The sequence below is a fragment of the Sceloporus occidentalis genome, unplaced genomic scaffold (assembly GCF_023333645.1).
Source record: "Sceloporus occidentalis isolate IW3139 unplaced genomic scaffold, rSceOcc1.0.p SCAF_14, whole genome shotgun sequence".
Classification (NCBI taxonomy): domain Eukaryota; kingdom Metazoa; phylum Chordata; class Lepidosauria; order Squamata; family Phrynosomatidae; genus Sceloporus; species Sceloporus occidentalis.
Window position 1 is genome coordinate 18,395,422 of NW_028316994.1, and position 104,048 is coordinate 18,499,469.

General features: G+C 45.7%; 1 protein-coding gene across 7 annotated transcripts; it reads right to left on the reverse strand.

Moving 5' to 3' along the window:
• Positions 1–13,367: 13,367 nt before the first annotated feature.
• Positions 13,368–91,297, reverse strand: NLGN2 (neuroligin 2). Of its 7 annotated transcripts, XM_089481102.1 has the most exons (7): positions 91,220–91,297; positions 67,259–68,053; positions 45,530–45,586; positions 29,467–29,616; positions 25,201–25,386; positions 23,445–24,234; positions 13,368–14,267 (listed from the first exon to the last, which is right to left on the reverse strand). In XM_089481102.1, exons 2-7 carry the CDS (start codon positions 67,722–67,724, stop codon positions 13,454–13,456), a joined length of 2,463 nt encoding a protein of 820 aa, XP_089337228.1. In that variant the 5' UTR covers positions 67,725–68,053; positions 91,220–91,297; the 3' UTR covers positions 13,368–13,453. The 7 variants fall into 7 exon arrangements, with proteins under 7 accessions (XP_089337228.1, XP_089337230.1, XP_089337235.1 ...); XM_089481104.1 differs by lacking the exon at positions 45,530–45,586; XM_089481109.1 differs by lacking the exons at positions 67,259–68,053; positions 91,220–91,297 and adding an exon at positions 48,276–48,295.
• Between the last annotated feature and the right edge of the window lie 12,751 nt (positions 91,298–104,048).

Sequence of the window (104,048 nt, forward strand, 5' to 3'; positions counted from 1 at the left end):
CAATCTCAGTGGGTCACCAATGAAAGGTCGGCCGCAAAGGCCTGGGCTCCTCTGCCCTCCTGCCTTGGAAGCAAAGTCCATTGGCAGCAGGCCTCTCTGGGTTTTACTTTGCAAGGAGCTTTTATTTTCCTTATTTTGGCCTTTTTAAGGGAGTTTCCCCCCAAATTCTGCCAGAGGATGAATCGGGGCTGTTGAGTCCTATGGCCCTGCTCCAGGCAATGCTAGACTGCAGGTCCCATCATCCAGCAGAATGAAAGACAAGGCATCCTGGGAACTGCAGTCTAATAAGGCTGCAGCCTGCAGAAATAATCCAGTTTGACCCCACTTTAAGGCTATGGAAAATCCTGGGATTTGTAGTATGTTGTGGCACCAGAGCTCTCTGACAAAGAAGGCTAAATGTCTCACAAAACGACAATCCCCAGATATTATTATTACTACTTTATTATATCCCTCCTTTCTCCCAAAATAAGGACTCCAGGCGGCGATTTTCCATAGCATTAATCTCAAGTGGTGCCTTTCTACAATGTAGATGGAGACCCCCATTACACAACTACAACACTTTGGTTTTAAGTAGTTACAAAGTCTTATAATGCAAGCCAGGCACCATAACTTTTGATTGATTGATTGATTGATTGATTGATTTTATATCCTGCCTTTCTCCCAAAATAGGATTCTCTTAAAGGGGTTTGGGTTTTTTTTAATAAGAAGAAAGGAAGATATTATTCTAATGTGTCTTTTGGAATTAAAAATTATGACAGATAGATAGCGTCTTGGAATTAAAAATTGTATATTTGTGTGTGTGTCTTGGAATTAAAATTCCCTTTTGGAAGTGGGAATAAAATGTTATGTGGATGCAGCCTGGGTTCTTAGCTCAGCTCAGGAAGAAAGAATGGAAGAAAAAGGAAGGAAGGAAGGAAGGAAGGAAGGAAGGAGGGAGGGAGGGAGTGCAATTCAGTGCAGAGGGGGGGGGGTCCCAGAATCCCCCAGCCAACTCTGGCAGAGGGATTCTAGGAGTTGTAGTGCCCCAAACCCCATATTTCTTCCAAGCTCTGGTTGAGCATTTGGAGGCGGAGGATGGGAGCGAGGCCCTCTTTTCCTTTGGCAAAATCCTGTGCCTTTATTGTTATTATTTTCCTGCAGCTTCTTTGGAGCTGAACCGAAAGAGCTTTAAACCTGTCTCCAGTGGCTTAGAAATGATCCATAGAGGCACCATGAAAGGCCAAGAGATCTCTATGGGCCAGGAAGATCACACTGAGAGCTGCCTTAACACACCTGTGTGTGTTGTGTGTGTTGTGCTTTGTGTGTGCAATGAATGCAGATTACAAAACTGGTGTATCAAACACCCTCCTGTCTCCCAAACCCTTGTCCTCAAGTAGCTCCTTTTTGTTCTCATCCTTAGCCCTTGTCTTCTTGTGCTTCCTCTGAGCATGAACAGAGTGCCTCTGAGCATGAACAGGGCGCCTGCTGCTTCACTGCTTGAGCAGCTGCACTTTGCTTTATTAATGCCTTCAGAGGAAGGACTCTGCATCTGCACTGCAGAAATAACCCAGTCTGACACCACTTTAGCTTCTATTGGCTCCATGCTGTGGGATGCTGGGATTTGTAGTTTGTTGCGGCACCTGACAGAGATGGCTAAATAGCTCCCCAAACTACAAGTCCCAGACCATACAAAGCCAAAGTGTGATTTTTCGCAAGCCACAAAAGCATCTGAGGAAGTGGACTGAAGTCTAGGGAAGCTCCTCATGGTGCCAACTTCTTTCTTTCAGTGAGTCTCAAAGGTGCTGCAAGATCTCTCTACTTATTATTACTATTATCGTTGTTATTATTATTATTATTATTGCATCTAAATGTATCTCAGAAAGTCGACTTTATGGAAGCTGCTGCTGTCGACTTCTTTCTTTTGGTAAAAGCAAGAACTACAAATCCCATCCTCCCACCCCTTCTCCAGCCATCTCCCTATATAGACATCCCTTCCCTCTCCCCCTTTTAAAGGCCTTTTTGGAGAGGCCCCCTTTCCCTTTCCTCTTCCAAATGGCAACCCAAGACTCCCCTCCCCCCAAATCTCCTTTCTCACCCTCCCTCTTTCGACCTTTGTCCTGGGAAAGAGAGAGGAAAGAGAGGAGGGGGATAGGAGAGGGGGGTATGTGTGTGTTGGGGGGGGGGGTCTCCTGCCATCCCTCCTCCCCAGAAGAAGCCGAGAGAGAGAGAAAGGCTGGGGGGCTGCTTTGTGTCCCTGCTGCTGCTGCTGCTGCTGCTGCTGGTGATGCTGATAGTGATGCTGCTGCTGCTGATGGAGGAGGCTGCAAAGAAAGAGGGAGCAAAAAGAGAGAGAGGGGAGTGTGGGTCTATTTTTAGCAAGCTGCACACCAGACAGAATGCAAAAGAGAGAGAGAGGGAGGGCTCCCCATCTCCCCCCCCTCCGTAGCCCCGGCCCTCCTTCCCTGCAGCGCATCCTCCTCCTCCTGCATCCCTCCCTGCATCCTTCTCCCAAAGTGGTCCAGGGCCTCCCTTCTTCCTTCTGCGCTCAGCAAAACCTGGAGCCAGGAGAAGCTCTCTCTCTCTCTCTCTCTTTCGGCGCACGTCGCCAGCATCAGCAGCATCGCCTTCTCAGGGAGGGAGGGAGGGAGGGAGGGGGAGCCCCCTTCTCCCCCATAGACCCAAAGCAGGCCTCCGCCCCACAACGCCAGAGACACACCAGCCAGGCACCACGGAGCTCCCTTCCTTCCTTCCTTCCTCCTCCCTCCCTCCCTTCCTTCTCCTCCTTCCCCCATTTCTCCTTTCTCCCTCCCTTGCTTTCTTCTTTCCTTCCTTCCTTCCTTCTCTTCTTCTTCCTTCTCCATCGCCCCTCATTGAGAATGGGCTGAAGATAGTAAAGGAAGAGATAAGAAATGGAAGGGGGGAAAGAAGGCAATAGGGAAAGGAAGGCAAGGCAGTTTCCAAGGGAGGAGGCATGCGCCTTAAACCCAGCCCCAGAGGAGAAAGAGAGAGAGACAGACCGGGGGCAGAGAGGAGAGGAGAGGAGAGGGATGGAGGATGGAGGCAGGGCTGATGCGGCTGGAGAGGCGGCTGCTCCAGGCCAGGAAAAGGCCAGAGGCTCCCTTTGGGCTCCCTTTGGGCCTCCCTTCTCCTGCCCCCTTAAACCATCCCCCTTTCCATAGGGTTCCCAGGCGAGGCCTCAACCTGCTCCGTTGGCAGAAATATATAGGTCACCCACAGCACAGCTGCTGCTGCTGCTGCCAGCCTTGGTGCATTTGGGGGGGAGCCAGGTGGGGCCTGGTCTGCTGCAGCGCAACCCCCCCCCTAAAAAGGCCTGGACACCCCTCTCCCCCAATCACTGGGAAGCCCCCTAAAATGGAGCCATGAGCCCCAAGAGTTTGCACTGCTCCACCCCACAGTCGACCTTTGGCCCTGGGCTCCTCTGTGGCAGGGATTGCCTTTATCCCAGGCAGACCTCAGTTAAGAAGAGTTTCCGACAGTGAAGCTTGTTTTTACAGCTTCTTCTTATGCCTGCCTTTCCCCCTCTGTCTAACTGGGATTTTGTAAGCAGCATCAGCACTAGGATCCCAGAGTTGGAGGGGACCCCAAAGGCCATCCAGTCCGGCCCACTTTGGCCATGCAGCACGAAACAATCCAAGCCCTTCCAATTGACAGCCATCCAGCCTCTGTTTAAAAACCTCCAAAGAAGGAGACTCCGCCATACGCCAAGGGAGCATCTTCCATGTTCAACAGCTCTTAGCACTATTACTTCCCATGATCTAAACACTATACTTCTGTTGATGCAGCCTTACTCTCAGGAGGTTCTTCCTAATGTTGAGGCAGAATCTCTTTTCCTGCAGCTTGCATCCATTGCTCCATTGGGTCCTATTCTCTGGAGCAGCAGAAAACAATCTTGCTCCCTCCTCAACATGACATCCTTTCAAATATTTAAACAGGGCTATCATCATATCACCTCTTAACCTTCTCTTCTCCAGGCTAAGCATCCCCAGCTCCCCAAGTCCTTCCTCATAGGGGCTCATGGTTTCCAGACCCTTCACCATTTTAGTCGCCCTCCTTTGGACACAGGGCTCCAGTTTCTCTACATCCTTTTTAAATTGTGGTCCCCAGAACTGGACCCAATATTCCAGGTGAGGCCTGACCAAAGCAGAATAGAGGGGCACTATTACTTCTCTTGATCTAGACACTACCATCCTATTGATATTCCTGTTTAGCAGCAGCTAACAAGGCCAATGTGATTTTAGGCTGCATCAATAGAAGTATAGTGTCTGATCAAGGGAAGTAATAGTGCCACTCTATTCTGCTTCCGTCAGGCCCCACCTGGAAGAATCCTGTGTCCCGTTCTGGGCAAAACAATTTTAAAAGGATGTTGAGAAACTGGAGCCATGTGTCCAAAGGAGGGGAACTAATGGTGAAGGGTCTGGAAACCATGAAGCCCTATGAGGAGAGACGTAAGGAACTGCTGGGGATGTTTAGCCTGGAGAAGAGAAGGTTAAGAGGGGATATGAGAGCCCTGTTTATATATTTGATTGTTAGCCACCAAAATGGAAATCCTAAGAAAACTGGAGACAGAAAAGAAAAATTAATCTCTAGATAGGATTTGGAAGAAGGCTTCAAGTGGCCTTTAGGGCTGCAGCCAAACTGCAGAAATAAATCTGTTTGACAACACTTTAACTGCCATGGATCCATGGTATGGAATTCTGGGAATTGTAGTTTTGTGAAATATTTAGCCTTCCTTGTGACACAGCACCAAACTACACACCCCAGAATTCTGTAGCATCGAAACATGGGAGTTAAAGTGGTATCAAAGTGCATTATTGCAGCCTAGAAGGTTCAGAATGTTTTGGTTATTTATGCAAGGCTTCTCTGATCTGGTTGTTTATTTTAAATGCATATAATATTCATTTTGAATTAAAAATCTGCAGGAAGGCCTTGAAGCGCCTTCCTTTCTTTGTGGTGTAGCAAACCCTCCTTATCTTTCCATGTGATTCCTGCCTCAGGTGCCGTATTTTCTGTTAGAGAGAAGTCAATCCTGGCAATGTGCTGACTTCAGTCGCCAAGGTAAACCTCTATCATTAATGTTATTTCTAAATAGCTTTTGCTTGATGAAGAAGAAGCCAGTGGAGCCCTGAAAGCTTGCATGATATATTTTGTGCATTTATGGTTGACCCATAAAAGAATCTCTGTTTTGTGAATTATGAAATTTAGATATATCTTACCTTTCCCCTTCAGCAGTGGACCTCAGGAGTCATGACCCACAGCTGCTGTGGGTGCGCCAGAAGGTTGTGGAGGGGGCATACTTACTTGCTAATTAGCTTACTTGCTGTTCACCGCTATGATCTTTGGAATAGCGGTATATAAATAAAACAAATTATTATTAATTATTATGTGGCATCAGCTTGTAAAAGTTCCTTTTCTTTGGATGACAACTCCCAGAATCCCCCAGATAGCAATAGCCCCCGGTGATGGGTGTTACTGACCCTCCTCCAAAAATAAAAATGTCCAAACTCTGTTCAGAGGAGTCTTTCAAAGAAACAGCCGTGTTAATCTTTTGCAGAGGAAGGAAGAAAAGGAAAGGAAATGTGGCAGCAAAGACTAAATGGTTTTTATTTTTGCATGGGATTTCGTGGCTGTAAACCCATTTCTTTGGATGCAGTACTGAGCAGTATTAAGGCCTTGGGTATAAAGCACATTTGTACAAAGTGAAGTCAAAGGCTTTCACGGCCGGCATCCATAGTTTCTTTTTATGGGTATTACGGGTTATGTGGCCATGTTCTAGAAGGGTTTGTTCCTAATTCTGGGAATTTGCCTTCTGACACATGAGATGGTTCATCCATCCAGTTTAGTGCAGCTGCAATGGTCCAGGACTGAAGAAGAAAGATGGCATAATTGGATGGGAAAGAGTCATTCCCATCCCTTCTTACTGGGGACCTGACTCCTTACTGAGGGCAAGAGAACTGTAATGTGAGATAGGCCCAAAATACAGAAACAATCCAGGTTGAGGTCACCTTATCTGCCCTGGCGCAGTGTTATGGAATCATGGGAATTATACACTAGCCCCATTCCAGACCCCCTGCGAAAACGGAAAATCACCAGTATTCAAGCCCCATGGGCTTGAATGGTGGCACGAGCCCCATTTTGTCCCTTTCTGTTTGCCGTCTGCGAACAGGCGAGGGACATGGATTCGAAGTCCTTGAAAATGGAGGTGCGACTGTAGTTTATTTTGGCATGGTTCCCAGGATTCTCTAGCATTGAGTGAAGGTGATTAAAGTGGTCTCAAACTGGATTATTTCTGCAATGTGTTTTGGACCATAACACAAAATGGCATGCCACCATTGGGAGTGCACTGACATTCAAATAAATGGGACTCCAGCATACATGAAATTTGCTTTACTCAAGGGGGGGCAGAGCTAACCCCCCCCCCCCCCCGCGTATGGCAAGGGCGGACTGTACTTCTGTTGATGCAGCCCACAACTGCATTGGGTTTTTTAGCTGCTGCATCACATTGTTGACTCAGGTTCAACTTGTGGTCTGCTAGGACTCTTAGATTCCTTCTGCATGTAGTCTTGTGTCCCCCATCCTAAGTCTATGCATTTCATTTTTTTGCCCGAAGTGCAGTACCTTACATTTCTCCTAGATGAAATTCAGTTGGTTAGTTTTGGCCCAGTTTTCTAGTCTGTTCATGTCATTTTGAATCTTGATCCTGTCCTCTGGAGTATTAGCTACTCCTCCTAATTTGGTGTCATCTGCACATTTGATAAGTATGCCCCCAATTCTGTCATCCAAGTCATTGATGAAGATGTTGAACAGTACTGGGCCCAGGACAGAGCCCTGTGGAACACTACTGGTTACTTCTCTCCAGGATGAAAAGGTGCCATTGTTGAGCACCCTTTGGGTTCGGCCGGTCAACCAATTACAGATCCATGTAACAGTTACTTTGTCTAGCCCACATTTTACAAGCTTGTTTGCAAGAATGTCATGGGAAACCTTGTCAAAGGCCTTACTGAAATCAAGATATACTATATCCACAGCATTCCCTTCATCTACCAAGCTGGTCATTTTATCAGAGAAAGAGATCAGATTAGTCTGGCATGACCTATTTTTGAGAAATCCATGCTGACTTTTTGTGATTATGGCATTGCCTTCTGAATGTTCACGGACTCTCCGTTTAATGCACTCCATTGGTCACTTCTCTCCAAGATGAAAAGGAGCCATTACTGGGTTCAGCCGGTGAACCAATTACAAACCCACCTAAACAGTTGCATTGTCTATTCCACATGTTACTGCCTTGTTTGCAAGAATATTATGGAAGAACATATTTGGAATGAGCAATCAGATTTGGGACGTAGAATCCCCCCCCCCCCGGGTTGGGGGTTTCTAGGATTCCCAGCATGCATTCCCTCCGTTTCTGAAAGACCCACCAATGAAGAACCGCATCCGACCTGTTGAAATTTTTTTTCTTTTTATATTTACAATATCATTTTCCATTTCTTGCAAGGTTTAAAAATGTGTACAGCATCTCAGTTCAGACTCCCCCCCCCGCAGCCTCCCCCCTCTGCACCCCACGTTCCTTTTCTTTGGGGAAGGGGCATGATGGCACACACACCCCCACTGACCCCCAAGGTCTTTGTTCATCCACCGTCTAGATCATAACAAACAAACGGATAAAAATAAAAAGAGCACCACCTTTGTTTTGTTTTAAATCTCATGTTCTTCCATAAGCTGGGGGAAATAATGTCCTTTCTTCCTTTCTTGGGGGGCAGGTGGGAGGGATGGGGGAGGCTTGTATACAGTCTTGAGGTTTTGGGGTGATGGGGGGGGAGTCCTCAGATCAGTGGTTCAAGAGGTGTCCATTGTTGCGATGGCTGGAAAAGGGGGTTTCTTCCCCCCCAGAATCACCCCCTTGACCCAAATCTTAAGTCTCATAAAAATAGATTTCTCTCCAGTTTTGCAATGGGGGGGATATGGGTTTCGGGGGGGGGGGACGTTCTTGGCAGCCATTTTGGGGTGGGTCACTGAGAAAAGCAGCCTCTCCTCCGCTGTTTGATACAGGTTCTTTCTCTCATGTCCACGAGCGCATGGCGATGAAAGGGACGCCCCCTCGGCAGTTGTGCCATCTTGCTTGGAGTTTGCAGGAAGTCCCCTAGCGGCAGCCATCTTGATATGTCAGAATGAAGGGAAGGGGGCAAGTGAGGAAGCCACCTGCTGCCCCACACCTTGAGGGGGACTGCGCTCCCTTTGATAGAATGTGGGGGGCTGCCCCCAAAAAAGGCCATGTTCACTTCCGTTTTGGAAAAGAGAGGAGTGTTTCCTGCCTTGGAGGCGGAAGAGGAAGTAGCCCAAAGGAGGCCATCTTGGATTTATTTCTTTTTTTATTAAAAAAATAACGTAAAAGGAAAAAAGCAAAGAGGGTTCCTGGCTTCGGTGGTCTTCGGTTCTTAAAACAAAGCAGCATTTGGGAGGAGAGTGTTGTAGAAAAGAGCAGGCGTGTTGTGTATCCCCCAAAACAACATCCCCACTGGATTTCCAAAAATATTTGATTTCAGAAGCACGCCACAGTCAGAGATATTGGGATTTCGAGAAGGAGCGGCGTCCCACTTGCCCAGATTTGATGTCATCCGCAGTATGGGCACCCATCTTGGATTGGCAGACCGCACCATGGGCAGCCATTTAGGATTGGCAGAGCAGACCATGGATAGCCATCTTGGATTGAAGGATCAAACTGTAGCACAAAACCATGGGCAGCCATCTTGGATTGGCTGACCGGGCCATGGGCAGCCATTTTGGATTGGCAGACTGGACCATGGGCAGCAATCTTGGATTGGTGGACCAGACCATGGGTGGCCATCTTGGATTGGAGGACCAGACCATGGGCAGCCATCTTGGATTCCCAAATCAAAGACCTGTGCTTTTCTCCGCTGGTGGACGGATCTGAGATAGTGCAGTCGACGCTTTTGGATGCGCAGGAGTGAAAAGTTCCGGAGGGGAAGAGAGAGACTTTTGGGGGGGGATTCAGGGAAGCGTTTGGCAACAGTGTAAGGCGTTGACATCTCTCTGCCGGAGGTGCGACCGATGTCAGAACTGTATTCTTGCTCCTTGGCACGGATGTTTTATTTTTCTTTCAGACGAACCCCAGCAAACTCGAGTTGCAAAACAAAAACAACCCCCCCGTACCTGCCCTCCACCCCTCCCCAAAAAAACATAAACCAAAAAGAAAATAGGAAGGAAAGCCCCTTGCCCCCCCTTCCAAGTTTGCTGAGTTTGGCACAGATTTTGCTCTTTTTTTTGAAATGTATTTAATTTTTTTTCTCCCGTTTTTTACAAAATAATTGTTTTCCTTTTTTAAAAAAATGGATATCTATATATCTATATATATATTTATATTTATAATAAATTCTTCTTTTTTAAAAAAAGGAAACCAACTCGAAATGTTGCAAAGTTAGATGGAGTCTCAGAATGGCTTCGGATGAAACTCCCGGTCCTTGCACTCCCCCCGAAACCCACCCCCCCAAAAACCTTTTGTGTTTTTCCTTTGAATTTATTTCCTCCACCGGAATATTTTTTAATTTTTTTAAAAAAACAAAAAGCAACAATAAAAACAAAAGCAAAAACAAAACCTAAGATGAAGAAATAAAAACCTCCCGGAACGAATTGGCAGAGGCACGAGAACAGAGGAAGGCAGCAGCAGAGAGAGAGAGAAAGAAAGAAAGAAAGAAAGAAAGCGAGAGAGGAAGTTAAGAAAAGATGTGCTTTTTTAAAAAATAGAAACGAAATTAGAATGAATTGTTGTTTTTCTCTCTCTCCCTTCGGCCTTATGGGATTCGGCAAAATAAAACAACCTTGGATCCAACGCAAAGAGAGGGAATAGAGGACATGGCTGCGCCATGGGGAAAGAGGGATCTTTCTCAGAAGGGATATCTGGAGCATCGCAACCCGGTCATCTGCATTTGGTGCAATGGGAAGAAGGAGCAAAGGAATGGCTTCCAGAGCTGGGACAGCGGTGGACGCATCGTCCCTCCCTGGAAAATAGGTTTCTTCTTTCCCAAAGGAAGAGCCACCTATTCCCCAGCACCAACCGATACAATCCAGACTGCGGCATGCGCAAGAGGTGGAGAGAAGGCACACTAAGCAGCGGCAGCAGCAACCACAACAAAAATATGGCCTCTGGAGCAAATAGCGGACTCATGCAAGCAAGCCAAGCTGCATATTAGAGAGGGCAGGCATGCAGGCAAAAAAGGAACGGGGCAGATGGGCATTAATGAAGCAGAGAGGTGATGGGTTCGGGGGATATCACATGTCTAGGGCGGGCTGTGGCAATTCCCAGGCATTTGCCCTGGTTCCTGCCACCCACCTCTCCTTACTCTCAAACTGTCATATTCAAGCATTACCCTACTTTAAAAAAAATCCAAACTCCTAATTTATGGGTCCATTGCTGTTGCTGTGTGTGTTTCCAAGTTGTGCAGAAAACAAGTTTCTTATACAGAAAAAAAGATCACTGTGCAGCCATTGCATAAAAAGGGCATATGAGGATTTTGATGTGCGGAGAAAGGCATTTTCTTGCCTAGAAAACAGCATTTTCTATCCTGTTGTTTTACATAGAGGCATTGGCATTTTCTGCTGTTTTCTGTATAGAACGTGCTCTTTTCTGCACAAAATCCTCCACTGTATGAATTTTCCACACCAAATAAATCCTGAACTACAAAGATTCTTGCCTCTCTAGGATTCTCTGCATCAGGATTTCCGGACGCTCAAGAACCTTGTTTTTCGACCATTTTAAAAACATTTCCCCATCACTATAAAGGAAATAGGTTTTGCTCACTCCAGAGGAAGCAGCTTCCTGGAAGAATTAAAAACATAACTGGAGGCATGTCTACACAAACCATTAAAATAGTTTGCAGCCCCTGGGTTGCTTGACTGGCCCTTTCCTTTGCATGCCTAAACAATATAGTCAGCCTTCCACATTTGTGGCTTTGACATTTGTGGCTTTATTGACATATCTGATGTTATCTCTAGGTATCTCTAGTTCCTCCAGTGCAACTCTATGGTCAACATCTGTCCAAAGTCGCACCTAGCAATTCCTGGATTCCTTCTCTAGGCATTTGTTGGTCTTCCAGCACAACTCTATGGCCAAGTTCTGGCAGATGTTCATCACAACGTTGCTTTGGGAGACCTAGAGATTCCTAGAGAGGTGTTCTCTGGGCATTCTGCGTCCCTAACCCCAGTGAACATGGAGGGCCCACTGTACTACTAAATACTCAACTCAACGTTTAATTTACTGCAATGCTAGAAGTTTGAGGACTGAAGGAACACTACATTTGGGGAGGGAGGACATCATTAAATTCTTACTTGGTGAGACAATGTCCTTCTCTTTGCCCTTCCCTCCTATAGCCCTGGGGAGGATGTTTATGGAAAGATGCTCTGCGCAGCTGAGGAACAGCAAGCGACACGAGGGTCATCTAGTTCAGCCCACTGATGATGCCAACGCAGGAAATCCACCGCTAAAATCTCCCCGATGGGTAGCCCCCAAACCTTTCCATAAAAACCCCCAACCCAGGAGAATGTGCAACCTTCTGAGGCAGCCTATAAACCAGCATCTGCCCTTTATTTGGAGGAGTGAGTGGGAATGCTGATTTAAGAGGTGGGGAAGAGCAGAGGATGGGATGGGTGGCTGCATTCTCTGGGCCAAAAGGCGAGGGAGATTTCCAAAGATAGACAGCTGCCCGCTTCCACTTCCTTGTCCATCTCTTTGAAAATAAACATTCTAGGAACATGAAGGGCCTGTGCTTTCGTGCATCTGTTTGTTTGTTTTTAAACACTTCCCTTCATCTTTTCCTCCAATTTGTGTAATCTTGTTTTGTGGGTTTTTTTAAAAAAGCTAAATAATAATAATAAAAATAAATATGGTCTCTCTACCACCCCCACCCAGTGCCTTGTTACCTCTTCTATTATAAAAATTAAATTCTAGTTTTCGTTTTCAAATTCTGACCCTTGGAAATAAGCTAGATGAGCTTTTCTCAACCAGATGCCTGCCCTCCCGGCACATTGGACATGCAGCTCACATTAGGAAGGGAACGGGGACGGTGGGCATTGCACTACACACATCTGGAGGGGTTCCTAGTTTGGAGGATGGTGAGTGAGAGCAAGGATACTGCCACCCCACGCCATAACCCTCTTTGAATTTAACTCTGGACATCGTACATTTTTCCTTTTCATGTTTTCTGCAGAGATATCAAGGGCCTGTTAAATTGGCAATTCCCTGGGGAAAGCTTTCTCTTTGTTAAACAAAGCATTATGTTCCCCAAGGCCACTGAACAATGACCAAAATGTGGTGGTGGGTGGCTGGGTGGGTTGGTGTGTGGGAAGGAGGTGGCATTGGTGACTCCATCTTCTATAGGGGATGAGAAAGAGGAGGTCAGTTTTTCTTTCTGGACTGTGCTAAGAAGGCACTGTGATATTTGACCTCCCACCCCGTAATGAAAGAAGGAAGGCCAACCCCAGTCTCCCGTTCAGTTACTCTCTTCCACCCGATAATTCAATCTCTCTTTCGGAATGGCATTAAACAGAAGCGTAATTGGCACAGACTCAGGTTTGAAGGAAAGGGGAAAAGAAGAAAGAATGGAAGCGGGTTCGGCTCCCGTCCTTACACTAGCTCCCTCTTGGTTCCAATGAAAATTTGGTGGTGCCATTCAGCACTGGACATTGGCATCTTTCTCTCTCTTACATGTCAATGTTGACTTCTCCATTATCCCTCCAAGGAAACCCATCTGTCCTTCTTCCATTGACCCTTGAGTAGCGCGAACCATTCGGGTGATGGGAGTTGTTGTCTTTCCCAACAACACGGATCAAGCAACAGACTCTTGAGCTTCGCCTTGTCCCCCCACACCCTCTACCCATCCCATGGTTGGAAAGGACATAGTTGTCTTCACCATCCTGACAAGGGGGGTGAAGACAAGATAGTGAGGTTTCATTCACACTCTCTCTTTCTATCTCTCTCTCTCTCTTGTGCCCTGAACACCAAACCCACACTTGGAATGATACTGGCTTTCCTGTTATCTGTCCAGATTGGAGTTAGAGATGTTTCCTTTCCCCATTACTCGCTCCTGCCAGCCCCAATCCCACACCCGAAAGGATGCCAGCCTCCATGTGACCTCTCTCTCTCCCATTTCATTTGAAAAGGGGGCAGATCTTCCATGCGGCCTGCATCTCCAGTGCCCATACCATGCTGTGGTTGACAACGGAGGCTCCAGCGTCAAACCAAGGGTGGATAGAGCACCACTGCCCCATCCACAGAGGTCTCCATCTCTCCCCATTGCCTTTCCCCCTCCCTTCTCCACAATGTTATACAAAAGACCCGTCCAACGTGGCGGGGAAAGATGCCTCCCTTTTTCTGAGCAGGGTGGATCGGGACCACCATCACCACCACCGCCAGGCGGCTGAAAGGGTACAGAGGGGAGGGCGACTATACACGGGTGGTGGAATGAGGGTGAGGGAGCGTGTTGTTGTGTCCGGTGGGGAAGGTGTTGAAGGGGTGCAAGGCTTGCATACCCGTGATCGTGCTGGGGATCATGGTGATGGTGTTGGGGGTCATCAAGGGGACGTCGTCCGGGGCCCGGCGGAGGGCCAGGGTATAGTCGGGAGGGCAGGCAGGGCGCAAGATCTCGTGCGGCCGGAGGGGCTCCAGGTCGTGGGCGTCATGTTCCGAGTGCTTGATTTGGAGGGACATGATCTCCTCCTCCTGCCCGCCGTGCACCAGGTCATTGGCCGCGCTGCGCTGGGGACTGAGGCGCCGCCCGCTCCTCAGTTCGTGCCGCTTGTCCCGCTTGTAGTAGAGGGCGGCAAAGGCCAAGATGTTGAGGAAGAGCAGGGAGGCCCCCACAGCCACCGTGACACTGAGTTCTGTAGAGTAGTCCCGGGAGTCTCCCGGGAAGGGGACGTAACGCTGTGGCCTGACCACATCGTCCTCGTCCAGAGGGAGGGTGGGGACGGGGCGGCGGGTGGTTAGGGGCCCGGTGCTGGGCCATCGAGTGACAATCGGAGGAATGCGTGTGGTGGTGGAGGTGTATGGTGGCTCATGGAGGTTGTGGAGGTGCGGCACCAGCTCCAGCCAGAAGGCCACCTTGTTGGCTCGGTAGTTGTCTCGCACCCGGGGCTTGAGGCCGATGTGGAGGTACTGTTTGTCTTTCGTGTTGAACTTGGTCCAAACCACTTCCTCAAAGCGGTTGGGCTTGGTATGGATGAACTTGGTGTCCTGTGGAACCGGCTGGTTCGGGTCCCTGAGGAAATGGGGGAGAAACAGAGACAGGAGAAGTTAAGATGCAGGAAGTAATATCTCAGCTGCCAGCCCTGAAAGGAGGGGCAAAACAGCATCACTAAGCCCCAGGAGAATCCATGCCTTATTTGTTCAGGGATGCCAATCCTGGCAGTGTTCCCCACTGCAATCACTTAGTGGTGGTCCCAAATGCTGCCTGCAAATGAGGTGAGAACACCCCAAACCCTTCCTGTTGAAAAAGACAAGGCTGAAAACTGGCCAAACATGGCAAGTAGAAGTGGCACAACCTCTGTTCTGGTGCAACCGGGCATGTGAGAATAGCCCATAGGGGAGTCACGGGGCAAAACCAGGTTCCAGTCCATCACAGTTGCTGACCCCATTCAGCAGAATGAAAAGCAATTGAAAAACATAAATCAGAACAGCATGGTGCAAGCAATTATTGAATGCCCTTTGCCCATAGTGAATTCCCTCTCCTCTTGATGGCACAGAGAGACCAGAGCGGGGACCAGCCGAGTCGTCCTGGAAAAAGAGCTCCAGAGCTTGGGAGCAGCCACTGAGGGCATGTCTACACTGGCCGCTTAATCTGGGGCCAGTTGTCATACCTTGCCTCCAGTATCCAGGCATGTCCTCATAAGAGGCTGAAGAAAAGGCTGAGTGCCCAGGGCACATGCCAAGACTACACCTATCCAGCAGGCCCGGGAAGGGAGACTGCAGCCAGTACGGGGACCAAGTTCCCAAGAGCAAAGTGTCGCTCCACCTGAGCCAGACTTACCAGTGCCTACTCCCACAGAGAGAGAGACTAGGAAAAAGAGAGACAACAGCATTCTCTTCAGTTAAGTAGGAAGCAGACTGCTAATAGGGGGCACCTGTGAGACCTGGATGGGGTATAAATACCCCAGCACCTCCCTCAGCCTAGTGTGGCTGACAACCATCCATCGTACTTGGGAGACACCTTGAACCTTGGCTGATTGCCTGTTGCTTGGAACTCTGCTTGGATTTGGACTACTCTTTCAGGTTTTCCTTCTGAACCTGCTGTACTGGAATGACTGAAACCTTGTGACGAACCTGGAGCAGATTAACCGACCACTATTTTTGCAAGAAACCACTTGGTTAGACCTTCCTCTCTCAGTGCCTATAGTGCTGTAACTCTGAACTAAGGATTTGGCTGGCCTTCCAAGGACAAAACAGGACACCATGACAGAGCATTATGTCCAGACTGGCCCCAGATGCTGACCACATGCACCAGGCCGAATCCAGTGTGACACTGCATGGTTATGCACATGGGCCAGCTGGCCCGTCCCTTCAAGACACTTTCTGCCACCTCAACTGCCAAACAGGTCCATACAAAATCCTTGTGCTGAGGCCAAAGGGGGTGCCTCACATGTGAACAAGGAGGGAGTCGCTCTGCCCCCTCCTAGTCGATTGCACTGGTGTCCCATTCTGACTTCATCAGTAATGGGCAGGATCTTGCAGGGAACTGCTTGGCCGGCAAAGCAGCGGTAGTAGCGGCCTCGAGAGGAGGATCAAATGCTTTGTTTCTCCGTTCTAGTGTGAATGGAGAAAATGTCAACCAACATTTGGTGGGTGTTAGCTGGATCCAGACCAATCCAGCTGCACACACATCCAAAACACCAGGGCAGCTTGTAGTTTCTGTTAAACCAGATTAGCGGCTAAAAGGACAAAGTCACTCCATGCATCGTGTGGACTGATGGAAACCATCTCAGGTGAACACGCCTTTTAACTTTAGTGTGGACAAGCCCTAAGAAGGCCTTGCCCTGTGATCTCTGCTGTATGTTTCTGTGAAAGATGTGGGATGCAGAAAAGGGCTTCCTTCTCCAAACAGGCTCATATGGAAGAATGCAGTCCTTAAGATAAAACCATATGGCACTTTATAGGTCACAACCAGAGCTTTTTCCAGGCATCTTGTTGGTAGGAAAGAAGCCAAAAACATGTCTAAGATTGAACATCTTTCTAAAATTGGAATGAGAGGACATAAGCAACGGCGGCTGAGCTATCCAAATTCACACACTTTTTTTTGGACACTTCACACGCTTTTCATCCTTTCTAGAACATAAGAATGTAAGAAGCACCATCCTGGATCAGAACAAAGGCCTGCCTACCTACTGCAGGAATGTAAATCTTTGTATGTTTCATTCTCAAGGAGCCTTTGCCATTTTTCTCCTTGCTGCAAAGAGCGTTGCCAAAAATGACATGGTTTTCAAAGATGGGAACTATCTTGTGCGAACAATACAAAGTGTTCAGTTTTTGTGTGGAAAATGGCACTTTCTGCACAGAATACAAGCCTCTTGCAGAGAAAACAACATTTTCCATGCAGAAAGTAACATCTCTGCCCAGAATAAAAGTCTCCTGCCCAGAAAACAGCATAGTACTTGCTTTCTGCCCAGAAAATGCTGTTTTGGGGGCACAAAACTTGGGACTTCATCACACAGGGAAAATTGGGGGTTTAAACAGTGAAAATCACGCAATCGCGATTCACATTTTCACACCCGTTGTGATTAAATAGCCTTTATCCCAGGAATAAACAGGCAACAAACAGCAACAAATCATTCATGGAATTTCCCCATGAAAGATTTGTTGCTGTTTATTGCAAGTTTATTCCTGGGATAATGGCTATTTAATCACAACGGGTGTGCAAGTGTGAATCGCGATTGCGTGATTTTAACACAAATTTTCACTGTTTAAACCACTTGTTTTCTGCAGGGAAAGAAATTGTGTTCTGGTCAGAAATTTCATGATCTGTTCAAACTCTTCATGTACATTATTTACCTGTAGGTCTATTTACTGCAAACTGAATAATCTAGGACAGTGTTCCCCAAACTGTGCCCTTTAAGAGATTTTGGACTTCAGCTCCCAGAAGCCTCAGCCATGTTGGTCAGTAGTCTGGGATTCTAGGTTGCTGAAGTCCAAAATCCCCAAAAGAGCACTGTTTGTGGACCACTGATCCAGGAGTTTCATTTACACTTGCCAGAATACTCCAGGTTACCCCCTGAGTATTTTGGCTGGGCATTCCCCCCTTTCCTTGTGAGGTTTTGGCTCCCTTCCCCAGTGACAAGAGGCCTTCCCATACAGTCCCCATTGTCACCCAGAGCCATTGCTGAGGTCAGAAGCAGGTGCCCAGCCATGCTTTTGACTCTGGGGGCTTTGTGGTGACCTCAGCGCAACTTGCGCCGCAGCAGTGGCCCTGGGCAAATGGTGAGTTATTGAAATGCATGTTATGGGGAAGAAGCCGTAAATGGGGTGTGGGTCTTGTGAAGACAGACAGTATGGATGCAATTTGGGGTTATGGTCCTACAGCACATAGGCAGGATGCAGGAACCCAGGGGTGAATGCATGTTGATATGACCTAGGATTTTCACCAAGATTTCTGGGTGTTTTTTAAACCATTTTTGGGAATATTTTAAAACATTCGTCCAATTCCTACCACATAGAATCATAGAATCATAGATTGGAAGAGACCACAAGGGCCATCCAGTCCAAGCCCCTGCCATGCAGGAAATCTGAATCAAAGCATCACTGGCAGATGGCATTTTCTGTTGCCACAGTGGCCCAATGAGTTGCTCCAAATGGGGAGCCCACCAGCAGATATTGAAAGCAACTTCATAGTATGATCCCCCCAGCACCTGATAAAAAGAGGCATCTACTGCCTCTGATACCAGAAGTGATATATAGTCATCCTGGTTCGTGGCCACTGCATACCATCCAGTGTTTCTCAGATGAAAACTGAGACATGTGGGGCGAAGCAACATCAGAATATAGTCAGGGTGGCAAAAATTATTAATAAGGAGGGGGAAAACACAAGCTAAGAGAGGCCGCAGCCGTTGGCTTTTGCCTGAGCTAACTGGGAAGGGAAAACCTCTTCCCCTCCTCTCCTCTCCACTTTATTGAGTTAATTAAGAGCAAACATCTTTTCATTTTGCAGCAATTAAAGAAAGCTGAGGGCAAAGGAGAAAGTGGGAGGACGAAGAGAGATAAATTGGGACATTGAAAAAGCAGCTCAAAAAGCAGGAAGGCAGAGGGTTGATCAGGAGTGTGCTTTCCAAATCAGGACTGTTGAAGGGCATGCCATCAATGGCCCCATTCTCAACCATGTGTTTATCCAACCCCTTCTAATACTGTCCATGTTTGTAGCCATCCCTACTATGCCTTTAGCATAATGAGGATCTTTTCCACCCCAATTTGTGCTGGGTTTGTGATTCTTTCTTTATTTAAAGCACTCGCATATCATCTCTTAACCCACCAGGGCCCCCGAGGCAACAGACAATGAATAAAAACAATAAAAACATCAAATACATGAATACAAAACTTTGCAACATGGGCTTTAAAACAGGCTAAACGCACCCTTGAAAAATAATTTAAGACCAGCCCATTAGAACAGCCAGAGCGGTTCTAAAGACCGAAGGGCATGCAGAACGACGGCTCAGTCTTAGCTTCCTGCTGGAAATGCAAAAGGGACGGGAAACCCGCCAACATTTCACGGATGAAAACCAGGACACTTGTGGCCAAGCAACATCACAGTGTGGTCAAGATGGCAAAAGATGTGAATGAGAAAGGAGAGGCAAAACTACAAGAGGCTGCAGCAGTTGGCTTTTCTCTGAGACTGAATAGGAGAAAGGGCAAGATTCTGGCACCTTCTCTCCGCCTTGTTTGAGTTAATGAAAAGCAAACTACTTTTGCACCTTGAACTCAGTTGCAGCCATGGAAGTAAGTGGAGGACAAAGGGGAAAGCAGCAGAGAGAAACCGGGACATTTTAAAAGCAGCTGGAAAAGTAGGATGGCAGAGATTAATGGGGACTGTCCTTGCCAAATCAGGACAATTGGAGAATATGAGATGGAACCAATTTGACTTCTTTTGCTAGTTTATCACACTGGGGCTAAATTCGGCATTAAAGAGAGATTAAAGTGCATTTAAAGCATCCCATAAATAAAGCTAAAGTGGTGAGTATGAATGATTATCACACACAATTGCACAAATAAAGTGATATCGGAAATGCATTGTCGCTGAAATCCCAAAAGTAAAAAGATGTGTGTTAATGCTTCTTTGTGACCACTTTAATGGTGGGTTTTTTCCCGACATCGTTTGAAATCATTTTGCATAACCCCACAATTTTTTTGGGATATTCATAGGATAAGCTCCCAATCTTCTTCGTGTGATAAACTCTTTGGAAGGAATTCCAGTGTAAAGAAACAATTTCAGACTTTATTTTTGCTGTTGTTCTAATTCCTGTTGGTTACTTTGGGGGGGGGGTACCCCTTCATTTTGAGCAGAAGAACAGGGATTTAAAAAGTTCCTAAGATTTGGAAAGGAGACAAGCTCCTATTGATGTGTCAGGAATTGGGGGCAAATGTCTAAGGTCCCTTTTAGTAGAATATGCAGGAGGACAAACCAACACTACAGGGCTGGTTTATTCATATTTGGAAGTAAGGAAACGATGTACATTTGCCTCTGAAGCAGGAGTCAGAAACTATAAAGGGCCAATTTTCTGTCCCAGGGACCCTCTGGGAGCCATACAGATGACCGAAAAGGCCCAAGATTCCCCCAAAACAGCCAGCAACGGCCAGAAGTCCTTTTTAGTTTGGAACATGGATCTTTAACCATTCTGGAAACCTATGAATAACCATTCATCTCTTTGAAAGTGGATGGTTTGGAGGGCCAAGAGTCTGGAGAGCCAAGAGCTACAAAAATAGCTTTGGGGTCCCAGGGCTACATTTTGCCAGATCTTGATCTAAATAACCACTTTTCAAATAAAGATCTGAGTCTAAAATGGCCAAACTGTGCAGTCATGTCTGCTTTGGAAGCCTACCCCAACCATTGGATATTTGGAAATTAATATATATATATATACATAGGACTACAATGGCCATGGTGGCTGGAGATATCTGGGAGTTATAGTCCAAAAATAATTTCCCCACAGTTTAGACTTAACCTAAATCCCACTTTCTGATTGATTTCATTTTTCTTCAATCCTTTATAATGCTTGAAGATTTGTCACTGAAACCAAAATGAATTTGCGCACTGCAATTCATTTAAGGGTGCATAGCCAGCTCAAATCCGATTGCAAAAACTACATTTAAATTAATGATTCAAATTATGTTGGGTTCTCTGCAACCCCCAACATTTCCTATTATAAATGGTCTAAGATTCAGGGATATTTCTTTTTAAGCTCCAGATGAGAAGAATACTGGATGTGAAACCACCAAATTCAGGGAGTCCCTGAGAATATTGCCTAGAAATCCCTCCAGAAGTTTTAAGATTAAACTTCATATCTAGGTTGAGTACTGAAAGCAAAGTTTGCCGAGTCAAGAATCTGGGTTCAGAAATGCTGCCAATGGGGAGCTTGGGCAACCTTTTGCTGCAGTGAACCAAGACCTTCTTTTCCACAGATACTTTTGAGTATAAAACTGACCTAAAATCCTCAGAGTTTGTGGAGTCAGTGGACATGTTCCCAAGGTCCCCCTTACTCATCCCTCCATTTCCACACTTAAACCAAGAGAAGGGAACTGCTTTGATTTGATTGTGAGTTCCTCCATGGCAGAATGGGGCAGGACTGGATGGCCCTGGGGGGGGTCTCTTCCAACTCTATGATTCTGTCAGAAAACCCATTAATCTGAGGCACTAATGGGGGCTTCCTAGCCTCCCGCTGTCCAAATTTGGTAGAGAAAGCCCTGATTAATCCTCTGCCATCCCATGGTTCCAGCTGCTTTTAAAATGGCCCAGTTTCTCTCTCTTCCTCCCACTTTCCCTTTGTTTTCAGCTAGCAATAGCAATAGCAAGTACATTTCTATACCGCTTATCAATGCACTAAAGCACTTCCTAAGCAGTTTTACAACGTGTAAGCCAATTGCCCCCAACAAGTTAGATTCTCATTTTAGCGACTTCAGAAGGATGAAGCCTGAGTCAAGCCTGAGCCCCTGGCTAATATTTAACTCATAACCTTATGGTCTGTGAGTGAGTGGCTGCAGTACAGGCATTTAACTGAGGCTGCACCTGCTTTGCAGCAAGAACACAAAGAGACAGCTGTGTTAGTCTGTAGAATCAGTATGTAGAGAGAACTTGTAGCATCTTTTAGACTAACTGAAATAAAGAAGTTGGCCACATAAGCTTTTGTAGACTTAAGTCTATTTCTTCAGATGCATCTGGTGGAGTGGAAACCAGGGACAGACATATATATGCCATTGGTATATGCCATATATATGTCATTAGTTTATGCCACTGGTATATGCCACCACTATCACCAGTCTGGACCAGTCTGTGTACATGAACTTGACGGTCTCCCACAAGATGTCCTTGCCTTCTAGGCTTCCATACAAGCTGTTAACAAAATTGGAAATGGTGAAGTTGAAGCAGCCAGCTGAAATACTCTTTTGATCATGCTTGTTGTTGTTGTTTTGTGCCTTTCAAGTCATTTCCAGCTTATGACGACCTTAAGGTGAGTCTCTCTGAGAGTTTTCTGGAGCTAAGAGGATGTGACTCACCCAAGGTCTTCCAGTGGGCTTCCATGGCTGAGCAGGAACCCAAACCCTGGTCTTCTGGGTCATAGTCCAATGCTCAAAATATTTCTCCTTTGGTTGCCTGCTCCTTTTAGAATTCAGTACAAGCTGGCAAAGGCAAATCCCTTCTGAACAGATCTTGCCAAGAAAACTCTGTGATCGGTTCGCCTTAGGGTCACCAGAAGTTGGAAATGACTTGAAGGCGCACAACAACAAACAAGCTGGAAGCTAAGCAGGGTCACCCCTGGTTAGGTCTTAGAGGGGAGGCCACCAGGGAAGATCAGGTCCTGTAAGCTGTAGTTCAAAGGAAAGAACTGGCAAAACCACCTCTGACTATTCCTTGCCTAGGAAAACCCTCTGCAATCCATGGAGGTGCCATAAGTCAACAAGCAGTCTGAAGGCACATAGACCCACGCTGCCTCAATACCCCAAAGGCACCAGATCCCATATCATCTTGGAAGCTAAGTAGGGTCAGCCCTGGTTAGTGCTTAGATGGGAGACCAGCTACCTTTCAGAGGAAGAAGCTGGCAAAACTACCCCTGTGTATTCCTTGACTAAGTAAACTCTGGGGAATTCATGGGGTGACCATGTCAACATGTGCCTTGAAGATACATACACACACTCACAAGCTGCTGCTTCTGAGTCCTACGCAGCCTCCCATCTTTCGGCCCTTATTTCTCTTTACCAGCCGGCTCAGGCTCTGTTTTCGAGTAGCTCCAAGCTTCTCACTCAAACCAAGGGTTTCTTCTTCCTTGGCTCAGCTTCGTCCTTTCTCACTCGCTGCTCCAGACTCCTGGAATTGCCTCCCTCAACATTTGCAGACTGCTCCTTCCCTCATTTGTTTTAAAATCTCAATTTAAAACTCACCTTTTAAAACTTTAACATAATTCTGTAATCTTGCATATCTTGGTTATATGTATTGTATTTGTCAGTTGGTTTTATATCATATTGCATTGGGGGTTTGTTCATTCTATTTCTGTTTGGATAATTTGTTTTATAATTGTATTGCTTAGTTTTATGTTGTATTACTCCTTCCTTCTGCTATATGAGTCTATTTTAGACTGCACACTTTGCCAAGGCTGGATGGGTTTTTTGTTGTGGCTCTTTTATTTGTAAAGTACCAGGTACAATTATTGTTGGTGTTGTTGCTGTGTGTCTTCAAGTCATTTCTAATTTATGTCGACCCTAAGGCAAACCTACAACGGTGGTTTCTTGGCAAGAGACTTCCAGAGGGGTGATTCCTATTGCCTTCCTTGGAGACTGAGAGAATGTGACTTGCCCAAGGGTCACCCAGTGGGTTTTATGGCCAAGCTGGGAATCGAACCCTAGTCTCCCAGCATCCTAGTCCAATACTCAAACCACTACACAATGTCAGCTCTCATGTATAATGATGGCACTATATAGTGGGCCCTCGGTATCCACTTGGGTTTGGTTCAGGGACCCACCGTGGATACCAAAATATGTGGATGCTTAAGTCCTATTATATACAATGGCATAGTAAAATGGCATCCTTTATAAAAAACGTTTTTGAGGGGGAATATTTTCAAACCATGGTTGAATCTATGGATGTAGAATCTGTGAATACAAAGGACCAAGTGTATAAATAAATAAATGATAATTGTAATAATCATCATTATCACCACCACCAAAAATGACATGAACATAATCTCACCCGGTCTTGGCGAAATTGGTCCAATAGGTCATGACAACCGCGCTCAGCATGACGTCGTTTTTGGAGAAGTTGCAGGGAAAGAGGTCCGTGGCTCCAATCATGGGCACGCCAAAGACGTAGGGGATCTCGTCTCCATGGGCTGCGTCGGCCCACTCCGGCCGCGTGTCCGTTTGGCAGTGGTGGTAGAAGGTGTAGAAGTAGACAGGTGACTGATACTCAGCGTGGAGTTTGGCAGTGGCGACGGCAGGCGCAACCCACTGGTGGTCGGTGAAGAGGGCCAGGAGGGTTTTACGCCGCATCTCGCCATTGTCCCGGTCGGCCCAGTCTGTGTACATGAACTTGATGGTTTCCCGCAAGATATCCTTGCCTTCCGGGTATCCGTACAGGTTGTCGACAAAGTTGGAAATGGTGAAGTCGAAGTAGCTAGCCGAAATGCCGTCTTCGTTCTCCATGGAGTCCTCCACAAACTTCAGGCCTTCTCCCTGGTTGACACCGATGAGAATGTCATAGTTGAGGAACTCCCCTTGCTGCATGAGGATCTCGGGGTCATCCGGAACCACGTCCCCATCCACCACGGGGCCAAAAGCGATATGGTAACGTGCGGGCTGGATGTCTTGGTCTACCAGCTCCCGGTAGGGCTTGCGCCGTAGGCAGTCGACTGTATTACTCGTGTCCATGTGGTCGCAGCCCACCTTGGAGGCCAGCATGCGGGTGTATTTCAGGGGCTGGTAGTTGACCGACCAACTGGAAATGGCCGTCCCACTCTGAGCGATGGCTTTCTGGAACAGACCTGTGAGGATGAAGAAGAATAATCAGTAATAAGGTTTTAGGGTATCTAAAGGGATCCTGTAGCACCTTTGAGACTAACTGTGTGAAAGAAATTGTAGCATAAACTTTCATAGATTTGGTCTGCTTCCTGAGATGCATGGATGCCACGCTGTCGCATGCACGAGCTCCATTCATTTAAATGGGGCTTGAGCATACGCGTTATTTGTTTTACGAGGGGGAGTCTGGAACGGATCCCCGCATAAACAAAGGGCACACTGTATTCAAAGGCATAGCCCTGTTCGTTTGGAAAATCAGTATGCAAACGGATCTTGACTTACTGACACACTATACTTATTGTAACGCTGGTTAACATGCCAGCCTCGTAAGAGGACTCTTAGCCAGTTTATCATATTTCCTTTCTGTATGCAAAGGGATCTTGCAACACCTTGGAGACTAACTGAAAGATAGAAGTTGGCTCCACCAAATGCATCTGAGGAAATAGGCTCAAGTCTATGAAAACTCATGTTACCAACTTTTTTATTACAGGCCCCACACAGACAGGCCATAATAAAGCTGCTTCAGGTCACTTTGGAGGTATGCTGTTTAAATGATGCATGTGTTTTAAGAGGCCAGAAGCCACGCCAAAGCCATGCTCCAGTCCTTCTTGCAATCCAGAAAGTGAGGCTGCAGTCAGAATTCAGGATTAATGTGGTTTGCTCTTGCTTTAACAGTCATCCCTTCATCTGATGTAATACTGGGATGTGTAGTTTGTTGTGGCACCAGAGCTGTCTGATAAAGAAGACCCATGGACCCATGACAGTTAAAGCGGTTTCATAGAATCATAGAGTTAGAAGAGACCACAAGGGCCATCCAGTCCAACCCCCTGCATTAATTCAGCAGTGTAGATGCAGCCAGAGACAAAACACAGAATTTTCATTCAGATCTCTAAAAGGAACCAGTGTAATCCCAGGAAGTTTAGAAAAGTTACCTTCTGAATGGTGGGAGAGGATGAGAAGGTTGACGCAGGAAGCCCCAGCTCCTGAGCCAAAGATGGTGATGCGTTCCGGGTCTCCCCCAAAATGTCCAATGTTCTCGTTCAACCACCGCAAGGCTTGGATCTGGTCAAGGAGGCCATAGTTTCCCTTGGCAGATTGGTCGCCAGTGCTCATGAATCCTGCAGAGGAACAAAGACAGATCACGGCATCAGGGAGGATGATTCTGGGCAATCGCATTGGTTGCCGGAATGAATTTTGGGGGTGGGTAGGGAGGGAAGGAAGGAACTCCCAAAGAAACTCTGAATATTTTAGCTATGGCTATTCCCTTGCAAAAATAGAAAGTCACAATTAATTGTGTGCCCTTTGGTCAAAAGAGCCATTGTGGTCTGAGTGTTGGACTCTGGGGAACCAGAGTTCAAATCCCCACTCAGTCCTGGAAATCCACTGGGTGACCATTGGCAAGGCTGCATCCACACTGGAGAAATAACTCGGTTTGGCCCCCACTTTAACTCTTTTTTTTTGGCTCAAGGCTATGGAATTCTGGGAGTTGGAGTATGTTGTGGGGCCCAGAGCGGAGCGAACAGTGAACATAAAGGGGACAAAAAATAGCAGCTTTTTACTTCCCGAAAGTAAAAAGCTGCCATTTTTGTCACCTTTATGTTCGCTTTATTTTCCCATTATTTCACTTTTGGAGAAACGCATGTGAAAAACCTCCCGCATTTGTAGGTTTTTTCTATGTTCAAAATCCCATTTCTGTTCGGGATTCCTCTAGTGTGATAAGGTCCTATATGTGAGCACAGATTTATATACAGTTGACCCTCCATATCCATGGATTCTGCAACTACAGACCATTCAGCTTGGAAATATCCCAAAAGAAATAAATCCAAAAAGCAAACCTTGATCTTGCAAATTATTATAAGGGACGCCTTTTTTTACTACACCATTGTATATAGTGGGACTTGAGCATCCACAGATTTTGGTACGCGAGAGGGGTCCTGCAACCTAACCCAATGATATCGAGGGCCTACTGTATTCCTATCCAAAAAAATCTCAGCTTCAGCCAAATCCATTTTAAACTGTATTGTTTTATACTTGTTTGTGAAGTTGAATGCTTTCACGGCCGGTATCCATAGTTTTTTGTGGGTTTTTCAGGCTCTGTGGCCATGTTCTAGAAGAGTTTATCGTTTCACCAGCATCTCTGGCTGGCAGAGCATTCTCTGAAGATGCCAGCCACAGATGCTGCCGAAACGTCAGGAATAAACTCTTCTAGAACATGGCCATGTAGCCTGAAAAACCCACAAAAAACTTTTATACTTGTTGTTCACCACCTTGAGTCCCTATATTGGGAGAATCATCATCATCATCATCATCATCATCATCATCATCATCATCATCTCCCAATAGGACTAGGTAAGGTACAAGAATCCAGGCTGAAAACCCCACTTGCAAGCCATGGCTACTGCCAGTCAGAGTTGGGCCTCCTGAGCTAAATCGCTGGCTCAGCCTAAGGGCAGATTCTGGTCTCTCTGGCTCCTTCTTTCCAAGCCTGAGCACTGGGGGATCAGCAGCCCATTCCCTGCTCTTCTTAACCAATTAGCTCAAAGTGAGTCTTTCAAGGAAGAAGAGAATGCTGCCCTGCCTCCATTTCAAACAAAAGGGAAGCAATCCAGAGGCCTTTCTTCAGCCTCTGCTAAAATGCTGCATCTACACATGACCATTCTCCTTTAAAATTAATCATCGCTCCGTCCTGGGGCCCTTTCGCTGGAGATAACGAAGCCTTGCTGTTAATTATTAAAAGCTTTTTAATGAAATATTAATTTCGGCTGTGCCTGGGTAAATTTCACACCCATTGGGGGAACAAAGGGAGGGGAGCGGGGAAAGGGGGGACCTTGCACCAGAACCCGATGGGAGATTTAGCAGGGAGCCAGAATCTCAGGAGGTCTGAGTGCGGGTCCAAATCTCTATTCAAAAGTCCACAATAAAAGTAGAGTTAGTTTCCCATATAATGTGGTATCCGGGTTGCTGACCCCTTCTGCTTGCAAGCCTTTTCACAGGTTGTCTTGCCACAAAACTGTATCTCCTGTTTTATGGGGTTTTCAGTGTGTACACAAAAGGACACTTGGGGGGCACAGAGACCCTAGGAAACCTACTTTTTGGAACATGGACTTTAAGTTACACTTAGCCAAAACAACCAAAAGGCATCAGATCTCGTCTGATCTTGGAAGCTAAGCAGGGTTAGCCCTGGTCTGTCCTTGGAGGAGAGTCCAACAATGGATACCAGGTGCTGAAAGCTCTATTTCAGAGGAAGGAACGAGCAAAACCACTTCTGAAGATTCCTTGCCTAAGAAACCCTCTGAAATTCATGGGGTTGCCATAAGTCGACAGGCAACTTGAAGGGACATGCAAACAGAGAGATTCTAAATGCCCCAAAGGCACCAAATCACACCTGATCTCAGAAGCTAAAAAGGATCAGCCCTGGTTAGTCCTTGGATGGAAGACCAGCAACGAACCCCAGGTGTCATAGGCTCTATTTCAGAGGAAGGCGGTGGCAAAGCCACCTCTGAGTATGCCTAGCCTAAGAAATTCAAGGGCCACCATAAGTCAACTGGTGACTTGAAGGGCGTGCACACACAAGATGTGACCTTGGTCCCTTTTCTCTAAATGCTGAAGGCTGGAACTCCCAGAGCACAAGAAAAGGTGCCTTTATAGACTGTCATTCCCAGAATCCCCCAGCTATCTATACTGGCTCTGGGATTCTGGGATTGGCAATGAAAGAAGAACCCTCCCCAAACCCAGAAAGACTGCCATTGAATCCCAGGTACTGTAGGCTCTGTTTCAGAGAAAGGAAATGGCAAAAGCTACCTCTGAGGATTCCTTGCCTAAGAAAACCTTGTGAAATTCACAGGGGCCTTGTCAGCAAAATAAACCGGACTCCCCAGGTCCTCTCCATGGAGAGTCCAGATGACGCATGACCCACATCCTAGTTGTGGTGTGAACTGATCAGACGAGATCCAGCATGTTCAAGCATCAGAATTGGGCTATACTCCCCTTGAACCAAACTTCAGAAATTGACATTTTACTCTGGTATTTCTGGGAAGATCTAGAGCACCAGGGTGGCTCTTTGCAACACATCCCACTATGCTACCCAGCATGACCATTGCTGCTGTCAGTCACTTGATCTGATGTTGTATGAGTCTCCCAGCAATGTGCTGAGGCTGGGCATCTTGTTATGATCTCAAAGCAAAGTGACCAATGGCAACGGCAGATGCGCTGGGTGGCAAAGCAGGATGCACATGTGAACAGCCGCTCTGGCACCAGAATGGAGGGCCAGGGAACGTGGTGGTTTCAGGGTACTTCCAATGCCAGGATACTCTGGGCTGCCCCTGAAGTATCCTAGCCCATGCAGACAAGGCTAGGGTCTTCATAATTCGATAGCTGACTTGAAGGCACATGCAGACACACGCACACAACCAGAACTGCCATTAGTTTGGCAGACTGGGGGACTGTGGGAGTTGTCCAAAAAAAGTAACACTTCCAAGGTCTGGTTTAATGACATACAATTCTTGTATGTTAGTGAGGCTCTTCCCAGATTTCAAAGCCCAGAAACAAGGGTTTGAACAAGTGGCTGTGAGTAGCACCCAAAGATATTTCCTCCACCCCAAAAGCAGGACTCTTGATTTCTTGCATAGTGCATCTTGTGGGCTACATGTGGCCCTCTGACCCCATTTTTGTGGCCCCAAACCTTACCCAAACCCATCAATTTTTTAAAAATGGGTGTGATTCCAAGACATTTGCCCAAAACCACACAGAAAGCCTCCTAGCACAGGAAAACATGCAAAAATACCTTCCCAGAGCCCTGTACTAGTTCCCATCCCTCCGTTTCCCTCTCCAGTCCCTCTTAAATTGGTAGTAGGATGGTTACCATTTTTGAGAGGGACTGCAAAAGAAAATAAAGGCATTTGGGCTTCCTGTAAGAAGGAGTGTGATGAGAGGGAAACAGGTTCTTGCCTTCCCTCCCATGCACTCTTGGCCTAGAAAGAGATTGTTTTGCAAGGGGGAAATGCAAGAAGCAGAGCTTGCAAAAATAACTTTTTTTGGGGGGGTGACCAATCTCCAAATTCTCCAGCTCCTAGGACTGGGAAATTCTGGCAGTTGTCATTTCAAAAAATAACTTTTGCAAGGTCTAAAGGAGAAGCCATGGCTCTGGGCACCCACTGCCCCTCACAGGGTGGGCCAGCATGCACCCGCCTCCCCCGTACCCAGCACGCCGAGCCGGTAGTTCATGGTGACGACAATCACGTTGCCGTACGCAGCCAAAACGCTGCCGTCGAACATGTTCCCCGTTCCTTCCATGTAGGATCCGCCGTGGATGAAGAGCATGACTGGTTTCTTTCCGCTATCCCGGATATCTGCGAGATGAGAAGGGAAGAGACCAGACAACGTGAGGAAGGGAAGCAGGAAAATAAATCCCCCAATTTTCTTTCCTCCCAAACCAAGGTGTTTTTTTCTTTGCCAACAGAAACACTTGCCCCTCTTGTACCCAGTCCAGGATGGGAAATGGCTGCACACATTCCAAGGCCATGTTTTTAAAAGCCACTACAGTTTTATTTGGACAGAGAACCCAACCCAGAAGCCATGCACCAATAACTATGGAGGTGTGCATGAACTGGACATGTTGGAATGCAAATCAGAGGGAGTTTTGAGGTGGGATTGCATTTTTAAGCAATGCAGATGGTCAAAGTCAAAGTATTCCTAGCCTCCTACAAGGCAGTGGATGAGTATTAATGTGGGAAGAGGGGAATGGAGCATGGATAGGAAGACTGCCATGAAAGTTGGGATTGCAGTGGCAGCTGGTGGCTTCTGAAGGTGCATCCACACTGCAGAAATAAAGCAGTTTGGCACCACTTTAACTGCCATGACTCTGTCCTACAGAATCCTAGGATTTGTAATTTCATGATGGATGAGAACGCTCCAACAGAACAGGTTGAATACCTCCCCAAACTACAAATCCCAGGATTCCACAGGTTGGAGGCAGGACAGTTAAAGTGTTTTCCCTCCGCTTTATTTCTGCAGTCTGGATTCATCCTCAGTCAGGAGGAGTGTGATAAACCCACTTCTGATTTAATTCCGGATTTAAAGGGACCATTCCCCAAGGTGCTGAACTTCACATCCCCATTTGAACACTTTGAAGAACTGAAGAACAAAATCCGGCACATGAAAGGAATCGAATGAGAAGCAGATTGAGTATCAAATACATATGGTTTTAAAGAAGTCACCAAAAATGCAGAGAAGAACCGGAAAGGGCAAGGGAGGAAGTCTACTTTCAGCAGAAGAAGATGCATGTGAGAAAGTGCGAGAGTAAGTGAAAGGTATGAGGAAGTGAGGTTTGAAGAACCAAGATGGTGGGAATGAGAAGGAGTAGAGAAAGGAAAAAGTATGATGAAGGCGTGAGGAGAACAAGAGATGATATGAAGTGGGATGCAAAGGTATCTGGCATGGTTATGACATGTTTAGAAAGACTGTATAAATGCATAAAGAGATGAAACAAGGATATATATTTATATATGATTGGAAGAAGTAAAGAAATTACTAATGAAGACGAACTAGAGAATATTTGATGTTGGTGATGTCATGATGGTAGGATGTTTGGGGTTATTGTAAGTGATATGATGTGGATGTTTATGTCATGTTTTTAATGCCATGGACAATTTGTAAATTTGTTGAATTAAAATTATTTTAAAAATAAATAATAAATAAAACCTGGCACAGATTCATTGCGCTCCTGACCTCAGAAGCCATCGCAAAATGGAGGCCGCAGAGTTAAGATGATGGGGACAGAGATAAAAAGTTGTATATACTGGAAAACCAAGACTCTCCAATACCAAGAATGGTATCTCCCTGGGATCAGATCTTCCAGAAATGAGAGACAGGGTCAGTAGGTGAGGAGGGTCAAGGGCCAGAGGCTAACCGAAGCCAGGAAATGGGCAAAGTCAAGTGACCCATTCTTTGCAGCACAAGTCAAGAAGGTTAGCAAGGAGGATATGCACACGTTTCTTTGACAAGTTCTAGCTCACTTCCTTTTTTAAAAAGGTGAATCCGGGGTTAAAGAGCTTCAGCACTTTGCAGCCTCCTTGCCCCTGAACCATGCCTCTGGGTTTGGGGAATCCGTGGCGGGGGACCGAACCCCTCGGCAGAGCGCCCCCATCCTCAAATCCCTTGTTCCATTTCTAGGTCACATCCCATTTCCATGGCAACCTGGAGCCTAATTAATTCGCTGCAAGGGGAGAGCGTTAATTAGACGCGCCAAGGCCTTAATTAGCCGCTGCCACTCAGAGCCCCTCCCCCTTGCCTTTCCGGAGGGAAACAGATGGGGAAGAGGGCGGGGCCAATGGAAGGAAGGCCCCAGGCCCTGGCACATGCATGTACCTCCTTTGCACACTCAGCGCTTTGCACAAGTTCCAATGTTTTTGGACAGACCCCCCCCCCCCCGCAGACCCTCTGTTCCCCCCTCTCATGCTAGACTAGCTCTTCATTCAGTTCCCTCCTCCTCCCAATGGTCCCAGTTCTGAACACAGGGCCATCACTAGGGTTGGCATCACCTGCTGCAGTAACTCATGGTGCCACCACCCCATTAACCTTCTCCTCCCATACAACACCATACAGAATCCGTAGTCATGTTTATTGGATTCATAAATTGCAATTCCCATATACAGTGGGTCCTTGGTATCGGCTGGGGTTTGGTTCCAGGATCTCCCTTGGATCCCAAAATCCATGGATGTTCATGTCCCATGAGATTGACTTAAATTCGAGTTCTGGATAGGTAAGATTTGATGTTTTGAAATAAAAATTTATATATATACACACACACACACACACACACACCTGGGGTCCCTCCTTTCTCCTCCTACGGAGCCTCATCCCATCTCTTCAGCATTTGAAAGGGACGCAGTGGAAGTTCATAGATCAATTCTGCCCCAAAGCAGATAGCAATAGCAATTGCATGGACAGTTGCCCTTCCATTTGCGCCGTCTTCAGATCCCCGACCCTCACTTACTCGCGAGGAGCAAATGGAGGGGGTTAAAATGGGGGAGGGGTGCTTGTGGGCACATGCCAACATTCAAGCCTATAGGGCTTGAATATGTGCGAGTTTCCATTTTCTCAGGGTGGTCCAGAACGGATCCCTCACGAAAAAGGAGGGCTCTCTGTACATTTCTATGTCACTTATCAGTGAACTAGAATTACCTAAGTGGTTGACAATATGTAAACCAAATGGTGTTTGGGAAGCAGTGATGTCACTCCTATTTAGGGTGTCATCCGGTGTGGTCCGCACCCCGTGCACTCCGGTTGTGACACCACGGTGTGAACACACTCATTACACATTGGAGATTTTCACACGGGGACAGGATAGGGATGGGATCGTGTCCTTAACCCACGTGTGACTGTGATGGCACAAAAGGTTTTCAAATCATAGCGCCGATCCCACCATTAACCTGTCATTAAGGTAGGGTTGCATCAACGCAAACTTCCATTAATGCAAAATGCTGACCAATGTCGCTTTAATGACAGGTTAAAGGTGGGATAATGACAGGATAAGTGTGATTTCATCTGAAAGCCTTTCATGCAGTTGCCATCATTCCTGCTTCCCGGATGGGATAAACGCGAATCCCATCTGAAAGTCCTTCTTACAACTGCACAGGGATGTCCTTCATCTGATAATCCCCATTGTCCTAACCTTGCCTGGATAATCGCACAACTTGATGTTGCCTTGTAGGGATCTGCATGAATTCCCCCACTGCATGCTGTAAATGCCAGTTATGGGCATGGGCATAAAATGCCAGCCTTGGCTTCCAAAATAAGGATTCTGCCCTTTGCAGAAATTCTAGAATGCTAGAAATTCCCCAGATTTCTAGCACTGCAATAACTTAACTCTTCCATCACACATTTAGATATATCCAAAGAAAAGGGGCCGGGAGTTACCAAAGGAACGTGGAACACCGCAAAGAGAAAAGTTGTACTCGGGAACAGTGGCCTCCCTTTTCTGCAGTGTTAGAAATCTGGAGAATAAGGGGAAATTGAAGGAGGCAGCATTCTTATTTGGAGGCGACACTCTCATTTAAAAGGCCTGTGCATTTAAACCAGTCTCCTGCACACACATAATTTGACAACACATTCCGGAAGTCCTTTTTTTGGGACTGGAAGAACGGTGGACGGCACCAAATTCACACCTTCTGGGGCGGAGGGGTGGGTGGATCTCACGACTCTGAGGCACCGTTTCCAAGATGGGAAAGTGAGACAGGAATGGATTATGTAATCCTAGCTATGTGGTAATTATCATCCTTGATGTGAATTTTAAAATACACAACGTCTTTGGATGCCATTCTTTGCAGAGCTGGGGGAAATGACCTTTTTGGACGACAACTGCCAGAATCCCCCCAGCGGCCACAGCCACTGGGGGGATTGTGGGAGTTGTCCCAAAAGGTCACTTTCCTCCTTTGTGATGAGACATGTGTACAGCCATTGTTGCCATCAGTGATCGGTTGGTCGTGTGATACATTCATACTCCCATGTTGTGCTGTATATACTCATGTATAAGTCTAGAAATTTTAGTCCAAAAATCAACCCAAAAAACCTGGTTCAACTTATCCATGGGTCAATGTAAGTACTGTACCTTAATTCATATATATATATATATATATATATATATATATATGGTGCCATCCCCTTTCTCTGAATAGAGTGGTAAAAGTGGGAGTTTAGTCCATCCTGGGAGCACCAAAAAGAAGCATGGATCCCCTCTACTCTCTCATCCATTTTTACAAATTGGCTTAGTACCAGAGAAGTGGTTGTATCATTAGATGGCTTGTCAGGATGATCACAAACAGTTGTGTCTGCCAGAATTTTCTAAGTTCTTTGGCATCCTTTCCATGGGTCATATCAAAATCCATACTTTTGGCCCTCAAACCTGCCCCCCGACTTATACATGAGATTGACTTATAGTTGAGTTCTGGACAGACCTAAAGAAATCAGGGTGGCAGAAGTGAAAGGATGGCTAGATGTGAACGCACAAGCAAGGTGCTTCACATCTCCAATGCACAGCTATTGTGGCGTTCCATGTGTAACCCTATGCTGCTACAAAATACCAGAAAATACAAGCGAACTCTTACACAGACATGCACACGCAAGCACTGCTCAGAATCAAATTGGTATCTTTAGACATGGGTAGATTTGCACGTGGGAGCGACTGGGCGTTTTTGGATGCTGCAGAATATCTGTATTCAGACATGTTGGGGCTTCAGACTTGCACCGTTGTGCATAATGTCCCTTCACATGCGGCATTCAATTCCATAACCCTGCCGCACAATACCGGGCAGCTATATAAATATTAAACTATTTCGCCCATATAAGTGAGGACAAATAAGTTTCAGTTTCCCCCCTGCTGAGCAGAAAACAAACAAACAAGCATTCCTGTGCATTTGGTATTTCCACATCCGAAAGTGGTTCAGGAAATTATTCTGCATAGAAATACATGTGGGGATATATTTTTTTGCATGAAAATTATGGGGTTTTTTATTATTTTTTGCATACATAAAAATGTTTCCAAATAGCCACACGTATTTTTTTTGTCCAAGATTGCTGTTTTTTTGTGCACAAGGCAGTGATCTAGCAAAACACATGAAATGAATTTCAGCAGGGATAGATGTGAGGTACTACATACACCTAGGCAAGAAAAATGAAAGGCACAAATATGGGATGGGTGATACCTGGCTTGAAACCAGTACATATGAAAAGGTTTGTGGGGTCTTTAAGCATATGCTTTGAGAATCAGCCTCTTCTGGAAGACCTTGGTGACGCATAGGTCAGCTGACAAATAATGTCCCATCCAAAGTCTTTCAGAACACTATATAGGGCACGAACAGACAGGCCAAAATAAAGTTGCTTCAGGTCACTTTGGAGGTATGCTGTTTAAATGATGCATGAGTCCCAAAAGTCCGGAAGCCATGCCAAAGCCACGCAGCTTTGGTGCAGCTTCTGGCCTCTTAAGTTGCATGTGACATTTAAACAGCATCAATGGGGATGCTTTGAGTGTACGTTCCTGCATGGCTGAAAGAGACTGGACTGGATGGCCCTTTTTGGGGTCTCTTCTAATTCTATGATTCTATCATTCTAGTTGTCTTGTCACACAGCAACTTCAGACACCAGGGAGTTATGTCAAGCTACATCTCACTTGACCAACGGATCCTTGAAGCGTTTGTCCAAAGCAGTAACCTTTTCCAAATTCTGCACCATCTCCACGTCTTGTGACGACAATTCCAGGAGGGGCTGATGGGTTGTGTGAAGGAATCTCCTTTCCTTGTCCTGAACTGAACTAGGATGTCCTCTCAGGTCAAGGGCTTGTTGTGTGAGTGCTTGCAAACCCTTGGCCGCCCAAAGGCCTTGCATAAGGAATGCAGCCACTGGATAGCTGTTAGCAAGAGGCTTCGCAGTGGGGACAAGGTTGGTCAGACTCAACCAGCGGGAAATGAGCGCCAGAAGGAGAGTTCCCACTTTCTCAGAGGGCTCCATTAACTGCACCGTGGGTGCAATCAATGCGTTCCCCCAAGGAAGCGGTTTTGAATACTCCCTCATCTTTACAAACCTTTTCCAAACAGGTTTGTCTGCCGAGGAAACCCTATCCTATAGAACTGCAAAGCACAAGGGGAGGATTCTGGGCAGGGTTTGGAAAGGTTACTTTATTTGGAATTAAACTAGAAAATAAGAATAATGAGGAGAAGGAGGAAGAGGAGGATAATAATATATCCTGCCCTTCTAGCAAAATAGGGATTCAAAACTCAAAAACTGTCAGATGTTCCAGCTCCACCAGCAACTAGAGATGATCATCCAGTGTTACTGAAAATGCAGTCAGACCTTAGAAAAATAAGCTTTCTGGGTAAGGATTACAACTCTCATAATCCAAAAGGCTGGGGGATTCTGAGTGTTGTAGTCCAAAATAGCTGTAAATTGAAAAGCGGAGCCTCAAAAACAACTTTTCCCAAGCTTTTATTCAAGTGGATATTTTGGCCTGAGAGCTGATGGTTGTCCCAAGGAGAGTAGACTCCTTGAATCAGGGGGATTTACAAATGTGTTGACCAAACCGTAGATTGGGTCTACTTTAGTCGGGGCTACAAATAGGATTCCATTCATAATATGATGCGTGCGCAGTTTACACGGTGGTGTAGTTAAGTCTGGATGGAGATCAAATCTTGTGTCTGAAGGTGCCTTCATGTCAACTTATGGCAACCTCATGAATTCTGCAGGGTTTTCTTAGGCAAGGAAGACCCAAAGGTGGTTTGGCCAGTTCCTTCCTCTGAAATAGAGCCTCCAGCACCAGGTATTCCTTGGTGATCTCCCCCCAAGGCCTAACCAGGGCTGACCCTGCTTAGCTTCCATGATCAGATGGGATCTGGTGCCTTGTGTGTGCCTCCAAGTCTTAGTTGGTTTATGGTGACCACATTAATTTCATAGGGTTTTCTTAGGCAAGGAATTCTCAGAGGGTATTTTTCCAGTTCCTTCCTCTGAAAAATAGCTCAAAGCACCTGGTTTTAGTTGGTGGTCTCCCCTCCAAGGTCTTAGTTTCCAAGATGGGATTTGCTGCCTTGTGTGTGCCTTCAAATATCTTGTTGGCTTGTGGCCAGCCCATTAATTTTATATGGGTTTCTTAGGCAAGGAATCCTCAGAGAGTTCTCTCCAAAATAGAGCCTACAGCAAATGGTATCCGTTGTTGGTCTCCCATCCAAGTCCTAACCAGGGCTGACCCTGCTCAGCTTCCAAGATCAGATGGGATCTGGTGCCTTTAAGGTATTTAAGCAGGGCAGGTTGGCATTGCTCTTGCCCTTGGGCAAATTAATAAGAGCCCAGCAGTTTCTGCAGTTTCTGGAAATGCCTAGCTGTGAGCAATGTCTGATTTTCAGAAACACTTGCTGACTCCCCCTTACCTTTACATCTTGGAAATATTGTCTCAGACATTAATTCATCGCTTCCAATTCATTGAAAAAGGGGGGAAGTCTGCAACAATATTTTTCAAAACTGTAATTGGACTGTTAAATCGTCAGAGGCATTCATTTACATTTCTAGGCACTTTTAATTTATTACTTGTCATTTCAGTACTTTGGAAATGCCACCTTTTTAAAGAATGTTTAACGATTTACCAATTAACAAATGAATTGACAAGATAAACCTGCTTAAATTTCTCTATATCCTACATCAGCCGAACTTTAATGCGTTTAAACTTCAACGTGTTCCAAGACACCGTTCTAAAGACTCGGAAACCTAATGAAAATAATTGAACATGCTACATTTTGATGAGTTTAAACGTAATTAAGTTCAATTTTAATGTGTAAACAAAACTAACACAAACCTTTCCATCTTCTGGATCAAACTGAGGATCTCACCCAGCCCTAATAAGGCATCTTGAAATATGGGTGCATCTACACTGTAGAAATAATGCAGCTTGACACCAGTTTGATACCACTTTGACTGCCGTGGCTCATTCTATGGAATCCTGGGAATTGTAGTTTGCTGCAGCACCACAGCTCTCCAACAGAGGAGGCTAAATGCCGCACAAATCCACAATTCCCAGAATCCTATAGCATTGAGCCAGAGCAGTTAAAGTGGTATCAAACTGGGTTATTTCTGCAGTGCAGATGCAGCCTTCTCAGTTGTGGACAGACTGATGGCACCAAGGCTGCCTTCTTTTCAATGCCAAATGGCTTTTTATTAAAACCCTTTGGTACCTAATTTACTTTTAAGCATTCACGCTTTAAAACAAAACAAAACCCTTTTTGCCTTTTTAAGCTGCATTAACTTGTTTTGAGTTGTTTAGTTCATTTTCCTCTTGATTACATTTCTTATTGATTTTAATTTGGAACTGTCTACATTGTTTTATATCTTGTTTTATCTGTTCGCCGCCCTGAGATCTCGGGATCAAAGAGATGGATAAAAACATGATAATAAGGCAATAATTAAAAACAGCTTAATACTATGTTAATTGTAACTTTTGGTACACTTTTCGCTCCCTGTGTAACAACATGAGCCTTTTTATTCAGTATGCAAAAGGACCATTTGCACCTTTGTGACTAAACTTTCATAGACTAGTGAGTTTATCACACTGATAAACTGATTTCGACATTAAAGAGAGAGTGAAGCGCATTTAAAGCATCCCACAAATAAAGTGAAAATGGAGAGTAATTGCACAAATGATTATCACATGCAATTGAGCAAAGAAAACGATATCAGAAATGCATTGTTGCTGAAATTGTGAAATTAAAAAGATGCGCACAATGCTTCTCTGTGACCACTTTAATGGCGGGTTTTGTGCAACGTTGTGTGAAATCGTTTCACATAATTACTCAATTTTTCTAGGATGTTCCTGGGATAAACATCTGATCTCCTTCATGTGATAAACTCCTAGGTCTACTCCCTCCAAGGTGACCAGATGTCCTCCTTTTCTAGGACATGTCCTACATTTAAATCTACTGTCCAGAAGGCATTCCAAAATGTCCTCTATTTTGAGCATGCATTTACATTTATGGTCATGTTTTTAGCTTTTACGTTGTAATGGCCTACTTTTTCTTTCTCTTGAATGTCCTACATTTTGTGGCGCCTTGTTCTCCTTTGCGGTGAGGACATCTGGTCACCCTGAGCATGAGAGAACCCCTGAACTGTGGGAGCCATTTTGCAAGGGCACAGGATTCAAATTTTGCACACTTTCTTTGTAAGACTGAGTGTATTTACATATATTCCATAACATTATCCAACAAGTTGGGTCCTGTTCAGGGATTTATTGCAGATCGTGGAGAAATGACCTCTCTCTTCTTTTTTCTGGACTACAACTCCCAAAATCTACCAAATGGCGCAGTTTCTTGAAGAGCATGGGAATTGCAGTACAGAAAAGTAAACTTGCAGCAGGAGAAAGGGACAGACCTCTGAGGACTATACCACTTTGTTCTTACCAATAAGATGAAGAGGAGATGCTTGCAAGCAGAAATCTAGTAAATGAAGAAGAAAGGTTCTAACCCTTTCTGGGGTTTTTAAAAAACAGGAAGTCTGAAAGGGGATTTTTAACAAGTGATGTTCCAGTCAAAGTGATGCTCCTCCAATGAGTAGAGCTGGTGTTGAGATGGAGGAAACACATGTATCCAAAGTGTTAAAAGGAAGTACAGTAGAGTCTCAATTATCCAACCTTCGATTATCCAACATTCCGGATTATCCAACGTCGCTCTCAGTGATTTCTTTACATTTTCAGAGGACTGTTTATACATGACAATGTTATTCCTATAACGTTACTGCAACGTTACTTTTACTGTTACTGCAATAAAACTTCAATACGTTTGCAATTCATAGTGATTTCAAGGCTTTTCTTGGACCCTCCGGATTATCCAACATTTTTGGCTATCCAACTATCAGCCCCCCCCTGCCCCCCCCCCCCGCCCCCGTTTATGTCGGATAATCGAGACTCTACTGTACACACTTTCGGTCAGTTTGGCTGTAATGGGGACCCATGCTTCTCCCATGCTTTGTGTGATTATCACAGCCATGCGCTGCCTTGAAAGCGTTTATATCTGATTTCAAAGTGACCACAAAGTCCCCCTTCCGTCACATCGAAATCTGGAGGATTTTGGTTTCTTTAAGACTGTGTTTTCTACAAAACAACCTGAGGATACATCCATCCACACTGCAGAAATAATAGTTTGAAACCGCTTCTGGGATTGCAGTCCTCATAGAAGTAACTTTCTGGCTTGGATGTCCTCAAAGAGAGAGTCTGCAAACATACGCGCGAGTGGGATGTGTGTGTATATGTCTGTCGTTTTTCTCACAACGACAACACACTTCCCACCATTTCAGGTTAATTTTTGCGGAGGATTGACACATTCAAGAGAGCTGTGCTTTGGCATTGAATCATCAACCCAACCATCAATCTGAAGAGTTCAGTTTCACTACGGAGCCTGGAAATGGGAGCTAAGAACCTCATACCAAGGAGATGTGAGTGCTACTTCGCACTGGGATGGTAGTGGTTATGCGACGCTTGTGAAGTAGTCATGCAACGGTGCATGTGCACAGCAACATGAAACACACAACTACAGTGTGCAAGGCACACAGAAGACACAACAGCTTCACAAGCCCAAAGAATGCAATCTGACACCACTTTTAAGGGCTGTAAGGTCCATCCTATAGAATCCTGGGATCTGCAGTTCTGCAAGGTCTTTAGCCTCTTCTGCCAAAGAAGACCAGTGCCTCACAAAACTACAAATCCCAGGATTCTGTAGGATGGAGCCATGGCAGTTAAAGCAGAGTCAAACTGCATTATTTCTACAGTGTGGCTGCACCCTGTGTTTTTTAAACATTCCACTAAATAGGGACTTCCACGTCAGACAAAAATAGCCAGCTGTTTCTGTAAGGAAACTTACGCTTGTTTAAGGCACTAACACAGTGGTCCCCAAAGTGTTCCCTTCAAGAGATTTCGGACTTCAGTTCCCAGGAGTCTCAGCCATGTTGGCCAATAGCCTGGAATTCTGGGAGATGAAGTCCAAAATCCCTTAAAGAGCACAGTTTGGGGACTACTGCACTAACAGGATGCCAGCTATATTATTATTTGTATCAATTTACATTTTTCATAGTGTTGTTTTAACTTTATTATAGTAATATTTTATTAATTTTATAATCTTATTTGTGGTTTTAGATTGTGCGCTGTAGGTAGGATTTTGTTTCTATTTTGGATTATTGTTTTCTCTCCTTTGTCAAGTGTTATGTAAAGCCTATGGCGCTATACAAATAAATGTAATAATAATAATAACAAGAACAATAGTAGTACCTTTGCAAGGACTAACACTCCCAGCATCCCTCTTTCAACATGGCCAGTTGGCAGGGATGTTGAGAGATGTAGTCCCAAAAAGTCACTTTGCTCAGTTCTGACTTCATTCTATTATTATTATTATTATTATTATTATTACTAATGCTACTGCAATTCTATGTATTTGTACACCATCTTTTCACCAAAACTGTGACTTCAAGTTGCTCAATATGTCTACCTATAGAAAACACTATGGCTCTTTAGGGATTTAATAGTAAACTGCTTGCAAATATTAACACACTGCTTAAAAAACAACAACAACAGAGTATGATTCCCAAGACTGTTTCGTTAGTATCCTTGAAAACTACACTTAGGATTGAAGCCTATGCTGGTAAAAATTTGTTGTGGGAAATGAAGCTGCTTTATCTCTGGCACTGAGGCATTCCTTATTGGAATAACCTGATTTGTCAAATTGCTTCATCTGTACTTTTCTGGGTGTGAAATTAATGCAATTCATACAACATTTGCTATTTTCTGCAAAACTGGATTCTGAGATCTTTTGAAGCCAAGATACGCTTTCGGAGAAAACTACCCTAGCGCTTCCTTTTCAGTTTTTAGCCTTTATAAATTAAAATTACCTACAGTACATAACTTTCTCATTCATATACACACACACACACACACACACACACACACACACACACACACACAGGGTTGCCATATCCCACCTGGGGGCGGGACTTTCCCGGTTTGGGGCGGGTCCACACAGTCCCGCCCCGGTTTGGCCCCTCCTCCGGGATTCCCCCCCCCAGCGAGGCTCTGGAGGTGGCTCCACAATTGCAGAGTCCTCCGAGGCCTGGCTGGGGCTTGGGAGATGCTGTCTCCCAGGCCCCAGCCAGGCCTTGGACAAGGTTTAAAAATGCAGGACCTTTTTTTTTTTAATTTCCTGGCCAGGAAATTAAAAAACAAAAAAGGCCTTACATTTTTAAACCTTGTCCTACATTTTTCCCGGTTTGGAGGTCCTCAGGGATGGCAACCGTACACACACACTACATACATGCTCTTGCCCATTAGGAACCAATCTGTCTCTCCTATAGGTTCCCAATCAACAAATGCACATGTGGTGTATGTGTGTATATATATATATATATATATGTATATATATATATGTGTGTGTGTGTGTGTGTGTGTGTGTGTGTACTGCAACCAAAGCTTCGAAAAGTAACTTTGTTGGAGAGTTCTAGTCCAAAAAAAGGTAACTTTTTCAAGCTCTTGATCTAGCATTGATGATGGACCACAGATCAGTGATCAAAGGAGCACAGAAAATAAATCCAATCCCCACCCTTTTCAGTGGAAAAGAAAGAGGCTCACAGGTTTATGGAGAGCTGTTTCCAATATTTTGGCTGTAAGTACAGTGTTCCTCAAACTGACCAACAACTCCTATCATCCCAAGCCAGCATGTCTAGGGAGTGATGGGAGTCGCCATCCAACACATTTGGACACAGTCCCAGTTGGCGAAGGTTAAGGGGTGGGAAACCTGCAGCTCTACAGGAAATTTTGGACTCTAACTCCCAGCAGCCCTTGTCAGGAGAGCCAATGGTGAGGAATGCTGGGAGCTGCAGCCCAAACACATTTCAAGGACAGGAGGATTCGCACTGCTGGGCTACATGGATAAATGTGCCTCATATTTTTCAGACCAATGTGAGGGCCCATGCCCCATTATGGGCTGCATTTCATAAACAAAATGGCATCTTCTGCTCTGTTAATGCCACTCTGTTAACTTGGTCATGCTGAATGGGGGATTCTGGGAGCTGTAGTCCAAAAAGCAACTTCTGCAGGTGTCCAATAAACCTCTTTCAGAGCCTCCAGGTATCTTGGCGACTCTCTAGCCCTTGTTGCTAAGCAACATAGCCGCCATTTTGGGAAATTGTTGGCTTTCAGTTTCTGCTTTGCTCAGCTCTCGGTTACAAAAATGCTGGGTCAGCTGTATTGCACCTCCCATGATGTTTTCCCCTATTCGGTCCATAAGCCATAAATACCCCCCACTTCTACCTCAGCACTATAACTCCTATGATGCACTGTAATGAAAAGCCAGGCTAGAGACTACAGGTTGGGGAACAGTAGGCCACCTGATGCCTTCCAGATGCTTTGGACTACAACACCCATTGGCCCCAGGGACTATGGGAATTGTAGTCCTTGGCATCTGGAGGAAGATGCCACCTTCCTGTTCTCCCATGACGCCAAGCCTGAATCCTATTAACAACCAGAGTAGATGTGGGATGCATCCTCATTGTAGAAATAATGCAGCTTGGGATCACTTTAAGCGCTGTAGCTCCATGCTGTGGAATACTGGGATTTGTCGCTTTAGCAGGGCCTCATTCCCACTTACAGATAAATCGGTGTGCGATCCGAATCGATGGATCAATTTGACATCGGAGCGTGGTTCCCACTACATTTGCCCCGGTCGCATTTTCCGTCATTTTATTGTATCAAAATAACCCACTTATAATTCCCATTCACAAATGATTCGATTCTATTTAAACCAGTTCCTGAGGTAGATAACCCACTTCAGTAATGAATTGAATTAAACAGAATCGGTCCCTGCGTTTTTGTTTTTTTAAATGTCCATCATTTAATCGCTTTAACGCACACGTCACAATGAACCAATTCCAATCTGCATCCGGATCACATTAGCGCTGAAGTGATTCTTTTTAGATCAATTCACTGAATCGAATCCGATTCTGGTTCACATTTGTGCTGAATCGATTTTGTCAAAAAGAAGCGGGGGAAAATCAGTGTCAAAAAGACGCGGGTTAAATGGGTCTGGTGTATGGCCCCGCTCTTAATTCGGATTAAGTGGGAACCAGGGTCGTTTGAACCGGTTCAAACCGATCTGTGATCTGCTTTAAAAGGTAGAGGGAATGAGGCCCAGGTCTTTAGCCCTTGCGGCCAAAGAGGGCTGGTGCCTCACAAAACTATAAATCCCAGGCTTCTGTAGGACGGAGCCACGGCAATTAAAGCGGTGTCAAACTGCGTTATTGCTACAGTGCAGATGCATCTTCTGTCGCTGAAGAAATTACACACGGAATCTTTCTCCTATGAAAAAAGAGATTCAAATGAATTTTTTGTCTGCCACCTTTTCAGAGATGCAATGAGTCAATTCAGTGTATGTCCCTTAAAGCAGCTTGGGAAAGTTACTTCTCTGGACTACAGCTCCCAGATCCCCTTGACCAGATTTTTTTGGTCAAAAATGCTGCTGCTTCTTTTTTTAACACAACCCCTAGAGTTGTGTCAGTCTGGGGGGATTCTGGGAGTTGGAGTCCCGCTGAATAATTTCATCACAAATAAAAGACATTGTCATTAATGTCTATTGTACATATTTACAGTGTTATTGCACTTCCTTTTTTCTTAATCAGTTCCATGTAAACTCTGTCATTATTTTCTATCCTTCTATATCTCTAACAATGTCTGGTAAACAAAAACCATTTCTTTTAAAGCTCCTTTTCTAACATTATATTACTCATTCTAATGACATTTATATTTCATTGCATAGTCTCCTCTTCAGCAGATTGGATTTACACAAAGATTATGCCAGCATAAGTTCCTTTTTCTTCTTTTAAGAAGTGCTCCCTTAACTTTCTTGAGAGCAATACTAGATAAGAGAGAAATCCTTCCAAAAACTCTTAGTATTTCCAACAATCATCCTAAATTCTTAGTATTTTGGACATGAAACTATTAAGTGCGTGAAAAACAGACTTCCCACCTCTGCTATTAAACAATTGTTTTTCTCGTCCCTCTCTTTTGTTTTCTTAAAAGACAATTTAATCACCAGATAAGAAATAATGACACAATGGGCAACACCCCGCATTGCCTTTTCTCCTCCCAAAATCCACTTTAAATTCAATCATGTGGAATTAGCAAATGAGAAGAAACAAGAGGGAAAACAGGCCAAGATTAGGTTGGTCTTGCGAGATATACACCCCCCCACAGCCCCACGACCCCAAATAAATTTATTTCATTTCCCTTTATAACAACAACAGTATTATTAATAGTAACAATAATAATTAATAACCCTCTTCTACCGGCCTAATTGGATTATTACGGGGCAAATTTTATTATTTTTTCCCTTCCAAAAAAAGACAAAGGAAAAGAAAAAAGAGGAAAAGGTAAAGAAAGGAGGAAACTGAATCACTGGCAAAGATTTCGGACGTTTTCGGAAAACAAGAAGGAGGGCGTTTTGTTTTTGCTCAAAGAGAAGATCGAAAAAAGGAAAAAAAGGGGGAAGGGGGAGGTTTCCAAAATGTTTTTAATTTTAATTTATTAAGATATATATGATTTTGTTCTGGTTTTTAATTAAAAAAGAAGAAGTTAAAAACCAAAAAACAACAAAAAAGGAAAATAATTTTGATATATATATATATATTTTAAAATTTTATTTATTTTTGTTTTGTTTTGTTAAAAAAAGAAGCAAGTTGTGAAACATGCAGGAAAAATACCTTCGTCTGGAGTGGGATTGTTAGTTGATGCCTCCTCACGCTTTTTCGTGAGCGGACCTAAGAGCAAGAAAAAAGAAGAAAAAAGAAAAATGGGACAAGGGGGAAAAAGAGAGAGAAAGATCAAGAAAAAAAAAAGAGATCGGTTGTTTGGTTTTTTTGGTTCATCAAAAAGGGGAAAAAGCAATATTTTGTTCTTTCTGTCTTTTTCACTTAGCAAAATACAAACAAACTTTAGATTTAAGTTGCTTTCTTTCGGTTTTGTTTGGTTTTTCCGGTCGGCGTGTTGTATGTGTTTTGGGTATTGGTGCGGTTTTTAAACGTTTATTTTTTTCCTTTCCCCCACCGAAAAAAAAATTACGACACAGAAATACAAAGATAATATATCAGAAGCTGTGAAATTAAAAGGTTGGTTAGAGAGGAAACCAGGTTTTTGGGGGAGTAAGGAGGTGGAAGGAGAGCAGTTACAGGAGGGAACAGAAAGGTTAAAAAATGGATGAAAGCCCCAATTTTGGGTCCCATTGTCAAGCTTCGCGAGGGGATGAGGGTATTGGAAGTAGAATCCCAGAGAGAGGGGATAATGGTGTGACCAACTCTTATATTTTACTGATGCTTTTATTGTTAGCCCATTTTTATTGTTAGCCTATTCTTGCAATAATCCCATTATTGCGTCGCATTGAGTTAAAGCGGTGTCAAACCGCTTTATTTCTGCAGTGTGGATACATCCTCTTAAAAGTCACAGGAGCCCAGCTATTATTATTATTACTGTTATTATTATTTTTATTTATTTATTTATTTTTATCACACTTCTCTGCTTCAATCTGTTCGGAGAAGCTGGATAAAAATAAAGGTTATTACTCTTATTCTAGCTGGGCACCTGTGACTTTTAGGAGGATGTGTCCACACTGCAAAAATTAAAGCGGCCTGACACCACTTTAACTCAATGTAATGCAATAATGGGATTTGTAGTTTTGTGGGATATTTAGCCTTCCTTATAAGAGAGAGCTTCGGTGCCCCACCAAACTACAAATCCCAGGATTCCATGGAAGTTTAAGCAGTGTTGAAATGCTTTATTTCTGCAACACGGCAGCAGCCTTTCAACACCGAGCAAACAACCTTTGACAGGTTTTAGGTCTGGTGTTCTCCAGGGGTTGTTGCATGGACTGCCGAAAAATGTCGAAGAGAAAACGAAAAGTCCAGCGATCGATTTTCAACTATCTGGAAATATAAGAAGTGCCTCCCTTCAAAGTTTGGAAAGTCTCCTTTTCTGAGCTCAGAAAGCCTCCCTCATGAATAGTAAAAAGTCTCTCCTCAGAATTTTTCCCCATAGAGCTTGGAAAGTCTCCCCTCAGGGCCTAGAAAGCTTCCTCTCAGGTCTTAGAAAACGTATTAAATCTCCCCTCAGAGTTTTGCCAACCTCTTCTCAGTGCTTGGAAAGTCTTCCCTCAGAGCTTAGTAAGGCTCCCCTCAAGTAGCTTGGAAAGTGTCCCTTCAGAGTTTAGAAAGCCTTGGAAAAATCTACCCTCAGGGATTAGAGAAAGTCTCCCTTCGTGGAATTATGGGATTATAGCATCCCAGAGTTGGAAGGAACCAAAAGGGCCATCTTCTAGTCCCACCCGCTGCCATGCGCAAATACACAAATCAAGATGCTCATCCTACTTCTGTTTAAAGACCTCCAAGCAAAGCTCTCCTCTTGGAAAGTCTCCTCTCAGGGATTAGAAAACCTACCCACATAGTTTAAAAAATAAAATCTCTCCACAGAGCTTGGAAAGTCTCCCCTCAGAGTTAAATAAGGCTCCCTTCAGAGTTTAGAAAGCCTTAGAAAGCCTCCCCTCATGTTTTGGAAAGTCTTCCTTCAGACCTTCTCTCATAGTTTGGAAAGTCTCTCCTCAGGGATTAGAGAAAGTCCCCCTTCAGACTTTAGCAAGGCTTTCCTCATGGTTTGGAAAGTTTCCTCAGAGTTTAGTAAAAATCTCCCTTCTGAGTTTAGAAAGGCTCTCCTCAGAGTTTAGTAAGGCTCCCCTTAGGGCTTAGAAGAACCACAGTTTAAAAGTCTTTCCACACAGCTTGGAAAGCCTCTATTCAGAAAGTCTTGGAAAGTCTCCCCTCAGAGGTTTAGAAACCTTGGAAAGACTCTGGAAAGTCTTCCTTCAGAGTTTAGCAAGGCTCTCTCTGCACTACTTGGAAAGTCTTCCCTCAGGGATCAGAAAACCTGCCCACAGAGTTTTAAAAGTCTCTCCACAGAGCTTAGAAAGTGTCTTTCCAGGGCCTAGACAACTTTGGAAACCTTCCCTCACAGTATAGTAAGGTTCTCCTTATGTATGGCTTGGAAAGCCTCCTCACAGAGTTTAGTAAAACTCTTCCTTCCAAGCGCAGAAAGCCTTGGAAAGCTCTCTTCAGAATTTAAAAAGCGAGGCTTGGAAAGTCTCCCTCCAGAGTTTGGGAAGGCCCTCTTGGTAATTTAGAAAGTCTCCCCTCAGGGATTGGAAAAAGTCTCCCTTCAGAGTTTAAAAAGGCTCCTCTCAGGACGTTGTAAGGCTCTCTTCAGAGTTTTAGAAAGCCTTGGAAAGCCCTCTTCAGAATTTAAAAAGCAAGGCTTGGAGAGTTAGGGTTAGAATCAGAGTTTAGCAAGGCTCTCTTGATAGTTTGATAAATCTCCTTTCAGAGATTAGAAAAAGTCTCCCTTCATATTTCAGCCAGGCTGTCCTCCTGATCTGGGAAGTCTCCTCTCAGGGATTAGAAAACCTACCCCCAGTTTTAAAAATCTCTCCACAGAGTATGGATACAAGCTGAATAGACTGGCATCCACATGATGCAGCACCAAAAAGGAGCACCAGAAAGTGCTGCCACGACGGCAAAGGCGCCTTTTCCCCTGCGCAAAAAGGAGTGGCATTTTGCTGTTCCTTTTCATGCTGGAGAAAGGCCAGATCAGGGCTGTGGCATGCGGGGGCCACATCTATTGAGCCCCAAAGTCTCCTACTTCTTAAGAAATCCTTGGAAAGCCTCCTCTCAGAATTTAATTAGGCTCCCTTCAGAGTTTAGAAAGCTTCAAGGCTTGGAAAGTCTTCCTTCAGAACTTAGCAAGGCTTGCCTCAGAGCTTGGAACGTAGCAGTGATGGCGAACCTTTTAGAGACTGAGTGCCCAAACTGCAACCCAAAACCCACTTATTTATCGCAAAGTGCCACGTTCCCATGGCTTTCTAGTAACAAACTCTGGTGAACTCTGTGCTGGGGCGACGGTGCCCACATAGAAAGCTCTGAGTGCCCCCTCGGGCGCGCAAGCCATAGGTTTGCCACCACCTTGCCTTAGGGTTTAGTAAAGCTGCCCACAGAGTTTAAAAAGTCTCCCCATGGAGCTTGGAAAGCGTCCCCTCAGGGCCTGCGAAGGCTACCTGGTTTTGGGATGCTCTCCCCTCAGAGGCCCAAGTGGCACCAACGCTGCTGCCATTTTGGCACCCAGCAGAGACCTGTCTTTTTCTAAAAGACTGTGGAACCTTACTTATTTATTGATTTTATCTAAATCTGCACCTGCATTTCAGTCACTTTAAACTGCTTTATCTTATTTGGATGGTCTGGTTTTAACTTATCAAATGATTTGATGTGCCTTTTTTTAAAAAAATTGACTCTTTAAACGATTTCTTACTAGTTTATACAATTTCAGTTGGTTAAAGAGATTCTATTGAGTTGGGATGGTATGTCGCTGTTGTGTGCTTCCATGTTGTTTCATACATACGGCAATCCTAAAATAAACTTATCACGGAGGTTCCTTGGCCATATTTCTTCAGATGAGGTTTGTCACCATAGCCTTCCTCTGAGGCTGAGAGAGTGTGACTTGCCTAAGGTCACCCAGGGAGTTTCCATGGCCGAGTGCAGGTTTGAACCTGGGTCTAACAGAACCCTAGTCTACAACTCAAATCATACACTATGCTGCCTCTTCTAGGGCTTTCTTGGCCTCATTTCTTCCAAGGGAAGTTTGCCATCATTGCCTTCCTCAGAGCCTGAGAGAGTGTGACTTGCCCCAAGTCGCCCAGGGTAGTTTCCGCGGCCAGGTTTGAATCTGGGTCTCCCAAAATCCAAGTCCAGTACTCAAACCATTACACCACATTGGTTCTCACTGAGATGATACAAGGGTATGGTGTAAATATTTAAATAGACAAATAAATAAATTTTGAACAGTGGTGGAAGGGATCCACAAAGTGAATTGTTGCTCTTGCGGGGAGAGAGGCAGTTCCTCCATTTTGAGTGAACTCAGGCCTTAAGCCAACTTTTGGGGAGCTGCATATGGCACACCTTTGAACCGGGGAGCTTTGGTCAAGACTGCAACAGGTGCAACCTTTGCCCAGCATGGATAGATCCACTGCAATGGGAAAAGGCTGCTGCACCTCTTAAATTTCTACCTGCAGCCATGTAGGTAACAAAAGATGCCGGCACCCTGCTAGGGAAGAAAGGAAGAGAAAGAAAGAAGGATGAAGGATGATTAAAGAGGGAGACATGGAAGCGGGAAGGAGGGAGTCAGGCTGAAATGAAAAGAAACACGTTGCATTAAAGGAAGCTTCTGTCTTTAGGAGTTATATTTTAATTGGTGTCCTACAGAGATGGTTTTGCTTCTTGAGGTAAAGCCAAGAAGCCAGCAGGAAAGTTGGAGAAGCTCTGCAAACATGAGATTCTTGGTGTAGGGCTGGACTACAACTCTGGAGACCAGAGTTCGAATCCCTGCTCAGCCATGGAAAGCCATTGCTTTACCTTAGGCAAGTCACATATTCTCAGCCCCAGAAATCCCCATGATAGAGTTATCATGTCAAAGTAAAACTGAAAGCACACAATAACCACTGTGATGCAGTGGTTGCAGTGATGGACTATGACCCTGGAGACCAGGGTTTTGTTCTCCGCTCGGCCATGGAAACCCACTAGGTTACCTTGGGTGAGTCACACACTCTCAGCCCCAGAAAACCCCATGATAGGGTCACCTTAGACTTGCTATAAGTCAGAAGCAACTTGAAGGCACATAACAGCAACAAACAACAACTTCAGCCATCTTGCATCATCTAGGCAAATTAGGAAACTCCGTTGTAAAACAAAACAAAACCAGGGTAGAAAGATCCCTGTGGTCAACATGAGAAGAAGTGGCCAAGGCCCATAGAGATGTCTCCTCTGCCCCCCTTCCAAAGCCCCATATCCCCAATGCCAATCCCCTCCCTTCTATGGGGCTGTTCAAGTTGTGTTGTTAGACTGGACGGATGTCCAGATGGTTGAGCGGACATACATTTTGCCAGAGGCTATTGTATTGTGTGCCTTCAAGTTGCTTTTGACTTTTGGTGACCCTACAATAAACCTATTACGAGGTTTTCTTGGCAAGATTTGTTCAGAGGAGGCTGGTCATTACCTTCCTCCAAGATCCGCCAAAATACTCTGGACTGCTCCTGCGTCCAGCTATGCTGTCTGGTGCCACTGTTGCTGGTGCAAATCACACCCCTTGAGGTCAGAAACAAGGGGCCCAGCATTGACCACATGGCTGGAGACCTCGTTGTGACCTTAGAGAGAGCGACTTATGCCATCGGCAGCAGGCAGCACAGCGGGACATATGTGTGCCTGGCGTTGCTAAAGAGCGCTCTGGATTTTTCTGCAAAATATTGAGCAAAAGCAGAGTGATTTTAAGTCAGTTTAAAAGATGGAAAGGGCAACTGTGGTGCCTTGCATCATGAAGACAGTCCACACTGGAATTGGGGATTTGGTCCTGCATTGTAAAGATGGGTCACAGTGTGTGTGTGGTGGGGGGACACAAAATGGACCCTGAGTGAGAATGACTTGCCCAAGCTCAGCCATCTCCAAGCAGGGATTTGAACCCTGATCTTGTAGTATCCTAATCCAACATCCAGACCACTACAGTCTCTTCATCGGGGCTTGTAGCTGTGCCCCACAAAGAGGAGACACTGAGTTTGGCAAGGTTCCTATGATGGTGGGGGATTATGGGAGCTGATGTCCCCAAAAGATCATTTCCCCCCCAAGTTCTGAGGGGAGGATTTCTGAAATCAAGGGAAGAAAGGTTTCCCAAGCTTTGAGGAGAGGCACTTCTTTTCAGGTTTGGTTTCAGGACCCCCTGTGGATACCCAAATCCGTGGATGCTCAAGTCCCATTATATACAATGGCATATTAAAATGGTACCCCTTATATAAAATGGCAAAACCAAGGTTCGCTTCTGGGATTTATATGCTTTTAAATATTTTCAAGCCATGGATGGTTGAATCCATGAGTAGGTAGGTCTGACTGTATTAGGAAAAGGATCCTTTTCCTTCCCTTTCCATGCAAACAGGCCCTTTGTGAGCTCTGGAACTCCCTGACACATGAAGCGCTGGAAGGATTAGATTAGGCAGAAGGCTGTAGATGGGATGGAGTGGGACAGATAATCCCAAACCATGACCTGTTCTTTTTTTTACGCACAGCCGGTGGTGCATAAATCCCAGTGAGGAGGTGAGAATTTCAGGAGAGAACAAGAGGAATTAAAAATGCAACGATTCCAGGAATGTCTGCCTGGCTGAGCTCCCTTGGTGAAATCCAGGGCAAACCGCAGAGTCCTTCTCTCTCTCCTCTGTATATTTCTGTCTCGTTCCCTCTTTCTCTCTCTTCCTCTCACTCTCATACACACTCTCTTACATTATGGGGAAACTGGCATTTACAGATTAAGACAGAAGGATTTTTCATGGGCTGGCAACTCGCCCCAGGGGCAGCCATTGCTAAATAAAGAGTCCAATGAGAGGGAGTGAGAAGGAAAAAAGGAGCGTGAGAGAGAGAAAAACAGAGGGGGAGGAAAGAAAGCATGACTATGGATGCCCCATGACCGCTGTGATCTGAATGCCATCTTCTCCCCATTCTGCCAGGTGTAGTTGACTCTTGGAACAACTTGACACATTCAGGTCAGGGAAAGCAGACTCCTTCCTCTAACTCTCTTTTCCATAAAACATATCCAGGGGTAGTTAGCTGCGTTGGCCATAGAGCAAAGGAGAGTATCATCCAAAATCCACAAAACAAGGAGACTTTTATGGCGCCAACCAAAATGCACATTATACAGGTTGCAAGCTTTCGAAGCTCCACCAAAAGGGAAAGGTTTTAAAAATGATGTAGGAGAAAGAAAGAAAGAAAGAAAGAGAGAGAGAGAGAGAGAGAGAGAGAGAGAGAGCCTTAGCCCTGCATTTAGTCCAGATGTTGTCGTTTGTTGTCCTCAGTTCAGGTAGCATGGAAGGGTATTCATGCCTCCTCCTCCTTCAGGCCATAGGGATACTGGGAGATCCCGTCCAGGAAATAAACTTTACATTCTATTTGCAAGACAAAAGGCTATTCCTTTTGAGATCCAGTGTGTCTCCAATCCTTTGTGAGGTTACAAGCCCCTTTGTTAGGAAGAGAACACTGGATTTCTCAGGAAGCCTCCATGCTTTTCCAACAGAAGAACTTTGATTATGGCCCACAGAGGATTGGAGACAAACTGAATCTCAAAAGGCAGTAGCATTTTGTCTTGCAAATGGAATTTAAAGTTTATTTCCTGGACTGAATCTCCCAGTATTCACCAGAAGGAAGAGGGTCCCACCTGCATGAAGACCATCCCAGGCCATCTGAACTAAGGACAACCACGACATCTGGACCAAATGCAGGCCTAGGACTAACATTGTCCATTTTCTCTCTCTCTCCCTCCCTCCTGTATCATTTTAAACTCCTTTACCTGATGAACAAGCCAAGGTAACACTGTTTTATGGATTTTGGATGCTGCTGCAATGTGCATTCTGGTTGGTCCAATAAAACTATCCCTGTTTTGCAGATTTTGGTATGTAGAAAAATCTTGTAGCACCTTTGAGACTAACTAAAGAGAGAAGTTGGCAGCATAATTTTTCCTAGACTTCAGTCTACTTCATCAGATGTATTTGAGGAAATGCATCTGAGGAAATAGATGTAAGTCTATGAAAGCTCATACTGCCAACTTCTCTCTTTAGTTAATCTCAAAGGTACTACAAGATCTCTACATACTGATTCTACAGGGTAACATGGCTAGATCTTTGAATGCTACCATTGTAGATTTTGGTTCCAAGTATACTTTTATGCTTATGCTTGTATTTCTTTTTCCAAATTCCTGCTGGAGGCAGTTCTGGAGATTAACAGGATGAAAGGAAGCAGAAGAGGTGGGAGGGGATGATGGCCTTCCGGTGTCCCCAACAAGGAGAGCAATCCAAGAATGCCACAAGGGAAGATTATACCCACCCTGAACTAATGCACCCAAGAGCCAACCTATTAGGACATGGCCAGGTGCATTGGGATGGAGAAGCACTGTGTAGGACAGGGGTAGGCAACCTGCGGCCCGCGGGCCGGATGTGGCCCGGCAAGGCCTTGGGACCGGCCCCAGCCCAGTCCTGCTGCCGATTCCCGCCGGAGCCTTTGGCCTCTCGCACGAGGGCAAGGGGCCTTTGGCCTATCAGGAGGAGGTGGGCGTGGGGGGCAAGCGGCGGGCAAGAGGGGCAATTGTCTATAGAAGCCTCCGAAACATGCATTTATATTAACATTTTTTTAAAAATCAGCAATAATTTTTGCGTGTCCTCCACTTTTTATATAAAAAGTGCCCTCCATTTGAAAATTTTGTCCTACATTTGTCCTGGTTTATTTATTTATTTAATTTTTTAAATTTTTAAAATTATTTATTTTTTGGCTTCGGCCCCCCAGTTGTCTGAGGGACAGCAACCCGGCCCCCAGCTCAAAAAGGTTGCCTACCCCTGGTGTAGGAGATGCACAAGAGCACTGCCATCAACAGCTGGTTGCATTGGCCATTGTGGGCCCAGTCCATTGAGAAGTTCTCCTGCACATGCCCATTCGTGTGGATAAATAATGCACAATACAGGGTGACCAGATGTCCTAACTGCAAAGGAGGATAAGGCACCACAAAATGTAGGATAGTCAAGAAAAAAATGTAATACGTTACCAAATAAAAGCTTTAAAAAACCACTCATATAAATGTAAATTCATGCTTCTTAGTTATGCTCAAAACATTGTGGAATTCCTCCTGGACAGAAGGTTGAAATGTAGGACATGTCCTGGAAAAGGAGGATGGCTAGTCACAGAAGCACTAGCTCACACCCATCATCCCCTCCATTTGAGCAGGGCATCTGCAGGAGAACTTCTCAAGGGCTCAGGCTTCTATCTACCATGCTTCCAACCTTTCATGGAAACCATCTACATCATATATCTGCAGGTGAAAACCAGGGTGGATACGGCCAAGCATTGCTTCAGAGCATGCTCAAGATGGCAAAAGTTATTAATAGAGAAGAACAGACAGCCTGGCAGAGGCTGCAGGAGTTTGCTTTTGCCTATGCTGACTGGGAAGGGAAAGACTGTGTGTCTCCTTGGCTGAATCTGCACTGCAGAAATAATCCAGTTTGACAGCGCTTTAACTGCCATGGCTCAATGCTATGGAAACCTGGGAACTGTAGTTTGTTATGGCACCAGAGGTCTCTGATAGAGAAGGCTAAGTGTCTCACAAGACTACAGTTCCCAAAACTTCATAGCATTGAGCCATGGCTGTTAAAGTTGGTGCCAAGTGGGATTAATTCTACAGTGCGGATACAGCCCTCCTCTCCTTCCTGAAGAATTAATGGAGGGCAAACTATTTTTGTACTTTGAACAAACTGAAGACAAAGGAGGGAAATGAAGAGAAACCAGGGAAAAAGTGGGATGACAGAGGATTAATTGGGAATAGCCCTGCCCAACTGGGGCAAATGGAGGCTACAGTGTGTTAGGTACTATATGTTCAGTTTAATTGTCCCCTTTTTCTCTTTGCCTTGTCCTCTGTCAAGAATATGGAAATTGTAGTCTAGTCAAAGTGTGATGAATATCCTCTACTAGCTTTTCCTCATTGAACTACATCTCCTAGGCTAGAAGGACATAAATCTCACATCACTTTTGATCCCGTCCGTATAAGAGACAGGGCCCAAAGTTTAATTTTCTAGACCTATTGCAATATTTTCTTGGGATGGGACAGGAAAATGACCTCAAAATGGAGACGGAAATGATATTTATGGTTGTGTATTTCTTTACAGGTCTAAAGATGCTCGTCTGGATGCTCATCAGGAAGAATAACAGGCCAGTGAGAATTTGGTGCAATCTTCTCCCTGTATTCAAACATCCCAAAGTGTTAAAAAGGAATTATTCTGCAGCGAGAAAAATAATTAAGCAAATACATGGGTCCTCTGCCCAGAAAACACTGCCTAAAAACAATCACCTGTTTTCTGTTCAGAAAGGAGTTATTTTTTGTGTATTTTCTTTCACAGAATAATTCTTCTGCAAAACAGAATACTGTGGAGGAGTATTTATATCTTGACCTCCAAACAGAGAAGAAATGAAAATATTCACACACATCTGAGTTGCAGTTTTGACTGACCTTGGCTGAATCTGTAGAATTAATGCAGTTTGACACTGCATTCACTGCCATGGCCCCATGCTATGAAATTCTGGGGATTAGTAGTTTTGCAAGACATTTCACCTTCTCTGTCAGAGGTTTCTGGTGCCACAACAAACTACAAATCCCAGGCTCCCATAAATTGGAGCCATGACAGTTAAAGCAGTGTCAAGCTGTATTAGTTCTGCAGTGTGGCAACATAGGAAGACAAGATCACCTTTTGGTTTCATTCATGTTCTTGGACATGGGAACAGGGGAGGGGGCAATTATTTTGGCCCTTCTGGGGGGGGTTACAGGAAGGAGATGGGATAGCTAAACAGATGCATTTACATATTATTTTCAGGAATGTGGGCCATTTGGGGGTAGGGAGTCATGTGAAAGGGGAATGTTGAGGATTTGTGGGAGATTGCTGCTTTGCTTCAGGGGCCACTAAAATGGGGCCTGGGGGCCACATACGGCCCACTGGACACACTTTTGTCCTTTGCTGGGGGAAGAAGCCAAGTTCCTTGGGCAGCAAAAATTGGGGAGCAGCAGCAGCAGCTTCCAAACTGGTTCCTATGTTTCCAGAGTATCCTGGCCTCAGAGGGATGTCCTATTGAGGATGGAGCAAGCTTGTTTTCTGCTGCTCCAGAGACTAGCAATGGAGCAATGGATTCAAACTACAGGAAAAAAGATTCCACCTCAACATTAGAAAGAACTTAGACAATGGAAGATGCTTCTGCCTTGAAGGGCGGTGGAGTCTCTTTCTTTGGAGGTCTTCAAGCAGAGGCTGGATGGCCATCTGTTGCAGGTGCTTTGGTTCTGTATTCCTGCATGGCAGAAATGGGGTTGGACTGGATGACCCTTGTGGTCTCTTCCAACTCTGATTCTATGATCCCCCATTACCTGGCCCTTAATTTCTATGATGTCCGATTGCGCATCCCACTTCCGCTGCGAATCACTCGCTGTTGCCATGGGGCCACGCATGGCTGAGGTCAAAACAAAGTGTTCAGTCAATGCTGTCATTAGGGAGGTGCAGCGAGTCCAGCCTGCACCGGCTGACACTCCAGAGGTGACAACAGGTGATACCTTCAATGCAGGAGGGCTGAACGTGTGCCCTTCTCAGGTGACACTGTCCACACCAGGTGACACCCTAGTGTAAGGCCACTGCATCCCAGCAACAATCACATGGCTGGGCTCCATGTTCTGACCTCAGTGGAAGCAACTGGAGATAATGGAGGACGTCTGTGCAGACAGTTGCCTTGGTCAGGGTGACCAGACATCCTCCTTTTCCAGGACATGTCCTGCATTACAGCATTCTGTCCAGGAGGAATTCCAAAATGTCCTCCATTCAGGGTGACCAGACATCCTCCTTTTCCAGGACATGTCCTGCATTACAGCATTCTGTCCAAGAAGAATTCCAAAATGTCCTCCATTCAGAGTGACCAGACATCCTCCTTTTCCAGGACATGTCCTGCATTTCAGCCTTCTCTGTCCAGGAGGAATTCCAAAATGTCCTCAATTCAAAGAGACCAGACATCCTCCTTTTCCAGGACATGTCCTGCATTTCAACCTTCTGTCCAGGAGGAATTCCAAAACGTCCTTCATTTTGAGCATGACTAAGAAGCATGGATTCACATTTATATGAGGTTTTTTAAAAGCTTTTACTTGGTCATGTCCTAAGTTTTGCAGCACCTTGTCCTCCTTTGTGGTCATGACTTCTAGTCACCCTGGTCCCAGTGTAGGACCAGTGGGATCCCTGTCTTTCTGGAAGACCCGGAGTAAGAGATAACTAATTTTAACGAGAGCCGATGTGGTGTAATGGGTTGAGTATTAAGACTGTGACTCTGGAGACCAGGGTTCTATTCCCAGCTGGGCCATAGAAACCCAGTGGGTGACCTTGGGCAATAAATCACACTCTCTCAGCCTCAGGAGAACCCCCTCTGAACAAACCTTGCCAAGAAAACTTCATGAGAAGTTTGCCTTAGGGTCGCCATAAGTCACAAACGGCTTGAAGGCACACAGTAACAACAACATAAGTGTGAAATACCCAGGTTCTAGTGCAGAACATGCTGAACATCGTCTGGACTGTTTGCAGCAGAACCGGTGTTTGGGCTGTGCATCATCCAAATGGGGGAAATGAGCCTTTGGGGCCAGGTAGACAAGGCTACGGAGCCTGTTTGCACCCACAGAGACCTTAACTAATCCGCTGAGCTCAGGGATGGTGGAAGAAGATGCTCCATCATCAGCACTGAAGCCAGGATAAAAAGAATATTAAGCATTTATTCATTTCTTGGCCTGAAAAGGGGATTTCTGGTTGCTTGGGAAACCTTGTTGGAAGAACAGAGAGGCTGCCGTAAAGATCTCAGCGCTCCGGTAAGTGTCCATCTGCACAGAAAAAGTCTGGCATTTCTGTGCAGGAAACATGTTTTTGCATGGAAAAGAGTATACTGTATATATTTCCTGTGCAGAAAACACATTCCCTGCAGAGAAATCTTATTTCCTGCCAGTGACCGGCGTCTTTTGTGCAGAAAGAAACAACGTCCGCTACACAGGAAGCGTGTTGTTTGTTTGTTTTCTGCAAAGAAAAACCATGTGCATTTCTCAGCAGATGGATATCTGCCGAAAAATGAACAGCGATTAGGAACGGCACAGAAAGCACTGTACTCTCACATCACTGGGAGAATATGATAGGAATTTTTTGACCTTGTCTGCAAAGAATACCAAGATGTATACTGCTCTGCTGAAGTAAGAGTCAGCTCCCGGTCCTGTCAGCTTCTGCACATGCAATGGAGGAGCAGAGTTACTTTTTGCACTACAGCTCCCAGAATCCTTTGTGAAATGTCCCTCTTTTTTGACTACAACTCTGAATGGAACAGTTTCCAAGCTGTGAGCAGAACAGTGAAATTGGGCTTGTAGTAGAGACAGTGTGGCATAATGGTTTGAGCGTTGGACTATGATTCTAGAGGCTACGGTTCAAATCTCAGCTTGGCCATGAAACCCACTGGATGACTTTGGACAAGTCACACTCTCTCAGCCTCAGAGGAAGGCAATGGCAAACTCCCTCTGAAGAAACTTGCCAAAAACACCCTGTGACAGGTTCATCTTAGGGTCTCCATAAATTGGAAATGACTGGAAGGCACACAACGACTGGGACTTTGGAGACCAGGGTTTGAATCCCAGTTTGGCCATGGAAACCCACTGGGCAACTTTGGACAAGCCATACTCTCTCAGCCTCAAGGGAAGGCAATGGCAAACCTCCTCTGAACAACTTTTCCCAAGAAAAACCCAGGATGGGTTTGCTTTAGGGTCTCCATAAGTAGGAACCGACTTATCTACCCAGACAGCTAGAGGAGCTTTGTTCAAGTGGCAACCCTCCCAAAAATAACTTTTTTCCAAGCCCTGCAGACATGTAAAATCTAAGAACAAAGGCGTCTTTCCACCTTCAGAACTACTGTTTTAACCTATGCAAATTTATGCAGATTCAGGAAGCACTCCTCCTTGGGCTCATTTAAGTGCAAGCTCTGGTCAAACTCAACGGGGCTTAATCCACAGGACTGCTCTGCGAATCAGCTGATTAATTCGATTAATCAACCGGCAGATTCTTTTAATGTGCTGACCGACTTTATGATTCCAATTAAGCCACTTTATAACAACCGTGAGTCATAGGCCAGAGAAGAAATGAAAGATGTGTAGAAGGGAGGGAGAAAGCCGAACAATATTATAGAGAATTGTACATTTTCATCTCAGCTTATCCTTCTAGGAGACCGAGGGGGTTTCGGACAGATCTCTGAGCCGTGTTAATCTGGAGCGGCTATTATCCTGCCTACTCTGGTTAGAGAAGAGGATTTGGGCGAGTGAAGCCCTGAGATATGCACCCGGGGGTCAGTTTTGGGTCCTTGACTCCTCCAGACTCTCCAGACTTCTAAAATAGAGAGCGGTTCAATTGCCCAGCTTGGAAACCACCTAGAATGGCAACTCATCTGGTAAACAGGTCTCCCCTCTGCACTGGAACCCCAGTCTCCAGAGTCATAGCCCAAAGTTCAAACCACTACACCGGATGTAAAACCAGGACACATATGACCAAGTTAATATCAGAATGTGGTTAAAGAAGGCAAAAGTTATTAATGAGATGGAATATGCAATCTAGGAGAGGCTGCAGCATCTTGCTTTTGTCTGAGCTTCCTGGGAAGGGCAAGATTCTGCCCCCTTTGTCTTTCCCTCATCCAGAAATAATTGAATGCAAACAATTTTTCCAGTTTGAACTCACTTTGCAGCAACTGACATAAGCTGGGGACCAAAGGTGAAAGCAGGAGGAGGAAATTAAAACTGGGACGTTTTAAAAAACAGCTGAAAAAGTGGGATGAACACAGGACTTTCTTTGCCAAATTGAGACTGCTGAAGGGTATTGCATTTATTCTTTGCTGCATTTGCATGGCAACTCTTTATCGGCTTATTTCCTTTGGACGCCTGAACTGAATTTCCAAATACTACTCCATGGAAGTTTTACATTATTGCAATGCTAAAAATGTAGGGAATAGAAGAAAAATTTCACAGGGGAGGGAGAATTCCGTTTTAGGAGAGCAATGCCCTCATTTTGACTTCCTTGTCAGCTATATTCCTTTATATCTTTTCCTTCGGCATTTCTGACGGTCCATTTGGGCCACCACGGCATGTCTCGGGTCAGAACACTGTTATCTGTAGTTGTCAGAGAGCGAAGCAGAGGAGGCGTTTGGCTGAGGACCGTGTGTTTGCATGTGTTCCTTCCTTCTGGAAATTAAGCAATCCCTCAGCTGTCTCAACCTCTTAACTTGCATCCAGTCTTGCCTGCATCAGCACAAAACAGCGGGGTGGAAACCCATATGACCCAAGCCTCAGTGCCCACGTTTCCTGCCAGCTTTCTATGGCCAACCTCTCCATGACACACAGAGAGATCTTGCAGCACCTTTGAGACTCTCCGTGACACGTTTGGCCTCATCCTCCTGGCCAGAGGGGTTTGCCAAGGCAAAGAACAAGACCCTGGCAGATGGGGTGGCCAGGCATCCTCCTTCTCCAGGACAATTCAAAAACCGGAGTGTGTCCAAAGGAGGACGACTAAAATGGTGACGGTCTGGAAACCATAGAGCCCTATGAGGAGAGACTAAGGGAGCTGGGGATGTTTAGCCTGGAGAAGAGACGGTTAAGATGTGATATGATAGCCCTCTTTAAATTTCTGAAGGGATGCCATATTGAGGAGGGAGCAAACTTCTTTTCTGCTGCTCCAGAGAATAGGAGATAATGAAGCAATGGATGCAAACTAGAGATTCCAGCTCAACATTAGGAGGAACTTCCTGATAGTAAGCACTGTTTGACAGTGGAACGCACTGTCTTGGAAAATGATGGAGTCCCCTTCTTTGGAGGTCTTTAAACAGAGACTGGATGGCCCTCTGTCAATGGGGATGCTTTGATTAAGAGTTCCTGCATGATAGAAGGGGCTTGGACTGGATGGCCTTTCTTGGGGTTTCTTCCAGATCTATGACTCTTTGATTCTATGTCCAACATTTCAACCTTCTCTCCAGGAGAAATTTCAAAATGTCTCACATTTGGAGCAACGCCAAGAAGCACACATTTTAGATTTATATCAGGGCTTTTATCAGGGCTTGAACACACTTTGCAGCAGCTGATATAAGCTGGGGCCCAAACGTAAAAGCGGGAGAAGGAAATGAAAACAGGGACGTTTTAAAAAGTAGCTGGATAAGTGGGACGAACAGCAGATTATCCAGGCTTTCCTTGCCAAACTGGGGCTGCTGGAATAGAAATGTTAATGCTATATTGCTATGCTATATTGCTTTTATCATCTATTTGGTAATACCCTCCATTTTTCTTGAATGCCCTACATTTTGCAGTGCCTTAGGACATCTGGTCACTCTGCCTGGTGGAGAGACAGCATTCCCTGCCCCTGATTCCAGGAAGACCTGAGCGGTCACCATCAGACAGGTGGATGGAGGAGGAAGAGGATGAAGGGAGCTCCGAAACTGGAATGGATCATTCTTGACAATATGGGAATGGCTGGATCTCTGGAGAGGATCCTTTGGAGGAGTGGGAAAAGCCAGGGATGGGGTACTGGGAGAAAGGGATGAGTGCAAAGGGATATTTCCTATTTGACCCTGGAAACCCACTGGGAGACCGTGGGCAAGTCATCCTCTCTCAGCTTCAGGGGAAGGCAATGGCCAACCTCCTCTGAACAAACCTTGCCAAGAAAAACCCAGAATAGGTTCGCCTTAGGGTTGCCATAATAAGTCAGACAACGACTTGAAGGTCCACAACACACAAGTGGATGGGAGGCCTTTCTGCAGGGAGAGAGGTGGGGAAAAAGAGAGAGCCGCTCAGTTCCTTCCAGCTTTCTCTCTTTGCCCCCAGCTCCAGAGAAGAGGAAAGAGACTCCATTGCCTTGTTTTTCTGCCGACCGTTTTGGGATTTGCTTTTGCTTTTTTTTTTTAATGCAATTTTCCCTTCTCCTTTTTTTTCTCTGTTGCCAAGGCAACTGACTTAGCAATGCTGCAAAAAATATATAAAAGGATGGCAGGGTAGAGAGAGGGCTGGCGATGGTGGGAGGAGGGAGGGAAAAGATGCCCGCCAAGCGATGAGGAAGGCGTGCTTCTCCTCTATCCCAGAGGCCCTTGCGCCTGCTTTTTTTGGGCATAGGGCGATCCTTCACCCACCCACAGGAACACACACAGGCTGGTCCTCTCTCGCCTTAAACACCCCCAAACACCACCACTACCACAGGCATATGCAGCTGATGCTTCCACCATAGGCATGTGCATTTGATCATAGACATATGCATATGATGTTTCCACTATAGAGATCTGCATATGATGGTTCCACTATAGACATATGCATCTGATGCTTCCATCATAGGCATGTGCATTTGATCATAGACATATGCATATGATGTTTCCACTATAGAGATCTGCACACAATGGTTCCACTATAGACATATGCATTTGATGCTTCCATCATAGATATATGCATTTGATGCTTCCATGATAGACATATGCAGATGATACTGCCATTACAGAGATCTGCATATGATGGTTCCACCATAGATATATGCATATGATGCCTCCATCATAGATATATGCATTTGATGCTTCCATCATAGACACATGCATATGCATGGCTGGATGGCCATCTGTTGGGTATGCTTTGATTTGAGAGTTCCTGCATGGCAGGAGGTTGGACTGGATGGCCTTTATGGTCTCTTCCAACTCTATGATTCTATATGATGACTCCATCATAGATATATGCATATGATGCTTCCACCATAATATGCATTTGATGCTTTGCCTGGCTAATTCTCTAAAGCGCCCTGGAACTGAGAATGGGGACACTGTGGCAGTGCTTGGAAACAAGGGAAAGGGCTGAAAAGAGGGGTTGAGATGGCAGAGGAGAACGGGGGCTTAGGAAGAACTTCCTGGCTGTTCAATGGTGGAAGATGCTGCCTTGGAGTGTGGTGGAGTCTCCTTCTTTGGAGGCTTTTAAACAGAGGCTGAATGGCCATCTGTCACAGGGAGGGCTTTGATGATGTATTCCTGCATGGCAGAATGGAGTTGGACTGGATAATCTTTGGGGCCTCTTCCAGCTCTAGGATTTTATGATAGGCTGGTCTATAGAGTCTCTGGGTAGGTAGCCCATCCAGCAGCAGTCTTCCTCCTCCCCACCTGCTGCCTACGTTTTATCATTTCTGGTGGATTCCTGCATGGCAGGGGGTTGGATTGGGAGAATCTTGGGGTTCTTTCCAGCTCTAGGATTCTATGATAAGCGGCCACAGCAAAGGTTTGGGGGGGAAACAGAACCCCTGGGTTCTCCGAAGGGCAGGGCATGGGTAAGGTGGGACTTGGAAAGCAAGAACAGAAAGAGCTATGCAGCTGTTATGTGTCTTCAAGTCATTTCTGACTCACGGCATGAAAAATGTAAGTACAGTGGACCCTTGTTATACGCTGGGGTTTGGTTCCCAGATCCCCCGTGTATAACAAAATCCGTGTATGCTCAAGTCCCATTAAATATAATGACATAGCAAAATGGTGTCCCTTATAAAAAATGGAACATCAAGGTAAATGTACACTTTTTTGGAACATTTTCAAACCGTGTATGCTTGAATCCGTGTATAAAAAGTCCGTGTATAAGAAGGGCCGACTGTATGACCTTAGCAGATCAGGCTGGGTTTTTTTAAACAGAATGAACTGTGAGGGAAAGTCCGAAGGTTTTTAAGAATTAAGGTCCAAAACACACTGCATAAACAATCCAGTCTGAGACCGCTTTAACTGCCCTGGCTCAGTGCTAGGGAATCCTGGGAACTGTAGTCTTGTGAGGAATTCAGCCTCCTCTGCCAAAGAATACTGGAGCCTCACCAAACTATAAATCCCGGTATTCTGTACGATGGTGCCATGGCAGTTAAAGTGGTGTCAAACTGAATTATTTCTACAGTGCAGATACAGCCTCTCTGCTTCCCACAGGTTGCCATCACACATTATCCCTTTCTCTTCCCTCCATGCCCCTTCCAGCCCTGCAACATCCTTTGCTGTAAAATGTTAGGGTAAATGGCATGGGTGGGGATGAAGGAGAAAAGGGTGTTCACGCATTAAAAAGGAGGAAGAAAACAGAAAGAAAGAAAGAAAGAAAGAAAGAAAGAAAGAGCGAGCAGGCAAGGGTCAAAACATCCAGTCAAGAGGCAAAAACAGAGGAAAGGGGAGAATCCTTTACAGCTGGAATAATATTGGGGGGAAGAAGTCGAAGGCTTTAATGGCCAGCATCCATAGTTTTTTTGTGGGTCTTTGGGCTATGTGGCCATGTTGTAGAAGAGTTTATCCCTGACGTTTTGCCAACATGCTAAACCCAAACAAACTATTGGGCTGAAGAGTCAGTCACTGAGATCAGAGCAAATAGGGCAGCAATTGGGGCGAGAATTTGGGAGTGGTGGATTTATACAGTTATGCTGAAACTTCAGAAAATAGCTTTGAGTTTTCACCAGTGTATCCGCACTGCAAAAGTAATCCAGTTTGACACCAGTTTAACTGCCATGGCTCAATGTGATGGAATTTTGGGAATTGCAGATTGTTGTGGCACCACAGAACTATAGAGTTCCATAGCATTCAGCCATGGCAGTTAAAGTGCTGTCAACCTGGGTTATTTCTGCAGCCCAACTGAATCAGGGAAAGGCTCAGAGTTCAGTAGCAAATTATACCAGAGTTTGGAACAGTTACTTTTGTGCATTGCAACCTCCAGAGTTCCCCCTGCAGCCAGTGGCCATGCTGAGGGGAGGGTTATAGGGATTGGTGATGTCCTATAAAACCCTAGCTGTTTTTATGTTGTTAACTGCATTCTGTTCTTTGAACGTGAACTTAGAATTCTTTTAATACCATGAATAATTTATTTCTGTTTCAGGGAAAGGAAAGAGGGATACAAATATCATCATCGTCATCATTATCCAAAGAAACAGTACCCAAAAGATTTTTGTTTTAAAGACTAACAGCCTCGACAGACCAGGGATAAAGACCGCCATCGGGGCAGAGTGGGGTCATTGAATCCGCATGATGCATGGCCTGACTCCGCCTCATGCTGGCGTGATCCCGCGTGCCCCACTGCACGGCAGGCAGCGTCATGGCGCTCCTCTGGCACTGCATCCAGATGATGCAGCACCAAAGGAGCGCCAAAAAGCTGCGGCACCAGTGGCTATGGCGCCCTTTACACGGTGAGGCTTTTTGCAGTTCATTTTTGTGCCGCAGAAAGGCCGCATCAGGGCTGCGGCGTGAGTTTGCGCACGACCCCAGTGCAGTGAAGACAGAGGCAGCTGCAGGCCGCCCCTTAGGGATGGTCTGTTCAGCCCCAAACACCTTCCCTGCTCTGGAGGGCATCTGGGAACTGCAATCCCCAAAAGTAACTTTTCCAAGCTCTGGATTTGCCATGCATGGGATTCTGGGCTTTGGGATTCAAAACCGAATCCTGGAATGGATGCAAGGACAGACCTTTTCCTGCCTGAGACCCCCAAACAGACTCTGCTGGCAAAGATTGCTGTAACTGGTATAAATTGGCTCCTTGTGATCCTAACAGTCCTGCTCAGTGAGTAAGTCTTGGGAAAGACTGCCAAGGTAGGAATGCAACTTTTTGCCTATTTTGCAATTACTGTATCAACTATATCCTATTTGGAAGAACCATAAATTTCCATAGCTTTCTCCCTGCTGCAAGACAAAACAATTATTTAAGTGCAGTTTTTGCTCAGTATTTGCACAATCTTAAGTGCTTCGGGAAATGATTCTCCGCAGAAATCCACATCGGGATTTTGGCACATCATTTTCCCTCCACAAAAACCCCACATGTGTTTCTGCAAATACTGGAACGTGTTTGGGGTTTTTTATTATTATTTTGTGGGTGTGAAAGGTGAAAATTGTTTTTGGTGGAGAAAATACATTTCTGTGTGAACCATCTTGCCCTCCACATGTATTCCTGCACAGAATTTTTTAAACAATCACACACTTCAGGATGTGCAAACACCAAGTGAAAACGGCACACAATTCTTCTTTCTGTGTTATTCTTCCTGTCTCAGTTTCCCGACTGTTGGGAAACCCACCGCCCCCCTTTTTTTTTTGGTCACTGGGGAATGAATAATGATGAATATTCGTCCCATCCCTAGATGGAGGTCTCCCCAGCCCTGCCCTTTAAACACTGCCTCCCCAAGATTCATTATGGCCTCATGTGAGTGTTGCTCACAGCCGGGACTCATCCTGAGTTTTAAAAGTCAGGGGATGATGGGGTTTAGGATAGTCTAGAAAATGGGACCTGTGCTCAGAAGAGGCTTGTGGGCAAAACAGGTGTGCAGTGTTTTGGAGCATTTCTGGTTAGAACAATCGGTGGATGGGTGGGTAGAAAAGGATGTGAGACAGGCCCATTTTTTGAATGAGAAGTCCCTGGGGGGGATTCTGGGACTTCTCATCCAAAAAACGGTAACTCTCAGGGAGTTCTCATCCAAAAGGGTAACGCTCTGGGGAATCTCACCGAAAAATGTTAACTCTAAAAATTTCTCATTCAAGGGTAACAACTATGGGAGTTCTCATCCAAAAAGGGTAATCCTCCCAAGATCCCAAGGTGAGTACTGAAAGCAAGGATGAAAGTTAGGAACTGGGTTTGGCCTGGATTAGAAAAGAATTGCTCTTTTGCAAAACAGGGGTCCTATCCAATGACGCATCACAGAGGAAGGGAATCAAGGGAGGGGGGATGTAAGAAAGCAAGCCCCCCCCAACCCACCCACCCATCTGATCTCTCCTTCCCACCGCTTTGAATCTTACCGTCCTCCATGGGCACATAAATGTTGAGGTAGAGGCAATCTTCACTCTGGTTCTGGACATATCCAGCGACAATTTCTAAGTTGTCGGTGAACCAGACAGGAAGCATGATACCAGGCAGCATGCCGTGGATGTTCTGTGGGCAGACGGGAGCAAAAGCCGTGGCATTGCGCACCTCAGACCAGGAAGCAGGCGCTTCGGGGGGCTGGAAACGCCTCTCCCCCACCGGTGGCGTGGCATAAGGGATGCCCAGGTATTGCACCACCGGGCCAAGGATCTCATTGTTCAGGTCTTTCTTGATCCCCCGGAGCTTCCCGTAATTGGTGGGCACCACAGGGTATTTGTCCTCGGGTTTCTGCCCTGAGAGGGGCAAAGAGCGCAGGGCCAACCCCAAAAGCCAAAAGAAAAGGGCAGAGCCTGTCCGGATGTTCAGCACCCGAAGGACCAAACTCAAAGGTGAGAGAAACATGGCGGCCACTTTTGTATTGCGTGTGTGTGTGTGTGTGTGTGTAGTGTGGGGAGAGGAAAGAATTCTGGGAGAACCAAAGGGAGCAACTTTCTTCACAGGAGGGGAAGAAGCGGAGATGGTCGGCCTGAGTAGCAGCTGAAGAGGAAGAGGAGGAGGAAGAGGAGAAAACAACCAGGAGAGGCTGTGGCTCGAGCAGACGGGACTGGGAAAGCCAGCAGCAGTCTTAGAGGGAAACGCAGAGGGTCACTCCGGCAGAGAGAAGGCATCTGTTGCGTTCCATTGTGGCCCAATAGCGCAAGCACCGTCCCAGCCAGACTGGAGAAATGCACCTACAGGTTAAAAGACAGGAGGAGAGAGAGAGAGAGAGAAGTGAAGGAACGGATCAGAATCAGAGGTGAAAGAGTGAAAAGGGCAGATGAAGGTGAGAAGACGGAGTGAGAGGTTCTGTCCCTGATCCGAGTTAACAATCTTTGGCTTCCCACAAATGGGGAGCATATTAAATATCCCCCTTTTTAATCTCTGCTGGAACACATCCCTCCCGCCCAGCAGCATCCCAAGGGGGGGGGGGTGCAGACTGCACCAGGTGACAATAAAAGAGGGAGACCCCTCAAACATCTGCTTTTTGGCAAAAATGGGCTGTGGCATTAAAACAGGGAAGAGATGGTGTGGGTGGGATGAGGCTCAACGGGGGGAGAACGGAGAGGCCCCAGGTGGCTGCTGTTGTTTTAAAAATTAATTCCATTTTTTAAAAAAAAAATCCATTTTTTAAAATTTTAAAAAAATTAAATTATTTTAAAATTTTATTTAAAACCATCACCCTTGATCGAATGTTCACTTCAATCACATGAAACTATGTACATGTAAATGCACTGAGGCTGTGCGTATGATATTGTCATTCAATGGCATAATTTTAGCAATAGTAATAGCTTCATTTATATACCATTTCATACAGAACTAACAGTGTCTAAGCGGTTTACAACTGTAAGCTAATTGCCCCCAACAAGCTGAGTACTCATTTTAGCCACTTCCTCGGAAGGATGCAAGCCTGAGTCGAGCTTGAGCCCTTTCGCTGGTATGTGACCTTATGGTTTGTGACTGAGTGGCTGCAGTACAGGCATAATTTTAATTTTGCTAGTTGTTTTATGTCACAACTATTACTGTTACAATCAGTGATATGCAGGGATTATGAATAATGTGTAACATTGCTAAAGATGTTGTATGGTGTGGGATGGGTGGAAGTCAGTGGTGCGGTGACACCAACCCTAGTGATGCCACTGCTCCCACCTCATCTGCAAATCGTCTTCTGCACATAAACCCTTCTGAACATTTACACTCATTCACGCTTAAATGTGTGTGGGGGAGATGGGTGGGCAGAAATGCAGGGGAGGGATGAGAGGAGAAAGAGCACTTCTTCACAGGTACGCTCCCCTAAATCAGTCCCTTTAGGGAGAACAAATCCCTTCTGAGCTGAGTGACTCCTCTGCTTCCTTCCACTCCAGTGCTATTCGTCACCCGCCTCTCTCCTTTATAACACACACACACACACACACTTGAGCGATGCTGGCATGAGCTCCATGATGAAACCTGCACGAAACACGTATTTCAACGTTGAGGTTGAAATACAGCTGACACATTTTTGGATACAAGGGGTTGCAACACCACCAGCAAACCAGGCAAAGTGAAGTGAAGCATCTCTTGCATCAGCTCCTCCTCCTCCAAAAAAGATGCTGTTTTTAAAAAAGACCCCAAGGAGCAGCATTCCACCCTCAACACAGTAAGTTTTGTCTTCGGAAGCTAAGCAGGGTCTGTCCTGATTAATACTTGGGTGGGAGACTACCAGGGAAGACCAGGGACCTCCACGGAGCGGGAGAAAACTTCAACGGGAAAAGGGGGAGACATTTTGGCAAGTGCTCAGTCGATGGGTTTTATTTGGGCTTGTTTCAAAATAAAAAATAAAAACTATCTACTGAGGACTTCTGAGACTGTCTCTCTTTTTTTCTCTATGTGTGGAGTCCATTGGGTTCTCCCCAGCATCTTCTTCTTCTTTAGGAAAAAGACTTGCTTGTAGTCTCAAGGAGCCAGTCAGAATTAACAATATAGGACTAGGGTCTGATCTGCACTGAAGAAATGATGCAGTGTGACACCGCTTTAAATGTCATGGCTCCATCCTATGGAAACCTGGGATTTGTAATCTGTTGCATCACCAGAGCTTTCGGACAGAGAAGGCTAAATGCCTCCCAAAGTTACAAATCGCAGAATGTCATGGTATTGAGCCTGGGCAGCTAAAAGTAGTGTCAAACCAATTTAATTCTGCAGTGTAGATGCAGCCTGACTCAGCCTAGAGCCATTTCCCAACTCCCTGTTTCTGGCATCAACAACTAAGCAAGGCTGGGTCAGTATACAGCAAGTTCCTATCTTCCTAATTTTTTTTCATTTCGGAAGCTGAACAGGATTAGGACCAAGTGGTACTTGGATGGGAGGCAGACCCCACCTGGAGGGAAGACTGGGGGTACATCTACACTGTAGAAATAATGCAGGTTGACACCAGTTTGACTGCCATGGCTCCATCCTACAGAATCCTGGGATTTGTAGTTTGGGGAGGCCCCAGCACTCTTTGACAGAGGAAGCTAAAAAGCTTTCAAGACTACAAACCCCAAGATTCCATAGGATGAGTCTACGGCGTCAAACTGCATTATTTCCACTGTGTAGATGCACACTTGGATGGGAGACCAATGAAGTAAAATTGTGTCTCCCAGCCGCACCAGGAGGGATTGTCAGGCCATGCTGGTGAATCAAGGATCCAGCTTTATTTGGAGAAAGAAACACGTTTCTGTCCCATACCTGGACAGGCTAGTATCTGAAAAGAATAGAAACACTAAGCTCCTACATTCTAATATAATTTGCCAAGGTTATTTCTAAGTCACTATTGCAAAGTTTATCTGCTTTGATCTAATTTGGAAAAACGGTATATAAATAAACATTATTATTATTATTATTATTATTATTATTATTATTAAAGCACCCTAAGAAATGGCCATCTAATCTCTGTTTAGAAACATCCAATGTGTCAGGGTCATTATAGGGTTGCCATAACTCAGAAATGGCTTGAAGGCACACAACAACAACATATGAAAGTCCACCACCTTCCAAGGGAGTCCACAGCCAAACAACTGTTACCATCAGGAATTTCTTCCTAGTGCTTATGGCATATGGAATTTCTTTACATGTAATTTTGAATCTGTTGCTTTGGCTCCTACCCTCGGGAGCAGGAGTAAACAGGCTTGCTTGAGAATCCAGCATCATAGGATCAGAGCTGGAAGGGACCTCAAGGGCCATTTAGTCTAATCCTCTGCCTTGCAGCAATATGTAACTAAAGCACTTCTGAAAGATGCCCATCCAAACCATTATAAGAACCTCCAAAGAAGGAAAGTCCACCACAGAGACAATCCATTTCACTGTCAAACAGCTTGTATCATTGGGAATGTCTTTCTAACATTTAGGTGGAATCTCTTTGAATCCATCAGCTTGCATTCTGGTCTCCATCACAGCATAAAACAAGTTTGCTCCATCTTCTACATGGCATCCCTTTGGATATGTAAAGATGGCTGTATCATGTAACATATAACCTTCTGTATCATATAACCTTCTCTTCTCCAAGCTAACAATACCCAGCTCCTTAAGCCATTCCTCATTGGGCTTGGCTTCTAGACCTTTGACCGCTTTGGTCATCCTCTTCTGGACACACTCCAGTTTGTCCACATCCCTCTTGAATTGTAGTGCACAGAACTGGACACAGGATTCCAGGTGACTAAAGCAGAACAGTGTAACATTACTACTTCTTCCCTTGATCTGGATGCTGTATTTTTTAGATGCAGACTAGAATTGCATTATTTGTTTTCCTTCTAGCATGACTCATGCTTAGCTTGTGGTCTACTAAGACCCCCTAGATCCCTTTCACATATAATGTTTTCACATTTAAATGACAGTCCTTCTGGTATTTAAAGAAACACGTAATTTTCTAGCCTTTTCTCCTCTAAGCTGAACAAACCAAAGTCTCTCGGTCATTCCTCATAAAGCTTAGTTTCCAGACCTTTGAACATCTTGGTCACCCTTCTCTGGACGCATTTCAGCTTGTCAATATCCTTCTAAGTTTTGGAGATGCCCAGAATTCTTAGAAACATAGAATCCTAGAGTTGGAAGAGACCTCAATGACAATCCAGTTCAGCTCCCTTCTACATTCAGCCTCTGCTTTAAGACCTCCAAAGAAGGAGACTCCACCACTCTCCGATGGAGAATCTTCCACCGTTGAACAGCATTTACTGTCAGGAAGTATTTCCTAATATTTAGATGGAATCTCTTTTCCTATAGTTTGCATCCCTTGCTCCATGTCCTAGTCTCTGGAGCGGCAGAAAACAAGCTTGCTCCATCCTCAGCATGGTATCCCTTTAAACATTTAAACATGCCTATCATGTCACCCCTTAACCTTTTCTTCCCCAGGCTAAATACCTTCTCTTCCCCAGCTCCCTAAGCTGCTCCTTACAAGGCTTGTTGGTTTCCAGACCATTCACCATTTTGATCACCCTCCTCTGGACATGCTCCAGGTTACCCACATCCTTCTTGAATTATGGTGCCCAAAACTAGACACAATATTATTCCAGGGGAAGTCTGACCAAAGCAGAATTGAGTGGCACTATTACTTTCCTTGATCTAGACACTATGCTCCATTGCTGCAGTCTAGAATCACATTGGATTTTTTAGCTGCCGCATCACACTGCTGACTCATGTTCATCTAACTGGACACAGTATTCCAAGTGGGGTCTGACCAAGGCAGAAGAGCATGGTGCTAAGACCTCCCTTGATCCAGACCCTAGATCTCTGTCACTGTGACCTGGAATTGCAGCGCCTTTTCCCCATGAACCTCAGCCATGGCGCAAAGAACGTATGCGCGACAGATAAATCCCATCCCTGTGAGAGACTGCTCTGTAGAGAAATGCAGCCTCTTCCTCTTCTCCATGGCTCCCAAGTCTTTACGGTACACTCCTCCCCGGTGGATTCTCCCAGGTCTTTAATTAAATAAAACTGGAGTTTTTTGTTTATCATTCACAATGTGGCAATTAGAGGCAGGAACATGTAATTAGTACAAAATTGCGTCTGGGAGAATCCAGAGGCCCAGAGAGGGGAAAATAAGGGGGGTGGCAGAGCTGGAAGAGAACGGCAGAACCCGATTCCTCCCAAAACTGTGAGAATGGATGGCAATAGAAACGGGATGAGAGCTGGGCAGGTAAAACTTTGTGGAGTGATGGAGAAGAAAGGAGAGATGGGATTGGCAGATGGATGGAAGTGCAGAGCACTAGCGCAAGATGGATGGAAGGAGGAGTATTAATAGAGACGGCCATAGAGAGAGAAGAGCGGAAGCCACAGGACGGACTCATGCATGCATGTGAGGAGAAAAGGGGAAGACTATAAAGGAGAAAAGCACGTGCCGAATAAATGAATGGACAAGCAAGGGGGAAAGGCGAAAGGATCTTGTAATGGGGGCAGAGGTGGGATTCACTGCAAGCCCTGGAGACAGGAGGCTAAACGGAGTGCTCTACCCACCGGGCCCCAAGGCAAACGCAGCAAGAACGTCTGGACAATCAGACCCACATTTGCTAATTCCGCAACTCACAGAGACAGAAAGCGCTCAAGGGGTCTCCAAGAAAGAGCAAGCTGTTTTTTTTTACTTGCATCACACTCTCCTAAAGATACACAAGGTCCCATTTCCCACTGTAGAAAATTGTGCTGGGAGGAGGGAGACTGGTTGGTGGCTTTGGTTTGTTGGTTTTCAAGGGACAAATTCAGGCTAAGAAGATGGGCCTCCTCAGCCTGGAGAAGCCACTTGCTTGGGCTACAACTACCAGGATCTCCCAGCCGGGCGATTTTGGGATCCTTTTGTCCAACAAAATAACACTTCCAAGTTCTACCTGCAACATTTTGTAGCAACGCATATGTGTGCCAGTCAGGGTTTAGGAAAAGGCTTAGTATGCCAGCGTGAAATTTTTCTCCACCTGGCCCAGCACAAAAATAATGACCACGGAAGAACTACTTGAATTCATCCTTGATAATGACAAACTAGAAATCGTCAAAAGATTTCCCTTACCTTGGATCAAACATTGATTAGAACAGAGACTGTAGTCATGAAATCAGAAGAAGACTAGGACTGAGAAGGGCAGCTATGAAAGAACTAGACAAGATCTTAAGGTGCAAAGATATACAGCTGAACATTAAAGTTAAAATTGTCCAAGCCACAGAAGTGAGAGCTTGTGAAGAAAACGGAAAGGAAGAAAATCAATTTGTTTGAGATGCGGTGCTGGGAAAGAGTGCAGAGGATACTGTGGATGGCCATGAAGACAAACAAATGTCATATCGAAGATGAACTGAAAATGGAGCAACTTTGTTTTCTTCAGCTCCAGAGAACAGGACCCAGAACAATGGATTCAAACTGCAGGAAAAGAGATTCCACCTGAAGATTAGGAATAACTTCCTGATGTTAAAAGCTGCTCAGCAGTGGAAGACACTGCTCCTCGGAGGGTGGTAGTGCCTCATTCCTTGGAGGTGTTGAAAGAGAGGCTGGATCTGTCACAGTGTTGTCCTGCATGGCTGAAGAAGGTTGGGTTTGATGGCCCCTGGGGGTTTCTTCCAACTCTGTGATTCAATGAAATGGGTCCTAAAACAGATCAAGCCTGAACTCTCCCTGTAAGCCAAGATGATTAAACTGAGGCTGTTTTACTTTGGACGCATCATGAGAAGACACAACTCATTAGAAAAGACAAGAATGCTGAGGAAGGCAGAAGGCAGTAGAATGATAGAGTTATAGAGTTGGAAGAGACCCCAAGGACCATCCAGTCCAACCCCATTCTGCCATGCAGGAACTCTCAATCAAAGCATCCCTGACAGTTGGCCATCCAGCCTCTGTTTAAAGGCCTCCAAAGAGGAAGACTCCAGCACTCTCCAAGAGAATGTGTTCCACTGTCAAACAGCCCTTACTGTCAGGAAGATCCTCCTAATGTTAAGGTGGACTCTCTTTTCTAGTAGCTTGCATCCATTACTCCGGATCCTGTTCTCTGGAGCCGCAGAAAAGAAGCTTGCTCCCTCTTCAACATGACATCCCTTCAAATACTTAAACAGGGCTATCATATCACCTCTTAACCTTCTCTTCTCCAGGCTAAACAGACCCAGCTCCCTAAGTTTTTGCTCATAGGGTTTTATGATTTCCAGACCCTTCACCATTTCAGTCGCCCTGCTCTGGACACAGTTCCAGAAGGAGAGGAAGACCCCATACCAGATGGATAGACTCAATTTTGTCTATTTTGTATGAATGTACAGGACCTGAGCAGAGCAGTGAAGGACAGGGAGTCTTAGAGATGTTTCATCCACAGGGCCACCATGAGTCAAGGCTGAGGGGTGTTAACAGCAACACAACAAGCCCAGCCCAGTGTGCTCTGAGCGGCAGCAGTTCTCAGGGGTCACCATGTAGATCAGTGGTGTCACCAGGACTGGTGTCACTCTAGTGCGGTAACCCATGCAGTCACCCCCGGGCTTCCTGGCACACACCCCAGCTGCCCCCCTCCACCAGCCAGGCCACCTGCCATCCATCATCTGTATCAACTGCTGCTGAGTATGTGGTGCTGCTGCCTCCCAGCAGCCTTTTCTGAGTGCAGCAGGGCTGCTGGGCAAGCAAGAAAGGGAGGTGGCTCTCCTTCCCACCTGGCCATCAGCTGGGTCAGACCTGGATGGCAGCATCCCACCCATGACTGCTTTTTTTCTGGGTCTGAGTAAGAGCAGTTTGACTGGCCGCCTTGAGTCCCTATATTGGGAGAAAGGCAGGATATAAGAAAATAAAATAAATAATAACCTGGCAGGGCAGGTGGGCAAGCAAAAAAGGGAGGCAACTACTCTGTAACTTACACTTTCTGTCTGTGCCAGGAGAACAAGTGGGTCCTTCATGTAGTGATAACCCTTTGTTATAGAACTAGGCTGCATCAGTAGAAGTATAGTGTCAAGGGAAGTAATAGTGCCCCTCTATATTGCTTTGGTCAGGCCTCACCTGGAATATTGTGTCCAGTTCTGGGAACCGCAATTCAAAAGGCTGTTGAGAAAGTGGAGTGTGTCCAAAGGAGGGCGACTAAAATGGTGAAGGGTCTGGAAACCATGAATCCCCATGAGGAACAACTTTGGGAGCTGGGGATGTTTAGCCTGGAGAAGAGAAGGTTAAGAGGTGATATGATAGCCCTGTTTAAATACTTGAAAAAATGTCATATTGAGGAGGGAGCAAGCTTGTTTTCTGATGCTCCGGAGAACAGGACCCAGAACAATGGATGCAAGCTCCAGGAAAAGAGATTCCACCTCAACATTAGGAAGAATCTCCTGATGGGAAGGGCTGTTTGACTATGGAAGACGCTCCCTTGGAAAGCGGTGGAGTCTCCTTCTTTGGAGGTTTTTAAACAGAAGCTGGGAAGAATGGGGTTGGACTGGATGGCCCTTGTGGTCTCTTCCAACTCTAAAATTCTATCTCCTTAGTCAGAGTAAAGCTTTTCTTTAAAGTACTCTGCCTCCTTGCACTCCTCTTCACCTGCCTTATCTTGGCTAGTTCCTGACTGGGTTTACAAACACCAGTGGAATCCCTGGGTTTTGATTTTAAATGAAAAGGTGGTCTCAAGGGGTCCCATCCAGTTCAGCAGGTGTGGAGGGGGGCCATAGAGAACCTTCAGAGGAGAGGGACCCGCTTGCATATAAATTCCTCCAAAGAACAACACCTTGAGAAAATGGAAGCCTGTGAGTAACACCCTCATTTTAAAACCACCACCACCCCTGCAATATGCTTTTGCTTTGATGGTATATTCCTGCATGGTAGGATAGGGTTGGTCTGGATGCCCTTGAGGTTTCTTCTAACTCAATGATTCCTACTAGAAAGGCCCCTTCCCCACCACCACTCCCTTCTCCTTTGTGTCATGTCTTTTTAGATTGTAAGTCTAAGGGCAGGGAACCGTCCAATTAAAAAGATTGTATGTACAGCGCTGTGTAAATTTACAGCGTTTTATAAATAAAGGTTAATAATAATAATAATAATAATAATAATAATAATAATAATAATATGACTACCTCTGAGGTTTCACCCAGCGCAGTCCTCACTGTGAACACCCTTCTAATGATGCTCCTGATGTAGAGAAAGTTTCCTTTTGTATCACCTGCTGTCCGATCTCTGTCTGTTTTTTAAAACCTGCAAACACTGATGGAGGCAGGAAGATATACACTCACTTTCCTGGCATGGTCTCTTAAGAACCACCATTCCCAGAATTCTTTGTTTTTGGCACAAAAACAGTCAATAGAAAGGACAATGTAATGTAATAACTGAGGGCCTTGCTACCCAGGAAAGTGTGATGAGCCAGTGCTGACCATTAGAAACCCAATTCTTGGAAAGTCTTGGAAAGTTAACTTTTGGGGCCCTCAATTCCCAGAAACTCTAGCCAGCATGGCACTAGGGGATGCTGGGAGTTGTTATTCCAGCACCACCATCATTCTGTGAATCCTAAATGGTCAGGAACACTCATATGAGTCCCAGTCCTGGGAAAAGAGCGGGAAATAAATAAATATCAGAGATAGCGGCAGCCAGCGCTGATTACTTCGTTGGAACTACAGCTCCCAGCCAGCAGAGTCACTGGAGAATTCTGGGAGTTGTAAGGCCCCCATTCTGGGGAATGTTTTTCTAAGTTCTACATGGGACATAGAAAGGACAGGAGGGAAATGGCTGCCCCATAGCATTCAAACCACAGCACACACCCCACTTTGCAAAATGTTTGCAAGTTCCAGTGAGTCTTGGACCCTGTTTTAGACTTACAACATCCAACCCTGAAACACATCAAGCAACAAAGGAAAAATCCATTGCCTCTGAGAATGCACAGAGCAAACTTCTCTCTCAACTGCTTTGATATGATTTTTTTCAACCACCAGTTGAGAAGGTTTACACCTTTTCTCCTTGGGAAGGTCAGGCCAGTGTGTTTGCCCACAAATTCTGGAGTGGACTGGAACAAAAACTCAAATCATACGGTCCCTATAGATATTGTTTCATTACTATCTACTACCAATCTACTACCAGCATTTTCCACTACAAATATTGCTATATTACTACTACCACCATTGATAAATACACCAGGTTGCAGCACACAGGAAGGTAAGCCTCACAAGCTGCTGGGAGAGGTTAGCAAAAACACTCTTCCAAAAAAATCCTTAATACGCAGGAAATACAAAAGTGAGGTTGCCCGATTGTGCCGGGTACTAGAAACATCAGTAGGCTACCAAACATGGCGTCCATAATTCCTAAGGAGCAAAAGGTGGCATGCAGGGCTCCTCTCTATTTGATTTTCACCACAGTTATGCTTTTATTCTTCATACTATGTTTTAAATTGTTTTGAAATTTAGCCTTTTTATAGAGCTGACCGTTTAAACGTTTTAAGCTTTGGTACAAATAGCTTGTCTCTGTACATTGTTTTAGTGTGTTATAGGCTGTCTCACAATTGGGACGCAAATGAAATAAGTAAATAAATATAAATTAATATAGTTATAAAAGAAATGACAGTCCTATAAGGTAGGCTAGGCTTTGATCCTGGAACTAACCCAAGGGCTAAGTACTGTAGTCATGCAGCTGGTCACACAGCAGCTCTTACCATCAGGAGCTTCTTCCTAAGGTTTAGGCGGAAGCATGTGAAAACAAATGGATGGGTGGAGCGTTAGACAAGGAGGATGGCAGGATCAGAAGGGATCCCCAAAGGTCACCTAGTCCAACCCGCTGTCAGTGCAAGAATCCATTGTATTCGGACACAGTGTGAGCATTAACCAGTGAGCGTGCCAGAGTCTCCTTCGATCTCAGATAGGACAAGCAGCAATTTGGCAAGAGAAGGGCAGCATAGCTGGAACAAGGCCTGCTGGGTCTTTCAGGATCAGGTGAGAAGAACCCTGCAGGGTTGAACCACAGTTCTGCCACATCTCGCACTCTTTCCCCACACCAGCCAACTTGAGAGGTACAAACAGGGAAATAAAAAACCACATGGTAAAGGATATATATTCCCTTCTAGAATCACAGAACCCTAGAACTGTAAGAATCATAGAATCATAGAGTAATAGAGTTGGAAGAGACTGCAAGGGCCATCCAGTCCAATCCCCTGCCATGCAGGAAATCCAAATCAAAGCATCTCCGACAGATGGCCATCCAGGCCATCCACTATAACCTGCTTCGGCCATGCAATTGGTTGACCGGCCGAACCCAAAGGGTGTTCAACAATGGCACCTTTTCATCCTGGAGAGAAGTAACCAGTGGTGGTCCACAGGGCTCTGTCCTGGGCCCAGTACTGTTCAACATCTTTATCAATGACTTGGAGGAAAAAATTGGGGGAATACTTATCAAATTTGCAGATGACACCAAATTAGGAGGAATAGCTAATACTCCAGAGGACAGGATCAAAATTCAAAATGACCTGAATAGACTAGAAAGCTGGGCCAAAAGCTAACAGAATGAACTTCAACAGGGAGAAATGTAAGGTATTGCACTTAGGGCGGAAAAATAAAATGCACAGATATAGGATTATGGGGGACACCTGGCTTAAGGAGACAACATGTGAAAGGGATCTAGGAGTCCAAGTAGACCACAAGTTGAACATGAGTCAACAGTGCGATGCGGCAGCTAACAAGGCCAATGCGATTTTAGGCTGCATCAATAGAAGTATAGTGTCTAGATCAAGAGAAGTAATAGTGCCACTATATTCTGCTCTGGTCAGGCCCCACCTGGAATATTGTGTCCAGTTCTGGGCGCCACAAGTCAGAAAGGACATTGAGAAACTGGAGCCATGTGTCCAAAGGAGGGCGACTAAAATGGTGAAGGATCTGGAAACCTTGCCCTACGAGGAACGCCTTGGGGAGCTGGGGATGTTTAGCCTGGAGAAAAGAAGGTTAAGAGGTGATATGATAGCTCTGTTTAAATATTTGAAGGGATGTCATATTGAGGAGGGAGCAAGCTTGTTTTCTGCTGCTCCAGAGACTAGGACCCGGAGCAATGGTTGCAAGCTGCAGGAAAAGAGATTCCATCTCAACATTAGGAGGAATTTCCTGACAGTAAGGGCTGTTCGACAGTGGAACACACTCCCTCGAAGTGTAGTGGAATCTCCCTCCTTGGAGGTCTTCAAACGGAGGCTGGATCGCCATCTGTCGGGGATGCTTTGATGTGGATTTCCTGCATGGCAGAATGGGGTTGGACTAGATGGCCCTTGTGGTCTCTTCCAACTCTATGATTTTATCATTCTAAGAGACTCCACCACCAATGTCTAGCAGTTCTTACCATCATGAAGTTCATCCTAAGGTTTAGGACGGTGGAATCATTGAATCCTAGAGATGGAAGGGACCCCGGTGCAATCCCATTCTGCCATACAGAAATACATAGAATCCTCGGGTTGGAAGGGATCCCAAAGACAATCCGGTCCAGTACTCTTCTGCTATGCAGGAAGACACCATCCAAGCTCTCCTCGTGACAGATGGCCATCCAGCCTCTGCTTGAAAGTCTCCAAAGAAGGAAACGCCACCACCGTCCAAGGCAACAGTGTCTTCTGCTTCCTTGAAGTGCAATGGAGTTTCCTTCTCCTGCATCCTTTCAGAGGTTCTTGGGCCCTTGCTTGCCTCTCTCTGCCTGCCACCATCTGCTGCTCCATCCCAAAGGCGCCCTGTCCATCCTTGCTGTATGTAGGGTTGCCCGGGTGGAAACTGGACCGGGGATTCCTGCAGCTTTGTGCAGAAGAGGGAACCCCCAGCAGGGATTCCAGGTAAGAAGTCACCTTTGCTGGAATTCCCTCCTCTGTGGAACCATTAAAGGGATAGGAGCCCTCTCCAGTCTTCACCCTGGCAACCCCAGGGGAAGGGGATGAATCGGGGCCTCTCTTGGTGCAGCTGGCAAAGGGGTGGGGGGGAGACACAGCGCCGGAAGCGGGATCCTCAATAGTAAAAAGGCTGCGCTGGACGGCAGCCAGCCCCCAAAATGCCACCCGCTCTTGGCCGGGCAAAGGGCCAGCAGCAGGCAGGCAGGCAGGCAGGCAAGCGAAGGGGGTTGCATTGGCGCTGGGACACAGGCCACAACGACTCCCACGTTCATCTGACTGATTCTGCCTACCCTGCTCTCAAGGCTGGGGGCAGATACCATCATGGCCTTTCCCAGATTGCCACATTTTCCCCCATATTGCTACATTTAGTTCCTCCTCTTTCAGTATGTGTGTTTTTGGGGAGCGATGTTGGAAAGAAGGCATTCAGAGAGAGAGAGAGAATAGAAAGAGAGAAAGAAAGAAGAGAGAGAGAATAGAAAGAGAGAAAGAAAACACAAAGAGCAGAAGGACAGAAGAATAGAAAGAATAGAGAGAGAGAACACAAAGAACAGAAAGATAAAATATTAGAAAGAATAGAGAGAAAGAATAGAAAGAGAAAGAAAGAAGAGAAATATAGAATAATAGCAAGAATAGAGAGAGAGAAAGAATAGAAAGAGAGAGAGAGAGAGAGAGAAAGAACTGAAAGACTAGAATGGAATAATAGAAAGAATAGAAAGAATATGAAGAAAAATTAGAGAAAGAATAGAATAGAATGGAATAACAGAAAGAAAGAACAGAGAGAGAGAGAAGAAGAGAAAGACTAGAAAAACTAGAATAGAATAAGAGAAAGAATAGAAAGAAAGAAGAGAAAGAATAAAATAGAATAAGAGAAAGATTACAGAGAGAGGGAGAGAGAACAAAAAGAACAGAATGGAATAAGAAGAAGAATAGAAAGTGGAAGAAAGAACAGAAAGAAAGATAGAAAGAAAGAAATAGAAGAATAAATAGAAGAATAAAGAAAGAAAAGATAGCAGGGTTGGCATAAGGAGGATGCCATGGGGAACCCTAACACCAGACTTGAGGTGTGAGGTGTGGATTTGTGTGTAAAGGGGCAGAGGAGAGAGAAAGGGGGAGGGGGAAGGGGGCAGGAGGGCAGCCAGGATGGGCATTTGGGGGGGGGGCAAACTCTGCTGAGAGTCAGGCAGAGAAAGGATAAGAAAGAGACAAGGAGAATCTCCAAGAAAGGAGTATGTTCATTTTGGGGATGGATGGAAGTGTGTGGATGTTGTTGTTGTTGTTGTTGTGTGCCTCCAAGTCATTTTTGATTTATGGCAACCCTAAGGCAAACCCATCATAGGGTTTTCTTAGCAGTTGTTTCAGAGGGGGTTTGCCACTGCCATCCTCTGGGGCTGAGAGAGTGTGACTTTTTACGCTCAAGTGGGGATCAAACCCTGATCTCCAAACTAGATAACAGGAGGCAAATGCTGTATGTATGTATGTATGTGTTTATTTATTTATTTATTTATTTAATGACCTGCCCTTTTTCCCCAAAAAGGGACTCACTGCATGAATTAAAACAAGGGCCATGCATGAATAATTACTAATTTTAAAGTTTTTAAAAACTCAGTTAAATAAGCTTGTTGCTGTGTGCCTTCGAGTCATTTCCAACTGATGGCGACCCAAAAGCGAACCGGGCATGGGGTTGTTCTTGGCACGTTTCTTCAGGGGAGGTTTGCCATGGTCATCCTCTGAGGCTGAGAGAGTGTGGCTTATAGCCCAGAGTCACCCAGTGGGTTTACATGTCCAAATTAGGATTCGAACCCTGGTCTCCAGAGTCATAGTCAAGTGCTCAAACCTCTATGCCACGCTGCTATTGTATTTTTAAAAAATCAACACCTTAAAACCATATAAAGTCATTTAATAGCTTAACCAGAGCAATAAAAACGCAATATATGGACCTGATTTAAAATGATATAAATGGAGGTGGGATGAGTTTGATAAAGATAATAATAATAATAATAATAATAATAATAATAATAATAATAATAATAAATCTAATGTTATTTTAATTTGTTGTCTGCCATATTTTATTGAATGTTAACATGTACTAATATGTATTATATTTAAAAATTATTTTCATGGAACATACTCCATAGGCAAGTTTATTTTATTTATTTTATCTATTTTAATCGATTGTACGTACAGCGCTGCGTAAATTTAGAGGCTATATAAATAAAGCTTAATAATAATAATTATAATAATAATATAAAATAAAATTGCTAATAAAACACCATGTTATGTTCTGGCTGCCTTGTTGTTGTTGTTGTTGTTGTTGTTGTTACTGTATATCCACCTTTCTCCCAATATAAAGACTTAAGGCAGTTAACAACAAATTAAAAACAATACAAAAACATTGAAATGTAGATACAAAGTTTAAAAAAAAAACCAATTAAATATTTTTAACCGTTTGAATAAGGGAGGAGTGGGCCGCCCCATAGTTTTTCCGGCAGCCCTGAGACCCATAGGATCTCTTTTTCTAGCCCAAAACAGAGGCTTAATGGCCCCCTTTGAAACTCCCCGGGAGGGAGAATTCGCTTTTTAAAATGGCTGGCAGTGCCATTGGAGGGGAGGTCTGTATGACCCCCCCAAAGGGCATCCCAGGGATGAATATTGGCCCTTAAATTAGCCCCCATTCACAATTGCCCACCCTTGGTATCATTCAGGACTGGCAAACGGTGACCCTTTGGCCACATGCCACCCCCAAAGGATGGTTTTGAGGGCACTGGTGCCCCCCAAATCCCCCAATGGACCTTTTTTTCTTGCCAAATAGAGTCTGAATGTAAAACCCCAGGTAGTGGTGCAATGGTTTGAGTGTTGGGCTGCGACTCTGGAGACCAGGGTTCGAATCCTGGCTCAGTCATGAAATCCAGTGGGTGAAATTGGGCAAGTCACATTCTCTCAGCCTCAGAGGAAGTCAATGGCAAAGCTCTCTTGAACAAATATTGCCAGGAAAACCCCATGAATGCTTCACTTTAGGTTTGCCAAAAGTCAGACATGACTTGAAGACACACAACAACAATAACAATTGACCTTTTAAATAGACTGTGCAACACTAGCTGGTAACCTTTACTATATGTGTGTGTGTATTGTTTATACTACATATATAAACACACACACACTGATTTTTGAGAAGCAAAAATGGATTTATGGTCTCCTTATTTTGCAGCAGTCCTTGTGGCCCCTAGATTTGCCATGACTGTACACTCTTGATATAATAATGGGATATACAAAAAACCCAAAACCCCACAGACACCAATAATTCCTTCACAGAAAAGAAGCTGAGGAATTGTAGCTAAAAGGGTGGAAGGAGAGACAAGTAAGAGGGTCAAAATGGTAGTCGGTGTGGCCCCATGACTTGCTGCGATTGTCCATGCCTGACACAATGGGATACATAGTACCTCCCCAAAATATTTCTTTACTAGAAAAGAAGCTGGTGAATTCTAGCAAAAGGGACGGAGAGAATCAGAATGATAGTCCGAATGGCCCCAAGACTTGCCACGGTTGCCCACTCCTGATATAATGGGATATACAACCCCCCTCCCAACAGTTCCTTAATAGAAAAGAAGCTGGGGAATTGTAGCTTAAAAGGACGGACGGAGAGACAAATAAGAGGGTCAAAAGCGATTCTAGGGTTAGAGGAGCAGATGAAAGACGAGGGAAGTGAGACAGAACAAGGCGGGTTTTTCCAAAAAAAGGGAGATAACGGAGAAGGAGAAAGGAAGCAAGAGACACAGAGAGAAATCCCTCCAAACATCCCACCGTTTCTGAGCAAATGCGGCAGGAGAAGCAGCCCCTTGTGCCGCCTTTTCAGACGGGAAAGGAACCGTCTTCTTTGAAAATTAATAACAACTATCCCTCTAGGGCAGTTTTGCAGGAGGGGGGGTTGCTTAAAAGCAGCCATAAATCAGCAACGGTCGTATTATTTCTGCCTTCCACGACAGCCACATGGAAGAGGCACACTGCAGGGAGGCGCACACACAGAGAAGCGCATCTCTGCGCATGGTCCCCTCATCTACAAAGGGGGTTTATGGAGGATTATGAAGGGAGAAATGTGATGCAGGGGGGTGACACAAAGCACACCCTGTGTGTGTCCCCCATGCCACCGCCAACCTATGGCTTTCATGGCCCCACATGCGCCTGCGCCGCAAGCGGTCCCCCAGGTGCGACCATGGCAGCCTTCCCCTCATTGCGGTCCATTGTGTCAATGTGCCACAAAAAGAAATGGGAAAGGCTTTGGTTTCCTTGTGGTAGGGGATATAATTGGGGGGGGGGGATTGCTGCAATCCCACATCATCCCCCCTTTTTCTTTTTCCTCCCTGGTACCCCGACATTTTCCTAGTGAAGCCTTAGGCCTGGTTGCCGTGGTACTCCGTCACTACGGGTATCCGTGCATCTCCGTGGCAACCGGAGTTCCAGAGCAGAGTGGCAGCGGGCGATGCTTACTCATCCTCTTCTTGCCAGAAATCCCATCCTGGGTCCCCCCTCCACCCCAAGGTTCGGAGCTGGTGACGGAGCAGGGGCACCGATACCTCGCCACCCAAGCCTCTTTCCCCTCAGTTTGGGCATCTTCCTTTTCCAGGAGGGTCAGATTCCCCCCAGAGACCAGGGTTCGAATCCTGGTTCAGTCGTTTCAAGCCACCATAAGCCAGCCACATTCTCTCAGCCTCAGAGGATGGCCTACCCTCTCTGCCAAGAAAACCTCATGATATGGTTGCCTTAGGTCAGAAATGGCTTGGAAGCACACAACAACAACAGCGATTCCTCAAAAGGAGACACACAGAGGGAAAGAAGAGAGGGGCCCTGAGCAAGTGCAGAGTGCTTTTTCTCCCCCAAGCCACAAAAAGGCATTGGAAATGGAGAGTCATGATGGATTGTTACTTTCAAAGAGGCCTGGAAGAGGGTCTGGTTTTTCAATCTCTTCTCGGCACCCACCACTCCAAAAAATACACAACGTTTGGCCACCTAAAAGCCCTCATGCTCACACTTTGGGCCCTTGTCTCAGTTCTGCAGAGGAGCAGCCAATGGCTCCCCTGTCAAAGCAGAGGCGGCAAATCCATTCCAGCCTCTAGTACGACATTTAAGGGAGCTTTCCAGGGTGCTAATCTATTCTCATAACAGAATTCAGCATCTTGGATCGCCCCTTGCATGTTCACTGTAAAACCGAGAGCAGATATGCCACCCCAGTGCCATGGGAAACACCCCAGATTCTGAGAAGTGTTGGACTGCAACTCTCAGAATCCCCTTGCCAACATAAGCATCATACTGGAGGTGGATAAACAGCCTACTAAACACCTTTAGATTGTAAGCCCGAGGGCAGGGAACCATCTAACTAAAAGATTGCATGTACAGCGCTGTGTAAATTTACAGCGCTTCATAAATAAAGGTTAATAATAATAATAATACTCCTGGCATTACCACCTCTGTGCTAATGTCCCTTCTCTTTCCAAACCCTAAAGATGCCAGTCTCAAAGCTTGAAACTGCAGCTCCCAGAACCCCCAAGACAGCATGGCCATGAGAGGATGACTGCATAGAAGCTCCTTAGAGTAGTATCTTTGGACTACAAGTCCCAGAATCCCCTGACAACACAGATGCTGGAGGTGGATAAACAGCCTACTCCTGGCTACTTCCAACTCTGTGCTTACATCCCTTCTGTTTCCAAACCCTAAAGATGCCAGTCTCAGAACTTAGGACTGCAGCTCCCAGAACTCTCAGATAGGATGGACATGTGGGGATTCTGGGAGTTGTTGGGGTTTTTAAAAGTAAATTGCCAGAGCACAAAATTCACAAAGGAGGAGATTCCTAGCAGCTATGTCAAGTGCACAGAAGCTCCTTAGAAACTGGATGTCTCATCCTGGGACTACAAGTCCCAGAATCCTCTGCCAACACAGGCATCCCACTGGAGGTGGCTAAACAGCACTCCTGGCATTTCCGTCTCTGTGCTTCTTCTGTCCGATCTCCTTCCAGGCTCCAAAAATACCAGCCTCAGAACTTGGGACTGCAGCTCCCAGAACCCCCAATACAGCATGACCACTAGGGGATTCTGGGAGTTGTTACTGTTTAAAGTAAAGTGCCTGGCCTCAGGCTTCATGTTCCTAGCAGCTATCATGACTTCTCAGAAGCACCTTAAAAACTTTGAAAAAAATAAATCGAAGATGGTGATGATGATGATGCGCCTTAGAAACTGAGTGTATCTCTTTGGACTACAAGTCCCAGAATCCCCCAGGCAGCAGGGCCATGGCGGGTTTATAGAAAGTGGTGTTTAAAAAAGAGTGTATATTCCCTAAGATCAGGATTTATGGAGGAAGAGGAGACTGTTTTAGTCACATATTCTAAACAGAACCTCCATGAGCAGAAGCAGTGTATCTGTGCTCTATAAAGGTGGGCTGCCCATGCTGGCTGGGGAATTTGGGGAGTTGTAGTCCCCTTAAAAGATAATCCCCCCTCCAAACACTAGCTGATCCCAGAGTGCATCTGCACTGTAGGAATAATGTAGTTTGACGCCACTTTAAGTGCTGTTGCTCCATCCTACAGACTCCAGGGATTAGACATTTTATGAAGTCTTCTCAGCTGGAGAGTGCTGGTGCCTTACCAAACTACAAATCCCAGGATTCTGGAGCCATAGTAAAGTGGTATCACACTGGATTAATTCTACAGTACAGGTGCAACCCAAATTCCTAAAGTTCTCAGGTGAGAACTGTCCCCTGCCAACAAACACCTTTCCCATCATCCTCATGTCCCTCTTGCCACATCACTACTCCTGCTGGGTTCAATCTCTCGCACCCAGTGCCCTGTTTGGATTGTCAAAAAAAAAAAAAAAAAAAAACCCTCACCTGCATAGCAGGTAAGATAAAATAGATATAAGCCATGACTGCAAAGCCTATAAAGGAGGTTTGCATTTGGAGGAGAGGAAAAACCTTTATTTTTCCCGGTCTTAAGCTATAGGTCTCCATTATGATCACTTCCTCAACCTGGGCCCCTCCTGAGATGCTGAACTGCAGTTCCCAGCATCCCCCAGCCAGCAATGTTGCAGCCCAGTGGTTCCCAAATTTTGGTCCTCCAGGTATTTTGGGACTTCAGCTCCCACAATCCCTGACTGTTGACCAAGGTGGCATGGGCTTCCAGGATTTGAGGTCCAAAACATTTGGAGGACCAAAGTTTGGGAATCACTGTGACAACATCTCAGGTGGGGGCCCAGGTTAGAGCCTTGTGGGAAACTACATTTTCCTACGAAAACAATGCTTAGTATCAAAATACTTACAGCCAAAATAAATATAAAAGACTTGTTCTCCATAGATGTCTTTAACCCAGTTGTCCACACTGTTGGAGTTCCAGTTTGGGGGGCAGATGCTGTGGCTATGTCGCCCTCAGCTGGTAGTTTAGAGTAGTACACTTCCCACCCAAGTTTGCAGCTGCAACCAGGGCCTTGAATAAAATTAGAAATTATCCACCGCTGAGTCTAAAGTGACATGCCAACTTTTGCCCCAAAGGTCACCAGACTGACCTATAAATATATTCTCACCCCCGCCGTTCTCTGGTGAAGCCAGTATTCAACTCCATGGGAGTTTTGGCAAGATAATTCCTTGGTGGCTCATATCCATCGAAATGGCAGATCCACCTTGTCCCTATTAACTCACCTTTATTTTGCCCCTAATCAACCCTACCTGCCTCTCACCCCTGAAATAAAGTCCTCCAAAGGACTTCTGAACACTCCAAAACATCATCATCATCATCATCATCATCATCATTTATCAAAGACCAGGAAAGAAGCCTTATGGACATCTGCTCTAATCTCTTGGTAATGCAGGAATATGCATGCATGCAAAATATTCAAGAGTACTTGTGTCACCTTAAAGGTGACCCAGTTTATTATAGCATGACCTTTCAGGACTATCAGGGACTGCTGCAGATGCACAAGGTGTTTTCCGGTATTACAGCTGTATTTACATCACATTATTATTGTTGTTGTTGTTGTTGTTATTTTGGACATGCTTCATTTGATTTGCTAAACGGTTGTTGCAGAGGGCTTTTTTTTAACAGGGAACACCGTACTTTTATTCTTGTCGTTAGCTTTTAATAACTATTTTAAGATATTTTTAATAGGGCTGCTTATTTAATTGCCTTTTCGCTCCTCTGTTCTAATGTCTTTCCGTTGTATGTTGTTTCAGCCTGTGCTGGAGCTGCCTTGGCTCCCTTGTTGGGGAAAAGGTGGAATACAATTTAATGTTTTAATAATCAATAAATAGATCTAATTGCAGACGGATCCACAGAGAGGGAAAAGAAATGCAGAAAAATGTTGACAGTACCAATCAAAGAAAAAGAGGGAGAAAGGGGGACCGCAACTCCCATGAATCTTGAACAGTACAGCCTAGTGGTTCTTAACCCTCGGCTGTCCAGAAATGTTGGACTTCCATTCCCAGAATCCCTCTTCATAGGCTTCCAGGAGATAAAAGTCCAAAACATCTGGTGGGAGCCAAAGGCTGAGAACCACTGGTGTGGCCTGTTTTCTGGAATGCTGGGCATTACAATCCCACCCCAACAGAGATACGTAAACTCTCTTCTACTGAGTGAGAGTATCTGTCCATTTAGTGGTCCATTATTATTCAGGCCGGAGAGTTAGGGCTGCCTAGTGTCCCCTCCTAGGGTCATTTGCTCCCCCTTTTGAAAAATAACCCTCAAAAATGGCAGCTGTGCCCCATGTGTGTGCAACTTTTCCTCTGGGTGGGCAAATGGTCTCTTGATCATTTTGGGGTCCCTCCTTCTCTGCACCCGAATGGGAAGGGGAGACAGACTGAACCCCAAACCTGCCCTGGGTGCTGCATTCCCTTGAAGGCACAGGGCCTGAAGATCAGGGAGGCCCCCTAACAACCCATGCTAGGGGAGGTGTGGGGCTTGGCATTTTGCAGGGTCATGGAACTGGGGTGCCACCCAAGGCCTCTGTGGCTTTTAGGGCAATCTCTTAATGAGGCGCCCCAACCACCAAGGTCTAAGCCTTTCCCCATCTGCCCCTGCCAGTTGCAAAGACACAAGTGCACCCCCAAAATCCCATGCTACAGCCCCCCCAAAACAGCAGAGGAAGGCAGGGACTGTTCCCCTCCTCCTGTTAGCAGCCCCCTTCCCAAATCCACACAGCCCCCAGGGCTTCCCCTCCTTCTCCGTTGCTGGAGCCCCAGTTCCTCCACTCCTCCATCCTTTTCTCCTCTGCTCTCAATCCATCCATGGATGCATCACAAGTGGCCCACTGCTGCCACCCACCATTCCAGGGCCTGGTATATTCCTCCTTCTATCTCTCCTTCCTTCCTTCCTTCCTTCCTTCCTTCCTTCCTCTCTTTCTTCCTGGGAACTGCTCTCCTCCTCCATTCCTTCCCTTCATCCCTTCTTCCCCTATCTTCTCTGGAGACCCAAGCCACCCTCTTTCTCCCCTCTACATCTTCTCCTTCCCCCCAAATTCTCTGCTCTCTTTCCCAAGCCTCTAACCTACAACACGGTTTCTCTCATTCTCCAGCCCAAAATCCCTTTAAAAAATACCCAAAGCCCAGTTCTGGTGGGCCACAGTTTTACCCCATGGATCCCTTGGGCACATCTTGCCCCCCCAAAAGCCCCCTGGAGCCCTCCCCAGGGCAGAGCCTGACCCGGGGGGCAACACAGGGCCCAGTCCCAGTGAGGTTGGATGGGAAGGAGGGAGGGAAGGAAGGAAGGAAGGAAGAGGATGGATGGAAGGAGAAAAGGAAGGAAGGAGAGACTAAGGAAGGGAGAAGAAAGGAAAGGCAGGCAGGCAGGCAGGCAGGCAGGCAGGAAGGAAGGAAGGAAGGAAGGAAGGAAAGCAAAGAAGAGTAGTCCCGGAACATTTTGAAGATTGCATGGGAAAGAGAGGGGAAAGGGGGATGAGAGAGAAAGAGATAGATCAAGACAGGTGTTAAGAGGAGCAAAATGGATGGCTGGAGAGAGGGATGGAGGGATAGAGGGATGGACCAAGAGATGGATGGATGGATGGATGGATGGATGGATGGATGGAAGCAAGGGAGCCGAGGGGAGGAGGCTGGGATGGCTGGAGAGAAGCGCTTGCAAGGCAGGCGGAAGAAAGGAAGGAGGAAAGGTTGTGGGGGAGGAGAGGAAAGGGAGGCCAGGAGAAGATGGGGCATGCCATGCCTCCATTGCAGGAGATCAAAAAAGGATGAGGGGGGAGATGGGCCAAGCGGCCCAAAGCCCCCCCCCCCGCGAGGCCAGTCCCTGGGATGGGCAGCAGCCTGGGTTTTTTTGGGGGGGGATTGAACCCCCCTCCCAAATGTCTAAAGCAAAAGGGGGGCAGTGGGGGCAAGGATGGAGAAGGGGGCATTTGGGGCCTATACTGCCCCCCCCCCACGGACACAGACCGCCAAGAGGAATGGAGGGGCTCCAAGGGGGGGATGGGGCTCTTGGGGGAGGGGGGGGCAAAGCAGGAGGCAAAGAAAGGGAAGATGGGGGGATGGGGAGATGGATGGAGGGATGAAGGCGAGGAAGATGGAGGGGGAGGGTGGTGGTGGAGGGGTTCAAAGAGGGCCACGGGGGCTCTTTCCTACCTGGATGGCAGGGGCCCCTCCGCCGGGGCTCCCGGGGGCTGTCTCTCCGGGGTCCGGGCGATGCCCGCATGCTGGGGCTGCTCATCAGCAGAGAAGGGGTCCCGGGGGGAGAGGAAGAGGGAGGGATGGAGGAATGGAGGGATGGAAGAAGGGATGGAGGAAGGGATGGATGGAGGGATGGGGATGGAGGGGTGGGTGGGCAGGCGACCCCTTCCTTGCCCCCGTTGCTGCCCCCGCCGCCGCCGCCGCCGCCTCTCTCTCTCGCTCTCTCTCTCTCTCTCTCTCGCCCGCAGCCGCCTCCGCGTCAGAAGGAAGGAAAGAGGGAAGGAAGGAGGGAGGGAGGGAGAGAGAGGGAGAGAGAGAAAGCGCGCCCCCGAGGAGACAGCCCTCCCCTCCTGCCCCGCCCCTCCCCTCCCCTCCCTCCCGCGCGCTCCCGATCCCCGACGAGGACGCGCAAAAGGAGGATGGCAGAGAGAGAGAGAAGGAGGGGAAGGAAAGAGAAGAAGAACAAGGGGAAGGAGAAAACGAGGGGAAGAAGAGAAGGAGGAGGTCTGGGAGAGGGAGAAGTGGAGGAAGGAGAAGAAAGAGGCAAAGAGCAAAGGAGGGCAAGGGAGGAGAAAAGGGGAAGAAGAGAAAGGGAGAGTAGGGAAGGAATGAAGAGAAAGAGGAGGTCTGGGAGAAGGAGAAAGGGAGAAGGGAAGAGAAAGAGCAAAGAAGGGAAAGGAGGGCAGAGAAGGCCAGGTTTGGGAAGGTGGGAGGAGAAGTAGAAGAGAGGAGAAGAAGAGAAAGGGATGGTGGTGAGAGGAGCAAAAGACAGATGGAAAGAGAGAAGAGACAAGGAAGAAGAAAGGATGGAAGGGCAACTGTGGAAAGAAGGGGGAAAAGAATGCAATGATGAAATGTCAAGAAGAAAGGAAATATGGAGGCGCGAGAGAGAAAGAATAGCAAGGAAGAAGAAGGAAGAGAAGTAGAGGATTGAAGATGATTGGGAAGGAAGGAAGGAAAGAAGAGTGTGGCAAGGAGTAAGAGAAAAAGGAATGTGAGAGAAGAAAAGAAATTAGAGGATGAAATAGGAGAGAGAGAGAGAGAGAGAGAGAGAGAGAAAGGGAGAGCTAAGGATGGAGGGAAAGCCAGTTAAAGGAAAGAAAAAGAATACTCCTGTGGAGAAATGGAAGAAAAAAAGGGGGAAAGGGGATGGCAAAGAGACAAAAGGAAAGAGCAAGAAAGAATCGAAAGAGAATAGATTCCTAAAGAGAAACAAAAGAGGAAGAGTGTGGAAATGGAAGATGGGAGAGAAAATGAGGGATACAGAACTGGAGGAGGAAAGGTGAATGGAAGGAGAAAATATGGTGGGAGAGGAATGGGAAAGGAAAGTCAATAGTGAGCAAAATTAGAAGAGGAGAGAAGATGACAAGACCAGATGAAAATGGAAAGGATGGGAAAACCGAATGAGGGGATGAATATGGGCTGTAAGGAATGGAAGGGAGAGAAGAAAGAGAGGAATGCAGAAAGGAAGAATGAAATTGCATCTGGTGGCAAGAGAGGAGGAAAGGGAGGTTGTGGGAAAGGACCCAGGAAAGACAGAATAAAATGAAAAGAAAAAAAGAAGGAAGGGAAAAGGAGAGGAAATCTGTATTCAACTATTGTAAGAAAGGGAGAGGTATAGAAAGAGAAGAATTAAACTATGGCTGGAAGGAAAAGAGCAGGAAACAGAGAGATAACTAAAGGGGGAAAGAGTCTAGGAAAGACTGGATGAAATGAAAAGAAAAAGGGAAGAAAATTATGTTCAACTAGTGTAATAAAGGGAGAAGTAAAGAAAGGGAAGAATGAAAGCATGACTAGAAGGAGGAAAGCAGGAAAACCAAGAGAGATGCCTGAAGGGAGAAAGAGTCTAGGAAAGACTGGATAAAATGAAATAGATAAATAGGAAGGAAGGAAAAAGGAGAGGAAATATATGTTCAACTACTGTAAGAAAGAGAGAGGTATAGAAAGGGAAGAATGAAACTCTGACTAGAAGGAAGAGAGCAGGAAACAGAAAGAGAGATCACTTGGAGTGGAAAGGAGCCCAGAGAGAAACGAATGCAAATTGAAGAGAAGAAAGAAGGAAGGAGAAAGGAGAGAGAGAGAGAGAAAATCTATACCCAACTGGTTGGCAGGCCACCAAGGCAGAGCGATAAATAGATGGATATCAGGCCCTCGCAGGAGAAAACCTCCAGTAAGCAATTTGGAACATGATACAAGAGAGGAAAGGGAAACAGGCCGGAGATCATTGGAAGCAGGTATCATTTCCACAAGGAAACAAGGGCTCCAGGGAGTTCGCAGGGCACCTGAGGAGTCCCATCCTCCACAGCCTGGGCCTGCCCTGCAGTGGGCTTCTCTCCAGGGGAAGCCAGGGGTGGATTGGCGGGGTGGGCCGGGGCAATTGGCATTGATGGGATTCAATTGGCCAAGAACCAGGCACCAGAGACAGAGAGATACAGCAGAAGAGATGGCAGAGAGACCCCAGGACACAAAGGCTGCATCCACACTGAGGAATTAACCCGGAGGACACTCTACTAGGCCTTTGTAACTCCTCCATTGCCGTTCTATGGTCAGTGTGTCTGTCCTCTCTAGGAATCTCTAGGTCCCCCAGGGCAACTCTGTGGTCAACGTCTGACAGACACTGACCATAGAACGGCAATGGAGGAGTTACAAAGGCCTAGTAGAGTGTCCTCTCTAGGAATCTCTAGGTCCCCCGGGCAACTCTGTGGTCAACGTCTGACAGACACTGACCATAGAACGGCAATGGAGGAGTTACAAAGGCCTAGTAGAGTGTCCTCTCTAGGAATCTCTAGGTCCTCCAGGGCAACTCTGTGACCAGCGTCCACAGAGTTGCCCTGGAGGACCTAGAGATTCCTAGAGAGGTGTCCTCTCGGGTAAAAACATGGTGTTCTTGAAACGACTTGAAGGCACACAACGCACACATGCACACACAACTCCCAGAATCCCCCAGCTGATGGAGAGACCTGAGGACACTTGATCGATGCTGAATGACAGGTAGTTGTAGGGTTGGCGAAGCCATGGGGGACCTCAGAGGTCCTCCAGTCCAACTAGGTTGCCTAGCAAAACCAGCGCCGCAACTTCTGTCCATGTAGCCTTTGGTGATAAAACCTACAGCTTGGGGAGAAGTTGCTTTCTGAGGGGACTACATCTCCCAGAACCCCCCCCCCCGGTTTGGCTCAGGATTCTGGGAATTGTCATCTCTCTCAAAAAGCAGCTTTTCCCTTAGCTGTGTTGTAGACTTGTGCTGCAAGTAGACAGACCACAACCTCACAACCTGGTCATATTTTATCAGGCCTACAAAATGTGGGGAAGCCTTTGGGACTGGAACTTTCCAGATCCCAATGTTTCCTGCGTAAATCCCATGGGATATCTATGGGGCTAGACTTTAAGAACATACCGGAGGAGCAGGCAAAAAAAGTTCTCCTTCCATCCTGGGTCCATTGTTTGAGCCCACAACCCCAAAACAAAAACCCTTTTGCACAATCCAAAGTTATAGCAGTGTTGGTCTGGAGAAGCAGTATGTAGAGAGATCTTGTAGCACCTTTGAGACTCACTGAAGTTGTTGCACAACATGATCGTAGCGCTGCGATTTTGTTTTAACCGGCCTATTTGGAATTCCTGGGATGTGTAGTTTGCAGAGGCACTAGACCTCTCTGGCTGGGAATCCCAATTGCCCTTCCCTCAATTGCAAATTGCAGGATTTCATTGGATGTTGCCAAGGCAATTTTAAAAGTGGGGTCACAGTGCTATAACTGTGTAGTGAGAAAGGGCCTCTGGGAAAGAAAAGCTGTCCCCAAATTTATGGGTTTGGGGATTAAATTCAACTGGTGACTTGAAGGCACAAATGCCTAAATGCCCTAAAGACACTAGGTCTGACTTTGGAAACTAAGCAGGGTCAGCCCTGGAATACTCTGGTTTGCTATAGACTAGTCTCCAGCGCCTGGGATTCATTGGCAGTCCTTCTGGTCTTGGGGACGGTTCTTCTTCTTGGATTGCCACTCCCAGAATCCCCCAGCTGGCCAGGGGATTCTGGGAGTGACAGTCCAAAAAGGCACCTTTTATCATGCCCAAGGCCGCATTTTGTGCATATATGTGCTTGTTGGCTTATGCAGTACTTCTCAAATAGTGGGGCGGGCCCCCCAGGGGGAGCGCGAGGCTCCGTAAAGGGGGGCGCGAGGCTCTGTTATGCAGAGGTATACTTATAACAATTTTATAGACAAATGATACTATTTACAGTTGTGCGGGGGGCGCGAAATGTTTTCTTCTTCCTAGGGGGGGATGACAGAAAATAATTGAGAAGCACTGGCTTATGGCAACTCCATTAAATTCCAGAGTTTTCTGATTCAAGGGATCTTCAGATATGGTTTTGCCAGTTCCTTCCTCTGAAATGGAGCCTGGAATTCCTTGGGGGTCTCCCATCCAGGTACTAACCAGGGCTGACCCTGCTTAGCTTCCAAGACAAGACAGGATCCGGTGCCTTTAGGGCAGAGGTAGGCAACCTGCGGCCCGCGAGCCGGATGCGGCCCGGCGAGGCCTTGGGACCGGCCCCAGCCTGGTCCTGCCGCCGATTGCCGCCGGGGCCTTTGGGGGGCAATTGTCTATAGAAGCCTCAGAAACATGCATTTATATTAACATTTTTTTAAAAATCAGCAAATTTTTTCGCGTGTCCTCCATTTTTTAAAAAAAAGTGTCTTCCATTTGAAAATTTTGTCCTACATTTGTCCTGGTTTATTTATATATTTAATTTTTTAAAAAATTATTTACTTATTTATTTTTTGGCTTCGGCCCCCCAGTTGTCTGAGGGACAGCAACTCGGCCCCCGGCTCAAAAAGATTGCCTACCCCTGCTTTAGGGTATTTACGCTCTCTGGATATACACTCATTTTTAATATAAATAGACACTAGGACCAAAAAGAATTGATTTCTCCTCCTTTCCAATAGTTTTAATATACAGACACGGCTGAGTTTGGAGGAGGCTTGTTTAAGGGAACACACTCACAGAGACACACACAAAGAGCAGCATCAAATAATGACAAAAGACCATTTGGTACTTAACGTAATTGCCTCGAAATCTGATCCAGAGGACTGGATTTGGCTTTTGAAATGGCACGCCTCCAGACGAACTTTTCAAATAATAGTGATCATTGCAAATGCCAAAGATTTGCATTCACATTTGGGGGAAAAGGGCCTAAATTTGGAGTGTGGTTTCCGTTGAGTGCATAGGGTCACTATGCTCCGTGGGAATAAGCCCCGGGCCGGCTCTGATCCTTCCCCCAAACCAGTGGGGCTTCCGTGTTCTAGGTTTTGGATTCAACAACTGCCCTAACTACTTCTGCCTTGTAATTTTAATAATTGTATTAGTAGTTGCTTAAGTCATTTAATTGTATTTTATTGCGGATGGGAGGGTTAGGGAGGGTTTGGGATCCAATGGCAACAAATGATTATTGTATTTTAGGGACATTTCTCATGTTAGCCGCTTTGATCTTCTAGAAAAGCAGGATACAAATAAATTTATCATTATTATTGTTATTATTATTGCCTTCAAGTGGGTGCCCAAGATGCTGAACTCTTTTGGTGGGGATATAGAAATCCCAGAGGTGCAAGTGGGGTTCAGGAAAGGAAGAGGCACTAGGGGCCACATTGCAAACATACATGGATAATGGAGCACACCAGCTAATTCCAGAAGGAAATCGGCATGTGCTTCATAGACTATAGCAAAGCCTTTGACTGCATAGATCACAAAAAGCTATGGAATGCTCTTAAAGACATGACAATGCCGATACCTCTGATTCTCCTGATCAGGAATCTGTACTTAGGACAAGAGGCCACTGTTAAAACAGAATATGGAGAAGCTGGTTCCCAATTGGCAAAGGGGTCAGGCAAGGCTGCATATTATCTCCCTACTTGTTTGTAGAAAATATCATACAAAGAGCAGGTTTAGACTCAGAAGAAGGAGGAGGAAGGAATATCAACAATCTTAGGTATGTGGACAGAAAACTGGATAGATAGATAATAGATAAAAGTAAGATACATTTGAGAGAGACAGACAGATAATAGATAATATATAGATGAAAAGACAGATTAGAAAGAAAGAAAGGTGACATAGATGGATGACTATGTCAATAAACAGCCAGATAGATAGATAGATAGATAGATAGATAGATAGATGATTCGATGATTCGATGATTCTCTAGATAGAAAGATAATAGATAGACTGACAGATAATAGTGAGAAATATAGGAAAGATAAATGGAAATAGAGATGAGAGAGAAATAGAAATAGATGAGAGATAATAGATGAGAGATATAGGACAACTAGATGGAAAGACAGGAAAGAAGAAAACATGACATGAATGAGTATGTGGATGGATAGATAGATAGATAGATAGATAGATAGATAGATAGATAGATAGATAGATAGTAGGTGAAAAATATAGGATATCTAGATGGAAAGAAAGACATTAGAAATAGGGAGAGAGGAAGAAATAGATAGATAGATAGATAGATAGATAGATAGATAGATAGATAGATAGATAGATAGACAGATGATGATAGATAGATAGATTAGAGTTATGGAATAACTAGATGGAAAGACAGATTAGAAAGAAAGAAAAGAGGATGGAAGGAAGGAAGGTGACCTAGATGAATGAGTAGGTCAATAGATAGACAGATGGGAGTGGGCCAAGAGGCAGAGCCAGTCGCCACCCATCCTGTGCCCACCCCTGCCACCATTGCCCATCTCCATTCCTGGCCTCAGTGGTCAAGGGCCCCAGCTGCCCATCTGCCCCTGTTGCTGTGGACGAGGTGTTCCTCCTCCAGAAAAGCATCTGCGCTGCCTTGCACCAACAAGACAGAGGCCACCTCAGGGTCAGCATCGATTGGGCCTCTGCCCATCCATATTTATGACCAGCCGGCCGTGGCTGCAGCTGCGGCTGCTGCTGTGGGTGGCCAAGGGCTGACCGACTGACTGAGTGACTGGGGCTGAGGCCTTGGTCCTGGCTGGAAGATCAATGGGGCTGGCAGGGCACAGGAGGAACCAGACCTGCCCCCCACAATGAACAGAAGGACCCCACAGAAGCCACGGCCCAAAGCAGGGAGCCCCGCTCAGCCAGAAAGGAACCCCCGAAATCACATTTCAGGGGGACCAGGCCCACAGGGGTTCTCCTCTGCCCCACAGCTTTGCATTTTCCCTTCTTGACTCTTTCCTCTGCTATTTGAGATGTGGGACTGTTAGGGGGACAGGAAAATCAGAGATGTTTCCAGCTATTTGAATGGATTTTTAAACGGCTTGAATCCCACAACTAGTTTAAATAATAATAATAATAATAATAATAATAATAATAATAATAATAAATTTTATTTATTTATATCCCGCCTCTCTCTCTCTCTCCTGGTATAGGGACTCAAGGCAGCTAAATGCATTTTAAATATCACTTCCACCTGTTTTTACTGATAACTTTCTATGTATTTTAATCTGAAATGTACAGTCTACATGTTGGCCCTCCGTTTCTGCGGGGGATCCATTCCGAACCCCCACCCCCATGAAAACGGAGGCTTGCACTTATTCAAGCCCCACAGGCTTGAATGGGGTGTGCCCCCATGCACACATCCTGTGCACTCACCCCATTGCAAATAGTGGAGGTTGCCCCCCGCGTATATTCAAGGGCGCAGATCTCAGATCCATGCATTAGGAGGAGGGACTGTATTTATTGATGCCTTGATGTCAATGGGTTTTACAAAGTCCCAGACAAAGAGGTCTCTGCCCCCAAGAGGCTTAGAAATTCTACGGAGGGAAGGGAGGAAGGAAGGAAGGGTGAAGATAGTCTGGTGTTTTAACCCATTCCACAGCCCCATGGATATGGTTGTCGGTCTGTTTCTGGCCACAGTTCAAAGCAATAGTGTTGACCTTTCAAACCCTACACAGCTCAGATCCAGGTTATTTGAAGGAGCATATCTTCCCATAGGAGCCAGTCCAAGAGCTTGAAATCTGCAAAGCAGGCTCTCTCTCTCTCCACATTACAGCACCACACTCTTATAGTGCTGCTATTCCACTTTTATGGCTCTGGCTGCCTCCTGTTGCATTCTGGGGTTTGTAGTTCAGTGAGGCCTAAGAGCGCTCTGAGGATTACAAATGCTTTTTGTTAAACTGCAGATCCCAGAATGCAACAGCAGCCAGAGCAGTTAAAGTGGAATAGCAGCGCTATAAGAGTCGTGCGGTCATCCAGCTGCTCTCACCACTTTCAGAAGCATGTTTCTTGGTGGGAAGAGGGCCTTTTTAGTGGCTGCTCCCACACTTTGCAACTCCTTCCCTAGGAAAGCCTTGAGGGCTCCTTCTTCACTTTGCTTTTGGCAGCATTTTAAGACCTTCCTTTTCCAGCAAGTCTTCGGAAACTGATTTGAACAGGAAGAGTTTGAAATCTGCATTTTAAAGTAAGATTTCAGTAGTTTTAACTGTGATGCTATTTGATACTGCTTTAATTTTACTTGTGCATGTGTTTAACTGTATGTGTCTCATTGTATTTTCTGCCTTTTGCAGCAAAAGAGGTTGTATTATAAGCTTTCTAGACTTAGGTCTACTTCACTGGATGCATAAAATAGACCAAGGCTGCATTCACACTGCGGAAATAATCCAGTTTGACACTGCTTTAACTGCCATGGCTCAGTGCAATGAAATCCTGGGGATTTGTAGTTTTGACACCAGAGCTCTCTGACAGAGAAAGCCAAATACTGTACCTCCCAAAACTACATATCCCAGAATCCCATAGCATTGAGCCGTGGCAGTTAAAGCGGTGTTAAGTTGCATGAATTCTGCAGTGTAGATGCACCCTCAGAGTGCATCTATCCTGTAGAAACAATGAAGGTTTGACACCCTTTTAACTGCCTTGGCTCCATCTTACAGAATCTTGGGATTTGTAGTTTTTGTGAGGCACCAGTTATTCTTTGACGGAGAAGGCCAAAGACCTTGCAAAACTATAAATCTCAAGATCCCTTCATATGGAGCTAAAGTGGTGTCAAACTGCATTATTTCAACAAATGCAACCTGGGAGAGAAGGAGGATAGAAATAAAAGGATGGATGGATGGATGGATGGATGGATGGATGGATGGAAGTGGGCATTCTTCTCTGTTTTTTTGGCATTTCGGATTCTCCATGTAAGGTACCAGAGGCTGAAAGGCCAAATATTGGACACCTTGGAGTAAGCCTGAATTTATCTTTCCCTTCTTTCCTCATGAACATAAATAAATGAGATGGAACAACCCAAGCGATGTGTGTGTGTGTACACACACTCCACTGAAAAGCTTGCAAACTGCAAGGCTTTGCAGTTCAGGATCTGGATTGATTTTCTGCTCATCAAAATTGCAACTCAGCACCTCCAGATCTGGGTTGCATCTTGGTTGTCAGAACCAGTTTCGCTGAAGATGTCATGCAAAGCCAGTTCCAGCTCAGCAGCGCCTTCTCCGGATCCAAGCCGCTCATCGACCAGAAAGGTGGGCAAAGAGAAGCAAGAAGAGCTGGCCCAGGGGCCCATTTCTGGTACTTGGAAACCTTGGAGGAGGAGGGTGCATAGATCGCCACTGAATGCAAAAACAAGACAGAAGGTAGCCAGTTGTCCACTTCTGGTCTTGGGGAAAAATATGAGCATTTTATTTAAATGTTAAACAGAGCCTGGGGGCATGTGGCCTATTTAGAAGGTGACTTGTCAATCCTGGAGGTTTCTAGGAGAAGCAATTCAGCCTTTTGAAGCCAGAGAAAGGAGGTCTGTGGAGTCTGGAGGGGTTGAGGAATGCCAAACACACACACAAAGCCCCCCAAAACACAGCCTTGAGGGGTGACATTTGGCTCACCCTTCCATTGCATTGAACCCTGCAATGCACTCTGTTCCCTGAAACCTACACATAAACACCCTCAATGGGCCACCGTTTGCTCAGGCCTCCATTATATTAAATGCTCCACCACTATCTACAGTATGTAAACTGGCCTCGTGGTTTGAGCATTGGACTACAACTCTGGCGAGAAGGGTTCAATTCCGGGAGGGAATGGTCTTTGGTGGGCCACATGCGGCCTGCACCTGCCGTACCTGACAACAGCGCAAGGATGTCTCCACTTTTCTCTCTCCCTAAATGCCCCTAGCCTCCTTCTCCTCCTCCTCCTCCTCCTTTCTTGCGTTTCTTGCATCCGATAATAACTTCTCCTTCATCTTCGCCTTCTCCGGCTCTCTGCCTGCTGCCCCACTTCTTTGCTTGGCCTGGAGGCTCCAGTGATGTACACACAGTGCGCTGCCCATGCGCAGGAGTGTGCCTAATTAGCAGCTGCTTCTCACATCCAGGGTGCTGCCTGGCCTCCATCTGCACAGCTCATCCCTCCTTCTTCCCCTCCAGCCCCGGATCAGCCAGGCCTTCAGCCTCCCTCCTCCTCCTCCTCTTCCTACCCTTCACACTTTCTCAGGCTGCTGTCATGCTGCAAGGTACCACTTGCTCATAGGCCCTGCAGTCCCTATTTAGACAAGATGAAAACCCACATCAGCAGACTCAGGAATGAGAAAACACAGGCAGCGGGGAGGAGGGACGCACCGTTCTGTGCTGCTGGATGGGCCCACCAAGAGGCCCTATAGACCCTATAGACTCTCATGCAATCCTAGAATCCTAAAAGAGACCCCCCAATCCCCTGGGCCCATTCCAATGTGTCAATCACAGAATCATAGAGTTTGAGCCTTCTCAGTGTGATGATGCCCAGAATTCAGACAATCATAGGCCCCATTCCTACTTACAAATAAATTAGTGTACGATCCAAATCAATGGATTGGTTCAACATCAGTGTGGTTCACACTACATTTGCCCCAATCGCATTTTCTTGCTGCAAAATAAAATAAAATAACCCACTTGTGGTTCACATTCACAAATGAATTGATTTAAAATGGACCTGTTCCAGCTGGCCAAAGGGCAAATTTAAATCGATTCAGGTCTGCATCTGGTTCACACTTGTGCGGAATTGATTTATCCAAAATGACTTGGGGGGAAAAACCAGCATCAAAAAGACGCAAGTTAAATGGGTCTAGCGCATAGTCTCCCTCTTGGAATTGGTTCAGTGATTCGGTTCAAGTGGGAACAGGGTCATTTGAACTGGTTCAAACCGATTTGTGATCTGGTTTAAAAGGTAGTGGGAATCAGGCCATAGAATCCTAGAGTTGGAAGGGACCCCAAAGGACCATCCCATGTTGTGCAAATGTCTGCTTCCACAAACAATTTTTACATCAGTGTGCTGTACAGATGGTACTATTGTGCAAATGTGGACTTGTGCAATCAATTTGCACATAGAATCATGAAAACATTGTTGGAAGGGACTGCCAGGGGTCATCAAATCCAACCTTCTTCAGCCACGCAGGAAGACACCAACCAAGCCCTCCCTGCGACAGATCCAGACCCCGTTTCGACACCTCCAAGAAAGGAGACACTATTACCCTCCGAGGAGCAGCGTCTTCCACTGCTGAGCAGCCCTTACTCTCAGGAAGTTCCTCCTAATGTTGAGCTGGAATCTCTGTTCTTTAGCTTGCATCCCTTGAGACTCTGTGTCCTATTCTCTGGAGTAGCAGCAAACAAGCTTCTTCCCTCCTCAATGTGACACCCCTTCAAATACTTAAACAGGGCTCTCCTATCATCTCTTGACCTTCTCTTCTCCAGGCTAAACATCCCCAGCTCCCTAAGTCTCTCCTCATAGGGCTTCATGGTTTCCAGACCCTTCACCATTTTGGTCGCCTTCCTCCAATTTGTCCACATCCTTTTTTGAATTGTGGAGCCCAGAACAGGTTCCAAAGCAGAATAAGGTGGCACTCTTATGGGTTTTCACTATTCCTGGACTGCAGCTCCCACTCATCCAATGGTGTAGATCCAATAGTGAGGGACGATGGGAGTTGCAATCCAGCATTCATGCCAAGGACCACAGACAGGCTATCCCTGGCTTTGGCACTTGCAGATGCCCCTCTCCCTTTGCTCAGAGTGGCATATAATGAACAGGAGAAAAGCCAGGGTCCTCTTGGGTCCTATTTATGGGGAGAAGAGTTGTCCACGGAAAGGAACAGGGGGTCAGGAAAAGAAATGAAGCCTATCAGTTAGAGCAGGGTGATTTGGGGCACCAACGCCTCTTGGGTATAGCATGGCTAATGGTGCTGGATCTCATGGGTCACAGCGGGGCCAGGGATTTTGTCATGCACCGATGATGCTCTGGGATGTGGGCCATTCGTTGCGTTTCCTAACTTCCTGGTGCCATCTGGTGACAAAATCATGCTTTTGCAACCAGAATTCCACAATGCTACAATCTCCCATCTATAGGAAACGTCTTAGCCCTGTTGTTGGCCATATGTCAAAGTAAAATGGAGGCTGCATCCACACTGGAGAAATAACCCAGTTTGGCACTGCTTTAACTTCTTCTGGCTCAAGGCTATGGAATTCTGGGAGTTGGAGTTTGTTGTGGGGTTCAGAGCGGAGCTCTGCTCTGCTCTGGACCCCACAACAAACTCCAACTCCCAGAATTCCATAGCCCTGAGCCATTCAAGTTAAAGTGGTGCCAAACCAGGATATTTCTCCAGTGTGGATGCAGCCAACATCCAAAATCCACAGCACAGGGATACCTTTATTGGGCCACCCAAAATGCACATTATAAACTTTGCAAACTTTCATAGCTCCATCAACTTCTTCTTTGTCAGGCAGAGGTGTTAAAAATCATGCAGGAGAAGAAGAAAGAAGGAAGGAAAGAAAGAAAGAAAGAAAGAAAGAGGGTATAAATGCAATAAATA

What these genes read in the sequence shown, in the direction of transcription:
- NLGN2 (XM_089481102.1), bottom strand. Translation starts at nt 67,724, where the DNA reads ATGTTTCTCTCACCTTTGAGTTTGGTCCTTCGGGTGCTGAACATCCGG. An exon ending in CTACCGGCTCGGCGTGCTGG is followed by an intron (nt 25,387 to 29,466) that starts GTACGGGGGAGG and finishes GTTCCTCTGCAG; the next exon opens with GATTCATGAGCACTGGCGAC. An exon ending in ACCAATTTCGCCAAGACCGG is followed by an intron (nt 14,268 to 23,444) that starts GTGAGATTATGT and finishes CCATTTCCTCAG; the next exon opens with GGACCCGAACCAGCCGGTTC.